Source organism: Cyrtonyx montezumae, unplaced genomic scaffold, assembly GCF_038088225.1.
Source record: "Cyrtonyx montezumae isolate F1298 unplaced genomic scaffold, pur_monq_1.0 scaffold_3, whole genome shotgun sequence".
Lineage (NCBI taxonomy): Eukaryota > Metazoa > Chordata > Aves > Galliformes > Odontophoridae > Cyrtonyx > Cyrtonyx montezumae.
In genome coordinates, this window is record NW_027072034.1 from 55,543,045 (window position 1) to 55,652,830 (window position 109,786).

The window sequence follows — 109,786 nt, forward strand, 5'->3', positions numbered from 1 at the left end:
CTAGTGGTGGTGAGTACATTGACAAGTACTGTTTCGTAGCTGAGAATCTGCTGTATCCAAAACTGTTATTGTGCTCTTTGTGTCTGTTGTATTTTCCATCGAAATAAATAGGAGGCATTACTTTCAGAGTGATCTAAGTATATCTGACAGTGAACATTTGATGCTGTTAAATAAGCTTCTGAAGAAATTATGAAGTAACTATGGCTTCAGTCATGCAAATCGCGGGTGAAGAAAAAGACTGTGTCTTGTACACGTGTCCACAAATCCAGAGCTCACCAGGGGCTCAGCTGCGACTGACTGTTCAAGTTATAACAGTGGCAATGGCTGTCAGAGATGTCTAGTGAAGCTCACATTCCTCAGAGTCTGGGGCATTTCCTTCCAAAATCCCCTTTATTGAAACTTAATTCTATTTTCCTAAACAACATTGAGTAGAATATGAGAGAAACAAACCCCTCTGTGTGTTAGATGTTGGCTACCACAGTAGTTCAACAGTAACTGCCAAGCCTGGACCTGAGCTTCTCTTAAAATAAAAATAAGTAAATAAAAAAAAAAAAAATAAAAAGAGAAGGAAGATGCTACAATGATGGATACAATACTCTCAGACATACGATCTGAATTTTGGATGGTCCTGTGTGGAGCCAGGACTTGGATTTGATGATCCTTATGGGTCCCTTCCAGCTCAGGATATTCTATGATCTTATGATCATATGATTCTGATTCTAGGATTCTAGGATTCTAAGGCATGCCCAGTCCAAGGACATACTGCTGACAACTATGTTGTACGTAGAACAGTTTGCATGCCCATTGAATGCCCTGGATTAAAGAAACATCAATTGACATCTCTTGGAGTAATGTGCTTTTTTTGCAAGGAGTGTAGCAGTGAGATGCCTGCCCAAGGAGCTAGATGTGAGTAGAAAAATGAATTTCATCATTTTGGTCCTAAAAGTACTCTATCTGCCACTTTCTCTCTGTCTCCATCCTGCCCTACATGGTTTTTCTTTTTCTTTTTTTTTTTTTTTTTTCTTGAAGAGAACTATTAGCACATATTTAGAAAGGTAAATTGTCCTCTGAGTTAAATTAGCACCTGTTCAAATATGTGCAATTAGGGCCCTGGCAAGCAAGCATGAAAATTGAAGCCATTCTGAAGAGATAAAAGTCAAATTGTGACACACAAAAACAGGCAGTGAATGGGTAGTCTTGACTAAATAAGTGTATCAGATGGCTCTTTTGGCCCATACTCTCCACTTCCAGATATGATGAAATGCTACTTGAAAGGAGAACACGACTCATATGTTTGGCTCCAGGACTTGCACGTGTATTTCCTATGACCTGTGCAATCTTAGTGAGCGCTTGTCTGAGAAATGGCTCTGGTTGCTTCTTGCCTGCTTGATCTGTCATTTTGTCCCATCAGGACACATGCCAAACTCTCTAAGGTAGTTAGCATAGTTCACTCCACAGCACAGGCACATTTCTTGTCTATTTAAATTGCTCAGGTGCAAAAGGAGCTGCTGTGAGTTCACAGGAGAAGGTAGTGCAGTATCACCCTGGCAGGAGCATGCAGAAATACTCCGGGAAGATAACGGATGAAGGCGTTAGGATGCACCAACACCCAGTTTCTAGCAGAACTAAGCATCTGGATTTATTTGTAAAGGAAATCAGATGGTTTTAAGCTGACTAGATGTGGCTTTCTGAGAAGACGTTTATCAAAGCAGATTTTAAGCTTTCAAAGAAGAGACTCCTTTGAAGATGCAGCACATGAGGAGAAGATGGTACTGAGTCTTTAGGGGCACATGGTAGCACAAGAGACAGCAGAGACCCCTTGGAGATGTGTGAGATGAAGGTTGCTGGTACTCAGATGATGGAGCTGTGTGTGCTAGTTACTTGGGAAACAGGGATGAGGCTGCCAGGTGATGCAGCAAGCATCTGTGATGTCTGCTAGGGCAAATGCCCACTACTTGGGCACTGACTCCTGCCAGACCCATGCAGCACCCGACGTATGGTCCTCATTGTGAAGGTCTCAAGATTTTACTCCAGTGCTGCAGCACTGCCAGTCTGCCAGAACATCTGACACCCTGTGCATGTAGGTGGCAAGAGGGAATGGCCTAAAGTTGCACCAGAAGAGGTTCAGGCTGGATATTGGGAAACATTTCTTCTTAGAAAGAATGGTGAGGCAGCGGCACAGGCTGCCCAGGGAGGTGGTGCAGTCACCGTCCCTGGAAGTGTTCAAGAGCCGCGTGGATGTGGCATTGGGGGACGTGGGCAGTGGGCATGGTGGGGGTGGGCTGATGGTTGGACTAGGTGGCCTTAGAAATGTTTCCAACCTTAAAGATTCTATGATTCTACAATTCTAGACAGGCTGAAGACTGACTGCATAGCCTCAGATATGTACACTTTATGAAACCCTTTACTTCTAGGATTATGCCTATGATTTTTTCCACAGTACTTGACATCGTTACACGTTTAGGATACACACCCAAAGGAATGAACTCTGTGGCCCTAAGTAACCACAGATAGGGTACATTAGTATCACTAATGCCCCTATCTTTCTGTCAAGAAAGCTAGTACTTTGTGCCTCCACTCCCAACACGAACATCCCATGCCTCCCTTCTACTAAACCAGGCAGCCACCCGGGTCCTGCTTGCCTGCAGGGAGGTAGGCAGCTCCGTGCACCAAGTACCATACAAGCAATCCACAGACACCCTTTGTGTTGTCCTTATATCAGTCTTTTCATATGATTGAATTGATGCTTATGCAGTTTTTAGTCATCCTTTTGCCTAATTTGCTTACTTCAATAATTAGTCAGATTATGTTAGTACTTCTCCTCTAAATAATCTTCACCTTTGAGCAGGAAGCATGCTAATTTGCCAGAAAGCTACACGGTATTTGCATGTTTTTCCATATCATTTGGTGGCATCGATGCTTAAAGCAGGTGCAATGCTAATAAGGCAACTCGAGCAATCAGCCAAGGTAGAGATTTGCAGATTGCACAATAATTTGTTCAGAAAGTCTTTGCATGTCTGTGCTCGGCACTAATTTTAGGTGGGAGATGGGGCAGGGAGGGAAGCTGAGCTGAGCAGATAAACCTAGCCAGAAGAACAGCACTGGGTTGTCTTGTCTGTGAATAGAGGGGTCTTGCTGTGGAGCAGAGATGTGTCATAGAACAACAGAATATCCTGAGCTGGAAGGGACCCACAAGGAACATCGGTGACAACTCCTGGCTTTGCACAATACCACGTAACACAGCTTGTGTCTAAACCCTATTGCACTGGACCCACTGAGCAGGGAAAGGCAGGAGCAGCTCCTGTCCAGGCGATGCTCAGCCTGCAGGTGCTCCCCCTGCTCCTGGCAGGTCCCAAGGTCAAATTGGACTTGACTTAAATTTCCTTCCACCGCAAATGTTTCCTTGAGTTAATCATTTCTCAACAATAGATAATCAAAACCCTCGCCTGTATTTTATTTTAGAATTAAAGCAGATAGAAAACAGGCTGATTAGTGGCAGAAGTTGCTGGTTTTGTTTTTTGGGGGGTTTGTTGTTGTTGTTTGTTTTTGTTTTTTGTAAGTTTCAGCAGGTGGAAAAGCAATTAATTTTTGATCTGATTCTTTTGTTTTGATTTATTATTCACATGAATCCTTATAAAGAGTGGCCCCACTTAGGAGCACGGATGGAAAGAGGGGCACAGGAGGGCCAGCACACTTCCCTGGGGAGTAGGAGAGAGGATGACACGTGTCAGCTCTCTGAGGTAAAGCAGGAACCCATATTTGTTTCAAACACCTTTAAACAACCAAGATCCTGTGTGGAGACTCCCTCTAGGAAGCCAAATCCTGAGGACTTTGTACCTGTTCACCCTACATGGGAATGAGAGAGCACAGAGAGAAACAGCTGCCTCACCTCTAAGAAAAACACCTTGCTGTAACTTCTGTCCTTTCCTGGAGAGAAAACAAGCCCTGGTTTTACCGCAGTTAAACTCACTGACCTTAGCAGAGCCAGTCTTGCCTGTGACCTGGAGCTGCAGGGATCTCCGGCGCTGCCATGTGATGGCTGCACCGAGTGACCCGCATCAAGCACTGAAGGACAGCAGTGAGGTTGGCTCAGTGTCCACTTCAGCCACGAGTACAGCCCTTCCCACACAAATTGCTGACATTCAACAGGCGGCCACACTTGGACATCCTGTCAGAGTCTGTCAGTGCCAAGCATGGCTAGACTGGGGCAGCCAGTGGTGTGGCCCCTGGGGACCCATGTCCTCGCTGTGCCAATGAACCAAGAAGCACTGGCTGCTCCTAGCTTCCTGTTGCTGATGATGCGAGATGGGTGCACGCTCCCCAGCCAGGCTCATCGCTGTTCTACTCTTCAAAAAAAGGCATGCACTCAGGTGGCTTGTTACAGATTCACAGCACCAGGAATTAGGGGCATTTTTCAATGCAAACATGGTGTTATATCATTACGTGTGCTCTCAGGGCACTGCAGCGTGAGGAAAGCGAGGAAAACATCTCTCCCCTTAGAGCAAGACGATTTTCTAACTGGGACAAGAGAAGGGTTGTCCTGGGCCAGAGCCAGGCAGAATGGATTGCTGACCAAGTGAGAAGCTTTAGTCCTCAAAATTCTCTCCAAAATCCAATCGGCAAAGCTGAGTTACACCACTGAGATATAAACATCCTCATTTTAAGAACTGAAGTGACAAAAACTGTACAAAACACAGGCAATAGGCATTGGGATTTGGCACACATCCCTTACATTCTGCTTTGTCTCAGTTAGAAACACTTATGGATCTTTTGCCTGGCCTGACTCAAAGCAATAACACCTTCCTAAGAGGCAGAGAGGTTTCTTAAACTTGACCCAGACTCGTGTGATTCTCATCTCAGACTTACCTATCCTTAATGAACCAACACTTTGGTGAAGTTTAGCAACTCCAGGGCTTGTAACTAGACCTGAAACAAGAGGACTCTTGCAGAACATGGATCAAAACCAAAACAAATCCTTCAGCTGTCTGGTGGAGAACTCATTCATGGTATAAAACTGTGCTGTGCGCACACACTAAATAAAATCTTGCCAAGGACAGTGCCACAGTCCATTCCTTCACTGTGTCCTTCACTGCTTTGAAAAATGAATATATATTATCCCTCTGGATTACAATACAGGAATATATCTTCTCCCATCAGTGAGGAGCATCCTACCGTTTATTTTAGTTTGCAGACTTGCTGCCAGAAAGGAAATGAGAATATTATCTCTAATGAGTCTTCTCATAATGGTAATTTTCTGAAAGAGGTACCAATTCTAAATTTGTGTCAATAGTCCCTCATCTGCAAGCCATGGAATAAATCTCCCAAGTTTATTACAGTAAACAGCCTCACTTCTCCACAGCCATTGTGATAATGTCTTAACAGAGCAGCAATTCAAATTTTAATAGTGATAGACGTTCTTCCCACGTGTGTACAAACACATCTCAACCCAGATCGAGCCTCTGGTCTCCTCTGAATCATCTGCCCACATTACTTTTTCCTATTTATCTGTTGACTTTTTGCCACATTCTGGCTGTTCATCATTTAAAATACCTCCCCACAAGGATGACATCCTGCCTCATTTCTTTAGAGGTTCTTCATTTTAAATAACTAGAGCCCTGTCTGTCAAAGTCATTTAAATGAATGAAGGTAATGTCCAGCAGGTCCCTCTGGAGTTTCTGGTAGGCCCAAAGCCCTCATGTTCCTCATCAGTGATGTGAATAGACAAGAACGATGTATGCAGATTAATTCCACTGCTTTGAATACAAGTTGGGTAAGAACTTTGCAAAGCCATCCTCCTGTCTGGCCTTTGCACAAAAAGGTTGAACTGAACCACGTCTAGCTGTTCTGTCTGGTCTAGATTTGATCACTCTGGATCATATTCCTTCATTTTTGAAGATAAAGTGTGCTAAAAAAAAAGTAAAATAATGCTTGAAGGCTATGCAGAAGCTTGGAGGTTCCCATATGGAGAATGCTGTTTAAAATGCAGTGACACTATTAACAGTGACAAAGGTGTGCAGCTGAATAGGGCAGGATTTTAATGGACCATTAAAATAGAAACTTCAGCCATGGAGTACATACTGAGTATACATGACACCAGCTTGTTTTTCCCAACCTGTGGAGACCCCAGTAACCTATCAAGTAGCCACAAGCATCCAAAACCTTTGCAAGATGCCCTTCAGCAGGACTTTGAAAATGAGCATTCCTGGTCAAGGGCATGCTCGCTGAGTATACCCACAGGGAGCAATTAATTTATGTGGCCTGGTATTAACTGAAAACCCACAAGGTACCTGGAGTTGTCCTGTTGTGACAGGATCTAGATCTCACTCCAAGAACACAAGCACTTCCCATCCTCCCCTGAACAATACTCTCCACGGACAAAAGGTCCCTGCTGAGGGTTCAGCTGCATCAGCCTTAGCTTCCAACCTGCTGTTTACTTCCCTAAAGACTGTTGCATTCAGACAATGCAATTTCCTTCAGTTTCCTCTTCTTCTCCACCTTAGGAAACTATGGGTTTGTGTCCAGGTCATCACTCAGAAAGTTTTGGACCGGCCTCAAACCATAGAAGGAAGGTGCCTTTCCTAGGGAAACCTGTATTTTAAATCTTCCAGGAAAAGGAGATTCAAGCAAATACTGGAAGCCCAGAGTCAGGATCTCCATAATGATGGGAATTACAGACAAGGGGACTACAGGATGCTTCCACACCAGCACCAGTGTTTTGGATCCATGTTTGCAAACTTTGCACTGGCATAAAAGGCTATGCACATAAAAATGCAGCAGTTAATTTTTTGTATTTCCTCATGAGCCAATAAAGTGAGACAAAATGAAGATTGATGGAGGTTCGCAAATCTTTCAAGACCAAGTCTCAAGCAGACCTGAGCCAATGCCTTTCACTTGTAAACCACAAGATAACCTTAGGCTGTGATTAAAGTGAGCAATATAGAAGGCTTACGGAGGCCAAATCCTTTCCTTTACTATAAGACTCTTTCAAGCCTAGAACAATGTGTCCAACCCCATTTTCTGAGTGAAATGAGCTGAATCCTATCCTTATATCCCAGAGATGAGCAAGCATGGGACTATAGAATGCTTGGGCCATGGGCTTGCCTTTGACAACCTGATGCCAAGCCCTGCCTCAGCTGTACATTGCAGACTTCTCTCTGCATGTTTATCTCAGAAACATACTACTCCTGCCAAGATGCTGGGATGCTAGCAAGGCTCTGGAGCTCAACTTCCATCATCCTGTACTGTAGCAGATTTTATGGCTTTTGGTCTTTTGTCCTGTTGATCTTAATTGGCACAAAGATGGTCAGGAAGTGCTTCGTGGTCCAGAGAGCAGTGAGGTGCAGGGAGAAAACCTTCTGTTAACCCTGCTGGATAGGATGGGCTTTGATGGGGTGACTCAAGCCTTATGTGTTCCTAGTGGCAGTAGGTCTACAGCTCCACAGCCTCCACTTTACCTGCCCCAACTTCTGCAACTGGTTTGTGCCCTTTTCTTTGACATTTAAATGACAAGAGTCAGAGAGCTTCTGTTTCCACCACCACTCTCCAAGCACAGAGTGTAAGCCAGAACAAGCTGAACAGAAAGTAAATGTACAACCAGGGTCCTACAGCAGTGCTGAATGCCAGCCAGGGTCAGTGGCAGCCAGTGAATTTACGGACGTGGGAAGGACATTGCTTGGAAGTGTGACAGAAGACCTTGATGACTCCAGACATCCCTGGTGCATGCGTGCAGTAGTTACCTCAGTAACAGGTATTAAAAGTCCCATCTTGCTCAGGAACAGGCCTTGCCACCCCCCCCTCCCCCACTCCACATAGGATTCTTAGCAGGCTGACAATTCCTAATCCTCCCATCATACACTGTGGGCACACCAAGTATTCAAGAGGGGCCACCCTTTGGAAAGGAGGGCCTATTTTCAGCTGCAGCTTTCAGCTGAAGCAGGGAAGCTTTGGCCAGAGGCCCTGGCATTTTGCGAGGCTTTGCTGGATTGCTGTGCCAGCTGGTTCCTCAGCATGGCAATGTCACACTATCCACAACAGCCGGGGTAAAGTGATAGCTTGTTAATGTCAGCACCTCAAGCTGGTGAAGGTGCACTCTTAGCTCCTTCTCAGCTGAAAAACAATACAGTTTTGCCTCTCCTCAGCAGTCAGCAGGGACGTGTCCTGAGAACTGGCTGAGCCTGGCCAGCTGGGGAAGGGAAAGAAGGGGGGAAAACTGCTGCTTATTGTACTGACGGAGAGGTGCTAGCTCTGAGATGCAAAGGGAAGGAGGAGACAGATGTCTTGTGTGGCTAGTGCTCAATGGCAGCTACAGCCATCTTAAGGCAAGCACTCCAAAATGTCATCAGACCACCATGCTACTGGTAGAAGAGACATGTCATTTGGTTTCCAATTGCAACCTGGACATATGTGAGAATAAAGGCTTTAATAAACAACAGTGCCCTCTCAGCCATATTCCTGCTGCAATTCAGCTGGAATTAATACAAGGTCAGTGGTTGTTCAATACCTTCTTCTTTCCTGGGGCCCCCATATACTTCCACCCCATACATTTCTGGAAGTAAAGCTTTCTGCTTTCCAGACAGTGCCTCACCACAGATCTGTATTGCTGTGACAGCATGCTGACAGGTTCAATCATGTTCCCACCACAGGTTCCATCATGTGCCCCATTGTGGATCCCATTACAGGTCCCATCACGGGTCCCATCATGTAATCCCACCACAGGTCTCATCACATGCCCTACCATGGCAGCATTAGTCTGCAGGGCATCCACAAGCAGCTGGAGCCTTGGCTGTATTTGCCGGTGGGGCTCTGTGTGAGCTTAGGTGAGACAGAGGTGCCCCAGAGACACAGATTAAAAGGAGTGTCTGCACAAGGGCAGATCCATAGCTAAAGCACCTGCCCTGACCCTGAGTGTTCAAGTGTTGGAACCGGGTGCCCAGCGAGGTGGTGTGCCCAAAAACTCCAGCTCTGCCAGAAGGTATGAAGAAAAATATTACCTCTGCCTACAAACCTTTGACCTGGTGGTGTCCTGAAACATTGCAGCTACAGCAAAATATGCCGGAGGCTTCTGAGCCTGGTTCTTTTCCAAGGTAAAAAAAAAACAAGAACAAAAACATTTCACCTCAGATGCTTAAGAAACGTGAGTTTACATCTGATTCATCAGAAGACTTTACTTTGCAGTGCAGACAGGCACTGAGTAACTCCTCTGAGCCCCGAGCACTGTGAGGGCACACGGCAGAGCCCTGTAAGAGAGGTTTCCTCAACACGGTAACTGGTCACATCAAGCTGACGCCATCTCTCCAAGGCATCCATGCACGCAAGCCCATCCTGCAGCAGCTGGCAATGAAAGGCCTGTGCAAACAAAACCACGCATTCTATGGATATGCATTATTTCTTCCATTCATACCATCTGCTTTACTGCAAAATTCATAGGTAAAACATTGTCAGGCTCAGATGTCTTGTGTTGTTATTTTTTAAATGTTTTTTTTTTAAATCTTTTGGCTAAATCAATGTATTTCCAGCTGCTATATTAACAACTTGAATGCCAGTCACACGGTTGGGCTGTTTTCCATAATTAAGCAGGCATGAATTGGAATGAGAAGCTGAAATTACAACGAAGCCCCCATCACCGGCACACGCCGTGCTTCTGCTCCAGGCAGCGGAACAGCACAGTCCAGCTGCAAAGCATTCACACACTGAGTTCTGCTGCATGCTGTCACAGAGCATTTACAATTATTCTGAATTTCAGGGCAGCTTCTGCACTTTATCCTATTAAACCATAAAAAAACATGTACTGCCTTTAGGTTTTTTGATCAGTTGTTTTGTTTATTTGTTTTTTCCTTTTAGTTCATGTTACTGAGCCAGAAATGAGTGGCTCTGTGGGTATTCCTTTAGATGGAGGCTTTGCCTCATAGTCATCCATCTGATCCCTGAGGAAGCACAGGTGGGCTGATCTTTCCTAGGAAGATAGGAAAGACAAGGACCTGTTGGAATGTGTCTGAAGGAGGGCCACTAAAATGATCTGAGCTGTGGAATACCTTCCCTACAAGGACAGGCTGAGAGAACTGGGGCTGTTCAGCATGGAAAAGAGAAGGCCCCAGGGAGACCTGAGTGTGGCCTTTCAATATCAAAAGGGAGGCTGTAAAAGAAGAAGGAAACAGAGTCTTTGGCAGATTCTGCTGTGATTGGACAGTGGGAAGTGGTTTCAAGTTAAAAGAGAGGAGATTTAGTGTGGATATAAGGAAGAAGTTTTTTACAACCAGGGTGGTGAGGCACTGGCACAGGTTGCTCAGAGAGGTAGTGGATGCCCCATGCCTGGAGACACTCAAGGTCAGGCTGGACAGGGCCCTGAGCAACCTGTTCGAGCTGTAGGTACCCCTGTTCATTGCAGGGGAGTTGGACCAGATGGCCTTTAAATGTCCCTTCCAACTCAAACAGTTACATGATTCTATGGTTCTATAAGAAAGAAATGAATGTTGTGCCATCTTTACTGTTTCTTCACTGTTTCACCCACTGGTTCCACTGCTTGTTCACATCTTCTGTTCAGGCCAGTCTATGTTCCTCCCTCTCTGTGCTCTCCTTCTTAAAATGGTAGGGGATTACTTGTTGCTGGAAGAGCAAAGCCAGTCCGTGGGGCTCACCCCAGGATGTCATCTCTGGTTTGTGCTGCTAGAGAAACTCCTGCCAAGCAAAACATCTTCAACAATTGCTTTTCTTTACAAAATCCTTTCACTGACTCCACAGAATCACTCTGCCACTGCTAATGAAGTTCACTGTGTTCCATTTTTCCACACTGATGTGACAGGGCATTCGTTTTGCATTACATTCAGGTGAGGCTTTCAGCTGCCACACCAAAAATCAATGGGACAAAAGGAGCACTCAGGAGAAGCCAAAATGCCACAGAACTGAATGAGCCAGTCATACTCCTGCTTTCTGTCATACAGAGTCATACGTTGCAGTGCTGTGAACCTCGCAAGCAAAGTGCTGACACATTCAGACTCTGAAACAAAGCTTTGTATAACTTCCCTCACCCTGCAGCCTGCTGAGAACATAAATTTAAGCCAAGCGTTCTGCATTACTGTTTTGTGCGCTGTTTGGAAGTGGATCATCAGTTATCAGAGAAATAAGACCAGGCTGTTAGTGAATGCTTTGGGAAGTCAGCATCATGGAGAAGGGTTTAACATGCTTCGTTTGCAGTGGGTTTGGTATGAACACCCCATTAAATGCCCAAGGAGCTTTCCAGCAAAACCAGCCAAGATGAGGTGAGATGCCCTGAATACTTCTCCTTAAGTAAAAACAAACATAAACAGTGAAAAAGTAGGAGATTAAAGCCCAGGCTTTCCTTAGGTAGCACTAGAAACCATTGAGCAGGCTACTCTCAACCACCTCCACAGCTCTGCTCTGAGCACTGCCATGGGCTCAGGTTGGCTAATCCCAAGGAGTGGGTTATCTTGAGATAAACACCAGCAAAGTCAAATGTTTTGCCAGGCCGCAGCTGAGTGTCCCAGGCTGGGTCATGTGCTGTATATGGTGGAGCAGAGCACCCCTTCTCTTTGTTACTAAATCACAGGGTGTGTGAGGTGGGAAAGCATTTCTGTGTCCCTCTGTGCCAACCCCTGCAGGAACGTCCAGAGCAGGGTGTCCAGGCCGATGTTTGAGTGACTTCTGAAGAGCAGGAGATGAACAGCTTGGTAGATTCACTTCATCCCCCTTGTTTCCATCCTCACTGTGAGGAGCTGAGTATAGGGAACAAGGGAGGTGGGAGATGGAGCCACTTTTCTAGGGCAAATAGCACCACTACAAGCAGAGGCACAACACATGAAGTACTGCAGCGAGGGACTGGCATCAGCCCAAGAGGGTGGAAAGAGAAGACAGCAGGGACAATGACACTGCACAGCTTCCTTCAGAAAGCATTGCCAGTGAGGAAAGGAGAAAGAAAAGTGAAGTAATTGCTGCTGGGAGGGGAAAAAAAGAAAGAAGAATAAAAACATCGCTGGAGGAATACACGGGAGAAAAATACCAAACGTGACCTTTGTGTTCGGCATTTCCTTCGAAGTAGAGGGCTATGAAATCCCAAAGACATGGGGCTGCTGCCATCTCTTGGCCAACCTCGGCGCTCTGATCTCTTTTCAGAGATCAGAAACACAGTCATCGCTTTGTTCGGCAATCTTTTTCTTTTCTGGAGCAGTGATTTTTATACATGTATAAAAATCCTTTGGTACGACACCTCTGAGCGGAACACTGGAGGTATCAAGGAAACAAAATTGTCTGTGTGCAGACGTTATGCAAGAGATGCATTTTTGTACATGCTGAGCACACATGCTCAGATAGCTGTCACTTTACTACACAGATGCCCTCAGACTCAGTTTCAAAGAATCTACATGCCTTTTCCCTTGACAGGAGGAGGATAACATAGTCCCCAAGTCATCTGAGATTCCAAGAGTTTGCATGCTGAATCTTGGCCATATGAGGCTTCTCAGCCCCCAGAGAGCTGATGACCCAACCTCAGGCAGCTCCATAGAAATACAGAATCTTTAAGGCTGGAAAAGACCTCTAAGATTACCTAGTCCAACCATCCACCAATGGTGCCCACTATCAAAGTTCCTTAGTACCACATCTGTGTGTTTCATGAACACCTCCAGGGGACAGTGACTCTACCACCTCACTTGGCAGCTTGTTCCAATGCCTCACCACTCTTTCGGAGAGGAATATTTTTCTTAATATCCAACCTGAGCCTCTCCTGATGCAACTTGGAGACCATTCCCCCTCAACCTGTTGCAGTTACCCAGGAGAAGAGAATGATCCTCACCTCGCCACAACCTCCTTTGGGGTCATTGAAGAAAGCGATGAAGTCTCCCCTGAGCCTTCTCTTCTCCTTCTCCAAACTGAACAATCCCAGTTGCCTCAGCTATTACCCATATGAACTATGCATCTGATCCTTCAGCTTCATTGCCCTTCTCTGTACACACTCCAGGGCCTCAGTGCCTTTCTTGCAGTGAGGGGCCCAAAACTGAACACAATACTTGCAGTGCAGCTTCGCCAGCACCAAGCACAGGGGGATGATCACCTCCCTGTTCCTGATGGTACACTATTTCTGATACAAGCCAAGATGCCATTGGCCTTCTTGGCCAACTGGGCACACTGCTGGCTCATGTTAAGCTGAGCATTAACCAACACCCCCAGGTCCTTTTACTCTGCAGAGTTTTCCAGCCACTCTGCCCCAAGCCTGTAGCATTGCCTGAGGTTGTTGTGGCCAAAGTGTGGGATCCGACACTTGGTCTTGTTGAACTTCATCACACTGGTCTCAGCCCAGCTATCCAGCCTGTCCAGATCCCTCTGTAGGGCTTCCCTATTCCCAGGCAGATAGATATTTTCAGCCAACTTGGTGTCATCTCCAAACTAACTGAGGGTGCATTCAGTACCCTCATCCAGGTCATCAGTAAAGATATTGAACAGGACAGGTCCCAATATTGACTCCCTGGAGAACACCACTTGTGACTGGTTGCCAGCTGGATTTAACTCCATTCACCACCACTCTCTGGGCCCAGCTCTCCAGACAGTTCCTTACCCAGCAAAGAGTGCACCTGTCCAAGCCACAGCCTGACAGTTTCCCCAGGAGAATACTGTAGGAGGCAGCATCAAAGGTTTTGCTGAAGCCTAGACTGATTACTTCAACAGCGTTTCCCTTATCCACCAGACGGGTCACTCCATCATAGGAGAACGGGTTGGTCAAGCAGGACCTGTTTTTTCTGAACCCTTTCTGGCTAGGCCTGATCCCCTGATTGTCCCACGCATGCTTTGTGACTTCATTCAAGATTATCTGTTCCATAAATATCCCTGGCACCGAGGTCAGTCTGACAGGCCAGTAGTTCAACAGACCCTCCCTATGACCCTTCCTGTAGATGGAATCTCGTGGCACAGGGGGGATAGCCTCCTCCCGAACCCTGAAGACCTCCTTCTTGAGAAGTGACCAGCCATTCTGGACCACTTTGCCCTTCAGGACTGAATCCCAAGGGACCCTCCCTGTCAGTGTCCTGAATGGTTCAAAGTCTGCCCCCTGGAAGTCCAAGGTAGCAGTTTTGCTGTTCCCTGTTCTGACTTCATCGAGAATCATAAACTCTACCATTTTGAGGTCATTTTGCCTAAGACTGCTTCCAAACTCCACCTCTCTCACCGGAGTCCTTCTCGGTTTGTGATCAGAAGGTCTAGCAGGACATCTCTCCTGGTAGGCACTCATCAGTTATGCCATGCAGTTATCCTTCATACACTCTAGAAACCTTCTAGGCTTCTTATTCTCTACTGTATTGTATTTCCAGTATGTATCAGGGAATTTGAAGTCTTCTGAGAGAACAAGGGCTGGCACTTGCATGCTGCTTGTAGAACACCTCATCCATCTCTTTATCCTGGTTAGGTGGTCTATGACAAACTCTCACCAGCATGTCTGCCCTGTCGGCCTTCCCCCCTTACCCTTACCCATAGAGACTCAACCTAATAATTTCCATTCCCAAGCTCAACAACTTCAAAACACTCTCTAACATAGAGAGCCACATCACCATCCCTCCTTCCTTGCTTATCCCTTCTGAAGGGAAGTCTGATTTTATTTCCTTCCCCCTTCATATCTAGTTTAAAGCCCTGGAGTTGACCACCTCACCCTAGACAACCTCGTGAGTAGAACTTCCACCACATCCTCACCTCTCCCTTGAGTTCCAGAGCTTCAGACTTATTATTATATAGAGACACCTGAGGAACCAAGGTAGGTAAGGTTGGGGGTTGCCTGTGACACCAAGCTGAGACCTGTTTCCATTCTTCCCCATCTCTCAGGTCCCCTTTCTCTGCACAACAGTGGCAGGGCAGGGGGTCCACCACCATTTGAGGTGAATCACTCTGGTGCCCTTTTTGCAGGTACAGAAGGGAGTTACTCCACCAATCTACCTCTTGCTCACACTCCCTGATGCTCCTTTACCTCTCCAGCTCCTCCTTGAGCTCAGCCACCATGCTGGGCAGATCTTCCCTGTGCTCACATCTCATGCAGGTGGAATCCCTGCTGCCCTCCACTGGCAGCAGCAGGCTGAGGCACTCCCCGCAGCCAGTGATCTGAACAGCTGCCTTCATAAAATCCTTGTGGGTCTCTTCCAACTTGGGATATTCTATGGTTCTGATTTTCTAAGCCCTGATACAGAGTTACAATACATCACACTACACTGACACTGCCAGGTGCCATCAGCATCCTAAGGCACCCTGCTGCCTCTTGCATCATGACAAAGTCATCATTGAGTTTCTAATAATAAACCTTCGAAGAAATTTTGTTAATCCTTGAAGTGTGCAACACCTTGCTAACAGATGAATTTGTGCAGAAAAGCTGTGCTGAAGAGCTCCCTCTCAAAACTATGATTGATCATGGGCTTCAAGTGACAAGACTTTGTAAAAGAACATTAATCCCAGTGAAGGGAAGCAATGGTCTTTGCAGAGCCAAGCACAACAAAGAGGAGGAGTATCCCAGAGCAACGTAAGTAGAAGGGGTGCTTTATGCTTGAGGCCTCACCTTGAGCTTTAGGCCTCTGAGGACACATTCCACCCTTGCACAAAACACCAGCATGTCTTCACACAGAAGCTTATAGCAACCTCTCGCATTTTTAATTAGGATCATTGATTTTTTCATAGCATAACAGAATGGCTTAGGTTGGATGGGACTTAAAAGATCATCTAGTTCCAGTCCCTTGTCATGGATTGCCACGAGTCTGGCTTGATACTTTCCCCCCAGCTCTGTTGGGTTTGTGTCAGGAAGGAGAGATGCCAGCACCTGGTGGGTGCTTCAGATGGCAAAGGAGCAGTGTGCACTGACCCTTTGCAGACAGGTGAGGCAGAAAGAGGCAGCTTTTGTTACCATGACCTCTCCCTGCCTCCCAGCCCTGAAGCAGCAGCTCAATCCCAGTACAATGCAATCCTTTTCCCAAACATGCTCATTCATGCATTTCCCCAGAGATGGCACATTTTTTAGTTGAAAGCCTTAGAATTGCTTGATAATTAATCACAGTAAAAATAGGTTTAAAATAGTATTAGAGTCCACAGGGATTCCTTGCTCGCTAATTAACAACCATCTCCCTCCTCGGCTTAAGAAATGGCTCAGTGTTGGGTTGTTGGGAATTTTTTTTCTTTTTTAATCCTTTTGTTTCACTTGTGTGCAGGATAACAGGAAGACGAAAGGGCAAATGCACAAAATAATTACAGAATGTGGTGGAAAGTGCATCCTCTGAGTGGTGCAAGGCATCACGTTCACCTTTCCGCTTCAAAACCTCTGGAAAGGAACAAATCAAACCCCCAAAGCCAATTGCATGTTTCCTATATCTCTTTATTGACTGCCAGCAACTGAGTTCTCAGGTTGAGTGCCAGATACCAGTGGGTCAGGTGGAGCTACACTAGAATTACAGCAAGGGCAGGAGCAAGGGTGTGATAACGCACAGGGCTGGGGAGAGTTTGGTGCGGTCTGAAGCCTCTGCAGAGCGGTGAGCCCCCTCTCTCCCCACTGCTAAGACACTGGAAAGACTCACTTGTCCTCGTATCAGAAGTCCCTAAGGAAGTGACAGGCTGGTGGTGTGAACAGACACACTGAAACACTTTGCTGAGAAAAAAATATATGCTGTGACCTGCAAACGTAACACATTATTATCTGTCCTGTGGTTGCAAGGAACCTGTGGTGCATTTATTGCGCATACGCGGTAACCCAGAGTGGGGCTCGGCTTGGCCAAGTTGCATTTTTTGGAGTAACCAGTTAACTGTGTGGGATAGAAAAAGTCTCTGGGGCTTCTTCCCCACTCCAAGTCCCACCACAAGCATTGGTGCACCGGGAGCTGGTGTTACTTGTGCACTCCTTCCTGCCTGGTGGTGGTTATAGACTACAGCACCAGAGAAATATCCTTTCAGCAACTGCAATGGCGTGGCAGCACATGCAATCCATGCCATCCTGACAGCATGAACTGCAGGTTTAAGCCTCAAAGTCCACCAGCCGTTCACCCAGCACCTCATTCTATACAAGAGGAGAAAAGAAACAAATGGGGGAGATAAAAGAAAAAAAGAAAAAAACAAAAACAAAACAAAAAAAAACCCTCTAGGTATTCACTGATATCTATGCAATGGCTCTAGGAGTGAGACCTGCAGCTGGTGGCAGCCTGCGTACCGCAGCGGGTTTAGGAGGAAGGTGCAGAGGTGGGCTTTTCCTCCCGGGACACGGGAATGGGCCTCTCGCTGTGGCTGGGGTCCATATTGGAGGGGACCTTTGGGCCCGAGAAGGTGAGCATGCCGTCACTGGACAGGGAACAGGTGATGGCGGACTGGTCCACATTGGCGGGCAGGCGGTACCGGCGGTGGAACTCACGGGAGATGTAGCCGTGGTCATCCTGAGATGTAGAGAAGAGGACAAAGCCCTGTCAGAAGCCCCTGGAGCCCACCCTTCCCTGTCATTCGTCAGAAGTGGTCTGCATTGAAACTGGCTTGACCTGAGACTATACTCAGGTCATCTTTGGTTTTTGTTTTATCTTGCAGGTTTGTAGGATCAGGTGTCCCCTCATGACATGCTGAAGACTCAAGAGAAGTGTAACTTAATTTCGCTTTTGGGCTGTCAAGGCCTCTGATTTCAAAGACAAAGAAGACAAAGCCTGAGGCCCTGAGAAGTGATGAGCAATGCATTTATTCACATGTATTTCCCTAATAGGCAGAGGCACTTTGTCAAGCAAAGGATACAATCATGGACCCCTTTTTGTCATCAGAAGAGTCAGAAGCACAATTATTTTTTAAATTCAGCCATGAAAAGGGCTCATCTCTGTAGTAACAGTTTCAGAAAAAAATAATTATATTAAAAAAAACACGATAGTGTTTCCAGCTAGAGTTTTGTCAGTCCAGAAAGTTTAAGAGAAGAATTAATGAACCCCCCACTATAGCATAACTCACCTTTCAACACCCACCAATATTTCCATGACATACTTGTTAAAAATTTCCAAGCCTGAAGCATTTGGTTGTTTTGTTTTGTTCTTTTCTTCCAGTTCACCGTATGAAAACTCCATTTCCCCTAATAATTCTGGCTTATAAAAACTCATCAGGCAGCACCAAGTAATGCTCTTCTTCTGGCCTGGTGTTATTAGTGAACAATGCACGTTGTCATCTGATGGTTATTGAAGATGATGGTCAAATATAAACAAAGAAGAGCTGGATTATCTCATTACTGCCATCAGATCAGATTTGGGCTCCATCAGAGCTGGATATGCCAAGAATGTCTATTTGCAATTCCACTTTTTTTTTTCTTTCCCTTGGGTAATGTTGGAAAGAAATAAAACAGAGATTGATTCCCCAGTTGCTTAATCATCCTGCTTACTTCCACTTACCTGTCTTTCACTGTGCTTGCCGTGGATTTCCACAAAGTCATCAATAATCTTCACGCTCAGATCTTCAGGAGAGAAGTGTTTTACATCCAGCATGATTGTAAACTTGTCCCGGTCAGACCTCACCTGAAAAGAACATTGTTAGCAAATAAGACCCGGGCTTAACACACAAAGGCAGCATCAGCCTCAAAAGCCAACAGTATTATGGTTCTCCCTAATGGGCTACAGGCCAGGCTGATCCACAGCCTGCCAGTCTCAGAAGGAGTCTTCCTCCCCAGGGCAGACAGTGAGGCCTCAGGGACTCTGGGGATCTTTGCAGCACCCCTTCTTTTGCCATGGGCAGATACATCTCTTTTTGCCACTATTCTTTTGCCAGGCACCCCTTTGATTGCACTTAGAAATTTGCCAGATGCACTGGGCGTTTGTACCTAGCAGCAAGAGGGGATCAAAATTAATGCTCCATGACAGCAAGTGTTTTGTCCTTTCAGCAATTTAGAATGTCTTTGTGGTTTCAGCTAGTTTCTGGGAGGAAACCAGTGGGCTAGAGAAAGTCCCAGTCCCTGAGCTTCAGACTTCAGCCTCCACAACTGCTCATGCCCTTGGAGAACTGCTCCTGGATCCTCCAGTGCACATTGGCAAAAAAAACATGGAGCTGCGAAGACAGAGAAGGGGGCTGGATGAATTCCTGCTTGTGCTCGCCCATGTCTTCTCCAATGCAGAGCCCAGCTCAAAGGTGCTTATTCCAGGAGAAATTCAATTCCTCCCTTACCAAACAGCTGACAGCTCTGAGGGCAACTGAGGCAACCTGGTACATGATGTGATGAACGGTAAGGAGCCAAACAACTTTCCTTTGCTTGAAGGACAGCCTTCACCCAAGCTAAGGACCTGGGGTCCTGGAAGGGGAAGAAGGATGGGTACAGCAGCCCAGGGTGAATTTGACAGCCCCAGAGCAGGGCTGAAGCTTCTGTCCCACTCCAGAAAACACTGGGCAGAGAGAGGAGCCAGCAGAGAAGGAGAGGAAGGCAAAGCTGGGGGCGGTGAGGAGCCTTACCTCTGAAATGCCTGACTCCAGCACGCTGCGGAAGAGGGACTGCCGGTAGTAGGGGCTGATAGTGGAGGAGAACAAAGGCAGGAGATCGTACTCCAGGAGACCCTCTCCAAAAAACTGGTCGAACAAACGGCTTGGAATCAGGGGTCCCAGGGCGCGTTTGAACCAGGGGTGCTGGATGGTAATGTCCATGTTTGCTGCTGCTATGTCTTGTTCTAACAGGAGAGCGCGGGAGCCGTGCAACCGCTCGGAGGACAGCGATGCCTTTGCTGACCTGCACAGTGCAGCCCGGGGAAGGCTGCCCCTATATATACTGGTCTCGCAGAATGAAGGCATTAGTGGGATTTCTCTGGAAAGACATGATCTCACGACGAAGGCAACGTGGTCAGCAGAAATGCGGAGACTGACCTGGGGATGACAGTCTGGTGGGAACCAGCGCCAGATCTCCTGAAGGGATGCTGCCAGGCTGTGATGCATGGGACTGTTTCTGCCCAGGGGCATCAGCACGTCCTCTGGCTGAACAAGAGCTGCCAGGAAGCTTCTATGGGATGTTTGGGGAGGACGCCCCTTCTGTGGGTCTTTGCCATCGGCCCTTGGCTCCTTGCTTATGTGCTTTTGTTTCTGTCATTCCTTGAAACAGTCTGCTCAAAATAGTTTTCTTCCAAGAGAAGAAAAAAAAAAAGGTTAAACTTGAGATTGCAGAAGGGACAATGTTTTGCAATGTGCTATAAAGCGTGTCTGACACATCTGGGCAGAGATCCTCCAGCAAGTTCCTCATGAAGAGCAAGGATGGGCTGGTGGGAGCCCCTGTGGACTATTGCTTCTCTCAGCAACAACCAGCAGCAGGAGAACGACCACTTGCCTGCACATCAGCCACACAGGGAAGCTCAGTGACAGCCAGCATGATTCAGAATCAGAGAGTATGTGTTCTCAGTGGGCTGGTGGGAATGCACTGCTGAGAGAAAAATGGAAAGTACTTCTTCACCTAGATTTCATGTAAAATGCAGTATATTAAGATGCATGCAAATATTTGAATAATATTTATGGCTTTATGTATTAAGTTTCACCTGGACATATATAATGTCATAGATCTCTCTAGAACTGGTTGTATCTATTTTGTCTTTCTTTGATAGGTGTTTTTCTCTTTCATGGGAAAAAGCCGTTTTATCACTCTCTACAACTCCCAGAAAGGATTTTGTAGTGATTTTGGGGGTCAGTCTCTTCTCCCATGTAACAGTGATAGAATAAGAGACAATGGCCTCAAGTTGTACCAGGGGAGGTTCAGGTTGAATATTAGGAAAAAAATCTCTTCCAGAGGAGTGGTAAGTTATGCTCAAGGAGGCGGTGGAACCACTGTCCATAGAGATGTTCAAAAAGCGTGGAGATATGGCACTGAGGGACATGGTTAGAGGGCATGGGGGTGAAGGGTTGACAGTGGAACTAGATGATCTTAGTGGTCTTTTCCAACCTTAGTGATTCTATGAAAATACTTCACTGAAGTGTAAATGTCATTCTTATTCTGATACAGGCTTCTAACTCTCTGCCTTGAGGCAACAAGTAGTCTCATGAGACTCATCACATCTAACTTTCAGCAGCCTAAAACTTAGACATCCAGTCTGAATGAGTTGTCTGGGCTCCCTGTTCAGTCAGTGAAAAGAGACAGATGACTCCAGATGGCTCATGCTATAATGTGAATGGCTAGAAATGGTGAAATGAGGCTGCCCACATCTCAGCTGACTAAGAAAATAATTCTAATTCTAACCTCTTTCTGGACAAGCAGAGCTGGTGGCATTAATCCAACAAATCCAGCACAAGTCCGACTTGTGCCTCCTCTCAGAAGGAAGTTACATCTGGGAATACAAAGAGTGAAAGGGCAGTCATGAACTACACTAGTGCTAAATAAAATACAGAGTTTGGAGAGAGGAGAAAGCAACAATTTTGCACTAATTCAGGGGACCAGAATGCACAGCCTTTGTGCATCATTATCACCTGCTGAACAAAAGCAGTGAGACTTGTTGGTTTTCCCATAAGAGAAACAAAGTGATGCATACACTCAAGGTGCACCCAAAAGCCATGCATCGAAGATGAGGCCTTATCAGAGTGCCATTGCTAATTTCTAATGCAAGTCCAACTAAAAGGGCCTCCCTTAGGATCTGCTTTCTATCTTATCTTTAAAAGAATCCCTTCCTAAACTATTATGAATAACTGACAGCACATGAGACACTTAGTGGAGGCCAAGATGCTGTCCAGGACAATTAGCATAAATCCTACATTCTGAGTAAAGAAGGCTCCAGCATCCAAGCACAACTCTTGCTTGTTTCCAGCTGCCTCTAGCTGGGATTCATGGCTGACCCTCACCTGTTCGTTTCCAGGCGAGGCCAGCGCTGCTGGTAAGCACTGTGCAAGCTCAGCACAAAGAGAAAAAGAATACTGAAATGTCTGGTCAAGCGTAACTGTGGAGGGTACATACATGGTTCTGAAGTACTAATATCACCTTGAGCACTGTTTTTGACTTCTGCGTTGCAGCCCCAGGAGAGCTCAGGAAGGCAATCTCTCTGCTCTGATCCTCGTGCCCTCTCAAATCAAGTCATCTCTTCTGACCTGAAGGGTGACTTACTCTTCAGACGGATTTTGAAGAAGATGAGAATGAGTTCTGATGCTTTTACTTTCAAGACCAGTCAACCTGAAAAGGTAGGTCTGTATCCACTTAGATGGTACTCTGCACTTAGGTGTAAGCTGCATAACAACAACTAATGGAGTGAATAATGTCTGATCTTATTTAAAGCTAAAATTGTTGGAGCACAATAATTAGGAGTTTTCCCCTTAGATAAACATTTCAATGACTACAAAAAAAAAGGGTTAATGACAGACCCGCAGGTAATAATGTGAGTTCACTGCAAGTTTTCTTCCTAACAGTCTGGCTCCAGTAGAAAATACTATGAAATATCTGAGACAGAGCTGGTGAGCAGAGAAAAAAAGCGTGCTTTTCTAGTCGTACATAGACCCATCTTTGGAAAGGATGCAAGAAGTCCATTGAAGTCAGCACACAAGCACTAAAGCCAATCAGGCAGACCCACTAGGGAGGCAATACTGTCAGTTTTGGCTCATGTTTTGCCAAGCTGCTAAGTGCTTATTAGGTGCTTTCTCTAGCAGTGAATACGTAGTATTTAATTTTTATTTCTTAAGGAAAGAGTCCTTTCACTAAAAAACTCATTTTCTGTTCCTCAAATAAACATACAACACACAGGGCAGTATCAAAGAGTCTAAAAGATGGAAAAGATCTCTAAGATCATTAAGTCCAACAGTCAGCCCATCACACCATGCCCACTGACCACGTCACTCTGTGCCATATCCACACGGCTCTTGAACACCTCCAGGGACAGTGACTGCACCACCTCCCTGGGCAGCCTGTGCCACTGCCTCACCACTCTTTATGAGAAGAAATTCTTCCTAATAACCAATCTTAAATCTGACTATTTAACCTATCACATCTGCCCTGGGATGCTGAAGGAGGAAGGAATGACTGAAAACAGATGCAGATGGCCTCATTTCCCCCAGTGCTCAACCCCCACTTAATACCATGGAGAGCACATAAGTAACAAGTTCTGCAGAGTTTTGGGTGCTATTGATATCTTACTAAAATTTATAATTGACAGAAGGAAGTGTGGCTATGTTATCAGTACAATTTGCATACCTTGACTAACTATGGCTGGGGCTGCAGGGCTAATGCAGTGGGAGAGCTGACCTGAGAGGAGGTATACTTAATATTCTTTTATCACTAGATGAACAAATGTTTCTTCTTAAAAGCAAAAGAAACACCTGAAAACCCCTCTCTGAGGACAGTTCTTGGCAATAAAGAAAGCAGACAGGGAGAGGGTTGCTGCCCATTGTGCATCATTGAAAATCAGGCCCTGTACTAAGGAGTTTAAATATAGATCTAGGAACTTATCCATCAGCAAGCGTATTTAAAAATAAATAAACACCTTGAGTTGCTTTTATTTTAAAGAGAAATAAGCATGTTCCTGGGGGAACTCTGCTTTTTTTCCACAGGTACAGCACTTGTAAAGTTATCACTGGAGCCAGGGAGAGGCAAGCAGAAAGGGGACAAATGGTAGAGATGACGTTTCTAGTTTTCTACATAAAAAGACATCTTTGTCTCACTGTTTTTAAGACAGCCCTCTGCTTTACTGCTGGACTTTGGGATTTCCACCCCCACAGCTCCTTCCTCCCTCTTTTAAAGGGATGGGGCAATTTTTGTTTCCTGGCATACACCAATGCACAGATTTACTGTTCAGCTGTACACTGGAAAAGTTAAATATCCACTCTCCTTATGCAAAGACTGATATTTATTTTATCTAAAGAATTTATATAATACCAACAGTCTGCCTTGGTGCAGCCAAAGAGGCTTAAAAAATTACTAGCAATCCCTTTTTTCCACCTCAGAGCCCACATCCTAAACACTGAACAAATCCCATCAGTGTTTGGGGCACATAACATCATTGTTGTCAAGTCAATGGCGAATTTACATGCTGTTAATCCTTGGCATTTGTTCAAACAAGCTCAGCAAGTTTTAGAACCACAATGCATTTTATGTTTTCATCAATGGATTTACATAGTGAATGAGAGATGCTCTTCCTTTCCCAGTCTGCAGCAGCACACCAGTGTGGGAGACACGAAGACAGCATCTAGCACAGAGAGCAGGAGAACTGGAAGAGAAACAGGTTTGGAAATTTACAGCTGCTGAATTATGGTGCTTTTTCCCACCTGTAGATCTCAGAGAACTTTACAGAAGAGGTAAGTATCAGCACGGTGACTTGGAACAGTAGGTAAAATGAGTTATCACCCTGAAAGGCAGGGGTACAATCTGAGTCCTTTTCACTCCCCTTGTCTTCTCCATTAATAAAGCTGGCTCTCTTGCAACTCCCCAGAGCTTGCTGATGATAGTCCCTCTGTCTTGCAACCAGACTTCCTTTCCAAGGGCTTTCCTTGGTGTCTGTTCCTGCAGTATCAAATATTCCCTTTGCTGTGGGAATAACAACCATTCTTCTCAGACTAGAAAACCTGAGACTGCAAGATTCTTTTGTGAGACGATGTTTACTGATCTAAAGGATATAATGAAGTTAAGTCATACAAGAGTTTAAGGAATTAGAACCTTAACTTCTGTTCAGAGGAAATGAGGAATAATGTCCACTGATTCTGGCATGAACCCCCACCAAAAAATAAAAAATAAAGGAAAGAAAAAAAGGAGAGATATACGTTCATACTTACAGCTCCATATATACAAATATATTACAACATGGCTCATTGATTTTTATGAAATGAGATTTTCCCTTCCAGTGTTCTTGACAGTTCAAATGTGAGTTGTTTCTGTATCATTAACATGAGCATTCTCGCATTGAGCAGATTTTCCTACACAGCCTATAGACTATCCCTGTCAATCTTTTTTCTTCAAAGGATCAACGCCCAGCTTCTGCACTGTGTGACCTAGAAGGAAAGTATAGCATACAAGGAAGAACAGAGGTATCTCAGAAAATGCTCTATCACAGATATTCACTCAGCAAGTTGGCAATGTGGAAGGCTTGGGAAGCAGTTGAGACAAGCACTGTAGCCCCCTGTTAATTCTACAGAACCCATACAGTTCTGGCTCGAGTCTACCTCACTCTGTCTGAGCAGGACTTGGGAGAAAAGCAGTAGACACCAAGGGTAGATATTATAGAATGGGTAGATGTTATTTCCTGGGTGAAACCTCACAGAAAACCTCAATAAATGGCCACAGGTGATGCTGCAGCAAAGTCCTCAAGAGCAAGCCTGAGAACAACTGGATAGCATTCAGGCAAACTGGAACTGGGAATTGAGTTGATTTTTGGCCCTAAGATAACTCACAGAGAAGATAGGTGGTGGATTGGACAAGAGGGCTGTGTCAGGTACAGAAGTGACACTGATGAAAGGGGTTTGGGCACACAAGCTGTGTTAATGACTCTGGTTAGAGAGTTAGACCTCTGAACCAGCTACTGTATGTATATGGGCTATCAGTATAATTAAGTTATTTAAAGTTAATTTAGACAACCTACTGCACCTGTGCAATGCAAGCACACCCAGCATCTACTGTGGGGAGCACATCCTTCAGCAGGCAACCATGGGGTGAACCTCTGAACCTCCACCAAGAACCCAGGGAGTGCTACAGGACTTGCAAACTTCCTCGTGCTGTGTCCATCCAGCCAAACTGTATAAAAAAGCCAACTCTTGATGGGCTAATGATCCCCAGTCCTTCACGCATGGACGCCAGATGAGTCTGTTACGGTGGCAGCTGTCTGGTGACTTGAAGAATTTATTTTTACAGTACATCAGTGATGAGAACCTTAGGAAAACATAACCACTTGGCAGAGAAAGACCCTACTGATCCATTTGTTTCAGCTGTTCCCAAATCCCCTTGGTGGTTTTATGTGCACTCATGTGAGGATGAGCATTAGCATGAGGGTGGTGGAGGTTAGCAGCAAGTAGATTAGGGTGATAGACTGGTGAGCACAGCGCTGAGATGGGCTTTGCATGTGTCACTGTGCATGCACGGGAAAAACGCAAAGGCTCACTCTCAGCCCTTATTCTTACTCATTATTCACCACAGGTTTATTTCTGCTTTGCATCACCAGAGAAAGGAAGCCAGTCAAGAAGCCCGAGGTCTCCTTGATCAAGGTAGAAAGAGCACACAGGCCAGGGGTTGGAGCAGACTTCTGGGGAGAAGACGGCAAGCTAAGGGATAAGCAAGCTGAAGAGCATTATGTTTCCCAGACTCTAACCCTTAGAAAAATCCCCTCTGCAGCTGTTCAGTAAAATAAAGGAAATTTGAATTTTAGAGCAATGGTTTTTAAACACAGGGTCCAAAATCTAAAGTCACAGCATGCGAGCACAGAAGTTCTTGCATAATATTTTTCACTTACAAGAGTGACACCATGACCTGTAGATCACAGAATGGCTTTTCAGTGGCACGTTTTTGGTGCTCTCTGTTATAAATGTTTAAGTAATGCATTTGATGTGTGGCTATAGATGCAGGCAAGCAGTTCTGGAGGTTTCTGATAGTATTTTGGCAGATGAGCAAATAGAAATTTGCACTGGGTAGTGCTGCCCAATCCTTTTATGTTCCCTCTCCATCTACTTCACGACAAGAGAGATACTCTGCAGTCTTGATGAGCTACATGAAAAATGACCCTCTTCTAGACCTGTTTCAGCACTGAACCAATGCATTCAACCTTCCATTCTTACTCCAGAGTCTCTTATGGCTCTACTCCTGAGTATTCAGGTTTCATTCACTGGGTTTCTTCTCTGTATTTCTGTGCTGATAAGTGACAAATACTCTGTTCCATCTTTCTCTAGGTCTCTGTAGCTCTGCAGTCTTGTTTCAGGTTAACTTACCAAGAACTGCTTGCTATCTTCACACTCCCTGGTTGAAAGCAAACCACCATACGAAGAGAATAAAGCCTTGATTGTTTTTATGGCCTCATTGTGTCATTCTCTTTTAGAGTTCTCACCTGTTCTGGAAGCTGGCTCCTACCCCAGGGATGACTTGAGAGCAGAAGAGATGAGAGGAAGGATAGAGAGTAACTGACATGCTGTAACCAATTATGGTCTTCTGGTATGCATCAGCTCTTCTCCTTTCTCAGATTAGGACTTCTTTGTGGCTGGGAAGGTCCTATGCATGAGATATTCAAACACTGGTTTGAGTTACCCTGAAAATAAAAACGGGGAACTGGGCACAATCATATTGGCTGTAGTACTTTATTCAAGGAATCACAGAATGGTGCAGGTTGGAAGTGACCTTAAAGACCACTTCAGTTCCAACTCCCCTGTCATGGGCAGGAACATCTTCCACTAGACTAGGCTGCTTAGAGCCCTATCCCACCTGGCCTAGAACACCTCCAGGGATATGGCATCCCTACCTTCTCTGGGCAGCTCATTCCATTGCCTCACCATCTTCATCGTGAAGATTTCCTACTTAACATCTAATCTAGACCTACATTCTTATAGTTTAAAGCCACAACTCCTTGTCCTATCGCTACTGTCTGTGATAAAGAGTCCCTCCTCTGCTTTTTATTTTAGGTACTGGAGACCTATTATAAGGTCTTCCCAGAGCCTTCTCTTCTTCAGGCTGAAAGAGATCCCTCAGCACATTTTCATAGGAGAGGTGCTCCAGGCCTGAACATCTTCATGGCTCTCCTCTCTAGACCCAGTACAACAGCTCCACATCCTTTTCATGCTGCGGGACCCAGTCTTGGACTCAGTACCCCAGATGGGATGGAGGGCAAAGCAGAGGTGGAAAATGACCTCCCTCTCCCTGCTTGCTACCTTTCTTTTGATGTAACCCAGGATATAGTTGGACTTGCTGGCTGCAAGTACACACTGCTGGCACATGTCAAGTTTCTCATCAATCAACACCCCCTAGTCCTTCTCCTGAAGGCTGCTCTCAATCCATTTTCCACTCAAACTATATTTCTGCTTGGGATTGCTTTGACCCATGTGTAAGACCTTGCATTTGGCCAGAAGGGGAATAAGGGTGTTCAGAAAGGGAGGAGATGTTCCCTAAGGGAAAAGGCATTCCCTAAAGTCCCACGACTCTGCCTCGCACCCGATGTCTTTCCCCTTTCTCTTTCAACCTGCACAGCTAGTATCAACCATGCCCCAGTCCCTATACACATTGCTCCTCTTCTCCTGTACAGTCTGCTTCTAGAATTTTGAAGTTAATTATTCTGAAAACCAGAGTACCTTCTATACTTGCCAAAGACTGTTGGTGCCCACCCAGTCCTTCAGCTCCTGTACATTGCAGCAGACATTCCACATCATTTTGACTCCCCGCTCTGATCCAGGCTGCTGGGTTCTCTTGGCCTGGAGGGATGCGGCTTGGTCAAGGAATTAAACAGCCAGCAACAAGAATACCCACTGTAATCAATAAAAGCATGAAATGTGGATGGAATATATTTTTGAGGAATGGAGGACAGCCTTATCGAAAATTACTCCCCTCCCTCTGGAATTTACAGAGCCCAAGAATTCCAGGCCACATAAAAGAACAGCAGCCCTTGCAACACAGCACAGTAAATATCCTCACACAAAGCAGTAGAGACACAGCCCTGGAATAAAACTGCCTTCTGTGAATGTTATTGCAAGGACTTTGACACAGTTGCTTCATGGGTTACATACCATAGTTGGCAAGTGCTATTTCAACTCTGTATATTGTAGTGCAGGCCACTTTTCCAGTGTGTTCACAGCATATCAGAAGCAATGTGCAGTCTTCGGTTGAAATCACAATATGCTCTACATCCATTTAGCATCTATTCCCATAGGCTACTACACTGCAGAGCTGGCTTTTCCTTTACAAAGCACTCAGGCAAAACATGCTCTAGGGGGCTGAAAACTTGAGCAGCACTGGAAGGGGTTAGTGGGGTCTCTGTTACAGTTTCCAGTCACATGTAAAAGAATTTTTTGAAACTCAGAAAAGCACCAACACCCAAATTGCCATCAAGATAACCTGAATTAGCTCATAAGGAATCTCCTCCTTTCCATCAGTTTGCTCTCCACATGTGGAAAGGCACAAGTACTCACTTTCAAATGACCTTAGCTTTCATTTTCATCCTTAAACCAAGGTTTGGTTTTCCAAGTGCTCATCTTTCAGCACATTCTTGGCCACAGACAACTGGATTTTCCCAAGCAGCCCCAAGCCAATGTGTCTATGGCACAGGTAGACAAAAGAAGATAAGCTGTGTTATCATCTCAACAAAATAAGTTGCAAAGGAAAGAATTGAGGTTTCATGAGTGCTGTTGCCTTGTTTCACACCTTTTTAGCCTTCTGTCTTCACAACAGCAGCAGCTTTGGAGGTAAGGACTTAGTCTTAAGTTTTTGTGCATTCTTACTTTCCAAGCTGATTACATTTCCTTGTCCCCAAAAGCCAAAGCTGAACTCTCACAAATGCAAAGGGAAGCTCAAGTACAGAGAAAAAAACGAAGAAGTGGCCTTCAGCATTAGACTGGTTTTGTCAAGTTCCCTATGGTATACAAATCCAGATGTGAAATGCAAAGCTTGAGCCCTAAGCTCTCAGCACAACTGCTGCCTCCATGGCCAAGAAGACTCCTACACTCCTCCAGGTGATGGAGCCTTTGCACCAAGTCCTTCACAATCCCAAAAGTGCGACATGGACCTCACATTACGTTCAACATCATGCTTTTGCACAGAGGTGGTAGAGGTTTTCAGCCTTCCATCACTGCATGGACTTCTACAAGCTGTGGGCAAGCAGCATGCCTTGAGGCAGCTTCTCTGGTACTCAGTGCTGCATGAGGGACTGATACACAGCCAGTCCCTTAATATGAAAGCAATATTTGCAACTGTTCTGGCCTCTCCCATTGACTCTACTGGCAACGACTCTACAGGTTTCAGTGGTCACAAAAGGACCAGTCATGGAGAGACTGAGAACATGGTATCTCCAGAAAAGATGAATCAAGCAGCAATTTGTGTTGCTTTTTTTCCCCCAGTCTATAGCTGGACTTCATGAGTGCTCAGGACCAGACACACAAAATCTACCATATCAAAACAGAATAAAGAGTGACAGCTGTAAGATTTAACCTTGTTAATCCAGCTATTTATCAGAATGGGTAAATCAACAGCAGCTGTTAATGAGCCTGCATCAATATACCTGCTCAATAACCAAGCAATGCCAACAGGGCATTTTTTCACATCTATGACTTTAAAAGCATTTCTGATCTAGAAACACAGTACAGCAAAATTCCCACGGCATTCCAGTGAAGACAACTGCTTAGGAAAGCAGTTAACATGGGGATAAAAACAAGTAGGCTCTTTTGTAGACATTGGCATATTGATTAAAGCATCATGTATCTTGCCTCAGGGTGCTCATTGTATCTGCTTATTTATTGAGAGAGACAAAGGACAAAGAGAGCATGCATGAAGAAGGGTATATAAAAGGGCTTGGATGGACATCTGCTGCTGCTCAGCCATTGCAGAGAATTAGTGTGGTCTGTTGCAATGACTACTGCAAAGGTACACCAGCAATGCCTCTTTGCCTTGTGGAGATGTCACCCCTGACAACTTTTCAAGGTGATGAAACAGCAGCTCATTAAGATTACAATAGCATGTGCATGGCATGGTCACAGCCATGTGCTTCCAGCCCTCTCAGAGATCTGCACGGTTTCTGCAAGCTGTAAACTAGGGGACCATGCATGTGTGGCCAAGGCCAAGAGTCCTGGATCCTGAGCTTGGCAAGTGTCGTGGCTAAATGAGTGCTGTTGCGGGTGATAGAAAGTACAGTGGTAAAAATCCTTTAAGTGCTTTAATCAGGTGGTAGCAAAGAAGTCTGCCGCTACTGCTACTGCCCCAAAATGAAGTGCTACAAAGAGAAGAACTCACGCGAGGCAGCACAGCTCTTAGCTGAGTCAACGCCAAAAGCTTTGATGCTGGTGCTTTCACAGCACTGACTAAACAGATCGATTGGATCTGCATCAGCCACTCTGCAAGTCATACATGGAAAGTAATGTTTGCACAGCATTAGAGCTTCTTGCTTTGCAAATAAGCAGGTTGGCTTTGGGTAACATTTCCCAAGGCACCTATGTGATAAAGCTGGGAAAGCAGAGCTTGTGCACCACAGCTTCTCCAGGCAAGGCTTGCTACACAATGCGAGCTTCTCTGCCATCAGCTCCTCAGATGTCACATTCCCACATACTCAGAGACTCTCTACAACCATCTGGTTCCTCTAGGATATTTTCTGGAGATATCACCTCACCTGGTCTAGTAACATAGAATCATAGAACCACTCAGGCAGGAAAAGAAATCAATCAGTCCCACCACGACCTCACCATACTACCCTAACTCTAACAACCCTCTGCTAAATCATGTCCCTGAGCACCATATCCAAACGTTTTTTAAACATGTCCAGGGATGGTGACTCAACCACCTTGCTGAGTACTCCCATGTATATTTGGGGTCAGGCAGCCTTTCCAAAGATACTTCTCCCTCCTCCAAGGCAGATCCCACATTTGAATCTCCTCACAGGCATAGAATCACAGAATCATTAAGGCTGGAAAAGACGACTAAGGTCACCTAGTCCAACTGTCAGCCATCACCACCATACCCACTGACCACGTTCTTCAGTGCCACATTTATACATTTCATTAACACCTCCAGGGACAGTGACTCCCCCACCTCCCTGGGCAGCCTGTGCCACTGTCTCAGTGCTCTTTCTGAGAAGAAATTCTTATTATTATCCAACCTGAACCTTCCCTGGTGCAACTGGAGGCCATTACCTCTTGTCCTGTCACTGCTTACCTGGTAGCCTCTTTCTTCTAGCAATAGTCACAAGATATGCAACTAGGGGAAAGCAGCCTACACAGATCCTTAAATACAGAAAACATTACAGAAAGCTGCTTATTTTTTCTAGCCAACCACAAATGACCAAATTAGTACATTAGTGAGAAAATTTTCTTCTATCTTTTTCTGACAACTAATCTAGCATGTACAAAAGCCGTTCGTTATCTAACAGTCATTGTATCGTAGTTTCAGCAACCAGAAAGGTTCATACAGAGGCTCAATTCCAGCCAGTAATCGCAGCGCTGCACCGAGTGAACCGTTTTAGCTGGCAGCCACAGGAGGGAGCTACAGGAAAGCAAACGAAAGCTCAAGGAAGCTGCAGCCAGCATTCAGAGCAGTGGCTTCTGGCCCTTTGGAGTTAGGGTATTATTTTGGAGTGGTCGATGACAAATAGGAAAGAGTGGACACCGTCTAATGTCCATCCCTGCCTGTCAGCCTTTACCAGCTCTCAAGGCCTGGTGAACCAATAGAGCTGCAGAGCACACACACAATGTTCCTCTGGCAAAGGGGAGCAGACAAAGGTGCTTTTCCCTCCATGCTGACTTTTATACCTGGGCACCTTTCCTAAACAAAATACATCTTCTGAAGGTGTGTTTCAGGATAAATCTGGCAAGCTACTCACTTTGTGAGCCCGGAGCATTGAGCAGAGTTCAGCTGCAGATAACCATCGGAACAAGCAGGAGATTTCACCCCTGCCCCCGAGAGCTTGCTCTGATAATCCTGCTCTACAGAAATATCTGCTATTTTTAAGCCCAGAGCAGAGGAGCTGAGGGGAGGACTGATGGTGACAGCAACAGCACTCGAGGGAATGGCATGGAGCTGTGTCAGGGGAGGGGCGGCTGGGGGTTAGGGACAGTGCTGCACCACAGGGCGGTGGGCTTGCCACAGGATGCACAGGGCAGGGGGCATGGTCCCGAGTGCTGGAGCTCAAGGAACATCTGGACAATGCTCTTAGACATAGGGTTTGATGTTGAGTGGTCCTGTGTGGAGCCAAGAGTTGAACTTGATGATTTAACTTAGTGTGGTGTGGCTCTGGCACAGGCTGCCCAGAGAAGCTGTAGCTGCCCCAACACGGGGGCCTTTCCACCCCAATGTAAGAAGGATGTAGGGTTTCACTGCCTACCTGCTGGCCAGACCACGCCAACAGGGACATCAGCTCCCCACCACACAGCACACCTGTGTGATGAATAGGGCTTCCTCCACATTTGCCAAGGCTTCCACCCCTCTCTGCTGTTGCTGTCAAGCTGTCATTTCTGCATTCTACCTGGCACCTGACAGCAAGCGATACCTCAAGACATTTTTCAAGAGTACTTGGAGGGATGCAATGAGATCGGCTTCTCCCATGAAACGATTCAAACTGTATAGAATAGCACAGAGAGGAATTTCTTTCAAAAGAGTAGCCAGGTTGACTGATTACTTTCCAGTCAATCATTTTGGCCACTGGGGTAAGGCACAGTTCCTGTGCAGAGGGGCAGGAGTGCTGCAGGCCACAGATAAATCATGGGGCAGCACTTCACCAGGCTGGGAAAGAAGGACTGAGAAAAACAGAATTATAGGGACATTCACTAAGAGTGGAAGAAAAATGCTTTGTCCGCTTTTTCCTTTTTTCTTTTCCTCTAAAGAACAGCAGGGATGCTGTCTTCCCCCACACTCTCATCACACCATGGTAATGCAGTCAAGTTGCCCAAGTCTGGGGAAAGCACAGGAGTCAAGGACAGCCAGAAGGCAAGGGATGAGGCCAAATTCTCATCTTGATTCTGAACATCTCCTGCTCATCTTCTGCCTCTTGCTTGCTCTCTTTAGGTTGCCTTTGGGAAAATCACCTGATTTCTATACTACCACTGTAAAGGAGGAGGATGGGATCTTTAAGCTCCTCTGGGCAGGGAGAGAAAGCCACCTATATAAAGGAATCATCATAACGAGGCATCTTGATCCCAATCTCACAGAAGTTTCCCGTACCAAATTGCTCAACAACATAAAATAATCTGCTTAACTTAAAAGACCTACAGCTTTATTAATTTTCCTGTTCTTCAATTGTAAGGCACACTCCCATAGTAACAATTAAATCAGCAGAGTTCCTAATCAGGGGTGATATTACAAAAAATGCCCCAGGATAAAGTATCCTTAACATACCCAAATCTCTCATCCATGCTGTGAAGTCTCAGATCTAACACTGTTCACTTACTCGAGAGCTCGGCATTTCCTCTCCTCTTCCTTGTCATTCATCCTGCTCTGCTGACTGCTCCTCATGCCTGACTAGTTACATTTACCCAAACCCCAGCACCAAAGCAGGGCCCTGACTGTGATTAGCGCTGAACTGTGAGTGATGTAGAGGAGTCAGTGCATGGGGAGGACCCACTCCCCTTGGCACAATAATCCATCATTGCTGTATACCATGCTTCTGATACACAAACACATTCCTCCCCAGACCCACGTGGAAACAGAGATCCCACTCTTTTCTATGCTATGGAGCACTTACTTGGGCTGCTATAATTAAAGATCTTTAAAGAGACCTGCTTATATAACCATGGTGATTAGTGCAGTTTAGAAATGGAAGCAGATTAAGTGAGATTCCCAGCTACAGCTGTATTATAGTGTACATGAGTTGCTTTCTCTAATTAATTTTTGACACTACATCTTAAATTGATTCTTTCCTCATGGTTGTGCCTTGTTCTCAGATGTGGCAAGCAGAGAGCTAGTAAAATTGTTCAAAGGGCTTGCTGTCTGTAGGCTACTAATTATCCCTACACACCCATTGTTAACAAAATCCTAACCTGAGAAGCCAAGTGCTGTGCACTGGCCTAGAGCTCCAGTTATCTCTTCAATATATAGTTTGGGGCTTGGGTAAAACGTGGATGCTATTTTCTATTGAATGTATGATGTATTCTGTAATCCTCTTTGTTTCAAAACCACTGTTTTCTTCTCCTTTCCTCCTTGTTCTGCCCCTCATAGAACTGTTTCCCTACCTCCTTTTTCTCACCTCTTTATCTCCCCAGCCCTGCAAACCAGAAAACCAAGTATGCGTGCCACCATCTTCTTCTCGTCAGTTATTAACTGGTATCCAGTGATGGCACAGGGCTTAAGGCAAACCTGAGCAGAGGAAGGTTTGTGGGAGCATTTATCCTATAGATCTAAATGAGCTGGGGTGGTGGTGTAACCCTCACTAAGTCACTCGATTGTAGGGAGTATGCTCATATGATCAGTTGCAATGTTGCTAACATGTCTAACATAGATGTAATTCTAGCTCTTTGACACTGGATTAATTACAAGCCCATTGGCACCTGACAAAGTCATACAAAAAGGCATAGATGGAAGCAACACGTAAAATGCAAAGCATAGAGATAAGTTTCCCTGGAACATGGAGGGTACCATGTAGGTACAGACCTACTCTGTGTGTTTCAGTGCTGGTGCTGACATTGGCATGTGCACAGCTAAGCTGAGCACAGGAGGGGAGCAGGATGTGGGAAGAGGCAGAGGGTTCCAAAACTCCGGTGTGGATGAGGTCTGCTGTCACGAGTGTAAGGGGTTCCTCACCTAAGGAAAGAAAGAGCAAGGTAGGATTGGGTTTATTTTCAATAGTAAAGTGATTATTTTACAAGTCTGGAAAAAGATAACAATTACTCAAGTACTAGCTACCCAGCAAACCACTACCAGCACAGTACCCCTACACATACCACAGAACTTCACAATTTTCATTCAACTTGTACACTTAATGAGTAATTTTAGGCATCGACTTCTGCCAAAGACTTTGTAAGATCTCTGCTTGTCATGTTCAAAGACACATTTCCAACATGGGAGCAGCTGTTTTGTTTTTTAATAGCACCTCCGGGTCTACTTGTCTATGAAAAATGAATCTCAGTGGCAGCAGGCTTCAGCACAATACAGGACTTATGGACTGTCTAAGTTAAAGCAATGCTCTGGAGGACAGATTCTGCTCTTTGGCAATATACTGTGCTCCACAAGATGTCAAAAAGATCAGTCTGTGAACAAGGTGAAGAGTCAGCATACTTCAAACAGTAAAAACACCAGTGAAAACCAAAAAAATTAGTTCCCCAGGAAGAAATATGCATTTCAACACGTCAGTCGAAAGCTCTAACACATTAAAGCAAAGCAAACAAACAAGGCAATTTTGTTATGCTTATCATGTAATGCATATACTCTGGGACCACATGTCACAGTCTGCTTTTATCGCTGAATCCCAACCACCTGCAACTTCAGCTTTGCTAGAGCTCACTGTGGGCTGCTGTAGTTGCAGTTCCCCTGACAACTGAGGCTAGGTCAGGCCTCACAGCAGCTTCTCACCAGGGGACTAGGCTGATCTAGCTAGCAGTACACTATTACTGAAAGTGCTTGTTCCACTCCTTCATCAGACTCACTGCAAGTACAGCTGCAGCAGTCCTGGCCTTCCTTTCTGCTTGGCACTTGGTTTCACTACTCAGTGAACCAGCTCAGCTTACTACATGAACAGGAAATTACTATCTGCAAGGCTTATTAATTTATTTATTTATTTTTCTGCTGGTTTCCTGAGTTTATACTGCAGCAGGAGGCAGGTGCACAGTGAGCAAATAGCTTCCTAAAAAAGTGCATCCTCTCATAAACAAACTTTTGGGACTTTCAGAGTGCAATGCAAAGCTAAGCAGCAGTATCTCTTCTTCAGAAATAAGATCTCAGACTTTGCCTGTGATTCCTGCTTCTAGTACCTGGATCCTAATCATGAATTTGAAGGAAAGTGACTGAACTGCCTTCACTCGGTGTAACTACTGTCCAAGGAGCAAACTGTTACTGGAATTGCTGTTCCAAGCAGCTGCATTTTAAGCATCTTCCAGAGTCACGCAGGAGTCAGGGCACAATGCAGCAAGCACTCATGTTTGTGAACAGTCCTCCTGGCTGCAATGACACTGTGAACTTTATGTGAAATAAAGTGTACTCATAAACATTTCAGAAAAATAAAAGATGTTATAAATTTTACTTGTAGCAGACTGACTGCTCAGCCTGATTTTTGTATCACAATTATTATTCCTTTATAAGGGGGAGTATTTGTACAAGCATATTTATAAGGCCTACAAGAAATTACTTTGATTATCATTAGGAACATCAGCATAAAATACTGTCAAACTGCAAACAATAGCCACTGGGTTACAAATCTAACAAAACCAACTTCAGAGCAACTTCACTACAGCATAAAAAGAAATTAGAGGGAAGATAAAAACGAACAAGTTTTGCTTCCCTGTCGTGACTTCCAAAAACCAGCGAACACAAGGTGTGTGATGGCTGACATGACACCCCCTGCTCTAAGGTAGGCCGGTTTTCGAGGGTACTGAGCAGGAACCATTGCCACACATGCCAGAGCCCCATGCAGATGAGTAGTGCCACGTCCCTGGAGGTGCTCAAAACCAGGTTGGACGGGGCCTTAAGCAGCACGACCCATTGAGCAACAGCACCGCCCAAAGCACAGTTTGGAATTAGATGGTCTTTAAGGTCCCTATCCACACGCACATCCACGCCGCTCATCCCAAACCCCTCAGCGCCACAGCGCAGGCGCGGCAAAGACGCCGCATGGCGCGAGCGCCAGCCGCGCGGCCGAAAGGGGTGAAGGGGACGGCCCGCGCGGCTCCACCAATCAGGGGGAAAACGTTCTGCATGCGCAGAAGGTAGCGGCGCCCCCCGCCCGCCTTTGCAGGGGCCGGCGAGAAGAGTTTCCGGCGCCGCGGCTGTGACGTGTGCGGTCGGCGCCGGGCTGTCCGGCGGGCGGGCGGTGGGAGATGGCGGAGTATCTGGCCTCCATCTTCGGAACAGAGAAGGACAAGTGAGTGCTCCATCCCTATTCTAGCGCCGCTCCCGCGCTCCACATAGGGGCTCGAGGGAGGCCGGCGGCGGCGGCGGGACTCGCGCTGCGCCCTCTCTGCCCGGGGCTTTCCGTCGCCGCTTTCCCTCTGGGGCTGCGGCGCCCCGTCCCCTCCCCCGCGCGGCCTGGGCCGTGCGCTGGAACGCGGCGCTCGCGGAACGAAGCGAAGGGGAAAGAAGGCGCCCGCGCTACCCCTCCCCCCGTTCCCCCTCCCTTCAGCTCGCGGCGCGGTGCCCTCCCCTCCCCCACCCCCGGGCTGGAGCGCGCGTGCGCGCGCCGCCCCTGAAAAAGGAGGGGGAGTGCGCGCCCTCGTGTGCGCGCTCCGGCCCCGCCCCGTGTCCGGGCTAGGCCCGCTTCGCTCTCCCCAGGGAGCGCCGCCGCCGCCGCCATGCGGGCGTGCCCGCGCCTCGTGGCGCGCCGCCGGGCTCCGGCCCTCCTCCTCTTCCTCCCCCTCCCCGCGGCGGCTGCGCCGTGTGGGCAGGCGCTGGGTGCTCCGCGCGGCCGGCCCTCACCTTCCTCTTTTGTTCAGCGCTCGGCCCCCGCCACACGGGGCTGCTGTGCTTCTCCGGAGCTGTGTTAACCATAGAGTCTTCCCCGGAGGAAGCGCTGCGATCTCGCTGCACGTTGTGCAGGGGGAGCCCAACGCCTGTGCTCTCGCTGTCTGAGCAGCGAACAGAACGCTCCAGAAAGTGTTAAAAGTTCGAAGGATTACAACACGCTGTGGAATTTTGAACGTGAGAATAATAGCTTTTCTTCCAGGAGAATTTTTATTTCTCTTTGTGTACATCTAGCCCATAGTAGCTTTTGTGCCTTCATAACTTTGCTTTCAGTTTTCCCAGTTGAGTTGACTGAGCTCTTTATGGCTCTTCTTTCACCATTCTGCATCCACGAGAGTTCTGCTGGCGTACTCAAGCTGGCACAGATCTGAAGCTTTTCGTGGGTCAAGACAAGATGTAATCACCGTGAGGCAAACACAAATAAAGCTCATTTTAGAAAGCACTTGTTCACAAAGATGGCTTCACAAGGAATTATGCGTGAGCAAGATTAATCCTTCATTTGATAACACTTCTTTCTCTTAACTGAATTATTTCAAATAGCGTCTTGGCAGTGCTTCTAGTTTCCATTGGAGTGTCACCTTAAACAGGTGGGTTCTTAAAACATTGCATAGGTGCAGCTATATTGGTTTTAAAGCACGTTATGTTGCCTAGAGGAAGTGGTTGCATGGAGGACACAACTCTAGCTCATGGTGTAACTTTTCAGACAGTTCTTTACCTTACTTCCTATCCTACCACCCCACAAAATTGACAAACTCAAACTAAGGGAGGATTGGAAGGATAGAACAGCAGCAATCGCTGTGTTACCTTTCCACATCAAGTTAAAGGCATTTGGGGCACGTTTTATAGGAATTACATACTAATGTCTTTCTGTTTCAGTACGTAACTACTTTGGGTTTTATACTTTCAGAGTCAACTGTTCATTTTATTTCAAAATCGGAGCTTGCCGTCATGGAGACAGATGTTCTCGGTTGCACAACAAACCAACATTTAGCCAGGTTTGTTTTCCTTTTGCTTTTTATTTGTTTGTTTTTAAGTATATTCTTACTTTAAAACATAGATCCTCAGATAAAAGTGAATAATTACAGAGCTCCAGATTAAGTAGTTCACTTTTGGCCCCAGTTTATATGGGATTTTGCTTTTTTGGGGGTATTCCATTTACTTCTCCCAGCATTTCTAATCATCTCCTGTCACCCTTAATGGCTGCAGGAAGCGATGCTGTTGTAAGCTTGCCTGTAGTAGAGACCAACCAGTGCTAACTTTCAGGTGAGTGTGCCTTCTCAGTGATGTTAGGCACTTAAAACCTTCCCAGATTTCTTAATTATCAACACTAATATCATCGTGTTCCACCTAGCCAAAAGGTGGGAACTTAAGTCTTTGCATATAAGTGAGAAAAAAATAATAATAAGCAAGTAAGCGACTTTCCTGTCGTTATCTTTGCTCTCTGACCCAGGCTTTTAAGTTTCAAGTGTAGCTTACACACTTTCTGTGAATGTGAAAAAAATACTTGAAAGCATATTGCCTGGTTGCTGAGGGCATATATGTCAGTTAACTTGGCAGATTACTTAGATTTTGGCTATCTGAAAGTTAGAGACAAGATGAGTGACTGCACATCTGCTAAAAGAAATGGTGCAGAGGGTGATAGGGTTGCTTTTGTAATTATGAGCTCTACAGTTTTCTGAGAACTTTTACCTGGAGAACTGTATGCTTTTTCTATCACTGCTGATTGTCAAGTTATGCAGGTAAATAGATTTCTTAGTACTGTGTATAATGTGCTGATGAAGCTCTTGTATTAGGAGCAGTTTTATCTACAAAGGTGAGGTTTGCATAGTGGTAGAGTCCTCTGGACTGGCGTTGTTTTGGGAGGCAGGTAACAGCCACGTGACTGGGTGTTAGAGGTGGTGTTCCTGAAGTTAAATACATGAGTGGGCTGAGGGGATAGTATACAGGAGTGTTTTGGGAGGCAGAAACTGCTCCTACCACTGCTGGTAGTTCCTCAACAAAAAGTTTTTCCATCTGAGGTAACTCAATTCTTAATGCAGATACTATTTATCAAACAGTATTGTCCATTTTCTGAGTGTGTTAATGATAAACATGGACAGCATGCTGAAATTGATAGGTAATTTAGAGGCTTGAGTTTAGGTTTCCTAGCTACTAGAAAATAATTTGAAACTAGGCAACTTCCACAGCAGTTGTTTTAATGTTAAAAAGAAAAAAACTGTATTTCTTTGAGAGCTTTTATGTGCAGCTCTGTGGGTGCAGCCTTAGTTTTGCTGCAGAAGCTGCAGTCAGTATTGCTGGCTGAAGTGGGTCAGCAGGGCATGCAGGAATCACCTGGCAACATCTGGGAGTGCTGCAGCACTGCTCCTGACTGACATACTGTATTGTAGTATCTCCAGCATGTGGGATTCCTTACAGAAATCTTTATTTGTATGCAGATTGGTAATCAGCTGTGATAGAAAATAGAAGAGCAAATATGCTATTAATGGCAATTTACTGCCTCAGTGTTTTTATCTTCCTCTGGTGCAGTCCTTATAGAAGGGCTGTATTAGGAAGGTCGCACAATCTAGAGTGATCAAATTACCACCAATTAGCAGAAACACTGTAACTGTGTTTCTGGCTCTCTCCAATTGTAGAGTAAAACAGTAGTTGTTTTAAACCTGGGCCACAGAAGCACAAAGCTTTGGTTGGTATGACCGTACCTATTATAAAGCAAGTGTGTGATTTAAATGTGATCCCACGAACTCTGTAATGTTAAGCGGGCAGCACGTGTAGGTCCTGTGAATTTTTTCCATAATGTTACTTATGATAATAATGTATAAGCTAAGATTATATGGGGACTGCGATTCGTACTAACGTTGAGCTTGTATTTTAAGAAAGTAATCAAATTTCAATTTTTGAGCTGCTTACAGTGATATGGACATTTGGATATATATATTTTTTTGTAATATTAGTTTACTAACTTAAACATGGTTTGTTTTTTCAGACAGCTTGATTTTAAGAAGAACGGTACAAATGTAAGGTTTCAAGTCTGCCTGGGCTAATTCTTCAAGTAAAAAGCAGAAGGGCTAAAAGGATATTGTCCTTATTTGAAGGATCGGAAACATGCGAACCTATGATGCTATTATATTATTTAAACAGAAATTCCACCAAGAAATTCCCGATACACAAAACGAGATGCAGCTCATGCCTAAAAACCTTATTGTCTGGTGTAACGTTCTAGGCTCTGTGGCGTTATGTATTGTATGCTGTGCACATAACACTTACCTTTTTTTCTACACTCACAGTAGTGAATCTGATGTTCAAAATAAGACGAAGCTAGGCGTATCCGTCCTATCACGTAGTTTGATGTTTCAGGTTACTGTGCCTCACAACTCCCATTTTGAGGATTAGCTGTTGAGACAAATGCAGCTCTTTCTTGGTGGTTAATTACAACTGTTTTCATAATATGATGGTCTGGATGCAATTTTGGAAGATTTTCTGCAAATACAAAAGGAAGTCTTAAGAACAAACTATTACTTTGAGATGTTTGCAAACAAGTTGTCTCTTTGCAATTGTCTATTATATGCACAGCAGCCAGTAGAATTCCCCTTTTTATTTTTTTTCCCCGCAGACCATCTTGATTCAAAACATCTATCGTAACCCCCAAAACAGTGCACAGACGGCTGACGGCTCACACTGTAAGTCCCACAGTTGGAGAAATTTTTTTAAAGAATGGTGTTAAAGAGCCCACTCCTAATTACGAGAAAATAATGTTGGCTTCTGAGCTGCTGACATAAAGCTGTTGCAAACAGGACAAGTGACGGAACTCTTCTTGCGCATGTATCAAGAACTTGTCAAATGTGTGCAATTCAGAATGCAGAACGTGGTTTCATAAATCGAACTTGAGGCAAATCTCGTTGCTTGCTAGAACTGCATTCTTTTTAAAGGATTAAACTGCAGGCATTTATCAAATTCTTGATCCAACATCAAATAAAAAAGATAGGTCTATTTGTGATGTACGGTAAGTTTCGTGAACTGTGTTTTTTCTTTCATCTTAAGTTTTATAGGAAAATGGAGATCTCATGTTATGCTCTGATATTGTATTATCTCTGTTCCTGGGGCTTTGTTACTAAGAATCCATTCAGGAAGACCAAATTCAAGTTAATATGATCGTGGTAACCGTTTTGAGTATTGCTTTTGAATGCCATCAGTTATTTTTCTTCATTAAGTCGTACAAAACCCCTCTGTAGTAATACTGGTTAACATAATAAGAGTAAAATACAATGGTGGAGTATCGTGAGATCTCTTATTTTACAGTGTTAGGATCATTCAGAAAGGTCACCAGCTAAGTGAAAGTTCTCCTTCTTGGGAGAAAATAACCACCTCTCTTTCAGCACAGACTCGGCTAGAGCGACCCTAAAGGAAACCAGTTTCTTGTTAAAATTATTTTCTATAATATAAAGTTGTTGCGTTTTGTATTTCAGACCATTGCCCTCTTGAACATTTACCGTAACCCTCAAAACTCTTCCCAGTCTGCTGACGGTTTGCGCTGTAAGTTCATACAAGTTCCTTCACTGGTTCCCTGGGCTTGATTGTCAGAGCTCAGTGTCGACTTAAGCTGGTCTACCATATTAGTTTAACAGATCAAACTGACCACATTTAATGAAATGTGCCCCCCAAAAACCCCAAACTTTTTGTCCCACTCACCTTTCTTCCCTACTCTGAAAGCTATGAGGGGAATCTGAATGGCATCTATTAAATAAGTTGAAATTGCACTTCCCCTATGAAGCAGTCTTGAGGCACTGCCTTCATCCGCCCCTCCTTTCTCCTTGCCAGTTGCTTGCATCCTAGCAGTGCTTTTCTGTATGTTCTATACTACCTGTAAGGTTCCGCCACCCAATGAGCAGGATAATGACATGTTGACTTCATCCAGAATAAACTTCCTGCTCTGTAAATGTTAATAGAACTTAAACTCTTCAGGCTTCATGTAGAAATTTGCCCTTGTTTAATAATGCGATTTCCATTTGGAGTCTGCTTTGGAAGAAAAATAGCTGACAATAGCTTCCCTTTTGGCAGCTGTCCTTCTGGATAGGTGCATGGTTAAAATTCCTTCCATGCTTTGAAAATTAAAATTCCAGAACCAAGTTGCATATTTGCATAGGTAAATATATCTTTAGAAGTGCTTTTGAGGAGGGGCAGCCATTTGGGTATGGTCACAAACTAAGTTGATGACTCCTCACGAGGTAGGGATGGACAAAAGAGAAAAACACCTATTCTAAGACTGGCAGGAATTAAGTGACCAAGATTGCTGATCTGCAGTAACTGACTTGACATTGTGACTGAATCATCATATTAGATTAATTAAATTAAAAAAAAAACTAGAAAAAAAAGGATTGATATTATTTTCTGAGTAATATATCTTGTTGAGTTGAATATGACTGCGTGGTAATAAAGCTTTGTTTGGCTATTCCTTTTTTTTTGGACTGTTGGATTATAGACTAGTTCAGATTAGTTACCAGCATTTGATTAGATGTGCTTTGTGAAATCAGCTACTACCTTAAAAGTCAACACTGTGTCTTCTGCTGTAAAAGTAATAATGGCCCAGTTAAGCAACTCGAGCTTGTTTTACGTGATGCGATCAAGCTAGATGTGTAATGAGCTATGTAAGTTTGTCTATATGCTTAAGCAGTTCCATTGGTTTGTAGGCCTTGTTGCAGATGCTTTGTACTTAATGCTGTTTTGATAAAACAAAAATGTTCAGTTGGGTTTTTCCACTGTCCCTAAATTTTCAATGCGCTGGTAACTAATTTGCACGGTTACAGCAGTTTGGTCTGTGGAGCTATTTAGATTGTACAGCTGTAAGAGTCTTGACTTGAGCAGCCTCCCTAGTCTTCTAAAAACTGGTATCCAACTTTAGTTTGCCTTGATGAGTGGGAAGGCATTCAACAGAGCCTGACTGTACCTTATGCGGTAGAGCTGGAGCTCTGTTATCTTCAGTAGATTTGCTGAGACTCCCAACTCCCTGTTTTTTTCCATATTTTTTGTCCCTACTTAAGTACTGCATGTATTTTAAATGGATAACTTGGGTAGCTGTTGAATGTGTTGTTTGTTGTTGCTTAACTGTCTTCCTTTCTATTGCCGTCGTAGAGGATTAACCTTAGTTTTGAACGATAATAGTTTTCCTGGGTATTTTAATTAGTAATTGGGCTTCTTAAGGTTCAGATACCAGTGGCCCTGGAACACGAATGTTTGTAAAGCCTGTGCATATGTATGCTTCCCACTTAGAAGGAACTTACATAGTCATTAACTAACTGTTGCTTATGATCTCTTAATTTGACAGTGTGATCACCTTAAAGTTTCTAGCACTTTTCCATTCGGTTAAAATTAATTATTCCGTGCGTGGCTTGTGGAGCCCCAAACTGATATCTTAAAAGTAAATAAATCCTTAGGAGTTTATAAACTATTACGAGTGGTGGTTGCGCCACCTTGGGAGTATAGTGAAGTATTACCTGCCTAGAAGAACTGGTTTAACATTTGGTATCTCCTTCGTTTGCTGTGTTAACTGTGAGAGAGCGGTGGGGAAGAAGAAAGCTCTGAAAGCAGGCATGTTTCATATCTGGAAATACGAGCCTAAGCTGCATGGCTAGCCTCCCTTAGCCTTCTTCAGGAGGCAGCTGGCTGGAAGAACAGTAATTGCAGTTCCAGAGAATGTGGCTGGTTACTCTTAGAGACTTTGAAGAATGATGCTGTGTTCTTCCAAATGGTACTGTCAGCCAAAAATGGCTGAGCTCGAGGCATCTGTTTTTTTTGTAGCAGCCCGAGCTGAATGAACTTAGCCTTGTTGGCTCTGTTTCTTTCACGTTCTGTGAACTAAACCAGCAAAACAGCAGTGCTTGTGATTTGAAGGCTAGAATATTTATCTAGAATGAAATGCAGAGTTCATTTTAAAACTGCTCCACTTGATCGTAATAAACCACTTAACTGCTGAAGAGCTAGTATGTTAGGCTTTAATGTACATAGCTTAATATATCTTAAAATACCGTAGAGTAGCAGAAATAAATTAAAAGCATTTTTATATTCTTAATGCTCTGAAAAATCAGCCAAACTTATGTTGCTTTTTTAATGGCAGCAGGCAAGCAGCGTTCATTGTAAAGTCCAGCTTGGAGCATGTAAAATAGTCTAACCTAACTATGTAGCTGGCTTACCTTGCACTAAAATATTTTTGCAGGGCTATCAAAAAAATTAAGTGATACTCAAAAAAGGAGTGCTTTCTGTTGTGAGGCATTGTAACACCCTGCCTTGAGGGCACTTATGAAAAACCATTCTAATGACTCCTCTGTGGAAATTCTTAAAATCATTTAAAATTCTGAGCTGTGTTACTCTGTGAACTCTCACATTCTAGTGTACGTCTGCTGGAGATGGAGAGGTGGATTTGTTAAAAGGAAGTTCTACATTTAGGGGGAGAAATGCTAAACTGTAATCGTACCTAGAAATACGTAGATATGACAAAGCACTTGCCTTCTGTTTAGGTAAAATTGGTGGTAGATAAAGGGTGGAATTGTGCATCAAATGTAAACCATACTTCAAAGCAATTCCTTTCCCTTTCTTCACTTTAGATTTGTGGCATACAAGTTTGGTTCTGATTTAAAATTTGCTTTGATTTGATCCTGTCAGTAGAATGTTTTGACATAGTATTTTGGACTTAAAATTGTTTGCATATACTGATTTTTTTTTAATGCTCTCGTTAGTTAGCTACATGATATTTGGTGTCTCTTATGCTCCAGATGGCACCTTTAGGTTATGTTTTGTAGTAGAAGCATTTTTTTCCTCATTACAAACTCTAATCAGTACGACTCTTGGTTTTTCCAGGTGCTGTGAGCGATGTTGAGATGCAGGAGCATTATGATGAATTCTTTGAGGTATGCAGAAAAAACAAACGTTCAAAATACATTGAAGTGTTCTTAGACTTACAGAAGCGAGTTACTTAAGTGGATTTTAGTGCATTTAATATAGTGTGTATATGTATATATCACAAGTAAATGGGTTTAGAGAAGACCGTTTGTTTCCTTAGGTGTTTGTTTAAACTTAAAACTTTCAGTGCTAAATATTTGCTTGTGTAACTTCAGTTAGTTTAGCTTTACGGTATGTAGTAGGCTTTGTTTAAAAAATGACCAGCCTAAGCTGTGTAGCATTCGGACTCTGTAATCTCTTCTGTAAATTAAAAAAATACCACCTTAATTATTTATATGGAGATAGAAGGAATACTATAGCTGCAGGGCTTGTGTATAGAGTTTTCAGTACTTCTTATGTGTTGACTAAACACTGTATGTTTAATGTTTTCCATAGCTTTTTATTTTATCCTTTTAGCACTGTGCTTAGAGATGGACACAGTACAGGCCAAGCAAGTACCAAATTTAAGATCAGAAATATAAAGACTTTTTGAAGAACAGCCTTCTTTTTGTTCTTACAAACAGTTAAATGCATTGGTTCTGCAGTTTAACATGTCCCCACATTTTAATTTTCTTTTATTTTTGAATTGTTTGCTTTGTGCTTAGGAGGTCTTCACAGAAATGGAAGAAAAATACGGTGAAGTTGAGGAGATGAATGTCTGTGATAACCTTGGAGATCATCTAGTTGGAAATGTATACGTAAAGGTAGGGTAAAAAGAGGTGTTAATTATATAATCTGTTAAGCCACTTGTATTCATTATAATTTTAAAAGCATTCTACTCTTGTAGCTTTTGTGAAAGTAGCTATTCAGGATTTTAAATTCTCTCCAGTTTAGCAATATAAATTAAGAATGGAAGTAGCAATGGAACTTGAAACAGTTTTTATGAAACGGTGAAAATCATTTCTGATACTCAAAACCTGTGGCAGTGTACAAAGATGGATGCAGTCTTTTTTACCTGGTTAATAAACACAGTCTCTGCTGAAGGTCTGTTATGAATGTTGGATCTTTCTTCCCGTCATGCTGCATTCTAAGCACTTCGCTATAAGCAGAGGTTTATTTGTGTTGGTGTTCAACAGCTGTGCCGAGTTTCTGACTTCCTAGTTAAACAAAACGTCTTGTAACTAATGGCACTAGTTGGTCTAAGGTCCAAACCGAAGTGCTTAGGTTTAGCTCTTCAAAGCCATTGATACCTGTTTTGAATAATCTGTTCAGAGTTATCCAGTTGCAGAAATTTCACTGTGTATGTGACTGGGTGAATATTTTTTACTGTAATTTTCCTTAACTAGCTAATGTTTTGAGGCCATATTTGTGTGGCCATGTATATTATCTGTTCAGGCCATAATAATCAGAAATAAAAGCTACTTTTAAAAATTTGTAGATGACGGTCCGTGGAAAAAATGCTTTTCTTCTTCAAACAGGATCTAAGTTTTCGTAAGTGAACAAGGACTTCAGTTCTCATGCTGATTTCTCTTAAATGCTTGATAAAGCTCCATTACATTTGGAGTGTTAGTATTACGTGAAGCATGCTTAAGTGTTCCTCGTTGTTTAAAGTTTTAGTAAGACATCAGTGTTCCCATAACTTAAAATACAAGCTGCACAACTAAGATGACCAAATAGGATAATAACTGTGAAGAAGCATCTGTAATATTAGCACTGAATCCAAATCAGTGAAAAGCTGGCTTTTTTTAATTATTATTATTATTTTACCCCTGTTGAAACTCTGAAGTAGTTGGTAGTTATGTCAGTAGTCTCAAGCCACAGATACTATAACCCTGTTTTGTCAGGAATCTTTGATCTACTTCTGTTGCTTCTCTACAGTGTGAGAAATTATTCTTTGCTTTTAGTTTCGCCGTGAAGAAGATGCAGAAAAGGCTGTGATTGACCTGAACAATCGCTGGTTTAATGGACAGCCTATTCATGCTGAGCTTTCACCTGTGACCGATTTCAGAGAGGCCTGTTGCCGTCAATATGAAATGGGGTAAAAAGCAACTTCCTGTTTGTCTATGGAAGTGTCTTTTGAAATGTTTGCACAGACTAGATGGTTGCCTGGGTGTGGGTTTTATGTGTAATTCAGAGTAGGACAGAAAAAAAAACTTCAGGTTACTGTTAATTTGGAGGATCTGCAGTCAGCTTTTTGACTTCTACCATCTTTTGGATTTTGATCTAGGAGCAGGTCAGTTTTAAGTAACTTTGCAATTTATCGTTTTCAGTATTAGAGGTGATTAACTTTTGAATGGCTAGAGGCCTACTGAGGGCTTAGGGCAAACATCCACTGTAGGGCTGAGAATTCTAACTGTCTCAAATTCTGTTTCAGAGAGTGTACACGAGGAGGCTTCTGCAACTTCATGCATTTGAAACCCATTTCTCGAGAGTTAAGACGTGAGTTGTACGGGCGTCGTCGCAAAAAGTAAGTTTGTTTTTAAATATGGTTAAAACAGATAAACTGCACATCAGTTGTGTAATGTTCAGAAGACAAACCATTTAAATTCAAGTCCTCTCTTGCTTTTTCTGACGTGCAGCAGTGAAAGGCATCAAGTAAAACTAGTAAGTGGCCAGCTTAGAACAAAAGAGTGTGTTTTTCATAACAGCTAGATTTATGAGTCTGTCAAGAATATCTGGATATTTTCAGGATCTGATGTCATTACTATTTCTCTTTAGTTTGATTTGACAGCTAATGGCTAGCTTTTCTAGCCAATATTTTTATCCTGCATAAAAGTGCATTTGCTACCTCTACACGCCTTTAGTTTTATACACATTATAATGAATGAGTGGCAGTGAACATTGGAGCCATTTTATGATAGCTCACTCTCAGTGTTGCGTTTCTTCAGTACGTAAGTATATGATTTCACGGTGTGAGTGCCATTTTACAAATCCTTATGATGTTCCATGCTGTCTTTTTTTTTTGTCCCATTACTTTCATCCTTAAATGTTCCATGGAGCGCTGCTGAAAGTGATGAAACAATAAAATGTTCAAACTTTCTTTGAAGGCATAGATCCAGGTCGAGGTCCCGTGAGCGTCGGTCTAGATCCAGAGATCGTGGTCGTGGAGGTGGTGGTGGTGGAGGAGGAGGACGTGAACGTGACAGGAGGCGGTCAAGAGATCGTGAAAGATCTGGTCGATTCTGAGCCATGCCATTTTTACTGTATGTCTGCTAGAAAGTGTTGTAGTTTGACCAAACAAGTTCATAATGAGATTTTTTTTAAAGATGGGCTTCTGAATAAAAATTTGTAGTGATACAGTATTCTTTGTGTAACTTGTTTCTTGTGGGGGGAGTCTTTTTAACTGTCATTCCTCTATCTTGACAAATACCTGGATTAATACTATGCCTGAGGGAAAGGTGGTAAATGTACTGGAGGAGCGCCAGTTTTAGGGGGTTTTTTATTTTTTATTCGGATATGATTTGAACTGTTGATGAAAATGTGTGTATATAATATAAAATATTATATACATAGTAAAAAATAATATACTGCTTAAGAAACAGTTACTCATAAGTTTCCCTTTTCTGCTACGCTGTCTGCTTATTTAGGTTAATTTAGGCACATTTAAAAGGAAGGCTGTGCGAAGTGCATTTATTTACCAAGTAGAAGTGCTTAGTTACAAAATGTATGTTTGTTTGTTACCAGAAGTCTGTGCTCTGTCTATCAATGTGACTGTGGCATTTACAATAAATCCGGTTTCTTGGTGTAAAATCTAAAGCCTTTTTTCTAAGCACTCTGGAGTAGTTGTGTTGCTACTCCTGGCAGTGCCAGAGTTCATAGCTGAGGGGTTTGGTTTTTTTTTTGATTCTTAACTAATTTCTTCATCTTGGCTAGAAATGAAGTTACCTATTGCAGTGTGTGGGAGGGATGGGAAACAATGTTTTTATCTCAGTAGCAGTGAGTTTCTTTCTTAAGAACTCATGCTCTATGCGACAGGAAAAATAGGATATACTGAAAGAAACAAAACGTCCTAAATTCAAGGTCCAAGTTTCTTAACAGACTGAATTTTTTCCAGCCCTTGTTTAATGAGAAGCATTTCACTAGTGTTTGAGACGACAGAGGACTAATTGGATGCTAATGACAAATGTTTTTTTTCCAGCTTTACTTACTTTCCAGTTTTACTTACTTTTGAAGAGTTGTAAAGCACGATGAAAGCTGTCAAACAGATGGCAGTTTCTTCACACGACTTTCTGTCTTGGTTCAGTTGAATCGCACAACAGCTATGCTTCTTAGGGTTGTGTATCCCTTAAGGAGTCAAAGGTCTAATTAAAATGTTGCAGCATCTTGAGAGACTGTACAATGTACTTGCAATTTAAATTCGTTCATGTCTGCTTTTAATTTAGCTTGTGACGTAGCGTGAAGTTTTGGACAGTGGTTATATTTCTGCAAGATAAAATTCATGTATGTGAAACTACCTAATACAATGTAGCTTTCTAACGTGACAGAGAATTTACTAGTGCTTCTTTAATTCTCAGAGTATGGTAACTTGCTAAGTGATGGATCTGCTCCTTAATTATTTAAAATAAATAAAAGGAAGGATAATAAAGGATATAGAAAGTTGCACAGACAGATTAACAAACCAGCTTCTCTGTCTCAAAAATAAATACCAAACCATTTTGCTTATTGTAACTTGGAGATGGTGAAGAAAATGATATTAAAAAGTGTGTGTTTCTAAAAGAGTATATTTTGTCTTTTAGAGCTACATTCTTGTACCGATTTAATTTGAGTTTATTATGTATTATTATGGCTTGGCCATCCAGGTTGTGGAATTTATTCTGTCAGTAACTTAAAAAGAAAAGCATCTCTACATGAAGACAACTTCACTGTTTGTTTTGTTGCAAATACGTGAGTTATGAATTCTTTTTCACTGGAAGAAGTTGATCCGTGCCTAGAATAGATGGCTGCACTTAAACCTGTGACACGTCTGCTAGTATTAGGAATTTAACATTGGTAACTTTTTTCTGGGTTAAAGGGACGCTAATCCAGTTCCATTTCCTCAATGAGATTTAGGACTACTAGTGAGCTAATTGAAATCTCAAGCTCAAAAAAGTGAGAATAGCCACTAGTTTTTAATACAGTATCTAGGATAATGTGGTTACTACTTAAAATGCTTAAGATCTTTTTCCACAGGGGTTATTGGCACAAGCTAGTTTGCTGTATAAACAAATTCATTTTAATATAGTATAAATGTGTCTCTGTAATGGCTTTCATCTGTTTCTCTAAGCACTGCAGAACAGCAAGTACATTTTTTTGTGTGAACAGATAGCAAAAAGTTGTTTTCCTCCCCCTCTTGTAACTGGAAGATGTCTTAAAGGGCACTGAAAGCAATGGATTTCACTGGACACTTGAAGGAAAGAAACTTTTGATTGTTAGCTGGCAGTCTGGCTAGTGACAGCATTCAGCATTTAAACCAAGCTCATGTGATGTGGCTTCAGTTACGTTCACCTTTAAGGATATATGTATGCTGCCAATAAGATTTGATCAAATCTGAAATGTCAACTGAGCAAATTTAGTTAAATGTGGTAGTCCAAACTGGATTTGTTTACAGATGCAAAAGGGAATCCTGCCCACCCATTCTGTTATTTACTGTGTGTTTAGAGTTGATTTTTTTTTTTCCTCCTCCCTAAAGGTTCCTATTTCTCACAAACATATTGTTGGCTTTTCTGTTAAACCGTCGACCTTAATTTATGGAATTCCTTTACCTCAAATAAGTGATGGCATACAGTATTTTCTAAAGTCTGAGTCGATTAGGTTGAAACTGTTAATCCCAAGTGGCTTCCACTTATTGTATTTGGCTCTTATTCTGTGAAGATGCTGCTTGTCCATGAATATGATGTATGTTGAGACTGTAAAACCAAATTGAGAAAATTTGTTCAAAAATAAAGCCTTTTTTTAATAAGAATGACAAAAATTATCCCTTTCCTTTAGGTGGGTTGCTGCTCTTTAAATGACTAATGAGGACATAGACTATACATCTTGAATTTGCAGCTTTTGGCTTGAGCCACTTTTTCAAACAGTACTTTGACTTGTTTTTGTAGGGCTGGCGGAACGTGCCTTAAATTCATACCAAACAAATTTATGGTATTTACTTAATAATGTTGAAGTATCAGAAGACTTGGTGTTGGTGGGTTGGTTTCTGTTAATTTTCCTAAACTGATGGCTGAGTAGTCCTGTGATTTTCTGTTGTGGTGATCTCTAGAGAACAAGAATGCTCATTTTGACAAGGAAAGCATGCTTAGTTGAGAAAACAAGTAACTGAGAAGGGACCATTTTTTGAAGGTGATATATATGTATTTCTTTTCCCCTAGCGTTGCGTGGCTTGTGCTGCAAAACTTCGGCAAGGGACACAACCATTAATTCCCACTGCAGCTTGTACCAAGTATGCTGTCTTTTAACATAGCAGAACGTGAACTGTTTTCATAGCAGATAAGGATTAAGTATTCAACCACTGCGTTCTCCAAGCACTAACTTAGGACTGTTCTGAAAATCAGTCCTGTTGAGGAAATGTCAGAGCTGAAAAAAAATGATACCAATTGGGTGTGTGCTCATTTCAACTGGTAAGGAAGTAATACACAACAGGTGAGACTGTCACAAAATACCTGTAGCTGTGCGAATTTATTGCAAAGGTGAAGTAGCTTTATACTGCTGAGCATAACTTCACACTGGAATGCATGGATTTCCATTTTAAAATTGCAGCCAAACATCTGTAGAATAAATCAGTCTTACACACTGAAATGATAATGATGCATTCTGTAACTATGCACAAGTATTTCTGAACTGATCCAGTAAGCCCATTTTATTTATTGTATTATATTTACAAATGTCTCCAGATTCTTGGTGCAATTCTCAAACTGGTAAATGCACGTATAGAAAATGAAGTAGCCGGTGTCTTCATTTCACCATATGCAAAGTGGGAAAGGGAAAGGTGATGGTTATCAGATCTGTAAGTTCTTCATGGCACTTCAATGCTTGTTAGCTCAATGCTTCAGTAACTTGAGTTTTTGAGGTTGCTTTCTAACCAAATTGTTTTGGCAGGACCAAAGACAAGTTACATGCGCTCATGCGTCAGCAGAGCAGCACTGTGATAATTTTCGGATGAAATGGTGGCAATTCAAGTGAGGCGGGGGACAACGGTTACTCAGGTGGGTTGTGGAACTGTGTGAGTACAGTTTTCCCTTTGATTGAAGCATCTTAGAATTATTTGGAGTCCTGGCAGTTGTTCCCACTAGGAAGGAAACTTAGGATCCCATATTCCTTTGAGATGAACTCAGCGGTTTCTAAAGAAGGCACACAGTGCTGTTTTCCTGAGCAATGTTACATCTGAGCACTGTAGGCCATCGACATGCTTTCAGTTGTCAGTTTCCAAAGCTGCTCTTTTAGTTAAGTCTGGAGGAATTAAAAAAAAAAAAAGTGTTTCTGCCCTGGTTTTACTGGGCTATGAGATAAAGTGTGGATACAGGCACTACATGGCAAATGAGCCAGTCTCCCCACCCCACTGTTTTTCACAGAAAACCCTGTAGTCTGCCAGGCTTAGGATTGCTGTGTTTTTGCTGGCAGGTGCTTGATTTCAAGCATTGCAACCTATGCAACTGAATTTTGGCTGTATTTGTGGCCTGTTTTCACTTTCTTTTTGAAGCTGTCTGGGATTCCAAGCAAGAGAAAAGAAGGGCAAAGCTGCTTCCATTGTGGCCTGGTCTACCAGCAGACATTCTGGGCCTGAAGGCTATGGGAAGAGACAAGGGAGCAACTGCTCTCTTTCTGCTAGCTCATTTGCCCTTGAGAGCTAATATTTGTTTAAGAGAAAGTCGAGAAGCCTGCACAGCTTAGAATAGTCCTCTGTCTTTTATTACTGTCTCTTCCTTCTTTTTCGTTAGTGAATGTGGAAGAGGCTTCATCTCTTCCTCCTGTGTTGATGGAGGAAAAAATTGTCCAGCAGCTGCAGGAGGAAGACTTAATAAAAGGACACTGAGGCAGTACAAGAAGAAGTGATTTCTGGACAAAGGATAAGTATAAATTGATTAGACTGCTACTGTACACCAGTAGCTGCCATTACAACATTTAAAAAAAAACAAAAACATTTCTGTTCAGTGTAGCAAATCCAACCATGCTCACGTGACAAGAAAAAATGTACATGTTATTTATAAATAACTGGCTTTAAGGTTGTATTGCTGGGCTAGGGATTGGGAAGGGAAATTCCAGAATCCAAGAAAGGCCAAAATCTGACCAAGAAATAGCCTCATTAAGGTCTGGACCAGTCTCTTCATTCGGGAGTGGTTTGACTCATGATTTTTGATTCTTTCATGTGACCACAAGAGAGAAAGATGTTTAATGCCCTTCTTGCTTAGCTTCCAAGGAAGGAAGCCTTTCAGTCTTCAGTCAGCTATGAGTCTCAAACACGCACATGATGGCAACTTTGATACTGTAAAGAAAGACCAACTTCAGCTGAAAGAATAGGTCTGTAGGTGAGGGGAGAGTAATGGATTATGTCCTTCCTGTGGGCCTATATGTAAACAAGGTTTCAGACAGACTCTCACTCCATCCAAACTGTGTTCTGACAGTTTGAATCAGTAACTCACCAGAGAAATGAGAACTGGCTGGGTCATCGGCCTTAGAGGACAGTAATTAACGGTACATGACCTCTGTGGAGACTGCAAGTGCAGTACCACAGGGGTCTGTCTGTCCTAGTAATTATCCTGTTGTACCAATTTGCTTATTGGTGGCATCAAGGAGAAAATGAGTATATCCTCACCAGGCTTGTGAATGACACCAAAATGGGACTGTGCACTTGACAAGTAGAGTGCAGAGCGGCTCTCGGCAGGCACCTGGATGGGCTGGAGGGATGCGCTAGCAGAACCCTCATGAAATTTGAACAAGAGCTTATGACAAGTCCTGTTCCTGGGATGGACCAAGCCCCTGTCAGGGCACTGGCTTGGGATGGCCTGGCTGGGGAGCAGCTCTGGGGAAGCAGAAGGCTGTGCAAGCAAGACAGGATGCCACAGTATGTCCTGGCAGCAACAAGGTCCACCTGCATCCTGAGTAGTGTGACAGACAGACAGCAGTGACTGTTGCCCTTTGATCAGTCCTTGCTGGGCCACGTCTAGATACTGCTTACTGTTTTGGCTCCCCGTTTGGATAGTTAGAGTTGTTTGGGCTGCAGAGGGTCCAAAGGCAGCCAGGGGCTGGAGCAGTAGCTGTGTGAGGAGAGGCTGGGGCCTTGCTCAGCCAAAGGAAGGGAGTGACTGTGAAGGAACTGTATAGCCTTTATCTGCAGGAAGGACAGCAAGAAAAGAAAACATGGTTTTCACTGAGGTTGTCAACTGAAAGTGGAGGTTCTAACTGAGTGTAGAGAAAACATTTTCCCTGTAAGGATGGTAAGGCACTGTACTGGCTCTGCAGGCTGTATCCTTAGAGGCTTTCAAGACCCAACCACACAAAGCTTGAGCAATCTTGTCTGATCTCTGGGCTGACCCTGCTTTGAGCAGTAGGCTGGGCTTCAGGCCCCTTCTAGTCTGAGCAATTCCATGCTCCTGATGTTAAGCCTAAATCCTTATTGCTGCAACTTTGACCTATTCCACTTTCTCCCGAAGGAACCTGAAAAACTGTATATCTCCTTCCTTATTGCTCTGTAGCTAATCTGAGACAGTTCTGCCTATCTTCATTTTTCTGTTCTTTGCAGTTTCCTCTCAGGTCACATTTCTCTCTACACGTTCTCGTTGCGCTTGTTGTTCCCATGTTGTCTGTGTTATACCTCTTCTGAAATGCAGCACACCAGATTGGATATGGTACCTCAGCTAAGCACACAAGTGCCGTGAGTCCTGCAGTCTGTACTCCTATTTGTGTTAACACTCTATGATGTTTGTTTTTTCACAACAGTAGGGCATTACTGACTTACAAGTTTGCGTGACACTATAATTCTGCATTCCATTCCATACAATTACTGTCGAGGTAGTGGTTACACGAGCAGCAAATTGCTCCTGCCTGGCTGTAAAATTTTGCGTGTGTCCTTATTGGCCTTATCCTACTCTGCCATCTCATTTCTCCAGTCTGTCAAAGATCATTTCAAACTATGATTCCGTCCTCAAAATTATTTGCAGCCTCTCCCACTTGGTTAAAATAAAATCTGGTGTGACTCCTTGGGCTGCTTTTTCCTCCCTCTGTGCAAAAGCACTTTCATGGTTTCATAGTTTCTGTGATGGCCGTGAGCTCTCCCTTCCCAAACAGGCTCTGGGTACCACCAAATGTAATGGCAGATGTTCCTCAATCTCAGGAAATGGCTTATATGCTCCATGGCACTGATAGTGAATTGCTGATTTATAGGAGTTACTCACAAGGCTGGGTTAAGGATTAATCTAAGTGTGCCACTGGTTGGGCTCGATTATGGTGGTCTATTTAGGGTGCAGTCACGAAAAGCTTTGTATGTTCATTTCCCACCACTATGATTATTGCTACTAATGTCAAAGGCAGACAGTGGGCCTGTGTCACTACAGATAAGTTTCAAATCATTTTTTTAAAGATGAAATTCCCATTTCTTGTATATGCATACAAGTTTACCTGAGAGATGAAATGCTGAGCACAGAGCTGTGGTGCAATTGCAAATACCTCTAATTAACCTCGCACATTATGTTCTGATAGTTTCCAGCACGCCAAGTGCTGTCACTTGGTCTTACATGTATTCTTTGAGGTGCCTATTACACAGTTTGAAAGATATATCAAGTCCATCTGTGCTGCCAGCTTTGTATCTCAGTACCCATCTGCCTGAGTTTGCAGTGGCTGCTTCAAGGCTGACGCTTCTGAAGCAGAACAGCCAACACTGTGCCTCTTCCATCAGTCTGTCTGCAAGGCATCAAAGATAAAAAGGTATGGCTTAAACCCTGCCCCCCTCCCCTTGGGCTCTGGATATGCTGTCAGTTTTCAAACTGACATGTATTTCAAACTGGCATGTATTTTCTTGAAGTTATGACAGCATTTCAGGCACAAATATTCATGGATTCTTGTTTTGCTGTGCCTTGCTCAGCTGTGCTGTTCTGTAATCCAACAACATCAAATATAAGCCAGGGTCTGTTTCCACAGGCTTTTCCAGTGGTGCTAACATTTACGTGTGCAAACCAAACTGCATGTGCATATTTCTGATGTAACTAGTTAGGCAAGTTGAATAAGTAACAGCTGTATTTTCTAGCAAGTTGTTTGTTAGGGAAATGAGAATAACAATGTAGAATCAAGAGTAGGTTTGCATCTCTGCTGGTCCAGAAGCAGGGAAAAGGAAACGTTTTTTTCTAAAGCATGGATTTTTCTTGTAACTCAAGTGTGGATTTTCAGTGTATGCGAGGGAACAGCTGTCTCAGAGCTGTTTATTGAAGGCTGATATAAATACATACATGGTGCTTCTCTTGGTTTGTTCATTGAATCATAGAGTGGGTTTGGTTCGAAGGCACCTTAAAGACCACGTAGTTCTAAGCCCAGCTGTGGGTAGGGCAGCCCCACACCAGCTCAGGCTGCCCAGGGCCCCATCCAACCTGGACTCAAGCACCTCCAGGAATGGGGTAGCACAGTGTCTCTGGCAGCCCATTCTTGGTCGTTATGTGGTTTTCCTGCTTTGTTCATGTTTGTATTTAATAGATCTCAGCCCACGTCCTGTGTTCCTCTTTGTGCCCCCAGGACTGGTCATTCAGCCTCAGACTGGCCACATCCAGTCGCCAACTCCCTTCTGCCCTTCACCACCCTGCTCCTTATTCCTTATTTTTATACAGCGTGCAATTATGAAGTCATATGGCTATCTGCAGAGTATCTGCACATACAGACGAAGGTGCTCCTTCCGTTACCTAATACACGTGAACACTGTAGGGTGAGCCATGTTCTGAAACAAAGCTACCTCAAATTGCCTTTATTAGCACTCTCCATATCACAGCGGGCCCTAGTGCTGGGCTCTCTGCAGCGCTGGGTCGCTTTTCAAGGTGTTTCCCCCAGCTAAGCCCTGTTGCTCTCTCCTATTCTTGGTCCTTTTCTTAACTTTCTGCGTGAGCCGGGGCACCCCAGTGTGTTTACACCAAGCACAACGCGCCCCACCACAGCCTTCTCCCCCACCAACCCCCGCGGGGGGGGGGGCGGCACAGCGCCATCGCACCCTCACGCGCCGCAGGGGGCGGACAGATCCCTCCTCCGCTCCGCACTCCGCGCCATCTTACGATTGGCTGTCACCACATCGCCGACGCCCCCGCGGCGACCAATGGCAGCGCGCCTCACCGCCTCCTCCCCAACTCTGGGGGGCGGGGCTAAGGGGAAGGGCGGAGTCGAGGCTCTTCTTAACGCGGCGGACGGCGCTGCGCTCCCTGCCTGCAGCGGCGTCGCCGGAGCGCCCGCCCCGCCGGTGAGGTGGCGGCTCTTGGGGGTGGGTGGGGGAGGGAGGGGTCGGCGCCCGCCGTTGCGTCAGCCCTGAGAGGGCCCGCGTGCGTAGACTTTTTGTTTGGATCTTAATCAGAGTGGATGGGCAATGCCCATTGGGATCCAATGGATGGATCGGGGAAAGCGGAGGACGGGATGCTCCCGGCAGCGTGGGCTGGGGCGGAGCGGGGGGGGATGCGTGGGGGAGGAGAAGGGGGGGTGGGTGGAAGGCTGCTCTCAGCGTGGCTCCAGTATGGCACGCTGTTCCTTGCTCTCGCCCTCCTTGCTCGGGTTTGAGTCTCTTAGGTGTCGGTGGTGTGTTGGAGGGAACCAGGCTGAAAAGCTCATTTTGTTGATTCGTATTTCTTGCGTTCCTCCTCCTGTGCTGGGCGATGAGCTGCTCGCAGCAGTGTTTAGTGATGCCGGTGGTGGATGGCAGGTGGGCGACCCTCGCCTGTCCTCGGGCATCTGCTTTCATGTTCACCCTTCTCACTCCAAAGGCTTTGACCATGAGAATTTGAAAGCACGCTGGCCCTGTTCTGGCTGAGCTGCTCAGTGTGTACGTATTTACTTTTCAAACAAGGCTGTTTGCTGAGCCCAGATATGAGCCCTGCTTTCTAATGTATTCCTGATCACAGGAGGGAAAGCCTGGGCTGCAGAAATGGGCAATCCTGGGCCAGAGGAGGGAGGGCCTCCTGGGAGACCCCAGAGCGTACCTTTTCATGGCTGGGGTAGGTCTGCAGCGGGATGGCTGCTAGTAGTAGAGGGAGGCAGAGGTGCTGGGTGAGGCCTAGCATTTGGGCACATGCTCCTTTTTGACAGCCCCTTACTATTGTATCACATCCTCTGAGCACAACCAAATGTGCTTTCTGCAAGCCAGAACAATTCTAAAAATCATAGTGGTAGCAAGGTCATAGGGGCCCTGCTGCGGGCCTGCCAACTCAGGTACATAATTAATCTGCTGCTGGCAGCTGGTTGCTGGGAGGGCCTGGGCTGGCCCCAGTTATTGGCAGCTGCCTGCTGCCCACCTAGGGAGGTTATGAAGTCTCTTTCTCTAGAGAGAAGCTGACCTGGATGCTTTCCTGCATCCTGCGTAGTCTACTGTAGAGAACCTGCTTTAGGAACGGTTGGCCTGGATGTTCTCCAGAGGTCCCTTCCCTACGATTTTGTGATTGAGGGGGCATTATCCCTGCCAAAGGCCTTCTTGATTTACCCAGAGTGAGTGGCTTCTGGGTACAGGCGCAAGCAGCATCCCCTCAAGCTGGATATGGGCTTTGAGCCCTGGGCTGAGGGAACAAGAGATGGGGAGGCAATACTAAAACTTGTGGTTGTAGCAAGTAAAAGTCCAGATAATACATTCTCCAGACTTTTCTCTAGTGCCTTTTTGCTCCTCAGATCTTCTAAATGAAGATTCACGTCTTATGATGTGAGTCCAGGCAAGTTCTTCAGGAAGTGGAGGCAGTGTTGTACAGCACACCTCTTCAGGGCTGCTCACAGTGTTCCTCTGTGTGAAGAAGGAAGGCTGAATGCTTCATGTTTTCACTAGCTGGTCTTATGCATGACGGTTGCCAGAGTGAAGTGATGGGGGTTGCATTGCTGTTGAAGTTGTGATGTTCCAGAGAAGAAGGGGCAGGGAAGGGCCACTGCTTTTCTGTCAGCAGGTTGAGTACGCCAGTCTAGCCATGCAAAGAAAGAAGAGTCCTCACTGGGAAGATGCACAGAGATGAGGCTATTCCAAGTCCCCTGACACCTCCAGACATAGGGGAGATGGCTGGCTGCTACTGAACAAGTAGCATAACGCCATAAGAAAAACTTGGCTGCCTGATTGTCTCCTGAATCACAGAAACATTAAGGTTGGAAAGACCACTAAACTAATCTAGTCCAACCAGCAGCCCATCACGCCATGCCCACTGACCATGTCCCTCAGTGCCGCATTCACATGGCTCTTGAACACCTCCAGGGACAGTGACTGCACCACCTCCCTGGGCAGCCTGTGCCACTGCCTCAAAGAGGTATAACTGTGGTGTTTTCAAACAGCTTCCAAAGGTTGTGTATGTACTGCTGCTTCTGGTAACTTACAGAGATCCTCCAGCTCTGTAAGACCCTGCAGTACCATGGAGCAAGCAGAACAACTGGTTTTTGGTGGTTTACTCATTCACAGACCTGCTTAGCATCAAAGTTTACCGTTCTCAGGCTGCAGCATGATGGAATCCTGTATCTCATCTCTGGTTGAGCAGTCAGCCCGTAGGGCATCTCCCTCTGATCTGTCTTGTACACCTGCCTTTAAACAGCTTAATTTTGGCTTCAGACAGGAGTGGAGTTAATTAGATTCTTGCACATGTGATACTCTGTACATGTCTGCATTAGTGCTGACACAGTATACTGTAAACAGCCTTAGAAACTGTAGCTCCTAACATCTGTGGAAAGAGTTCAACCCAGGTTGTCTAGGGATTAATTTCACCCAGTGGCCTTCAACGCTATTCTTTGTAAATTTATCATGTAGGAATTGAGGAGTACTTTAGATTTTGGGTCCACTGTGGAGATTGATGCTGAGGTGTGGCCTTGTCCACAAGGCTTTCTAAATCAATTACGTCTGTCTGCCCCAGTCCCTTCCATGCTTTAGGTGTAAGTAACTGTGTGTAATTTGGTTTCCTATTTTTTTCTGCAGATATAAGGGCAGAAGTAGTCAGATTTTTCTAGCCAGGCTCTGCCCACACCTCCAGCTATTTCTGGAAGTGTTTGCTTTTATAGCAAACCCCCATTCAGTCTGGTAGAACTTCCCTTCTGAAGATGGGCAACCCTTCCTGCTGTTCACCACTCTCTAGGTATGCCAGGAAACATTCGTTCACTGTTCTCCTCTCGCTCCTGTCTGCATTCTCAGAAAACAGGCTGAGAAAGGGATCAGGATAGTGAAGAAGTTGCTGTCTTTGGTAACTTCTGCTCATCCCTTTTCTTCTTTTTTTCTCCAAAATGTCCCCGCTAGGAAGGTTCATGAGCTTCTTATGTCCTGGTTTATAGTTCTTTGGGTGAATCTGGTTGTCCTAGGCAGACATCTGCTTCATGTTTTGCTGGAGTTGCCTTAGATTGAGCTGGAAGTGCGAGAAGAATGTTTGGTGTGGTGTCTAAGGATGCTTATTGGTAGGAATGCAGAAGCTTGGAGAGCTGAGCTCTTCCTGTTGGTTGTGAGCACAGCCAGTCACTGGGCTCTTGTCTTCTTCCATATGAAGAGCAGCAAGCTGTTGCTGCTGCTGCTCATAAATCTTCACTGAATACTGCGGGAAGAATTCACTTTTGAATTCCTGAGTTTGTCATGGGATTTCATCCTTCTTCAGCATCTAAGACATTCAGTTGGCCGTAGCTGTGGCTGCTTCTCTACTACTATGATTAGAATTTGACTTTATGAATGTATATGCACTTACCTATATACTTCGAAATAGATGAGTGTGAGGTTATTTAAAATCACACCTAATAAAGCATTTTGAAAGGAGTTGTTGAATGGGGGCTTGTGTCGATTCCGATGGATGGTATTGCTTAAGACTGGTATTAGATGACAAGATTTTTGTTGGTAGTGCTTATGGTTAAGTTTTTTCTCCCTAGCTTCATTTTTTGTTGAAAGTTCTAGCCCCATGACCAAGCTTTGATGAAGCATCAAAGTATTTCCATTCCTCTGAACGCCTGAGATAATCTAACATCTTAACTGAAGGCAGTAAATAGAGCTTTTCCTCACTTTCTGCCTTTTCTAGCTCAAGAGGTGATGGCCATTGCCAGCAGTGGACTTTTTCCATGGATTTTTATTTTTATTTTTTGGCTTATTTTATAGGAAATGAGATGGTGTCTTGCCAAATTTAGAAGGACTCCTTCAAAAGGCAGCTTTTAAAGACGGCAATGTTCACTTCTTTCCTGCAGGCAATGCATAGAACAAGTAGCACTTCTTCAAATCTTTGTAATTTGTACTGCTGCAGGTTTCTCTGCCTTTCTCCAAAAATTTTGGACCATATTGCAGAACACTGAGATGTGATGACTTAAAGCCTGATTTTTCACCCATCTCTTTTATAAGAATGTAGAATCATAGAGTCATTTGAGTTGGAAGGGACCTTTAAAGTTCATCTAATCCAACTCCTCTGCAGTGATCAGGGAAGAACAAAATCTGCTTCATCTTTATAAGCCCTGGCTGCTTTCTTCCTGCATGTCGAAGCAGTGTGATCCTTTTGCAGCAAGGTATCTTTAATAGATGGGCTTTGTAACTGTTGCCAGTGCCTATGCCCAATATTGCATCCATTGTGTTGAACTTGTATGTGTGGCTTGAGGGAGAGCTTGACACTTGAGTACTTTTGCTTTATAAAATAAAGTGCTGTTGTTCTGGACTGTGGACCAGGCACCTCCTAGAAGTAGAACTGAGGCTAGGTCTTACTGTGGAGCTAAACACTTCTACTAACAAAGGCTGATAGTGTTAAATTATGTATGCTTATGGTATATTAGCTCTCTTGGACTGGTGTCACTCAATCTAGTCATCATCAGTCTAATAGAGGCCAATTCCTGTCTTGTCTCTTGGGTGTGTATTAAATAAAGTAGAATGGTATTATTTTGGTGGCATGGAAGTTCTTACATCCAGATGTTGAATTATGCCAAGCCTTTGTTGTAGAAGTTGGCACTTCCAGAGACTTCTTTCCTAAAAGGGGCAGTTTAAATGCCATAAGCATTTTCTTCAAACCAGCGTTTGAGAAAGGAGGAGGTATGTATAAAGCAGTAGTGGTCAGTGGTGCACGTTAACTCACAGGATCAAATGCTAAAGTTCACTGATCCTGTGATTAGATGTTTTCCAGTCTGCTAGCAGACCATCAACAGTGCCTGTCTAAGCTGTATCTGTTTTGCAAGCATTTGGCAGAAGTATGGGGGTGAGAACCTTTCCAGGTCTAGTACAATTCAGTAATGCAAAGAGATGTGAATTCTTCATCAAAAACAGTGATGAGTAAAACCACGTTTTGTAAGACTTCAGCCAGATTTTTGCCTTTAGGGGTAGTAATGAGGCTGGCTGGGGTAGGAGAAATGAATTTACTGCTTCTGCTTGTTATTCACAGATTTCTCAAACACCAACAGCCTACTGAGCTGCCTTGTGGTTGAAGTGTTTGTGTGCTACATCCCTGTATTTGCATGCTCAACGTTAATTTGATGTTGGGAGGAACTTTAGGAGTTTGGTCTCCTACTCAAGGATGAATTGAAATCTGCAAATGTTCTCATTCCGAGCCTTTTCCTAAATTGTGTACAGAGTATTTAAGTGTTTGCCCAGTACAACCCTTTCACCCCTGGTGTTCCTAGAAGACTGTATCCTGTGAACTGAAGTATTTTCTATTACTTTTTCTGGCTGCCAACCTCATAGAAGAGCAGACATTCCAAAAGAGCTATTTTCTTCTGCTCTAAAGGAGGTGGGGGGGCAGAGCAGAGGGTAGAATAGGTAATGCAGGAAGAACAGTCAGATGGCTTTCAGTTGCTTTTGCTCAATGACTTTCTGCATGGCTCTCTTTATCCTGCCTGTACAACTCAGCTTCAATTTGTTTGTCAGCTTTCCCTTCCTACCGCTGTGTTAGTGGGATGAGTATTGTTTCCCTAAGAGAGATTGTTTCCTGATAGTGTTTTGTTTTGTTTTTTAACTTGCATGGTCTGCATCTTTGAAGAAGATTCCAATCGTGTGACCCCCTCTACTCTTTCTCCCAAAGCAAGTCCAGTCTACGGTGCCTTTGCCTAAGAAAATGGAGAAACTGATATCAGAGAAGCCTGTTCCAGCATCCAAGGTACACACTTGTCTTTGGGGATGACTATTGGCCTATCTTTGTCACCAGAATTTAGGGAAGCTCTGTCTGCTTTCAGTGGGATTTCTAGTTGGAATTCTCTTGAGACAGATGCTATTGAAACAGATGAGCTTTGTGCAAGAGTTTTCCAGACCACAAGTAGCTGTGTAGTCTTTTGGTACCACTTTCTAATTAGCCAGGGTGTAGTTTCTCTCTGCTTGGAGATTCTTTATTTCTTGGGGCTAGCTTTTTGTGTAGGAAATGCATCTCCCACAACATCACGTTGCTCTTCTGAAAACCAGCACCATGGTAATTTCTGTTTGGGTAGGGTGCCCTCAGAAAAACTGCATGCTGAAACACTGGAGAAGAAAGATCAGCTGATAAAGAGACAGAACGAAGAGTAAGGGCTCCATGTGAGTAACTCAACTTTTGACTGTTGATGGGATAGGCAATTACAGGGCAGTTGCAGGGCAATTACATGAATGAAGGGTTACCCATGTTGCAGAACTTGAGCAAGTTTGATAATCTCAAGAGATACTCTAGCCTCATTACAGCAGGACATATGAATCACAGTGGACTCTTATCTTTTTCTCTTTGAGAATGAAATGTGTTCCCTTTCTTCCCAGGTCAATCCAGATGCAAACTCATGCCCTCATGCTTCTGGCAAATACTTCCTCCCTGGTGGGACAGACCAAGAGGAATGTAAGGCTAATGAGAAGGAAAGGAAGTGGATTCGTCCAGATACACCCAGCAAATGCACATGGAAGCTTGGGAAACCCATCTCTGCCTCTCCTCATCGTCATATGTCTCTGTAGGTATTACTTCTCTTTGCTTGCTAGTTTTCAGCACAGGACTTATCCTGGTCACCTCAGAGCTATATGGATTTAACAAAAAGTGACTGGTTTAAACTGATGCTGCTTTGCATGTAGATATGCTGGTGCTTCTTAAATTCAATGCATAAACAAAGCCAAGAACCCAGGTTAAGCATACAAGGGGCCTTGCACCGAAGAAGTTATGTGATGTGAAAGTACATGGGCTGGAACTAGATTACTTGAAGTAACCTGGCAAGCAGTTCTCTGACTAGATGAACGATTGCACTGTAACTGCTTGTAAAACAGCTGACCATGAGCAGTGCTTTGCTACTTGTGCCAGGAGAAGTTCAGACCACATAGTTCCTGCTTCAGTACTTGGCTTGATGTATGATTAATCCTGGCGTTCTGGATCAGGCACTTGTTTTACAAATTGATATGTAATAGGTATTTTGGTTTAAGAGAATGTTTGAGTCTGCCAGGAAAGGGAGAAAGCTGGGTGTAATAAAACATCGGGAACGCTTTGTGTTGCTACTCAGTGAGCTGCCTTCTGACTTTGTCTGTCTGTGTGCCAGGCCAGAGCCTCCAAACATTCTACCCAACATCTTGAATAAAGTTGGCAACACACCGTTGGTGCGAATCAACAAGATTGGGAAGCACTTTGGGCTCAAGTGTGAACTCTGTGAGTACTACCGCAGGCAGGAGAAAGAAACAACGAACACCATTTTGGGAACACAGGCAGTTCTGCCTTGTAGTGTTGTGGAACTTGGGCATAAGAGAAATGCAGTGTCTTTAGAAAATGGAATCAAAATTCCTTTTTTTAATTTGACAGATTTTGGGGCTTTTAAATTTTGATAATCTAAAATGTCTTCCAATTTGTATTTTATATAGGGATTCTCCTTGTAATTTTTCTGCTTTGGTTGAGAATGATTTGTACATATTGTATGAAGCTTTTAACTGTTCCTAATATCTGTAGCTTTCACTGGTGTACAAAGTGCAGGTTCTGCAAGTTGTCACTAAAGATCAAAGTAAATGATAAAAGGATTGAAACTGCCCCAGGGAAACCTTTATTTAAACTGGAGCTATCTGGAGGCAAAACACATTGGTGGGGTGAATAGAACTCTCTTCATTTGAAGGGAATCCTCATCTCTGCTTCTGTATGTGGAGTGGTGAGCTGTGCCAGATATGTTAACAGTTGCTCCTGAAGATGTGTTAGGGTCAGCAGCAAATTGCTGTTTAAGAACACTGTTTGGTTTCTTTGCTTCCAGTGGCAAAATGTGAATACTTCAATGCTGGGGGCAGCGTGAAGGACCGCATCAGCCTGAGGATGGTTGAGGATGCTGAGAGGGCTGGGATCTTGAAGCCTGGGGACACAATCATAGAGCCAACCTCTGGAAACACAGGTAGGGGGTGGAGAGGTCCTAGAAAAGAGTGCAGAAGATGCTTTTGTGGCTTTCCTGGAGGAGGCAAAACTGAGACCAGAGCATGGAGACTGCAATGTGCTATGCTGACCAGAACAGCAAGGGAGGAAGTCTGCTATGTTTGCAGGAGCTCTTTGCTTTATTTAAACAACAACAACAAAAAAAAGTGTTAGACCAGATACACTAGGATCTCTAAGTTCCATCTGGGAGTTCATCTGAAATTGTTGGAAATCAAGCACCAGAATCTGATCTTCTGTTTGGGAAGTCCCATAGTCCGTGGCCATGCAGTCTATCAGATGAGGTTGGCCTGTCCTGAGAGTTGGCCTTTCCCCTAATGGTGCAGTTGAGCTGGGAGACGAGCTGCATCCCAATAGCACTGTTTGCTGACACAGCCCTTGCACTCCTAGATTTTCAGCAGGTTTTCCTTGGACCATCATCTCCCTGGAGGGCTGGTGGAAGGAGTAGTCCAACCAGCCAGGGGCTGCAGAAGAGCATCTGATGACCTGAGCAGGTTGGGAGTTCAGTGGGCTGCTGCATCAGAGCTGTTCTACTAGTGGAGAGTAAACATAAGAATGCTGCGCCCTGAACTAGTGAAATATAAACACGCTGCATCCTCCAAGGGGGTCTTTGAGAAGTGCTACAAACTGTTTCCCTGTCTGATGCTCTCTGGGCAGATGTCACTGGATGTTCTGACCTGTTTTTAAACTCTTTTCTGGGCATTCATTGCTTCTTTCTCACACACACAAGTTAACTAGGTCAGACAGACTTTTCTGTTCTTTTCTTCCAGTCCTCAGTAATGGAGTCACTGAGATGACTGAGCTAGTGCATGAACAGAAATTAATATATTCTATCCCAGAAAACTGGGAAATCCTATCTGTTGCCAGTGTTGTCCAGCCAGTGCTCTATAGGGGCTACAGAAAGACTGAAGCCCTTGGAAATGAAGCTATACACAAGTAATGACATCTAAGGGAGATTATCCATATATTGTGTTCTTCCAGTAACTGAGGTGATTCTATGACATCTTACTTTAGTGTTGCACCTGATAAGCAGACTCTTTTGTATGGAACCTGAGACACAGAAAGAAAACAGATGCAAGGGAGGTACAAGGCAATTACTTCAAAAGCTGTCTTGATGCACTGAAAGGCGAAGACCAGGGAAGAGAGTGAAGTGAGGAGATTGGCCTTGGCCTGAGGCCGCTGCTCGGAGTGTCTGTGTTAGATTTCTTTCTTCACTGCATCTCATTTTTCCCACAGCAAGAGTCTTATTTTGATGTTTGTTGGATTTCCAGGTCAGTACTGGAAAGTTCAAGGTACTGGTTTAGGTCTCAGAATGCTTTCTTCATCACAGACTGTAGGGAGGGATTCTGTATGGTTTTAAGTTCAGTGCTGTCTTGTTTTATGTAGTTCCTGTACCTGTATTTATCTGTAATGCACTGGAAAAGAATTTGTTTCCAGCCCTTTAAAAAATTAAATAGAATTTAAAGGTTGAATTACCTGAGATTTTTTTTATATAGATTTTTCACCCTTATACAATCCCAAACCAGGCAGAAACAGAGGCAGCTTTGGACAAGCACGTTTCTCTGTAAAGATCTGTGAAGCATTGTTGTGAGTGTACACTGATACTGTGCCTGGTACCCAAAACAGCAGGGGAGGTGCCATGCAGCCTTACCTCAGGTGCTTATCAGCTGCCTCAGTCCAGTGTAAGCATCTCAATTGAGAAGATATTTCTGAGCTTAGCTGCTCAAGTAGGCAGTTGAAGTCCTGCTGAAGAGTCAGAAATCAGACTGGAAGTGCAGATTTTTAATCTAGAAATGAGATGTCTAACAACCTAGGTGTTTCAATGCTGTAGCAAGTTGATGTAATACATTAGAGCCACTATCACACAAAGAAACTAAATTTTCTTGTTTCAGAAAGGGCTTAGTTTAGGAGTGCTGCAAACTGGTTAATGCAGAGTGAGTAATGCAGAATAATAGGGGATCTAATATTCTCAACATCAAAAAGATTGCTCTAGGTCTTCTTTAGCTTAAAATTCATTCTTGTCACGAGCTACTTCTGGAAAAACTGTGAGATGGAGAGCAGACAGGAGGGAAGTGAAAAGTAGACCCCACTGGCTTTACCACGTGCAGGTGTTTTTTTTTATATATATATATATAATGTGTGTGTGTGTGTATGTATATGTATATATTATTCTATATATAATGTGATATACAATTTTTTTCTGCCACACTTGGCCAAGCTTCCTTTGACTGTGATCCTCAAAGAACCAGTGTCTGTAACTCCATCTCTCTTCAGAAGCCAGAAACTTTGTCGCTCCCCTCTAAAGACATTCTACTCAAGTCTCTTGTGGGAATCTGATTACAGTAAAGGCATGCCAAATCTGGTGCTGTGGATTTAAGTTTTTGTTGCTTCTCACTATATGCTCTGCATGTTTATGCTTGCTTCCAGGAATTGGTCTGGCCTTGGCTGCAGCAGTGAAGGGTTACCGCTGCATCATCGTGATGCCAGAGAAAATGAGTATGGAGAAGGTCAGATCTGCTTTTATTTTTGAGAGTTTAAAAAATAAGCATGTTTGCACTTGTGGAGTTCCTCATCCAAATGAGTGTTGTGGCTTTAGCAATAATGTAGGCTCCTGGACCCCAAATTGCTGGCCAGATAGACTTCTGTTGAAGGGCTCTTGGTAGTGCCAAGGGAGATCCTGGCTGGAGGGCCATGGTCGTAATTGTGTTTAGGGCCTGTCCCTGCAGCATTGTCAGTTGGAGAGATGTCATCACAGGTATCAAAGGAACTTGAGATCTACACAGCAGATTGAATTGACTCCCCGTCCCTGGGTTAGCTGTCCATCTCTGAGCAAAGGAGGACAACTGAAGGCAATGGCCAAAGCCTCGAACATTCTTCAGTTCTGCACTGGGCTGAGCCTTGTGGGAATCTGCTGGGCCTCAGATTGAAGCTAGGGGAAAAAAAAAATTGAGGCAGCAAATCAGTGTCAGGAAAACCACTAATCTCAATGGCACAAATGGGAGCAGCCATGAACAACATCCCCTGAAGGGATGCCCATTACTAGCTTGCCCTGGAAGGAAAGGTAACATGGCTATTGCCATGCTCCACAGAGCAACAAATGCTTTCCTTCTGAAGACAGTCCTTGCTCTGCCTGGCTGTTTTGCCCTCATAGTATTTGAGCAGTACATAGGGCCGTGGAGGATCTCCTTTGCTGCCTCTGTCTGAAGAAGCAGGTAAATATACATTGTTTGCATTTAGAGGGCTATAGTACTGTTAGAGGTCAGAGCATGTGTGACCAGCACAAGAGGAGACAGAGTTTTGCCTAAATAAGGTTTCTCAGTATGGATAATAGTCCCTGCAGACCCAAATGCCCAGAATAACAGCAGGGATTTGTTATGGAACTCTCAGGTGAAGCCCTGATTTTTCTGATAATCTCTGTTTGCTCCAGGTGGATGTCCTGAGAGCTCTGGGTGCTGAGATTGTGAGGACTCCAACTACTGCCAGGTTTGATTCTCCTGAATCTCACGTGGGTGTGGCATGGAGACTGAAGAATGAAATCCCCAATGCGCATATCTTAGACCAGGTAAGAACAAAGTGTCAGAGATGTAGGTGTATCGCAGCAAGAGGTATTGCTGCGTTGGTCCTTATGTCCTGGCTGGAAGTTCCGACAGTGTACGGGTGTCTGTGAGGGGGAAAATGACCTACTGAGCGGTTGCAGTGCTGTAGGGTAATGAGCTTTTATGTTCACTAGAGGGCAGTAGTAAGCCTATGTTTTTTAGAAGCTAGGGGAAAAAAAAGTGGGTTTCTCTACTGAATTCATAGTACCTTGTCGAAGAATTGGTACAAGGATCATCTTTTTAAAAGAAACTGCTCTACAGCCAGGTCTGAGTTTGATGCTGAGATTTGCTGGTAACTTAGAAATGTCCTTATAGCAGGGCGCTTAGGAAGGCTGTATCTCCCCTAAGGCATTCTGCCTAGGTGCAGATAATAGGTAAAGAAACAGTCTGGAAAGTGTATGTAGCAGCTGTGGGGCTTGGAGAATGTTTGTCATGTTCTTGAAATGCATAATGGGGTGTATGTTGTTATTTTTCTGGTTCTCTTAATGGCCATTTTGTGTGTCAATGCAGTACCGTAATGCCAGCAATCCACTGACACACTACGACACCACAGCTGAAGAGATCCTGCAACAGTGTGAAGGTAAGGCTGCTCTTTAATGAGTCTTTCATATTCTTTGTTGTTATGTTCTTGAGAACGGGACCTGAGATGGTTGAGAATTGGGTTGTGATACAGCAGATCCTGTACATATGCTGTGTCATTAGAGAACTGCTTTACTTCAGTACTACTTTTAATAATAAACTGTTTTCCATTAAAGATGGATGTTTTGTTTTTAAGGTTCTCCAGTTGGAGAAAATAGTAATACTTAAATCATGTATGGGGGGGGGGGGGGGGGGGGGAATATATATACCTAGAATAGCAAGAAATTACAGGATCTTTTTTTTTGGCTCATAATATAGAATTAAATGTATTTATACTCTCAGATAAAACACACCATTGCACTGAAAGCTCCTTAAAATAGTTTGTGCTTCCAGGATCTTCTACTCTGTGTTGCAGCTGTCACCAGTAAAGACAGTTTTCTCTGTTGGGGTAATTTCCATTTTAGCTCTAGGCAGCCTAGCTGGAGTACCAAAAACGATTGAGTTGTGGCAGCAGCGAGTTTCAGCTGGGCTAACACCCTGCTGAGGAACCCAAGAGCTATTGGAGGCATTCACTGTGATTCTGCAGGAAGAGACTATATTGGAGGCTAGTGACCTGTCCTGTGAAACAGAACAGTTAAACTTCTTTGCTGGGACTCTTATCCCAACTGGGACAGTTGGAATAATAAATTCAGTTATTATATTTCTTCTAATGAGAGTGAGGACCATGTGAAAGGTTCTTTTCCATACCCCCCTCCCCCCCCCAAAAAAAAAATAAATAAAAAGTAAAACCCCATCCTTCTAATTGTTCAGAAGACTTAGTTTGTTTTTCTATGACAAACATTAAGAAACTAATTCAAAGTGAGTCTGTTTTAACAAACTGCTATTCCACAAACCTAGAGTCTGTATGAGTTCTACCTGTTGACTGCACTACCCTCCCATTTCTACTTATATTTCCTTATAGGTCAAGCGTTGTTATTACTGAGCTTATACCAGTCTTCTGTGAACTGAACCTGCTTGGTGCAGTGTTGTTCTGCTGACTTGAAGGCATTTAGCTTTGTATATAAACTGATCTTTTAGAATGTGCTTTACTCACAATGGTGTTAAGTGCATGCACCAAGGAAACTGATGGCTGACAGAAGAATAAACTGTCGTACCTATAATAGTTCTGTTGGATGCTTGTGACCAAAGTGATATGTGACAAACTGTTGCCTTTCTGTGCTACTGAAGAACATTTCTGAGCCATTTTTTGAAGTAAACAGGAACAGAGCAAGGTGACCTCATGACAGATCTCATAAAATGCAGTTCTTTGGGCTGCAAAAAGCCCTATCTTGCCCCTTTTCTGCTCCTTCCTGTGACTTTGTTATATCAAGTCCACACTTATCTGTGAGTTTTTAATCCATCATCCTCAGAGAAATGTCACAACTGCTCTTTCTTTTTCACCCTCAAACAGGGAAAGTAGACATGCTGGTGGCTACAGCTGGCACAGGAGGTACCATCACTGGCATCTCCAGAAAGCTGAAGGAGAAGTGTCCAGGTTGCAAAGTAAGTGTCAAGCCTGTCTCTTTAGCCTCAAACTGTTCTGCTTCTTGGTGTATCTCATTCCTGGTAAGCTGGGCTGCTGAGAGAAGCTCTCGGAGTTCTTCAGTCGAAAGTAGTTCTGAACAGCGAAGAAATTATTTCCGACAGTGTCTGAAAACATTATGCTCTGGTCTTGCTGTTGACTAGAGTTCAGGTTTGGCTTAGCAGGTGAAAACTGGCCCTCAGGACAAATGTCCTTTGCTGATGTGCCCAGCAGCCTTATGCTTCCTCTCTGACTGTGGCATGGCTTTGGCAATTTCTAGAGTGCCTGAGGTTTTTTTTCAAGCGAGTCTCTCTGCACAGACCAGTGTGTGTGTGTATATATATATATGTATTAGTATGCAGTTTTGGATTTCCTCACAGAAGCTGATTCCCTATATTTATCCACATGTAGTCAGAGAAGGAAGAGCAAAATACTAACAACAAAATAAATCTTGTATTTCATGTCAAGCATAGGCACATATTGCCTGTAATGATGGCTGACATGATTGAAGACAGTTTTGTCTTGGAAAGCCTTTCCTCTGGTTAAATGAAACAGAATCCTTGTTGAACAAGTAGTGCCCCTCACTTAATGTCTGCGGCCTGAGGAGACAAGATGGGTAGCCCAGTGATCAGAATTGTAGGATTTTTTCATTAAAAACACCTCTAAGATCATCTAGTCCAACCATTGACCCACTGCCACCATGCCCACTAACTGTGTCCCTCAGTGCCACTTCTCCAGATTTCTTGAACACCTCCAGGGACAGTGACTCCCCCACCTCCTTGGGCAGCCTGTGCCACTGCCTCACCACTCTTGAGAATAAATTTTTCCTAATATCCAACCTAACACAGTAAAGCATTGTGCTCACAGGAGAGGTGAGTTTTGCCAGGTAGAGATGAGCAGCAGGCTAGTCTGCTTGTTAGCTGCCTGCTAACAAGTGACACCAACTGCTGCAGTAAGGCTAAATGCTTGCTTTAAGTAGCTGTGTTCTTGAACACAGTGTGACATGGTAGCCAAAGTGAAAACTCCTTCTCCAGATCATAGGTGTTGATCCTGAGGGCTCAATCCTCGCTCAACCAGACGAACTGAACAAGACTGACAAGACAACATATGAAGTAGAAGGAATTGGATACGATTTTGTCCCCACGGTGTTGGATAGATCTGTAAGTCTTGCTTCTTGGTTTTCTGACCTTTGCCATCTGTTGGTTGTAAGGTGGAAGGTGGAGAAACTTGGGAAATCATTTCTTTGAGCTGAAAGGGGAGAGCTTGTGTGCAGAATTATTCCTGTTCTTTCTCATTAGGAAAAGCTGTTCTCAGATGGCTTTTGTACTGAACATGTTTGTCTTGAAATGCTAGGAGAAATGCTGTGAAACAGATAAGTTTTGTACAATGTAGTAATTCCTTTTAAAAAATAATAAGATGGAATAAAATCCAATACTCCCCCTCAGAAGCAGTATGACTATGTCTAGTCCTGAGCAGAAGCTGTGTGTCTGGGAAGACCTCCAAGGGGAGGAAACAGGTTGATGCTCTCTGGCTGTCTTATAAGTCTGTTCTCACAGATTTCAATAAGGAGACTGCAGTGCTAATGTGGTCATCTTCCTTCAGTGACAAAAATTCTACTTAGCATTTGCAGGATGGAATTCTGAGCATGAGGTGCTAAGTAGAACAGCCTTTGGCTCAAAGATCATGGGGTTGAATTTACAGTGTCGTTCTCTTGGCCCCCTTCTGTATCCCTCCTCATTTAAAGAGACCCTTGTTTCTGTCTTCCTGCCCTCTTCCAGCTGGTGGACCAGTGGTACAAGAGCAATGATGAAGAATCATTTGCTCTAGCACGCATGCTGATCCGAGAGGAAGGACTGCTGTGTGGTAAGAACAGACATGAGTCCTTTGGGTTTCTCTGAGTAATATGTGGGAGGATAAAGCCTTGTGCTGTTTGGAGACCTCCTAACACTTCAGAAGCTGTCTTCCTCACCTTGGGCTCCTCTGCTGACTCTCCTCCTCTCTTTCGTTCTTCTCATTGCGCGTATATTCTGACAGTTTTGCCTCTGATATGCATTTTGCCAGGTGGCAGCTCAGGCAGCGCAATGTCTGTAGCTGTGAAGGCAGCCAAAGAGCTGAAGGAGGGTCAGCGCTGTGTTGTTATCTTCCCTGACTCTATCAGGAACTACATGTAAGAACCTGCTTGTTGTCTCTGTGGGAAAAGGATGAGGCAGCCCCTCATACCTCGTTACAGCAGTGGCAAGTTGAATGCATATCTCTTGCAGAACAAAGTTGTTGAAGTGAGGAATTTCCTTGGGGCACAACTGATGTGGTATCTAGATCAGGTTTGACATGGAGCCCTACGAAAGCAGAGCTCCTCCTGGTGTCTCATTTGAGTATGAGTAACCATAACTGGTTAGTTAAAGTCTTTATGGAAAAGATTTGCTCTCAGTCTAATTTATTTGAGGCCACTGGTGTTATCCCATTCCCAGAAGGTTCTCTTTAAGGCTGTCGTCCACTCTTTCTGCCTGTGTCCACAGCAGAACACAGTGGCACTAGCCAGTGCTGGGGAGAGTTGACAAGGAGGGCTTTGAGCTTTGCTGAGAAGAAATTTCACACCCACTACATTGAAATGTATTCCAAAAAGTGCTCTCTTTAGTTCTGTTACATGACTGCTATTACATCCGACACAACAGCACTGTATTGTGCAGACTTCTACTGTGATAGCCTGACTACAAACTACAGCAAGACCTGGGCATAGTACATATTGACATTTTTCTGTCCCAGACTGTCTCTTTATCTAATGTTGCATGGGACTGATGTAGTTGGAGCTTCATTTCCAATGGTATTAATTTTTATTTCTACAAGTATTTCATCACGATGTGCCTGGCTGGTAAGCTTGGATGGCAAACATAGTATATTTTCAATTATAATTTAATTGTTAGTGATAGTGAGCTGTAAACATTCACTGTGTTATTAATATTGATGTTAGATATTCAGTCTGCTAATAAGCTTTTTATTGCCTCATAATTTCCAGGTCCAAGTTCTTGAGTGATAAATGGATGATTCAGAAAGGGTTCATGACAGAAGAAGACATTGTCAAAAAACCTTGGTAAGAACGTCAGATCCATGTGGATTCTCATGAACCCATTTAGCAGCTCTCTTTATGCTAGTTGCTAATTGAAAGCTCACTGCAGTTTATACTACTTCCTTTGTGTTTAAATCTTCCGTGCTGCTGTGTTGGTGCATAACTGTGGCTATTTGTCAAGTCTGCCTAAATTAAATATCTTTCTTTGAGTTCCATGGCAACAGAAGGAAAAATTGGTTAATATAATAATTTGGTTAAATTTAATAACTTTTGAATGAAAAGGGTTATGTCTGAATTGAATGAGTAGTATCCAGAGAACCTTACCAACAACAGTTCTTGATTGCAAAGCATTACAATTCTGTATAACCAAGGGAGGCTTTTCTATGCCTGTAATACCTGTAAATCTAACCCTTTGAGCAGAAGCCTGGGATTTTCTTTGTGAGGTATAAATACTAGGTTCCCTCATTTATCATTTTTCACTAATCATCTGTAATCCAGCCAAGTAGATTAAATAGGAGAAATATTTCAGTCTTGAAGCTTTCTCACACCTGAGTAAGTTTCTGATTTTGGTGAGAGAACTGTAAAGCCTTGACACCTTTATTAGTTCTGGTAAAGTCTAGACTCTTCCTCCCAGGTTTTTGTCATTCCTGTAGTGGGAAATATCATGGCAGGTGAGCTACTGGTTCTCTTCTCTCCCTGAGACATGAAGTGGTTTGGTTTTCATTTTGTCCCAGGTGGTGGAACATCAGTGTTCAGGAGTTAAGCCTCTCAGCTCCCCTGACTGTGCTTCCCACTGTCACCTGTGCAAAGACTGTTGAAATTCTCCGGGAGAAGGGATTCGACCAGGTACCAGTTGTTGATGACTCTGGGTATGTCCATATTGTATCACTATTCATCCATATATATTGCTTCTCTCACCAGGTCCCGAGGCATGTCTTTAGATGCTGGATGGAAGCACAATATGTTTTTCAGTTATAGTAACATTGTTCTTAAAAGTTGACTTCTATGTTGTCACACCAGTGGTGATATATTGTCATTCTGGGATTGTCTTGCCTTTCATACTGTAAGCTTCTAATGGTTATTGTGGTATGAGACTCTGTGCATCTCTGTAGGTTGGTTTCCTTGTATTTATGACAGCTGTTCAACTTATCAAAACCAAATTTCATGTTTGAAACAAACAATGCCCAACTTACCCATCTTCACCACAGCTTCCACCAATTTCTGTAGAGCATTGTATTACAATGCAATGAGTTAGTGACCCCCCTATAAGCCAGAGAGTCCTTAGCAAATTGTGTGCTGTAGGTACTCCATGCATCTGCTGTAAGGCTGAATAATGAACAGAGCTGCCCAGTTGTGCTCCAGTCACAGTGCTAACACAAGGGATTCATTTTTACATTCCTTGTGGTATGCTTGTAGGGAGAAGGGCAAGTGGGCAAAACTGGAGAGTGTGACCTTGACCTTATCATACCTTCTCAAAGGAGAAATGATGACATTAAACAGTGATGTCTGCTTTTCAAAAGCTCTCCAACTTTAAAAACTGGAGGTCCTTTTTTGAGCTAGATGCTCAGAAGGACCAGCCACCCACTGCAACTGCTGACTTCTGTGTGTTTCCAGCACTTCTGAAAATTGGGCTTCAGGTATCTCCTGCAGAAACACAGAATCGTAATATATATATATGCCAACAACAGTGTTGATTTGAGTCAACTAGAATTGCTTCTGTAGGCTGGCTGAGAGTGGGTGATTTTATCCCTAGGAACACTAAAGGCACTTGTATTGTTAGCTACATCTAATTTCTCTTCTTTTCCAGGGTCATTTTGGGCATGGTTACCCTAGGTAACATGCTTTCTTCACTGCTTGCTGGAAAAGTTCAGCCTTCAGATGAAGTCAGCAAAGTAATCTACAAGCAATTCAAGCAGGTAAGCAGCAATTCTCCATTCTTCAGTATAAAGTACAACTACAGGTGACTTAACACTACAGTGGCAACAGGTTGGGTGAGATTTACTCAGGACCACGTGGAACAGCTGGTTTTGAGAGCAAAAATAGGACTTGTGCTAAATTCCCTCCTAGTTTACTCAGCAGCTCCTGGATTTGTGTTGTGGCCTTATATTGGGCTTTTCTATTAATTCAGCAGGCTTTCTTTTCCTATTCTTGTCCTTTACTCCCTGCCCATAACCCAGCACATATCTGGGCAATAGATTCTCCAGCAGAAAAGATAGCAAGATACTGAAACAACTCTTAATTAATTTCTGTACCAGCTGAAAAAGGGAACTGTTTGCCTTTTGTATCAGGTGTCTCCTTAGAACAGGGGTAGATGGACAGTGAAAGCTGTTGTCAAGATAGGTGAATTTCACTGGTTTCACTTGCCCATCCAGTATGGTGTGACAGGAGATCACAACATCCAGGCTCTTCTAGAATGTTTGAGTATTATTGCTTTTGCTTTGCTTCACTTACGGGAGAAATATTTTTTTTAATATGGAGTGCTTTACTTAGCTTTCACCAGGTTTTCAGTTTCAGCAATCTCACAGAATTCACAAGTATGTGTAATGCTGCTGTTCAGCCTACAAACTAAGGAGTCCATGAGGTTGAGAGGAAATGCTAGTTCTTTGTAGACCAAATGTAAATGTATTTTTTCCTTCCCAGGCTGATAATCAAGGATCAGGTGGAAATGTGGTGCGTAACAAAACTATTCGGTCAATGTTCTCCCTCACTTGGACACCTTGAGAGTTTCTGGGGCTGGTGTTGTGCACTTGCTTGTGTACCTACAGTGGTGTTAGCTGTAGTGGCCAATTCTCTGCACTTCTGAGGTTGTGGCTTTTTTCCGTGTTCAACTTGAACTCTCGTGCTTCTTCAGTATAGAATGGCTTGATGATTTCTTTTCAGCTTTGATGCTTCTTGGTGGAGGATGGAAAGGGAATAACACTACAGCAGTGGTATTGCTAATGTACTAACTGAAAGCATCATTCATCAGTTATTTTTCATTTGAACTGGTGGTTTGATGGAGAAACATGGTTAAATGCATATAACCTCAGAAGTATTGTGAATTTTGCTTTTCTTAACGCTTTGGTCAAGCTTATTTGGCGTGTTCACTGGTGAAATTGGGAGAACACATCATTTGTGTCAATGAAATGATGTCCTGCAGTCAGGATCTGTACCACAACATGCATCATTAAGAGGTCTCCTTAGCCCGAGAATGCCAAGGCATTTTAGCAACACCGGAAACACTGACACTTTCCTGTTACTATACCTAGAGATTGTTAGCCTGTTGCCTGATGTGGCTTTGGTCAGTGTTGTAGGCCAATTAATCATTGGCATCCTCTGTGTATGAGAGCCTCCTTTTAATTTATTTCTAGGGTCACAAGTAATGACAGTACGTAGGGGTTGGAAGGGACCTCCAGAGATCATGGAGTCCAACCCCCTGCCACAGCAGCTCCCTAGCCCAGGTTGCACAGGTAGGCGTCCAGGCGGGTCTGGAACGTCTCCAGAGAAGGAGACTCCACCACCTCTCTGTGCAGCTGTGCCACTGCTCCGTCACTGCACTGGGAAGAGTTATTTGCCATGTTATTTGTCCAGACAAGCAGTCTTAGTCATGTGTAGCTTGGTAGCATGTGTGCAGGCTAATACTGTAAGGACTTAAAGGATTTAAGAATAAAAACTCGAATGTGGAAATACGGGCAAAATACTTAGGGAGACTGAATGAGTAACAGTGAGATAGGTGAAAAGAGCATTGGAGTTCTGTCAGATTTCTATTAAAACTTCAACATGTGCTTAGGTCTTCATAGCTATCCTAGTACTGCCTATGGACTACTTGCCCTGGTCCTTTAGCTTACTTGGTTTCTCAAAGCAGGTTTGCTGGTAGCACACAATGAGGTGACAAGAGGCTCTACTCTTCAGTGAGCTTTGAACCTAAATTCTAAAGTTAGGCTTTGAACCCAAGTTTGGACAGAACTGCTTGTCACTGACGGTGACTGACAGCTGACTTGACTCAATAGTAAATTCAGCTTTCCCACCATCCCTCACCTTACACATAAGCTTAAGGATTGGAGCTTTGGTATGCACTATTGCCTGCTGGTTCATTAAACACAGGCAGCGGGGTATCTCTCTCAGTATGGAAACTCAGTGCTCCAGCTGAGCCCAACTGTTCTTACTGATGAGGTGTATTCTCTAATTGCAAGCTGAGCTCACTGCAGAATAGAGGCTTTATTAATCTGCAGTATGAGACTTGCCTTTACTACAAATTCTTTTAATCCCTTGAACCTTGTCAGATAGTGGTTGTTGCTGCCAGTTGTGGAGAATCACCTGAATGGTAGACCACTTGCTGCTGCTAAGTACTTCAGAGCATTGGGGAAGAATAGATTTCTGCATTCTTCCAAAGGTGGTTTCCAGCAGGTGATAAGTTGAGTGTTTCAGAAGGACCTGCGCTCTTTCTGCAGAGCCAACATGGAATGCTTTCTCATTTAGCTTTCTCAAAGTTCAACTGCTGCACTCAAAATGAGTTCTTGTTTCCCTGTTTTCTGATTTGCACTTGAGCACAGTGCAGCCGTGCACTGTGTTCACCCTTGGTTTTGGATTGTTTGGGCTTTTCCCTGATCCCCTGCTCCGTTCTCAGATTGTATTCACTTCCACAATGATTATAGTCTGATTCATTTGTTCATTCCCAGTCTCACTAGAGTAAAATCACTGAGTATAATCTTGATTTTTATGGAACTCCTCTCATTACACATGGAACACTCCTTTATCCTCTCCCTTATTTTTCAGCTGTTCAGTATATTCATTACAATTTCAGAATTGGAATGAAAATTTCACGTAGTAGTTTGTGTTTTGTTTCGTTTTCTTGTAAATCAAGGGTAAAAAAGAAAACATTCTGATCTTTTAACTCAGCCTTGATTTGTTGTGTTTTATACTTCAGATGTGAGCACCAGTATACTGTTTTTAACACTAGGTGGAGTATGTGGTGATTATACACCACTAAAAATATAAGGGGCTGTTTTATTTAAATTCTGTAACTCTCTCTTCAGATTAACCTGAAAGACAGCTTGGGGAAACTCTCTCATATCCTGGAAACAGACCACTTTGCTCTAGTGGTTCACGAACAAATTCAGTGTGAGTATGATGTATGGCACCTTGATTGATGCAATCTTTATAAGAGTGGTAACAAGAAGCAAATACAAGCAGTTCTATCACAATGAATGTCACAGGTTGACTACGATTTTTTCCCTTCTAAAGCAAAATCTTAAGTTTAATGAAGGGCAGTAAGAGCTTGATGTCAGTGCCGACACCACTTTAAGACAACTTAATGTCTTATAACAGATATTATCCATTTCACCTGTTCATGCAGAGTGGTAGAAATGAACGTATGAAGAAAGTGAGGCTCAAATAAAGGATTTTGTTTGAATTTTCATGCTGAAATTAAGTGTGGTGAACTCACACTTCTTTCCATACTGCTTCCGTTTCTGTAAGCTCTCTGTTAAGGAGCATTTCTGATACACAAGGGGACATTAGCAATGCCCAGCAGCTAGGGTGGCTAGGGTTTTACCAAACAGCCTGGTGGGATGGTGTGTCTTTGTGCCTCCCAACAGCTGAGTTTCCTTTTTTGTTTCTGTGTAGATCACACTGATGGTTCTTCCAGTAAGCGGCAAATGGTGTTTGGCATTGTCACAGCCATTGACCTCCTCAACTTTGTGACTGCAAGAGAACGGGAAAGAAAGATCAACTAAAGTCAAGGAGCAGTCTGGAGCCCCTTCTGTAATATTCTGCAATCTCCAACGAAGAATCAGGTTTCTTTCTTAGGTTGAATGCTCTGTTCTTGAGGTGCTTGTTCTTAAATTCTGAAAATAAGCAGTTAGTGGTTGTGGTGTCAGCTGTTCAGCTAGTGCTTTCTACTTATTGCACGGTTTCTGGGAGTCTGTTTCTTAATCAGGTTACATGATATTTCTTAAGACAATTTATTTTTTTACCTATATATACATATGTAAAAATATTGCCTAAATTAACTGGTGCATTCCTTACCTGTTGCACCCGAAGTCTTGTTTTTCAAAAATGCTTTCAGATGCATTAGGTATGTTGAAAAGGGTTATAAAGCAGGAGTCTAAGAGACAACATAGCGTAGAAACAAAAGACAAGGGATTAGGCTGTGGAGAAAGGAGGCGGTGTTTCCCTTTTGGTGACATCAGTGTAAAATGAGAGCAAGGCATGAGGTCTGGAGTTGAGGTTTGATTCAGCCAGCTCCTCTGAGACAGAACTGACTTGGCTGACAAACAAAAATAGTGATTTGTTCTATACAGTGCACCAGCTTTCACTGCAAAGAGAGGCCTTTCTCTTTTTACCAACTATACCTCACTAAGTAAGCATGAGTGGAAAGGAAGAAAGCCTGAGCTTTTTGCCTGAAGATTATTTAAAATGATCTAGGACCTTCCTCCTCTTCCCAGCCTCCTTTTTGTCCACGTTTATTCCCATTTTAAAAAAAGTCAGAGGTAATCCATCAAGAGCTGTCAACTGTTTTTCAAGTCCTGTTCGAGTGCTTCCAAACTGCAGCTCCTTCAGGAATGTGCAGTAGATGAGAGCATCAGTGACTTCCGTAATTCTCTGGGCTTGACTTAGGTGGCTGCAGCAGTTTATTGGCAGTAGCAGCTCGTCCATGTGCTGGTTATGATGGATGGAATCACGCTCTGGTTAAAAGAGCAAAGTGGCCATTCTTCATCTTAATTAAGACTCATTGTGTTCTGACTGGCCCTTTGCCAAGAATGAAAGTTATGATTAGCAAGAGTGATGTTTCTTAGCTTATCTCTTCTTTCTACCCTGCTGGCCTCCCTGTGGCGGTAGAATTGAAATGTGTGCCACATGGAGTGGTGTCCTCTGTCTCCCATCAGAGGTCTTGTGTCAGTGCTGAGCAAAACCATAAAACAGGACTGCCTTTGCAGTTGCCTATTGGGTGATGGTGACCTGGAGGAGGCAGGAAATTCAAAGGTAGGCAAGAGCTCAAGGCCAAAGTGACTCCAGAGATGCTGCTGGCCCGCCAGCAGTGTGACAGGTTGGTTTCTCTGCTGGCATCCTCCAGGATTGACTCATTTTTAAAACCTTGTGAAATAGGGGTGAATGACACCAGGAGATACCTTAAAATATAGTTCAACCATTAAATTTGTATAATAGAATCTTAGAATGATTTGGGTTGTAAGGGAACTTTAAGATCATCTATTTCCAACCCACCTGATGTAGTCAGGGGCACCTCCCTTGAAGCCCCGTCCAGCCTGGCCTTGAATGCTTCCAGGGAGGGGGCATCCACAACCTTACTGGGCAGCCTGTGCTAGTGTCTCACCACCTTTCACAATAAAGAATTTCTTCCTAATATCTAGTCTATCTTTTCTTCTGTGAGATTTAAGACAACTTTTGTTAAGACTCTGGAATAAACTACCATGCAGTCTGAATATTTGCTACTTCAGCAACAGCTGGTTCTAGAGGATGGTAGGTTTCTTTAATTTTTCCTGTCTTACCTCATGCTTTGCAGTGATTCTGCCAGTGACAGATGTAAGAAGGCATCTTTCAAATGGAATTTTTGAGCTAATTCCCCAAGGGATCATAAATAACTTAGTACAGTTAAGGGCAAGTCTTAGCAATTCTAACATAGTTTACTTCCTAGCTCTGCGCACGCACTTTGTTAGGAACTGTTTCCTGCTCTGAACTGACTCAAGGAGATGCTCGCTAACTGCTCTTATTCAGGGTAGCAGCCCTGTGTGGTCAGTGGAACTGGGGGAAATAACTGGAGTTTCTGAATGACTGAAAAACTTTCCAGAGCTCTCCCCTGCAGCATTGATGAGGACAGCACGGGGATGGGGAGCCCTGCAGAATGGAAGTTCCTGTGATGCAAAAGTTCACGAGTCTGATGCTCTTCTGCATACCTGAAAGTGCTCTTACTACCTTAATCCGAGTGAGAAGCTCTAGGGCTATATTACTGCTTTGCTCATCTATCTCTGTTTCAAATATTGTGAGGACCAGGAAAGACATCACTGTTTGTTTGTTTGGCCTGAAATCCAAAGTGCGAGTCTAAAGCCTGAGCAGAACTGTCTTTTGTTGTTTTTTTCTGAAGTGGGTGCCTGCATCTTCTGTTTACTTGTGCTGGTTAAGCTCGAGCTGACCATCAGTGTGGAAACTATTTTGCATATGGTTATTTATATAAACAATTTATGCTGTTTGTGTGTCACTGTAGGGGAATATCAGTCCCTTTGCTTTACTGTTGGCCCTGCAAGACCACTTCTATTTTCTTACCTGAAGACAGTTTCCAGTAAAAGCTGTATATTTTGCAAGGAGTTCTCAGGCAGCAATGTAAGGATCATTTTGAAGTTGGAATGACCAAAGTTACTTCCCACTTTTTCCACAAGCTGTGGCTGACTCCAGAACTCTGTGTAGCTGAGTTTCCTTTTAAGTGGCCAGACTGGTTCCCTGCCCACCAAACTCATTGCTAAATGGTTTCTGAAAACTTCTGTTGTGAGTTTTGCACATCTTGCTCACCGTTGCCTGGCGCTGCCGCTGTTTTCCATCAGCCTTTCTAACTACAATGACAAAGGGAAGTCTTATTATGTTTTAATAAGGAGCTAGGAGAAATTCAACGTGCAAACATTTGCATTACGATGTAAAGAATTCAATAAAAACTGTTTGATTGCAGAATGGCTCTGTCTGGTTTGTTTATGAATGGCAGTTCAAGCTGGAAGTGTGTTAGACTGTAGGCTGTAAGAAATTTCTCAGGGCTGGCTCTGTTACAGGCTAGGGAAGGAAACAGGTAGAGCTAGGGTTGAAATGTGACTGAATTCTTACTACAAAAGCTGCTGCTGTGGTCACTTGGATAGGTGTGAATGAATACAAAGGGCAGGGGGCCAGCCTGCTGTGCTGTGAGGAGGCAAGGAGAAGGGGATTAAGGTGAATTTCCCAGTGTAAGAGGTGTATGGATGTAAGTGCCAAGCAGGAGAATTGTACTGTGGATAAGGAGCTGCTGGCAGGAACCAGTGGGACTGGCTGTGTGTTCAGAGCTATGTGTATGTGCTGCTGCTCAGCTCTGTCCCCTCTTAGCCAACTGCTTGAGGTAAGTGAAAGCAAAGGCGTTTTATATCTGTCAGGCAAGGATGTAAATCTCTTATCCCTTGCTTTGCAGTCCCTGTTGCTTTGCAGGGTCAGCCCTTGCTCGAACTTCTCCAAAACAGATTTGGACCATGCCCAGCCATTTTGCTTAAACCTTTTTCCATCACCTGCAGGATGGAGAGGTACAGTGTGGGCCTCCTCAGCCTGCTTCACGTGCCTCACGCAGCATGAAATTGCAGCTAGCTCATGAGTTTTCCAGTAGGAAAATCCTTCAATCTGCCTCTTCTGGTGGAGAACGTGCTTTATCTCCAGCTTACTATCTGTCCATGAGGGGAGCAACCCAGCAGTTGGATGGTGCATGAAAAGTTCCATACTCATTCCTTTCCTATTGATCAGCCAAAATGCTGTCCTTGTCCACAGCAATTGTGGTTCATTGCCTAACCTTCAACTTTTTGTAGTCCTACTACCTTACCTTCACCTTTTGGCAGTCTATTGAGAAGCAAAAGTGGTTGTGATAGGCAAAAGGCCAGCATTGCTCCCAGGCTCACCCTTGCAAAGCACGGCGTGTGGTTCCAGCAGAAAGGCCAAAGGCTAACGGGACACAGAGAGCAGCTTGTGGGATCAAGTTCCACTTCGGGAGTAGGTGAAAGGCATTCTTACCGTGCTACCTGTTTGGCTGTGGTCCCAAGTGGGGAGCTGAGCTCTAACAAACATGAGGTGTTCGGATGTTTTACCCAGTGCAGCTATGAGGAGAAACTACCAAAACTGCAGTGTGATGCTTCCCATCTCCGTGGCGTTGCCCTGTCGGTAGCAGCCCCTGGGTTTGTTGCAGGCAGTGACTCTGTGCACCCCAGCTCTGAACACTTTTCCTGATGGCTGAGGCCCTGCCAGGACTGTGCTATCCCCAGCCTTGGAGCTGCCCCTCCTCATGGATCACAGACACAGGGAAAATTACTGGGTACAATCTTCTGTTCAGGCTCTGGAGATAACCAGAGGACTTCAGTCCGGAAGGCTGCGTTATGAAAGCAATAAATTCCCTTTAGGAAAGAAAAAAAAAGAAAGAAAGAAAACACACGTGATGCTAATGGAGGTGCCAATACCTTTGCCAGTGCAAAGTAAAACCAAATCCATCTGAGCTTTGCTCATGGAATATTCCTTGAGGATGTTGTGTTTACCAGAAACGTGCTGTTGGAGGGGGAGGTGGCTGTTAAAGGGCCTTGGGAGGATTTCCAGGCTTTAGCCTTCCCTAGAGAAACAAAGTGATAACGAATGGAGCCAGGCTGCCTACTTCTGGGGCAGCATTTCTGTGGGAGTGGCAGGTGGGCTTCCCTTCAGGTAACAGGAGCTGTCCTGGCCCACTGGGGTCATTTAGGGGCTGAAGCCACAGGCTTCAGGGAAGGCTTTGGGCTCTGGCTACGTCCCCTGCCATTTCCACCCTCATCTGCCTGCCTCTGGCCGTGCCCTCAGAGACTGAGGAGGGAGTAGGACGGTGAGGAGAGGTAATGCGGAGGGGAAGATGGTGAGCATGGTGACGTGGCCCTGGCCTGGCCATGAGGAAGGAGCAAGATGGGGTCAGGATAAGAGTGAAGACAACTTGAGGGTGACAGGTGGCTGAATCCCAGTTCGGGGACAACCTGAATCATAGAATCCTTTAGAGCTGGAAGGGACCTTTAAAGGACATCTAGTCCAGCTCCCCTGCAATGAACAGTGATGTGCACAGCTAGATCAAGTTGCCCAAGGCCTGAACCTGGGATTCAGCCATCTTTGTGCCAGGTCTGAGTGCTGTGGGCTGGCTGCTGGGCCCGAGGCCAGCTCGAATGGGCTTGTGCCCTCAGGGCTGGCCTGTGCTTCCCTCAGAGCCAGCAGGGAAGGTGGGAGAGAACATATGTCTAAGCCCAGCTGCTGCTTTGCTCCATGCTGAGCAGGATGTGTTGCTCAGTGCTATTGCTGGAGGACAGTGAGGGACCTGAGCAGTAGTGTGGCTGTGAGAAGAAGAGCCTGTTCTCCCCTCTGTGAGGGAAATTCACTTATGGCCTGTGCACTCCTGTGTTATTCTTAAGAAAATTATATGTACAAATCTATGTGTACATGCTGTATTCGCTTCAGGGTGCACTGTTCTTTCAGTAGCTAACAGTGCCTCACAGCTTCTTCCAACAGATGCATGTTCTTTCACAGATACAGGCCCACTCTCAGGCTTTGGAAAGCAGCCTTCTCTGTTAGTGGCAACCAGCTGGATCTGTATAACCGATTGACCTATGTGCGTATCTGTGCAGACCACCTCAGTAGTCCATGCACCGTATAACATGTGACAGATACTTCAGGGTCTACGATTCTGTATTAGTTCTATGATAAACATGATCAGCAGGATGAGGGAGGTGATCCTGCCCCTCTGCTCTGCGCTGGTGAGACCTCACCTGGAGCACTGCATCCAGACAGGGAGTCCTCAGTGCAGGAGAGATGTGAATCTGTCAGAGCGTGTTCAGAGGAGGACCATGAAAATGATCCAAGGGGTATGACTCCTCCCCTAAGAGGACAGACTGAGAGAGCTGGGACTGTTCAACCTGGAGAAGAAAAGGCTCCAAGGAGACCTGAGGCTATCTCGTTCCCTTTTTATGGCTGGCTGGTTCTCACCAGTCACTATTTCTTGGCCTGGGTACAACACGAGTTCACCAGCAGGATCCTGTGAGGCCAAAGCTGCAATGTAACCACTCAGATAAAATACAGGGTGGTGTGATTCTGCTGTGGCACAGCTTCAGATTTGTGTTTTGCCCGTGTGTTTTTTTTTTGTTTGTTTTTTAGCTCAATACATTTTTATTGTGTGTATCCTCTGTTGAGTTCACAACAGTAATATGACAAGGATGGCAGTGCAGACCCCAGTCAGCTTTCTGTGAATGACTTCTGTTCTCAGCTCAGGCACAGACAGAGCACAAAACCTATGTCAAAGAGCCTGCCACGCTCAAGGTGGGTGACTTTTAAAAACCAGACTCAATCCAAAGAGTCCTTCTGGGAATAATGGTGGTGAAATTAAGAGCGGTCATCAGATTTGGCATATAGATTTTATCTTAACAAAAAATAAATAAATAAACACATGCAAAAATAGGCTGAAAAGATCTCCATTTCTTTCAGTTCAATCGCTGACGAACCTTAATTTTTAATGTGGTTTCAAGCACATGCTGCTTCAGGGGGTGGGCAGGGAGAAGTGCCTGGGTTATTCTGTAACTGCAGTGCCCAGAAAACACGTCTCTTACTGGGGTTAGGGCTATTTGCAGCTTCTTTGTGAGAGATCTACACGATCTACGTCACATCAGATAGCCCACAAGGTTCTTCTACAGTGGATTACCTCTGGCAATGTTTTCCAGAGATTTCATTTATTGCAAAAAGACCAAAGGTAATGCCATACCTGTGCTAATAACTAAAATAGTCAGGACTTGGAAAAGTTTCCAGGATAAGTGTTCCTACAGGTGTTACTCTGGCTTGACTGTAGCGGTGTAGTTTCCACCACCGCTGTATTGTGGGGAGCAGGGCACAGTGGTGAGAAGCAGAAGGGAAAGGGGGGAACTAAACCCCTCTAAGGGATTCTCCTTCTTTTAGGAGATCAGCACCCAGATAATCCCACGATGGCCCTTGCCAGTGTTTGGGAATTCAGCAGAAGACATTTACTGCTCTCAGGCAACTTACTAGTAAAGTTGTTGGTGAGGAGCAGAGAGGTGTTGCGAAGACACCTGAGTTCCTGGGTTAGTGGCATGTCATTTCTGTCATTGCTAATGCCTGATTCAGCAAGGTACACACTTTCATAGACTAGACTGAATTGAAGCAACAGTCTGAGACATGAAAAGAGATCAGAAACCGCATTCTGAACTGCTCACAGCATTGCTGGTGGTTGGGCTGCAATCGCTTCCAAAGATAGGAATGAATTAAAATACAATAAATTGTTTATCTTCTTTATGTCCCAATCGTTTATGATCAGAGAGTAATCAGATGCTGGGCATAATCAGGCACGGGGCGGGACCCAATCAGCATCATCTCTACAGAGCGCTCTGCTGCCGCTCATTGGTGTTTGCTATCACAGGACACATATAAGCTCGGAGCTGGAACACAGCACGAGTGCTCAGGCAATACACTGGAGGTGGTGAGTATGGCTTATCTCTTACTGAACATGCTTCTTTTATAATGGTGAAGTGCATGGGAGCCATGCATACCAGCCAAGTAGTGTTGTTACCATGGAAAGGCTTGACAGGAGGATTCTGGTGGCCTCTGCTTCGGAGCCTGTTCAAATGTTAGCTCTGACCCGGGGAGCGTCTGTGCTTTCAGCAAGCTCTGAGCAAGTCTGAAAAGCGGGGAGGGTCTGCTTTTATGCTATGTGGTCAGTTGGGTGATGGAGCAGGCTGTCTGCAGAGCCTGTGTAGCCTCCATTCTTGGAGGTCTACAAGACCCAAAAGATCCTATTGGGAAGCTGAGCTGGGGACCTCCCGAGGTCCCTTCCAGCATAAGTCCCTCTGTGATTCTGTTGAACTGATGCTGCATTTGCTTTGTTCAATGAGAGCAATACCATTTCTATAAAATAAAGCAAGAAATTTGCAGTTTCCTGTGAATAGAGAAAATTTGCATGGATCCTCTCTGCACTGCCAAGTTCCCGTTCTCACTCAGACTGCTTTGAAGTGTCTCAGCTTTCTTCTTGTTGAATTTATCAGTGCAGCCTGATAACTTAATAAACCCAATCTTTTATCTGCAAAGTACTCTATAAATATTAGCCAATGATCTTTGTCATATTATTTCAGTAAGTGGCAGTAGCTGAATGTTGCCTCTTGGGTTGTTTCCAATTCCAGTGGATATTTCCATTATCTCTTGTACGTTCTGTTGTGGCTTCTCTAATTGGATGTTTTACACTCCGAAGAGACTTGGGGGGACTGTTAGAGATACAGCAGAACACATTTGACAGCTGGTCAAACAATAGTTGAAGCTTCAGGTAGGAGTTAGGAATATTGGTAAGAGTTCTGGAGAACAAGAGAGGACATTGCTTTGTGATGTAAGAGAGTTGAAACTGCATTGGAAGCAGGATGGGGGGATGTTTGCATTGGACATTGTCTTCTCAGCATTGCTCAACTGTAGATCTTCCACAGAGGTCCCAACTCCCTCCCTGTCCACGCTTCTCAATCAAGCAAGCGCATTAGTGGGATGAAACTGCTGAATGTGTCAGCAGGAGAGTGACTCCTTGTTGTTGTGTCAAGGCCTCAGAGACACACAGGGAAGGTCAGGCTTCAGGTTGTCTGCAATCTTGGAAATACGTTATTGAGGTTCCTATGCTTCAGGCTTCAATTGAACAACAGTGGTTGTGGATGTATTTTAACTTCAGAATACTAATCCAGACTCTGGGCACAGCTGGGCAGAGATTTTGAAATGATTCCAGGTTGGCAGGATATCTGTTCTACAGTGCTGCACAAGGAATTAACCAGCTTTTGAGAAGACAAATGACAAATTCTCCATCAGTAAGGAATGTAGATGTTGACATAGTCAAGGGGCATGTTTTCATACTTTGTTCTCCGGACATCTAGAAAATACATCTGACTCTGTGGATGACTCAATAAATGGAAATCCCATTCTTCGTGTTTTCTTTTGAGGTGTTAAGGGAGCTGAACATATCAAGTGAAATGTGATCTTAGTTTAAAAAGTGTAATGCTTTTCCCTCCATGTGGTTCTGTACTTGGCATCTCAGCACAGCATGTAGTGTCTGATGCTCAGTTTTAGGCTTCAATTGTTAAGTTTCTCTTCAGAAGTACAGTGGCTTAGATGCATCTTAACTGGGCTGGAGCTGGAGCTGGGCTTTCTATGGTTCAAGGTTTGTCAGTGTAAGCACGCTGACGTAACAGAGCTCAATGGACTGAGGGAGGGTTGGCTGCTGTGCCTCTAAGGGAGGGATTTGAGGGTGACATAGACACAACGTCTGATGGCAGCCACAAACTCTTCTCATAAACACATCACCCATGGCCAGAAGGCAACATTTCTCTGCCAAGTGACCTCTCAAATCTCCTGGGCTTGATCCATTGAGAGGAGAGCCCTGCTCATGGGCCTGCTGGAATGGAGATGGGCCTATGCTGTACCTGGTTAGCCACTGCCCAGCCTCCCGCGGGCCATCACCCACCAAGGCAAGGAGATCAGCACTCACAAAGAGGGGAAGGACCCACAGAAGAAACCCTCATATTGTTTCGCAGCAGCTAGAATTTTCAGCCTCTCCTGCATTTCTACCCCCACCACAAAATGGTAAAGATGGGCATAGAAGAAAAAAAAAGGTAGTAAAATCGTACTTCTAATGTTCCAGTTTGTAAACAGTGATAAGCAGTTTATCTCCGCTTTACCTGCAAATGACTTTTGCTCCTTCTCAGTTAATGCATTAGGTAAATAAGGATTTGCTTTGGGAGACATTCTCAAGGCTGACACAAAATCTATCTTGCAAGAAAATGGATTTTTTCCTCTTTAATCTCTTCCAAGAAGCAACAGGTTTGGTGGTGTCTGGATATAGCACAGAGAAGCAAAGTTTGCAAGGAGAGCTTTATCATACCATCTGCAGGGTCCAGGCCATTTTGGCTTGATTGTCCTGCACACTCATGGTCTCTTGCTGCCTTTTTGGGCTGCAGTAGGTGTTACCAGGCTGCCTTGGGAAGAGGAGTGGCTGCAGGATGCTAGATCCATTCAGAGGCCTTCATTTCTTCTGAGAAAAAAAAAAAAAAAAAGAAAAAGACTAAATCTGATCCGGGGGAGCCCTGTGTACCCAAGTTTTCTTCATGTGTCTACATCTAGCCTTGCAGCTGGCTGACTACTTGGCACTTGGTGGCACTATGTCTTCTGCCTGAACCACCAGGAGGTGACAGGCATGTCTCAGATTTTGGATCACATCTGACCATCCCACGTGGACTTTCATGTGTCCCAAAGAGCTAATTTCTGAAGGCTCAGGAGAGCAACTAGGTATGGAGCTGGGCCCTGGTTGCTACCAGGCTCCATAGTTTGATTTTATCATCAAAGTCACCATGCCTGCTGCTCTTCTTCAAGCTGGGGTGGCAAGGCCAGGCAGCAACATGCATTTATTAACCTTCATGTATCCCCTGGCTGAAATCTGTTATATTTCTGTGTTTCAGGGACATCCACACAGAGTGAACCCCAGCCCCAGACTCCTGGCTGGTGGAGGTACCACTGGGAAATCACAGCACTGACTTCAAACAGTCCCGCTGGACTGCTTCAAAGAAGTGACTTCAAGTGGGTGAAACAAGTGAGCAGAAGGAGGATGGCAGAAATGGTAATTAAGGCTGCCCCTGGGCTCACGTGTTGGGCCACAAGTTATTTAGATAATTGTGACTCATCCATAACAGTGTTCCAGCTGCTTGCTTGACTGTTGTGAGTCAGCAGTGTTTTGTAGGCACTACAAAGCCCGGGGGCAAGTCTCCAAACATGATCCTACTGAGCTTCAAAGTCCATTTATTCAGTGAGGGCTGAATCAGGACCAATTCATCCTGTGCATATATCAGAAATTTCCAATTACCAAAATATTTATTTTCTGTATGGATGGTTTTCTTAGCCCCCACCCCCAAAAACAGCTGATGAATTGTGTAGATAATCACTCCCTAGATAGTCACACCATAAAGAGTCACATGAAAACTCCATGTAACAATTTATCCTGCTTCTAGTACAGGTCAGAATACCAGAAACTATAGCAGACACTGAGAATAAACTATAAAACCAAACTTGTCCTTTTCTCTGTGTTTCGAGTATTCCCAAGGTACCATTAACAACATTGTATTTAAGAACCACTAAGGAACTACCTCTCTGGGAACAACTCTGACCCTTTTCTGGTTCCACTTTTATCTGTTTGCTCCTATAGCTGTTCCTAACAACTTCATTTTGCCTTGTTCCTCAATGCTGAGAAACAGAATCATAGAATCATTTAGGTTAGAAAAGACAGCTAAGATCAGCTAGTCCAACAGTCAGCCCACCCCCATCATGCCCGCTGACCACATCCCTCAGTGCCACATCCACATGGCTCTTGAACACCTCCAGGGATGGTGCCACTGCCTCACTGCTCTCTCTGAGAAGAGATTTTTTCCTAATATCCACCCTGAAAATTGTTTCTCAGTCTCCTTCTCCAGATCCACCAGAATTCGTACATGTGACAAAAGAGCAATTTCCATGATTTAATTCACCTGCAGAACTGGGTTTCTGGAAAGCCGGTAGGGATGCCCCAGGTGGGCTCCTGTCCTGCTTCCACCCCCAAATGTGAAAGTAATTTCTTGCCTTTGTCAACTATTACACGGGTGCCTGCCTACCACATTTCTCCTCTAAGGTGGCTGTGTACTCCATTTCCACTGTACAGGAGACAAACAAGACATGCCTGCTCATGAATGGCAGCTGCATGCGAAGTCAGGAAAGCAAAGCTGACAGCACGTGGATTCTTCCCAACTTGCCCAGTAAGTGCACATGGACAGCTGCAACGCCTGCCAACAAGTCTCCACACTCCTGTATACCCTTGTAAGTAATTCTTTCACACTTGTTATTTTAGATTGAAGGAAGGTCAGCGTCTTCTGAAGTGATAACCTTACTGTAACACCAGCACTGTAGTGACCAGAAGTCTGTAGCTGGAAAATATGCTACCCTGATTCTGTGTTTTTTTTTTGTTTGTTTGTTTGTTTTTGTTTTCCCTGAAGGCTAAATCTACTTAGTACAGAATCACAAAAACATTAAGGTGGGAAAAGACCACTAAGATCACCTAGCCCGACCGTCAACCCATCCCCACCATGCCCACTAACCATGTCCCTCAGCACCACATCTAGAATTTCTCTCTCCCTTTAGTCCTGAAGAAAGATTTGGTGGCTCAAAATTTGTCTCTGTGTTTTTCAGCACACATATGTAAGTATGTGCTACTTTGGGGCCTCTCACTTTAGGAGAATTAAGATGAACATATTCTAGATGTGGATTTCAATCAGAGTTGCACACTTCTGCAACGTGGGGTGCGTGGGGGCTGGTGCTGTGCAGCAGGAGTGGAGGCACTCCCAACTGCTAGGTGTGTGTAGATGGTGCTCCCAGTTGTAATGTACTGCATGCATCCAACTCAAATTCATCCCTTTTTATACCACAGCCAGTGACAGCCATGCATTCATCAGTTGAGGGATGCCATTTAGCTACCCTTGTTCATTCAGACAGTCTGAAGCATGCTTTAAGACTTCAGAATACTACGAAAGTCTCTATCAATGACCAGAGACCTCCATAAAAACTGATTACTATGGCTCGTGTTTTTAAATAAGAAGGAAATGACACATACAGAGGTTGCCCACTCTTTTTAAGTGACCTAAGAGCTCAGTGCAAGGTGAGGTGACTGCTCTGAGCTCGTTCATGTCCTCTGAGCAGCTGATTTCCACCCAGGTTGAGGCAAGCCTGCCAAAGTCACTAGACAAGAAGTGCTTTAGTGGCCCTGCAAACTAAACGCAGACAGGCTATTAAAGATAAGGCTGTCCTATAAATGTCAGGGAAACTGAAGACACACCTCTGCTGTGCCAAAGCACTAATTCAGGTCCAGCATGTGAGGAACCAGAGCCTGTGAGAGGCACAGCACTGCCAGCCTAGAGCCCACCTGGGACGCACATGGTATAGGTGATGCAGGGAATGAAACACAGCCCACTGTATAGCACTGATGAGAATATACACAAATCACAGCACTGGGACATACCATAACATTTTACTTTGCAGAATTACATGGAATGGGCTGGTCATTTTCCCTGCTCTGCATGATGGTAACTGATAGGGAAAAGAATCACTAGACTTTCTGAGATAAAACCTATCCGAGTTTGGGGGCAGAAAGGGGTAGTATCAGGGAAAGAAGGAAAAGTGTTATTTTAATTAAGGATATTAGTAACATTTTCCCTGAGATACGTTGATAGACTACTTCTGATATTCTTTAATCCAGTTCTGATCTGCTATAACCTGGGCTGCTCTTCCTCTGACCTCTTATAGAATAACATCATGAGTAAAAGCAGAAATCCTTGAGAAAAAATCACCCTTGTTCACCACTATCCCGAGCCTATTATAGCTGCTGTAAGACAACAGCATCCCCACCACATCCTTTAGGAGCACCAAAGGCATTTCCACAGACCTTGGTATCCACAGACCTGCTGCCTTTGAGCTCATGCACAGGGCTCACACAGCTGACAAAGGAAGCTGACAGCGCTAGCATTATTTTTGTAGTAAAATATGGTAGTGATTAGAAAAGGAATTTGATAGGAACTGCTGAAAATTTGCTGCCTTGCTCCAGAGTGAGGGAGAAGGTTGCCTTGCTGGGGTGCACATAGCATGGAAGTATCTCTTTTACCACGATTACTGGCCGTGGTAGAGAAACTGCCTTGCTTTCTACTCTCGAGCTGACTTCCTGCAGTCTAGCTCTCAGGTCACATCATTGGAAGGCAGGCTCTAGCTTAAAGGCCACCTGAGGGAGCTGGAGTCTCCTCGTGCTGTGTCTCAATCTCACTGAAAGCAGCGAGCGTTTTAGAGGCAGATGGAAAATGGCTCAGCTGTGGGGGAAACTCATTTGTTGAGTTCTTGCCTCACATTTACCAGCACACAGTAGACATTGTGATGTGCATGGTAACACTTTCCATGGAGTGAGAGTTAACAGCACATGTGTAATATGCCATAATTCCTCAACTTGAGATGTAAGGAGTGCTTTCAATAAAACAACACCCTGTACTCTTCCAAGAAGTGTATTTATCACACTTGCAAAACTCGCAAGGAGGTGTGTGTGTCTTTAAGTAAACCAGCGTGTCATCCTTGTACCATATGGACTTTCTGCCAGCAGACAGCCATCTGCCTGCCTGGCTGCAATAGCACACAAGGATAACTTGGGATCAAGGTTCAAAGGATGATAGTAGCTGAGAACTGTGCTGAACAGTGAGGGGGTAGGGGTTTGTGACCCCACACGGGGAAACACGCTGACTATCAACCAGGGGCAATATGTTTGTGGCCCCAATAAACACAGCCCTCATCTATCTTTTTCCTCCTTCTTTTAAAAAGTTCAAGGACAATAGTTCCCTGTATGCGTGGCAAGATGCATTCAGCTCTACGTTGGGCAAACAACTCTTCTTCATCTCAGTTGCTATCGCTGTGAGGTGTTTCTTGGCTTCTGCTAAGAGGCTGACAGAGCCTAGCAAAACCACGAGGCTGAATTGCCCTGACCCAAGAGCTCAGTTTAATTATTTGCCAAAAACTCCAGAGTCCTCTGCTTCACAGCAGAATTCACTCAGCCCACAGAAGCGTAAGAAAGCTCTGAGTTGCTCAGTGAGGCTTCCCTGAGAAAAAGGTCCACTGCTAACTCATCCCAGGTGAAGCTGAGATGTATCACCTTGGGCATAGTTTCTAGGGGAGCACAGCTGTGATGCAGGGTTCTGTAGATCTGAGAAGGAGAAGCATCCTGACTGGTATTTCATTTCTTTACTATGGGCACATACTGGCAAACGCAGCTGGTAACTCTAGCCCTTGGATGAAAATGTTGCCAGGTTCATGCATAAAATTTAGATAGAATTCATCATGAGTATCACTTCAAGGGTATAAAACCCCAAAGCAGGGGATGATAATTCATACCCTGAAATCTGGTAATCAATTGACACTGGTGAGCAGATCCTGCTGAGAGAGAGCCCTCTCTCGTCAGCCTGAGGTTGAAGTGCCTTGGAGCACCTGGATCTTTCTGATGGCTTGGAGCCATCCTTGCAAGTACAGGAGCAAGGCAAGAGGAAGGTTGCTCAGAGATGGCTGAAAATGTAAAAAGCAGAGATTTAATTGGATAGGAGGGAGGAAAGAGGAAGAGGTCTGTATTGTGCATGGTTTTCTGGCTTTCTCATGGACTCTCCATAATTCTGAGGCTTGTTTGCTCTTCTGACTTCACATAGTTATAGACCTGTCTTTGTAGAACAAGACATTTCAGAGAATAAATGACATTATTTTTTGTGTAAAGGGATAATTAACTCAAGGTAGGAGTGGTAGAAGGCCACAGTTATCTCTTCTTGCTGTTATTTGATGATGGATTCATCTTCTTTTGGTGCCAAGTTGCTTCTTGGTGGTCTTGCTGAAGCTCTATTAAGATTTTATCTTGGTTCATGTTGAGTAACAGTTGCTCTGATTTGACTTTTGTTTTTTTTTTTCTTTATTAATACAGGTCAGAAGAAACAAAGATTTTACCCAACATCTTAAGGAAAATAGGCAACACCCCCATGGTCCGAGTCAACAAGATTGGGAAGTCCTATGGACTCAAGTGTGAGCTCTGTGAGTTTCCCCTTTCCACCAGGTTTTTCCGGGCCATGAGGTGAGGTTGACGGGCAGTGTCAGAGGGGGCTTCAGAAGAGACTATGGAGAGCAAGAACAGATGGGAGGGCCGTGTGTGGCATGCGTTAAGTATATCTGGTTATTAGGTTACAGCCAGTCATCATCTTGCTGCACCATCTCAGCAGGCTGAGCTGGAGCTGCACAGTGCTGGGTCTCTGCCTCTGGAAATTTCACTTTCTGTTTCCCCTTGGGAACCTTCCCAGAGTGCAGCTGGAAGCAGAACAGTCTCCTTGTCTGGGAGGATTTGGTGCAGACAGCACTGGGTGAGCTGCGGAGGCACAACCCCATTTGCTGGGATGCTATCTCCCTCCCATGGTGCAGCAAGGGAATCACAGAATTATTAAGGTTGTAAAAGACCACTAAGGTCATCTAGTCCAGCTGTCAGCCCATCACCACCGTGCCCACTGATTGTGTCTGTAAGTGCGAAATCTATATATCCCTTGGGTACAAGACAGGGAACAGGACACCCAGCAGCTGTATGTTTCCGAACTGCCGGCCAACACAGGGCCTCTTACCCAGCAAATAAACAAAGGCTTGCAGCCTGCAGCATTAAGGAAGCAGTTAAGGTCAGATGCAATTACCTTGTAATCTCTGTGCTATTGACAATATCTGCAATAGCAGTGAGGGCTTTAGGAGCCTGCAGTGCAGTGTGATGACCCTGTCCCTGAGAGAGTGTCATCTTTGATTTCCAGTGGCAAAATGCGAGTACTTCAACGCAGGGGGCAGCGTGAAGGACCGCATCAGCCTGAGGATGGTGGAAGATGCGGAAAGAGCAGGGATTATAAAACCAGGAGACACACTGATAGAGCCCACTTCAGGGAACACAGGTAGTATGGCTGGCTTGTTGCACTGGGATCGGTCCTCACCTCAGTTCCCCTCCCTCCCTCCTGACAGACTCATTGCTGAAATTCCTGAGTGCCTCTGGATCTCTGTGCAGGCATCGAGGTGATGCAGATAGCCTCAGGAGCTGGAAGACCTGGGGCAACCCGTGCTTGAATATTCAGAGGTCCCCAAAGAGGGATTTCCCCAATGGATTGGAAGATAAATCTTTTTTTCCCCTCCTTGTCACTGTCATGCCACTCAGACACCAGCAGAGGAGTCTCCCCGCACTGTCCATCCCACACAGGACCCTATGTGACCGTTTCAACATCCCATGAAGAGCTCCCGCTGCTGCCTCTGGGGCAGCACCATGTCCTTGCAGCTGCTGCTGTACCCTCCCATTGGGGACACACTGCTACTGCTGCCTCATCTGGCCCAGGAGCAGCTGGCTCCATCCATCACCGCAGTGACATTGGCATGCAGATCCCCTTGGCCTGCTGGCCTTAGGGTGAGATATGCAGCTTCATTCCCTTCCCCCTCCCCCCCCAGTACATGACTGAGAGCATTTGAGGGTGAGGCACCCCCTGAAAACAAATCACCTCTCTCCTGTGCTTTGGAAGGAGAAATAAGCTTTGTAGCAGGAAGAAAGCATTCTCCAGCTTTACCAAGCACCTTGTGCCATGCCAGTATTATCACAGATTGTCTCCCACATTACAACATCCTCATGGTGCATCCTCAGAGTGTATCCTGGAGGGATCACAGAAGATGCCCTCACGTGCAGCTTGACAGTGAAAATGTCTGGATTGTGCTCACCAGTGGGAGAGAGGCATGTTGGAAGGAGGAGAGAATGTGTGCCAGTTGACCTTGCCAAATGCTGTTGTCAAATGATCCCCTTTCCTCCCCACCACCTAGGAATCGGGCTGGCTCTGGTAGCTGCAGTGAAGGGTTACCGCTGCATCATTGTCTTACCGGAGAAAATGAGCACGGAGAAGGTCAGAGCTCTATATGGTGTTACCTACAGCCTGAGAACATCTCTCTCTCTGTCTCTCTCTGCCTCTCCCTGTCAAAATATAGACTGTCCTCTCCTTTAAAGGGCAGTGAGCTTCACCACAGACACTGGCATATCTTTGTAGCTGTTTAGAAGATTTCCTCTTGACATAAAAAGCACGCTGCAGTGATCTAACCAATTACCTGGTGTTGGTGATGCAGCTGGGGTCATGTGTTAGCTGAACATGGCATACGTGTAGAGATGTGGAGCAATCCACGTTCTGTGAGGGTGAGGGCTGGAGGGAGCAGGGAAGAGATGAGTTGGTGCTGGGGCTGCTGTCCCCACTGCCTTTCTCTCTAGTGTCCGACTAGTCAACTTGATCTCTGTCTCAGCATGATTTCCTTTAACCTGGAGACGCTGAATGTTCTTTGAACTGCTTTCTCAAGCTGGTGGAAACCAATTCACTTACACAAGCTCTGATGATGCCCTGGGAATGGTGTAAATCTCTACTTTGAGCCCATGAATTGTTCAGTTAAACTCATGCTACTGAAGCCAGGCCTGGACCCTCTCTTGGCTCAAAACTTAGCCCTTCTCTAAAGCACCACCCTCATTTCAACATAAATCTCACTTGAGCTCAGTCTGGATCAGATACCATGTCCAGCTGCCACAAGCTTCACCTCCAGAGCAGTGGCATGCACCCACCCTCTTCTTCCGACAGCTGCACCTCCCAGTGGATCGATATCCCAGGATTGATGGTAGTTGTTCTTTCCCCCAATGGGACTTAGGGCAAAGACAGCTTTGAGCTCCTCCTTGCATGCAGGGTCTCAGCCCACAGCATATACAAATGTGTCTTCCTAGGTTCCCCTTCCCATGCACCACAGAGCAGCTACCTACTTCCTCTGTCCCCAAGTAGGACAAGGCATGAAGCCAGGCACGAACCCACATGTTGGCTGCAGGCAGGAGGCCCTTGGTGCCAGAAGGACGTCAAAGATAGCTTAACCAAGAACTGGACATTTTATCTCCAACTGTTAAATGTCTTCTGCATGCAAAGCTCCTCTGACATCTGACACTGTCATGAATGCATGGGCTCAGATTACCAGCAGTAGGTGAGACTGGTTGCTTTACATCTTCTTTCTTCCCTCCAAAAGGTTGATATTCTGAAGGCACTGGGTGTTGAAATTGTGAGGACCCCATGCACCCGCTTTGATGCCCCAGAGTCTAACATTCGTGTCGCCTGGAAGTTGAAAAATGAAATCCCAAACTCCCACATCCTGGACCAGGTAAATGTAGTTCTTTCATGGACTCACTTCCCAGATACAGCTTATAGAGCGTGCTCCAAGTCTGCCTGCATCTGGGGCCTTTGTTCAAACTGGCAGTGGAGGCAGATTTCACTACTGAGGAATTACCACTTTATGGTGCATGAAACTTAATCACTGCTCTATAAAGCAGAGAGTGGCAGAAACAAAATCAGGGGGCACCTCCAAACCTGTAACGCTTCTGCCAGTGCTGGCAGGTGGGGGAGGATGGGTTTTCTTGCCCAAAGGCTCCTCGTGTTGCTTCAGATTTACCTTTGACCTGAAAATCACTTTTTATGCTAACATAGCAGCCTCATTCCTGCCTCAGAAATAAGCACCATGCTGCAGAGGACAAACCCTGATGATTCACACCAGTAATTCCTGCAGCACTGGGTCTTGTACAGGAGTGTACTTTTCCCTCTGGTCAGACCACACTGCAGGAAGGCATCCTGAAAAAAAGAATTTAATAGGACATTTGAGAGGGGAGATTTTTTTTATTTTCTGAACACTTTAGGAATATTGTAGGCTGTGTTTTCAGCTTTTTCTAGGCAACAGGGAAAGTTAATAACAGCCATCTGCAAATACTGAGAGACTGCTGCTTCCAGCAGCAAAGACATCAACAAAACCACTAGGACTCACAAAATCTGGCAATGCAGAGTGTGCATGCTGTCCTCGCACTACAGAGGCATCACATAGCAGAGAGTATTCACAGGCTTCCAGTGTTCAGGCCTCCAGTGTGGACAAGTTTTATGTGTTCTTAGAAACCTGTCCCAAGGTGATAAACACAGGAACACCTGTGACCTGGCAGCCCTTTCCAGAGAGGGGAGAGGGGCAGTTGGATGTTTTGGGCAAGGCTCGTCAGGAGCTATTGCTAGTTTGGTATTTGACCTGTGCTTTACCCCATAACTCATGCTGTTCTCTGTTGAAATAAACAGTACCGAAATCCAAGCAACCCTCTGGCTCATTACGACACCACCGCTGAGGAGATCTTGGAGCAGTGTGAAGGTACCATTTGCACCATTATTTCAACGTGCTGAGGATGTGTGGAGGGCTACAGCCGTCTGTGAGAAGCTTATTTTACATAGTTTACTGAGTGAAAGGGATAGAACCAGCCAAGAGGGCCTCTGTAAGGGAAGATATCTTTGATAACACTGGCACGTAGTGTAGCAACTTCACATGACCCGCTCCAGATCCACCTAAGCCTGCAGGTCTTCTCTATTATGGCCTCTGATTTCAAAAGCCCGAGGAAGGAGACATGACAGTGAACAAAACCTGGCAGGAAGAGCCATCTCTTGTTTGATACAACACCTATGTCACTCATCATCTGAGAGCACAAGATGGCTCAGGAGACCTCGCTTGGGGGAGGACACTTCCATCAGGGCATGGAGGGTTGTAGGAATGTAGCAGCTGAGGGACATGGGACTTGGACAGAAGAGAGGCAGTGCTGCGGCCAGACTGAGTCCCTGTGAGCCTTTCTCTTCTCTGACCTGCAGGCAAGGTCCACATGGTGGTGATTGGTTCCGGCACAGGAGGCACTGTCACTGGTGTTGCAAGGAAGTTGAAGGAGAAGTGCCCAGAGTGCAAAGTAAGCTGGGAGACAGGGTTCCCATTGGCTCCCCTGGGTTTTCCTGCCTCTGCTTTTGATCAAAACTAATGCTATGGTTCATGTGTGGCAGGGCTGAGCTAGCAGTTGTTGTCTCTCCCTATTCATTTTTTCATGCTGAGCATAGCTTTTGTTGGAAACAATTTGGTGTTACACTCAGCTTGAGCTAGATTCATTCGAATGTCTTGGAAGTCAAAGGCTCCACAGCCCCATTACTAATCCTGCCCTGCCCCATGCCCTGCCCTTTGCAGGACGTGGTCAGGTGTCCCCTGAGGAAGTGTCTGGCCCAGCTGGCAGCATTGCTGCTGCTGCTGCTGCTCCTGGGTAACTGGCTGCTGGAAGGTACCACCTTGCCTATGCTAGTGCTCCTCACCTGCCTTTGCAAAACCCTCCGTGCCAAATGGTTGACACCACTCGTAGGTGTCCATTCTGTGGAGCTTTGAGGCAAACTGGAGACTTGGCAATTACTTCTCCCAATTGGGAAGAAAAACGTCATTGATAAAGGTGTGGGTTTTTTTTCTTTTGAGATGATACTTTTGAACTCCTTTTATGGTTAAAAATATTTTTTTCCCTCACAGATAATTGGCGTAGACCCTGAAGGCTCCATCGTCGCTCTGCCCAGTGAGTTGAACAGGACAAACACCACAACTATAGAGGTGGAAGGCATTGGGCATGATTTTATCCCTACTGTCTTGGACAGATCAGTAAGTAGCTGTGTGATGAGAGGCCTCTGCTTATTCTTTGTCTTTGCATCCAACCTATTCCCACCATTTCTTCTTCCTCATCCTGACTATGGACCTGCCAGACAGCCCTCTGTTCTCCAAGGAAAGGATTCTGGCTAGAAAGGGTTCTGGCTAGAAAGGCTAGAGAAGTGCCCACAAACAAGAACTCGTGGTGTTCTGATAAATGCATTTGTTTTCACCAAGTGTGGAAAGCAGCTCAAAGCTGCCAGGTGCTGTAGGCATCAGCCTACACCACAGCGGGTGTCAGAGGACTGGGGCAGCCTGAAGTATCTCCTGCAGGAACTGACTGTCTTGCTTTCTCCTCAGGTGGTTGATCAGTGGTATAAAAGCAACGATAGAGACTCGTTCCTCATGTCTCGCAGGCTGATTCGAGAGGAAGGATTGTTGTGTGGTAAGCATCAATGACAGCAGCTGCTTCTCTTAACAAAATTTATCAACCTCATCCTTTAATTGCTTTGGGACCAAAGCAGATCAGAGGTAGGTGCTCCCTGCATTTTGTGTCTGTTAGGTTAATGCTAGTAGGTCTCTGTAGATGTCAGAGGTATTGCAGAGAGTCCGTGGTCTGGGATCTGGCTCTTCAGCAACAATTATAGAAGCAATAACTCTCTGCTTGCTGTAACGCTTTCGCACGTGGATCTTCTGGCCTAATTTTGCCTGGTGTAGTGTTACATGGACTGAAGAGAAGGATTACCAGGATTCAGGACAGGACAGGTGGGCTAAAACTGTCCCCTGTGCTAGCAACTGTGCGAGGCTATAATCTTTGTATTTGAACTATTGCCATACTAGGGGTGCCAAGTTTGGACCGGGAAAGTTTGAAAGTAAAGTAAGTGTAAGATGTTCCTACGGAGTATTTCTCCTTGTGCCAACAAGCTGCAAGTGATCCCTAGTGCTTTCCAAAGTTAATAGGTGCCCTCAGGCAAACTCTGCCTGTACTGTCCAGGCCTCTATGCTGCATCAGTATTTTTCAGCCTTGCCTGTCCCTGAGCAGGTAGCTATAGCTTTGTGCCCAGGACCAGACAGTATAGAGGCTTGTAGTTACAGCTGGTAAACGTCCTGGGCATTCACATCCCAGGAGCTTTGAGAGTGATCAAGTGATTTGTTATGTTGATTTAACATTGCAGACACAGAGTCACTATGTTTCGATGGAAACCATTTGCTGAGCTCATCTATAAAATGTGAATGGCTTCATGTCCCTGGAACTGCATTTTTCAGAGACTTTCACCATTAGTTTGAAAAATGTGACCCAGTGCTAATTAACCTGCAGTAAACTACGTGCTGCCTTGAGTGCAGTGTGTAATGGGCACACAGATAGTGGAATGACTTTGACTTCCAGTACTAAAACTACCCGTGGAGAAATTGCCTCTGTAAAGCAGCAACCTGCTTTCCCTACGTGCAGCAAACCACATGTGTGCACATACACACGGTGTTCAGGTCTTCCCATCACATCAGCCTGGTATTCCAAGCATGAGTGTAATGTTTGTTTTTTTCTTCAGTCTTCACAATGCATTTAGAGCAAACCTTTGATTGACAAATGCATTCACCAGAAGATCTTGATTTGGCATAGAGTTCTCCTGACCCAAAGGAAGGGCGTGATATGGGCGGCAGTTACATGAATGTCCCTGTGTAGAACCTTTCAGCTCTTGGCCTGCCTGCAGAGCCTCCGCAGGTGGTGATTTGTAAGGTTCATAGGGGGACCCTTCTTGCTGCCCTGTAAGCCCATTGCCAGGAGACATCCTATGAATATAGCCCATCAGTCCCTACTCGGTCTCTTCCTATTCTCTAAACCAAGGCTGTCCTCCTCCCAACTCTTGTCTCTCTCTTCTTGGTACCACTCAGGTGGCAGCTCAGGCAGTGCTATGTCTGTTGCTGTGCAGGCTGCCAAGGACCTGAAGGACGGGCAGCGCTGCGTCGTCATCCTGCCCGACTCTGTCAGAAACTACATGTGAGTTTCCCACTTCCCCTTGACCAAAGGAATAAAATGACATGGAGAAGCAACACACAACAATGATAAACAGCATGGGCTGGCTGTTGGGACACTCGGGTTTTATTTCCTCTAGTCACTGCCTTACTGCATGGAGCAGGAATCAGTCAAGCTAAAGTTTTTGAACTTGCATGACTCAAGTTAGGAACGCAAATAGCTGGCATGCTTTGAGGAGTCACTGAGCACCTGCAGCTGCCATTGACCTTAAAAGGGGCTGAGAGCAGCCAGCTGCAAAAATCATGGGAACCCTGAGGCAGTGCTGTGGTCTAATGCATGGAGCAAAGCACGACTGCTTGTGGAAGGCTCACAGACCCATTCTTTGTTGGTGATTTCTAGGTCCAAGTTCTTGAATGATAAATGGATGATAAAAAACGGATTCCTAAAAGATGTCCAGGAGCACAAGCCTTGGTAAGACAACCTCTGCCAGTATAAGCTGTACTAAGGGAATCAGCCCTCTGAGTCTGGGAATGATTATCTTCAAAGGGACGTTTTATCTTCTAGTGTTTAAAAGAAAGCAGTTAACTCCAGATCCCTCTCACAAGGCTGTCAAGTCAGCTCCTCTCTTCTGAGTGATGAGATATCCCTCTTCTCCAATTAGAGAAGTTTTAATAGCTGTAAGGAGCCATTTCTGTCCTGAAGTTGCTGTTCCACTCCCATGTGGCAGTCATTGTCCAGTCCACCAAAACCCTGCTGAGCAGAATGACAGAGAGGAGGGACCTGGTTGGCCTCTCCTTACAAGCTTAACACATGAGCTTTGTAGGCAGGCTGACAGAATATCTCTGTGCATGCGGTCTTATCTCTACTGGCCTTGCCTCCCTGAGCACGTCCCGCAGCTGCGCAGCAGTGAGTAAAATCTTGGTGCTGCCATTTGTCTTTCAACAGGTGGTGGAACATCAAGGTGCAGAAACTGAATCTCTCAGCTCCTCTCATTCTTCTCCCAGAAGTCAGCTGTCAAAAGGCAATTGAAATCCTCCGGGAGAAGGGATATGATCAGGCTCCTGTTGTTGCTGAATCAGGGTAACTATTTTTACTTGGTACAGAGATGGTCGTTCCAACAGGAAAAGCAGCCACCATGAAGCTAAAAAGAAAGTCCCATCTATTTATCCAATGGCAAAGCACTTGTGCTGAATTCTGAGATGCACATTTTTAAAATACCATCCACCTCCTTGTGAAGAATAAGCATATGGGTCTAAACCTGGAGGTATTCTATCCCATAAATTCTACAGTCATTGCATGAGTTCAATGTTTCCCAGAACAGACTAACTAGAAAGTTTAGAGCCTTTATTTTTGCTAAGGATGACAGCAGATGCAATTAATCAAGGGAACACTCTGTGATAGCTTGTTCTACGGGGTTGCCACCAGAGGACCCCTGCCTATTGAAGGTCTTACTCAGATGACGAGGAGACTGCTGCCTCTTGCTCACAGCAGCAGGAATTTAGTCACTGATTTCATAAGTTGTGTGCTTGTCCTCAGGCCTGGCTTTCTGGAAAGCTCTGTTCCTTTGCAGACTTATTTTGGGAATGGTAACCCTCAGCAATACCCTGACCTCGGTGCTGGCTGGAAGCGCACAGTTCTCAGACCCCGTTACAAAAGTAATCTACGACCAGTTCTCTAAGGTACCACTAAGGCTTTGGCTGTTGTCTTTCTGCTGTCTGGGGACGGGGAAGAGATGCTCCACCACCCTGAGGTGTGAGAGCAGCTGAGAGAGGGGAAGGCAGAGAGAAATGGGGAGGGTGACCATCGTGGTTGCCCACAGGTACTCCCAATAAGCAGTATTGGTGAGTAAAGAACGCCTGGTCCGGGTCCACTCTGCCCACTTGACGACAGTCTGAGGCGGGAGGGGAGGTAGGCTCCTCGCTGCTGTTCTGTAAATGTAAAGTGAATTGTAAAATGTCTCTTTCTGTCCTGTTTAGATTGGCCTAGAGGACAGCCTTGGGAAGCTTTCCTGCATCCTGGAGAATGACCACTTTGCTATTGTTGTGCATGAGCAAATGCAGTGTAGGTATCTGTAAAGAGGGGAAGTGCTGTCCAGGCTTTGCACAAATGTCTGAGATCAGTTTGGGAATTTCCCTCGCTCAACTTGAGAGGGATCAGTGCAGCTGCTCCACAGTGTGCAGCATCTGCACCTTTGCAGGAAGGATTTGCAACTCACCACTCTGCAAAGTGCTGCAACAGCCCAATCATTCACCCATTTCCTTTCCTGATGCTGCGGGGATGAGGGAAGCAAGGGGAAGCCTTAACCAGTGGAGCCTGGGACCAGCATGTGGCTGGCTAAGTCCCACAGGAACATATCACAGATCCTGACCTGTGGGATCTGTGTTGTCCCCACAGTGCAAAAATGACACTGAAGCACACATCAGCTCCTCATCTCATAACTGTCCATGGAAACCCAGCTTTGGGAGTGGGAAGGTTTTCACTTTGTCCCCTCACATGACAAGCAAGGCAGACTGTAGGTAGCATCTGGGGAGTGGTGTTCTAGCTGTGCAGCTATAGCCTCAGGCTTTCAGTACCCATTTAGTCTCTTGACCTTGAATTCAAATCAACCCTTAGCTGGTTTTGGGCAGCAGAGGAAACAAGGGGGAAGGGAGGGGTAGCTGCAGAACTAGTAGACTGAGGACAGGGCAAAGGAGAGTATGGGCAGGTTAGAAAAGTCCTAGATGGAATTCAGGCAAGGGCAAGGGAAAAACTATGCAGTCTGCATCCCGCTGCTTGAAGACCTTCTCTGTACGCACAGAGGCCATGCCATCTTCTTTGAACACCTCTGTTCCCACTTCCAGCCCAGGGGATGTCCACCTGCCTGTGTCCCCTGAGGGGCCTGAGCCAAAATTAATGAGGCCCTCATGGCTGGGTGCTATCAGACACCTTTCCTGGAGGGCCAGGGGAAGTTAAGAAAGCTGAAAAGAGGTATGTTGGACTAAGAGCACCACATCCTGAGGCACCCTGTTATGAGTCCTTCCTGGACTGAGGGTGGGTATAGGGATGCTCTGCCAGTGAAGGAAAACCATTTGATGAGTCCAGTAAAGCATCCATAGCAGCAGCTATTCCCCTGACAGAAATAGGTATGGGTGTAGGTGCTGTTCTGCAAACCTGGCCTAACACATCCTTCTGGTATAATTACACTGTAAGACTTGCAGAGGTATGAGTTTGACCTTATCACGAGGGAAGTTCTTAGTTTGCATACAGAAACACAGAAAAACCCAACAATCAGAAGACCCATGTTTAGTGTGACACTCGAGCTGAAGGCTACAATTAAACTGGCTGTATGGGATTACACACTGAACACGCGAGGCATTCCTGTGGTGAGCAGAGTGCACTATTGTGTTGTACTGTCTGCCATCAGTGGGCTGCTGCTGAACTGGGACCCCCAAACCTGCCGTATGCCAGCTGCCCAGCCCCTCTGCTTGCATCACTGTGGCCTGCTGCAGAGCCTCCTGCAACTCCAAAGCCACCTGCAAGCCCAGCCAAGAAAAAGTCCCTTTTCAAATCTGCCTTCGGTGCACACTTTCATTTCTTTCACCAAAAAGCAGATTGAGGCGACTTCCCACTCTCAGCAGCATTACTGCTTTAATGCCCTCACAGTTAGCATCTTATTGCCTCATCTTCACAGCTTGTTCTTCTTCCTCGTGTTTGGACACTGGTGGCTAATTTTGTTTTCCTTTAGGAAAACATTTATCAGTCAGTTGAAGTAATTGCTGCGATGTTAGTTTGTTAATGGTGGTGTAGGACATTATTAGAGCAGAATGGGAAGCGTCTCTGAAGAATCTCACTGCTGCTCTAAGGAGCCTCATTAGTTCGGCCTGAAAAGTTTTGCAGTGATAGAAGCAGAATCAGAATGGAGGCTGACTACAAACAATGGGGACGTCAGGGGTCCCACTGTGCTAAGGGGTGCACTGTTTGCAGCTAAGCCTCCCTGATGTGACCCTGTAACCTGACCGAGGCTGAACTGGTCATTTCAGCTGAGGTATAGCAGAGACAGCTGCTGTCCCAGTTATGGTTCTCTCTTAAAAAATGAGTAGTAGCCTCTACCTGCAGGGCTGTGGCATATACATTCTTCTTTTTCTTCTTTTCTTTCTCTTCTCCTTACATTCTCCTCCACTAACCTGGCGCTTTCCACGCTTCCAGTCAGTGGGAATGGCAGTTCCTTCATGAAACAGATGGTGTTCGGCGTGGTCACCGCGATGGACCTCCTCACCTTTGTCAGCAGAAATGACAAGAAGTAAAGGAGCCCGGCCGTGCTGAGCCCCGTGCCTCCAGCAGGGTCAGCTGCTCCTCCTGAGCCCGAAACACGTGGCTGAGGATATTTTGTGGTCTAATCCAGCTGATGGTTTCTCAAAATGACTATGCGAAAATTGTAATGTAATAACCGTGTGTCTGCTAGATGCCATCCAGAGCATCACTAAAGAGAAGTGAAACAAAGAAATTACATTTGATGGACGTATGTGGTTACGTGGAGCTACCGAGGGCTGGAGAGGTAATGAGGGGTTAGGGGTGGGAGGAGGATTGCTGTTGCTGTTGCCCAGATGTTTCTTGATGCAGTGGTGATGGCAGTGCTGGTCGCACGTCCCCTGGGCTGGGACAGCCAGCCGCACCCCTTTGAGAAGCAGAGACTCATTCTCACGACATGATAACAGAGCCATGAGATAGGGCTATGTCCCAATTTCCTGTATTATTCAGCTCATGAATATTCAGCCTGAGTGCTCATTTTCAAGGGAGCAAAGGGGAAAGAGGTCCTATTGCTGTCATAATATTGTGTTCCAGGAACTGATAACGAAGGTCAAAAGAGGCATTTGTCATGGCTCTGAAAACGTAAATGAAATCAAATGTGAAACCAGTGCTGTGGGAACAAGCTGAGTTGCTGCTGCCGTAACCTGCTTTGGGAGAGCTGCTCTCAAAACAAGCAGAGAGCTTTGCAGTTTTCCCCTGCATCTCGGGAGTTCCTCCAAGGGGGCAACAACTGATTCTGGCTTGCTGCTAAGCGGCTAGTCCATATTTTCAATTTAATAGTTTGTATGAGATTTTTTGTTAAATTAAGGAATGCTGAATATTTATATTTAGGAATAGTGTCTCTGTCACCCTTTGCTCCCTTCAGTTATACAAACGTTATCATGTCTCCTGCAAGTTTTTGCCTGGGTAATGACCATATTTATCCAGAAAAAAGTAAAAAATGATTATTTTTTTGATCTGATTAGATCAACCTTATTGTGCTGTATATACTTCAGCAACTCTGGCAAATTGAATGACATTTGGTGCCCTGTGCTACAACTAGAGGCAAAGGGAGACACACAGGAACCCATCACAAAGCACTGCTGTGCTGTGTGAGTGACAGAGCCCTGGCACACGCTGCCCAGAGGCTCTGAGATCTCCTCATTGAAGACCTTCGAAACCCAACTGGACGTGGGCCTGGGCACCCTGCTCTGGGTGTCCCTGTTGGAGCTGGGTTGGGTCAGGTGACCTCCAGAGGCCCCTTCCCACCTCAGCCAGTTTGTGGATGTATTCCATACTCACACAATTAAGTCTTTAAATGCTCCGTATACCTCACAATGTGAGAACTGAAGATGATTCTCAATCCCTTTGAAGCCTAGGATGTACTAAGACCTTCTTGATGGCTGTAATATTTCTTCCAGTGAAGCATGAGTGGAGATCTGCCT

General features: G+C 44.6%; 4 protein-coding genes across 8 annotated transcripts; 3 read left to right on the plus strand and 1 right to left on the minus strand.

Moving 5' to 3' along the window:
• Positions 1–17,177: 17,177 nt before the first annotated feature.
• On the minus strand, positions 17,178–19,605 carry CRYAA (crystallin alpha A). The gene is made up of 3 exons (XM_065744020.1): positions 19,417–19,605; positions 18,369–18,491; positions 17,178–17,387 (listed from the first exon to the last, which is right to left on the minus strand). Exons 1-3 carry the CDS (start codon positions 19,603–19,605, stop codon positions 17,178–17,180), a joined length of 522 nt encoding a protein of 173 aa, XP_065600092.1.
• A 17,862-nt stretch (positions 19,606–37,467) lies between these two features.
• On the plus strand, positions 37,468–49,344 carry U2AF1 (U2 small nuclear RNA auxiliary factor 1). Of its 4 annotated transcripts, XM_065741634.1 has the most exons (10): positions 37,493–37,577; positions 39,081–39,168; positions 39,380–39,436; positions 41,157–41,187; positions 41,784–41,850; positions 46,022–46,071; positions 46,708–46,806; positions 47,947–48,080; positions 48,417–48,509; positions 49,090–49,344. In XM_065741634.1, the coding sequence occupies exons 2-10, from the start codon at positions 39,122–39,124 to the stop codon at positions 49,226–49,228; spliced, it is 717 nt and encodes a 238-aa protein (XP_065597706.1). In that variant the 5' UTR covers positions 37,493–37,577; positions 39,081–39,121; the 3' UTR covers positions 49,229–49,344. The 4 variants fall into 4 exon arrangements, with proteins under 4 accessions (XP_065597703.1, XP_065597702.1, XP_065597706.1 ...); XM_065741631.1 differs by lacking the exons at positions 39,380–39,436; positions 41,157–41,187 and having other exon boundaries at positions 37,468–37,577; XM_065741630.1 differs by lacking the exons at positions 39,380–39,436; positions 41,157–41,187; positions 41,784–41,850 and adding an exon at positions 42,637–42,703 and having other exon boundaries at positions 37,468–37,577.
• Positions 49,345–58,379: 9,035 nt separating this feature from the next.
• LOC136051931 (cystathionine beta-synthase-like protein) lies at positions 58,380–83,834 on the plus strand. 2 transcript variants are annotated; one of them, XM_065741643.1, is made up of 19 exons: positions 58,380–58,445; positions 64,132–64,248; positions 64,872–65,056; positions 65,630–65,736; positions 66,323–66,457; positions 68,920–68,999; positions 69,920–70,054; positions 70,599–70,668; positions 72,118–72,209; positions 73,263–73,388; positions 74,007–74,091; positions 74,290–74,395; positions 75,242–75,316; positions 76,027–76,161; positions 77,100–77,208; positions 77,933–77,962; positions 80,308–80,392; positions 80,897–82,101; positions 82,395–83,834. In XM_065741643.1, the coding sequence occupies exons 2-18, from the start codon at positions 64,207–64,209 to the stop codon at positions 81,004–81,006; spliced, it is 1,707 nt and encodes a 568-aa protein (XP_065597715.1). In that variant the 5' UTR covers positions 58,380–58,445; positions 64,132–64,206; the 3' UTR covers positions 81,007–82,101; positions 82,395–83,834. The 2 variants fall into 2 exon arrangements, with proteins under 2 accessions (XP_065597715.1, XP_065597716.1); XM_065741644.1 differs by lacking the exon at positions 77,933–77,962.
• Positions 83,835–91,500: 7,666 nt separating this feature from the next.
• On the plus strand, positions 91,501–109,063 carry LOC136051934 (cystathionine beta-synthase-like). The gene is made up of 16 exons (XM_065741649.1): positions 91,501–91,646; positions 92,718–92,872; positions 96,543–96,649; positions 97,402–97,536; positions 98,441–98,520; positions 99,665–99,796; positions 100,747–100,816; positions 101,305–101,396; positions 101,993–102,118; positions 102,464–102,548; positions 103,994–104,099; positions 104,475–104,546; positions 105,021–105,155; positions 105,646–105,754; positions 106,052–106,136; positions 108,261–109,063. The coding sequence occupies exons 1-16, from the start codon at positions 91,635–91,637 to the stop codon at positions 108,356–108,358; spliced, it is 1,599 nt and encodes a 532-aa protein (XP_065597721.1). The 5' UTR covers positions 91,501–91,634; the 3' UTR covers positions 108,359–109,063.
• Positions 109,064–109,786: the final 723 nt, after the last annotated feature.

What these genes read in the sequence shown, in the direction of transcription:
- LOC136051931 (XM_065741643.1), top strand. Translation starts at nt 64,207, where the DNA reads ATGGAGAAACTGATATCAGAGAAGCCTGTTCCAGCATCCAAG. An exon ending in CCAGTTGTTGATGACTCTGG is followed by an intron (nt 76,162 to 77,099) that starts GTATGTCCATAT and finishes CTTCTTTTCCAG; the next exon opens with GGTCATTTTGGGCATGGTTA. An exon ending in GGTTCACGAACAAATTCAGT is followed by an intron (nt 80,393 to 80,896) that starts GTGAGTATGATG and finishes GTTTCTGTGTAG; the next exon opens with ATCACACTGATGGTTCTTCC.
- LOC136051934 (XM_065741649.1), top strand. An exon ending in GATCTTGGAGCAGTGTGAAG is followed by an intron (nt 100,817 to 101,304) that starts GTACCATTTGCA and finishes TCTGACCTGCAG; the next exon opens with GCAAGGTCCACATGGTGGTG. An exon ending in GACTCTGTCAGAAACTACAT is followed by an intron (nt 104,100 to 104,474) that starts GTGAGTTTCCCA and finishes GGTGATTTCTAG; the next exon opens with GTCCAAGTTCTTGAATGATA.
- U2AF1 (XM_065741634.1), top strand. Translation starts at nt 39,122, where the DNA reads ATGGAGACAGATGTTCTCGGTTGCACAACAAACCAACATTTAGCCAG. An exon ending in TTAAGAAGAACGGTACAAAT is followed by an intron (nt 41,188 to 41,783) that starts GTAAGGTTTCAA and finishes TTTTCCCCGCAG; the next exon opens with ACCATCTTGATTCAAAACAT. An exon ending in TACGGGCGTCGTCGCAAAAA is followed by an intron (nt 48,510 to 49,089) that starts GTAAGTTTGTTT and finishes CTTTCTTTGAAG; the next exon opens with GCATAGATCCAGGTCGAGGT.
- CRYAA (XM_065744020.1), bottom strand. Translation starts at nt 19,605, where the DNA reads ATGGACATTACCATCCAGCACCCCTGGTTCAAACGCGCCCTGGGACCC. An exon ending in TGGAGTCAGGCATTTCAGAG is followed by an intron (nt 18,492 to 19,416) that starts GTAAGGCTCCTC and finishes TGTTCTTTTCAG; the next exon opens with GTGAGGTCTGACCGGGACAA. An exon ending in GCAAGCACAGTGAAAGACAG is followed by an intron (nt 17,388 to 18,368) that starts GTAAGTGGAAGT and finishes TCTACATCTCAG; the next exon opens with GATGACCACGGCTACATCTC.